This window comes from Merops nubicus, unplaced genomic scaffold (genome assembly GCF_000691845.1).
Source record: "Merops nubicus isolate BGI_N331 unplaced genomic scaffold, ASM69184v1 scaffold1014, whole genome shotgun sequence".
Classification (NCBI taxonomy): Eukaryota; Metazoa; Chordata; class Aves; order Coraciiformes; family Meropidae; genus Merops; species Merops nubicus.
In genome coordinates this window covers 13,748-136,081 of record NW_008602056.1, presented here as the reverse complement: position 1 = coordinate 136,081, position 122,334 = coordinate 13,748, and the positions used below count along the sequence as shown (strand labels likewise).

General features: G+C 41.8%; 2 protein-coding genes across 2 annotated transcripts; both read right to left on the bottom strand.

Annotated features, from left to right (window-relative positions):
• Positions 1 to 1,614: 1,614 nt before the first annotated feature.
• Positions 1,615 to 9,007, bottom strand: F7 (coagulation factor VII (serum prothrombin conversion accelerator)). The gene is made up of 8 exons (XM_008938188.1): positions 8,938 to 9,007; positions 6,955 to 7,115; positions 6,355 to 6,379; positions 6,148 to 6,261; positions 5,291 to 5,431; positions 2,935 to 3,041; positions 2,351 to 2,471; positions 1,615 to 2,153 (listed from the first exon to the last, which is right to left on the bottom strand). Exons 1-8 carry the CDS (start codon positions 9,005 to 9,007, stop codon positions 1,615 to 1,617), a joined length of 1,278 nt encoding a protein of 425 aa, XP_008936436.1.
• Positions 9,008 to 17,266: 8,259 nt separating this feature from the next.
• Positions 17,267 to 77,717, bottom strand: MCF2L (MCF.2 cell line derived transforming sequence-like). Its single transcript, XM_008938187.1, has 31 exons — positions 77,637 to 77,717; positions 69,560 to 69,674; positions 52,329 to 52,419; positions 43,489 to 43,608; positions 42,772 to 42,888; positions 42,120 to 42,269; positions 41,316 to 41,440; positions 39,519 to 39,633; positions 38,173 to 38,292; positions 37,125 to 37,316; positions 36,720 to 36,911; positions 35,717 to 35,876; positions 35,499 to 35,569; positions 34,379 to 34,455; positions 33,428 to 33,494; positions 30,665 to 30,780; positions 29,624 to 29,693; positions 28,036 to 28,128; positions 27,783 to 27,875; positions 26,548 to 26,673; positions 25,584 to 25,805; positions 25,263 to 25,355; positions 24,657 to 24,735; positions 24,452 to 24,518; positions 23,062 to 23,177; positions 22,535 to 22,621; positions 21,210 to 21,284; positions 18,422 to 18,543; positions 17,734 to 17,846; positions 17,490 to 17,593; positions 17,267 to 17,361 (listed from the first exon to the last, which is right to left on the bottom strand). Exons 1-31 carry the CDS (start codon positions 77,710 to 77,712, stop codon positions 17,267 to 17,269), a joined length of 3,459 nt encoding a protein of 1,152 aa, XP_008936435.1. The 5' UTR covers positions 77,713 to 77,717.
• Positions 77,718 to 122,334: the final 44,617 nt, after the last annotated feature.

Here is a 122,334-nt window from a genome sequence, read left to right as displayed (position 1 = left end):
GGTGTGGGGCTCAGCCCCAGGCCCAGCAAGGGCAAAGCCAGGCTCCCACCCCAAACACCCACCACCCGTGGCAGCTCCCACCCCCATTTCCCTCTCCCCAGCACACATTTCCCTCTCTCCTTCATCTCCCTGACTTGCTTAAACAGGCTGTTATATAAAAAATGTACCTAAGGTTCAGCTTTGCTTTGGAAAATTCACTCTGTGCAGCCATTAGTACTGGTTCTCTTCTTTCTGCATTTTAGTCTTTTTCTGCAAGGTGATGATTTGTTCATAAATGTCAATATTTACACTGGAATTTTACAGGGAAGCAGCCATGCTACAGAGCATGGAAAACCCCAAATTCTTCTAGCTTGAGGGGTCTGGAAGGATGATTTTGCAATGCTGAGTGACTTGTCTTGGTGAAAACGAGACTTTATTTGTTGGTTGCTGGTCCTAGTCACCTTGATAAAGTTTTATGATTGCACTGATATTCAGCATGATTTGAATGAATCCAAAGAGTAAGTTTTGCATGAGATACTTTAAATTTTTCCTCATCTCGTGATTACTTTTATCCCCCTCACTTTTTCACTGTTTTCTTGCTTAGATTAGAAGGCACCTTTTTATGATGGTGTAGTTGATGGTGTTTGCAGAGTGCTTCAGGTTCTACCATTTATGCATTAAGGCTTTAGAGAATGGTCTTTGGCCAGTGTTTTGCAGATGGTCAGTCAGTTATTCTCTTCTGCTTGTCGATCTCAAGACAGAGAGTACAATTTAGATTATACTGGACAACAAATGAGACAAACATGCTCTGTAATTAACCCTCTTCCGTGTTGATGAGCAAAGATAAGATTGAATCAGTGGTATTCTTCATCCCTCATAAATATAGGGTTAAATATTACACTTAATAGCCTTACCACAGTAATGGTTAGTGCAGGAAGACTGAAATCAAGTTTTTGTAGCAGACCTGTAAATGTGGAATTAAGCTTTTCCCAGCTTTCTTTTCATGGAGACTCTCTGTAGAGTCTCAAATCTACCTGTTGCTGCTACTGCAGCTGTTGGAGGAAACTACCTTAACATAAGCTGAAAGAAACACTTTTTTTCTATTTCTTCTGCTATTGCATCATTGTATTACAGAACCCATCAGCATAGGAAGTTGTGAAAGCCAGAAGCATAAATGTGTTCAAAAGAGATTGCACACATTTGTGGACAACAGGTTCATTCATGACTATCCAGCCTCATGCAACTTCTGGCTCGGGAAGTCTGTACATCTCTGATTACCAGAAGAACAGAGGGTGGCTGGAGGAAGGACCATGGTCTGCTGGATGTGTTGCTGACAGTCTCTCCCTCAGCATCTAGCTCTGTCCCCTAGCAAACAATAGCTGCAGAACAGGGGGGTTTGAGTCCAATTTGTTGTGGCCATTCTGTGCCTGCTCGACAAGACATACAATTTAACAAAAAATTCTGATAGGGAAGTTCCTTTATATATTCAATTAGGCTCATTTCAAATAATTAATAGTGGTGTCAATATCACAAGTATCAGATATGTAAGACAATGAAGGGATGCTTCAATAGGCCCATGGCACGGAGGGGCTGGGGGGCAATAACACCTTCTGGAAACGAGCTGGATCAACGTTCTCAATCCATGTGCTTCTTCAACCAGTCAATGTATTTGGAAACCCTTGTGTAAACCCCATAGCTGCCTTCCACAGCACAGCCCTTTCCCCAGCTGACAATCCCAGTCAGAAACCAAGTGTTCTTGTACTTTGTAGCATGAGGCCCACCACTGTCTCCTTTGCAGGCGTCCTTCACGCCGGTCAGGTCTCCTGCACAGAACATATTCTCTGTAATATTTAAATCAGTCTCCTTTTCACATTCCTGTGTCTTTACACGTGGCAAATCAACTCTCATCAGAACAGAAGAGGTGGCACCTCCATCTAGTAAGCGTCCCCACCCGCTCACTGTGGAGAACTTGATGGAGGACAGTTCGTGCACCGCAAACCGTTTCTCTGGCAAACATATTGGCACCACGTAGTCGGTGAGGTTCACGGGTGTTTCCAGCCTCAGGAGGGCAATGTCGTTGTTGACTTCTCCATACGTGTATCCTTCATGCAGGATCACCCTGGAAACTCCACTTTCTTGCTCAGTATTCTCCTCGTGATTAATTTTGTGTTCACCTGGAGAAGCGATTAATCGCAGGTCATGTCAGGAAGCTCCTCGGCGGTGTGAGGAGGTGGAGGGTTTCTAGTCTGACACCTCTTAAAGACAATTCCCTTACCCTACCCAAGCGTGCACATTTTGTCTTTGATTCATCAGGAGGAGAAGCTGCCACCACAGCCACAGCTTGGTGACCCGAGGAGGGGGAGATACTCACCCAATCTCACCCGGAGCTCTTGGGGATCAATGTACTCCAAGCAGTGAGCTGCAGTGACCACCCACTCTGGGGAAAGCAGGCTGCCACCACACTTTTCTCTCTGGTTATGTATTAGAAGGGCCTGCCAACATAAAGCAAATTTCTGTCTTGGTACATCAAATGGGCTCAGCCTGGCTCTCAGCAGAGCTGGGTTCCACATTGCTTCTTTCTGTCACTGGACAATACTCTGCTGCTTGCATGGAGGATTTAGGAGGGTGACTCTTCCCTTTGACATTTTCTCCACCTTGTAGCATGGGCTCTGCCTGTTATGGCCAAGCTGCAGCTAAAATTCTTGCTGGCAGTAAGCTCTAGGACTAAAGGGTCAGGAGGTAGAGTGGGTTGTATTATCACTCCTCTCCTAGGCAAGCAGAGCAAGGTTAAGATGCTTGATTGAAATGGATCTGCTGGCTATGGATGAAGAGGGGAATTTGGTTATCCAGAACTGGCACTTTTAATGGATTTTTAGCATAATAGATTAAAAACAATTAGTTTAAGGTAGTGTTTTCATATGTAAAAAAAAGAAAGAATGGTTTTTGAAGACTCACTTGCCATGGACATTCACCTGGAGGGCAGATTAAACCACCTACTATTCTCCCTCGTGCAGTTGCATTATTTTTTGCCAGCACTTGTATTTTTCCACATGGGTATTTCACTGGAAAAAAAAAAAAGAAGAAAAAAAAATGCAAATTGCAGCCAGCGTGATTTTTTTGCTTTGAGTTCACAGCAATATGTGTAAGGTCTTCAGTCAAGTTGTGCTGGCTGAAAAACTGCCTTCTTCTCTGGGAGCTTGGGCTCTCCAAAGCAAAGGAGCTCAGCCTGTAATTAGGCTTTTTGTCTGGAAAGAGCCACAGATGCTGTTGCAGAGTGCAGGCCTATACATTATCCTGGATGGATATTCACCTGCTGCTGGAGTTTGCAGGCAGCATCCCTGCCTAAGATGTGTGGCAACAGGCTGCAGAGCAGGAGTGACTCTGGCAAGCTTTGTGGTCCACCTATTTTCAGTACCCTGCTGATGTAGAGTCAGTTGTGCCAAGGGCAGAGCATCCTCTGCGTGGTGAGATACAGGGTCAAGGGTGGGCCCTGCAGCTCACTACCCCTTGTTTTGGGTGGACCTGAAGATCTCCTAAGAGCAGATACTGTGTCTTTTTGTGTGCTTCCCATCAGACTGTGCCTAGTTTGCTTGGGTCCAGGGCATCTTGGATTGTTCCTGCCTGCACCTATCAGTCTATGGTCATGTGAAGACTGGCAATAAGAGAATTGAATCTTGAGGACTGAACCATGGCTGAGCTTCAGTTCAGAGGAAACCTTGGTGTTTTCAGCACATCCATCACTCAGCAGGATTTTCCTTTCAAGACAGAGTTTACCTTTGGGGGTGTCTGTGTGCCACGTGGCTGTGCTGGAACTGAACACACCAACCCCACATCTGCCAGGATGCTGTGAGGAGCACTTGCTGCCTATCAGTTTGGGAGCCAGGCCCTACCTGAGCTCTGCTGACCTGAATCCAACCTCCCCATGGACCCCTAACTGCTTCAGCTGATACACAGACAGCATGAAGCTTCTCCAGCTACAGGTGGGGTATGGAGGAACAGTATGGCACCTACACACATTTGTGTCCAACACCTGCTCAGCACTACAGCTATTTTGGTCCCCAAGAAGCAACCAGCAACAAATACATCTTCCTTGCAGGGGAAGAGATAAAGCCTGTGGTGACTATGGAATTCTTTGTTCTTGGCTTGTAACCAAAGCAGCTCCCCCATCACATGATATTGCAGAATCTGTTAATAAGGGATAAGCACATTAGTGGGCTTTTTTTCTTTTTCCTAATGAGGTTGCTGTTGTTGAGAGCTAGGTTGTCATTATCAGTTCTCTGCATGAGTGCTCTGTTGAGGTGTGTGTAAGGGGGGGCATCACCCCTCAGAATTACTCTGCCTGCTCCCTGCAGTGCTGGCCCTTATGTTCCTATCCACAGGGGTCTCTTCTTCCCCTCTAATAAAGTAATTCAAGCAGGCATCAGCAATAGAGTCAGGTGCCAGCTTATGGATTGGAAAAATAATTTCCTTGTGCTATTCTCCTCCCAGCTGAAGTTTACTGTGTCAGGTAAGTGAGAGAAATATCTGGCCATAGTGTCTAGAGGAATATCAGAAGTGTGTTAGTCCTACCAACTAGGAAAAAAAAGTAAAAAAAAAAAGAAAAAAAAGTTGATTTTCTTTGCTCAGCCTCTTCCTCTCTTGCCTCCTGTCCTGAAACAAATATGGTGATAAAAATCCATAGTCACAGTTGCAGATTGGAGAGCCAAGAGCAAAATGGTGCTGTCCCCAAAATATTAAAAAAAAAAGAAAAAAAAGTTGATTTTCTTTGCTCAGCCTCTTCCTCTCTTGCCTCTCTAAATATGGTGATAAAAATCCATAGTTGCAGTTGCAGATTGGAGAGCCAATAGCAAAACAATGCTGTCCCCAAAATATTTTCCCACCATGGATGTAAAGTAAAACCAAAAAGGATTTGTGAGGCTCAGAGCCTCCCCACTCACCAGAAACCCCTCAGCCTGACCCCAAACCCCTGACTACCTGTAGACCATGAGCTTGTCTTCACCTCTCAGTTCTTCTCTACTACACCAGGGGTTCAGCTCCCTCCTTACTCCCAGCAGATGCAAAGTTCAAACTCAAATTCCCCCTGTGCCAGAGGAGTGGACCTCTGGGTTGAGGAAGGAGAGGTCCAAAAGACTCCCCACTTTGCCAGCTGCTTTTCTGGGCTAAATTCCACCAGAAGCTGAAAAATACTGCTCTGAACTCTGTCCTTGGAGAAGAGGTGGGGAGCTAGCGCCTGGGGCTTATACCTGAGGTGTGTTGAATACTTTTCTTCCAGAGCTGGCTCAGATTTTGGATTGGGCCAGTCGTGGCTTACCTTGGGGAAGGCAGGACACACCATCCCTGGCTAAAGTGTAGTCCTCTGCACAGAAGCAGACTCGTTTCCCAGCCTGGCTGTCAGCACAGTACTGTTCACAGCCACCGTTCTCATAAATGCACTTCAGCGTCTCAGCTCTGGCTAAGGGCAGAGAAAGAGCATTTGGCTTATCCAGATGGGCATTTTGATGCTTCCCAAGCTGCAGCTTGGGAAGCTGACAGGGGAGCAAGGCAGCAAAGCAGATTTCTGTGCCTTAGGTGCAACAACTGCATCAAAAGCACAGGTGTTATAGGGAAGGAAAGGTTGTGCTTAAGAAACATCCCCCTAAAATCGAATCACTCTGCATTTAGTTAGTAGCTGAGCTGCCTAAAGGGTGGAGGTGGTGTAATTTTGAGGCAACCATCATCACACATGGCTGAAAAATCCTAACTCTTGCATTTTGCCACTTGGCAGAAGGATGCTCCAAGAGGACTCTTGAGACTACCTGGTTAGACTTGATGAGTGGCCAGCCCTTGGTTGGGCTCTGAGGACATCAGGCTGACACTCAGTGTGCAGTGCCCACTGAAATCAGTGGAAAGAAGCATGCTGACTTCTTTAAGAGCTGCCTCTGTCCCCTCAGGCTTTGCACAATGTGGTGTAGTTCTCATCCACCTACTGAATCAAAGTAACTTCAGCACTTAGGTCAGGAAAACAATTCCTCCTTTCAGTGCACAAAAAGCAAGTGCACAGGCCGTGTGAACAGCAGCTCTCAGGGCTGGGATGATGCAGAATGATACTGGTTGCTATTGTTTATCTCCATCCCTTGCATTGGGCTCAATAACAGCAATTTTACTTTGCAGAACTAAGCCAGAACTAACCTTTTTCACAGCTTTTGCCCTCGTATTCCGAGGGACAGCGGCAAACGTAATCCTGGAACTGGTCGTCGCAGCTGCCGCCGTTCTGGCAGGGGTTGGGCTCACACTGGTTGGGGTCTGTGGAAACATTCCCTGTCAGTCTGGCTCACGTGGGGAGCTGCAGCTCTGGGGGTGGTTTTGCAGCTGTTAGAACGTCCCCACGGGTCATACCGGAATAGATGTGCCAGAACTCTTTCTGGAAGAGAAAGATGTGAGACTTAATTAAAGAAAAATAGATTCCAGTGAAGTCCTGCAGCCCTTGTACAGCAGGAGGGGTTACAGACAACCACAGTGACCCCCCTTCTGCCTTTGTAATTTATGAAATGTGATGCCCACAAATTATTTTACAGTATTCTCTACATTCTACACTATTTTCATCTACCCACAGAGAGGGGCACTGTGTAACACACCCAAACAGGTCACCCATCAACAACCTCTGCAGAGTTGAGGTGGGATTGACTGAAACAGATGCTGCACAACGCCATCATTTAAGGTTCTGTCAGGCCAGGAATGAATGGGGGGGGGATCAGGGAGATGATTTAGGGAGCATCCACTTTCCCACCACCCTCCAGCCTGGCACTGCCTGGGGCAGCCCATGCAGCCTGCCCTCCTGCATCTCCCTGCTGCTGCATTTCTCCCTGTAAATATAAAAGTTGCAAACAAACAGCAGGACAGGAAACAGGTTTTTTGGTCTCACAAAGTGTCAAAGCCCACCCTGAGCTGGGGGGGTCCCTCTGCCAGGGAGCACTCACTCAGCCCTGTGTCACTTACTGTCCTCTTATCATCGTGGTAAATCTCTCTGGCTTCCTCAAAGGAACACTTCTCTTCCATGCACTCTCGCTCTAGAGACCCACGTTTTATCTCCTCAAAGAAGCTGTTGGCTCGTCTCTGCCTCAGCAAAACGCTGCTTGCCTCCTCCTGCTTCAGAAAGACTGGAAAACAGTGGCATGTTGTGTCTGTCCCAGGGCCGAGCTCGCCACGCAGAGAGGATGGGGCAGGATTTCCACCCAGCACTTTTCTGCTTCCCCAAATTTTTCTCAGACACTTTAGAAAAGAAATGTATTAATGTAAAAGCCTCTTTTTGTCTGGCCTTCCTCCCAGGGGAAGTGGCAGCACGTGAATTGTCCAGAGCCTGCTGCTGAAGAGAAGATGGTGTTACCCCACTGGTGCATGTCAGTGCCTCCTAAGGTCCCCTTGGACATCACAGAGAAGGTCTCAACGTGCACAGCAGAGTTTCCTTCTGTTCCAGCAGCTGAAAAGCCTCTCTTGCTTTATGGCAACACCTGATTTTTCTGTCCTCACTACAGTGAGTCACTTGGTGACAGATGGCCACTGTCACCCCTTCACCCTGTCATGTGTTACCAGTCACCCCTTCACTCTTTGGACCTGCAGAAGGGACTCACCCCTTCTACCACAGCTAGACCACAATTTTAAATCCACTGCTTTAATATATTTGCCTTTGAGGACTTCTTTGCTTGAATATATTTGTCTTTGAGGTCTTCTTTGCTGTATGTCCTACACAGAACAAGTCTTCAAATAATCCATTTTGTGCTGTTTTTTGTTGAGTTGGGTTTTTTTCTCTCTTTTTCTCCTCAGTGTCATTAGGGGATTCTGGAGCTTCCTGGCAACTTACATTTCAGCACTTTTATCTGTTTCACATGGGATTGCAGGTAGATTTGGGGAATTGAGGCTGCCTTTTCCCTAGGACATTCTCCACTCCATGACCCCTGACAGAGCAGGAGTTACCTCCTAGCTGCTGGAAGGGCCCTTGGGTGGTTGCTGCAATGTGTCCTCACCAACATACACACAAACAAATACTGAGAGGGTTTATTCCAGTCTGCTGAGGTGTCTCTAAATATTTGTGTCTAATCAGAACATTTGCTGAATTATAGGCAAAATAGTGGTCATTTCCCCCAGATTTCTAAGTGACTTGAAGGAAAACTTGTGGCACCCATTGAATTCCTCCCAGGGTGCTTCATAAACATTCACTCACTGTAGGAATGTCAGCTGGGTCTTTCTGCAGGGATCTCAAGGTCAGGCTGTGTGCATTTAATGTGGCTTTCTGTAAAGGTCTTTAATTAACCTCACACTGGGTACATGAGACAGTGCACAGGCACAAAGTCCAGCAGAGGAGTGTGCTGGGGACACCCTCCCACTTTTATTTCAGCATTCTCCACTTATTTACCTTGGAATGCTGTTGACTTTGCTACTTATTTTTTTTCTAGCTGTGTTCACTGCACTGCAGGAGACCCAGTCAGTGGCTAACTGGGAACCTGAAAGCACTGGGTTTGCTTTATTCATTTGGGAGATGATCTTCAGACATACTGGAGCCACCAAAGAGCTACCACCTCACTGCTGCCAACACAGGGCAGGTCTTCACCTCTTTAATTTCCCAGCAGCTGTATGACAGACTATTGATTCTTGCCTTGAAAAGATGCCACAGTTCAATATGAAATAACAATAAATCCAAGTTGCTTTTTTTCAGGTAGTGGGCAGACAGGTCATGGTTTGCCTGGTGTCTGTGCAGTGAGGTGATTGATAAGCTCATTTAGCAGTCTAGAGGTGCTTTTGCTTAGTTGGCAAAACAGATGCCATCACTGAAAGCAAACAAAACCCTTAGAGTCACTCACAGGCACAACTGGAGGCGGGAGAAATGTGCAACAGTGCTCAAAACTTGCCATGAAAATTACATCTAAGTTATAGGAGAGAGGTCCATTGCCAGAAACATAATTACAGCCATATCCTACGACATACCTGCATCCAGAGAAAGAGGAATCAGCAGCAGCAAGTGGAGAAACAGAGCCATGCACTGCCTGGAAACCATGATGAACCCTGCGAGCCCGCGTCCCGGCGGGGTATTGACATTGCAGCAAGGGCTGTTTGGCCAAAGAGCTCAGCTTCAAATGCTCCCAGCCAGAGGAGGGGCCGGCGAGTCATGGAAACAGAAAAAGATCCATGTCACTCCAGTGAGCTGAGCAGGACACATGCAAATCCTGCAGGGTGTCCTTTCACAGGAGCAGGGAGCTGGGTTTGGTGCACGCTCTCCTGACCTGTGCAAAGGCCACGCTGGTGCCAGAGGCTGCTACCCCACACCTGCCTTTTCCAGCCTTTTCCAGGAGAAACATGAATGCTGGGACCCTGTGTCCATATGACTGGATGAGTTGGACCATGTAGCTCCACATGGAGAGCTCAGCAGTGTGACATTTGCCTTGAATTGGCAGTCAAGATATGGCCTTTCCATGCTCAGGGGTATGATCGAGCCACTGTCACCTCCCTTTTCCCATTTCTCTGTGACCAGCTGAAACTCTGCACTTCTGGCTGAATTTACTTGGAGACACTAATTAACCAGCAAGAGACTCCCTAAATGGTTTCTCTCCATCTTTCCTGCAAGACCCATGTGGCCTGCATGAGTTGTAGCAGCTGGAAGAGGTGCTGAGCTGATCCACATTACACTGAATTACTAATGACAGTGGTTTGAGGAGCTGATCTGCAGACAATGTTTTGTCTGGAACATAAACAGTCCTCTGATTTAATAGAAATCAATTAATGGCATCAGCCTCGACAGCATTCTTGGGGAAATATTTACTCAAGATAGCAGTGAGGTAAAGAGCATGTTTGCCTATGGGAAGCAAAGGGCTGCCTGAGGGCTGGAGCACTTTCCAGGCTTGGTGGAAAGGAAGGAGGGTCAGCTCTGCAGCTGAACACCAGGGCCAAGAAAAGGAACAGCTGGATGTTTACACTGCTGCCAACAGCAGAAGCTGTGATGGCTCAGGGAAGCTGGGCTCCCAGCCCTTCTTCACGGGAGGTCCTGTCCTTTGGTGGTGGTGCACATAGCTCAGTGTCCTGCTTTGAGATTGCTCTCCCAAAAAGGGGCCATCGGGGCTCTGATCTGGGTCCCAGCCTGGCTAATTCCCAGCAGCCCCATTCCTGGGATGGCTGAGGATGGGTGGCAGGTCCTGTCCTGGGGCAGAGAAAGGAAGCCAGTAGCTGGAACACCAAGGAGCTGCAGCAGCCCCACACTGTCCCCATCTCTGCTCTGGCACATCTACAGCAGCAGTTTGCTTTCTTGTCTTCTTCCTTCTCAGTGTGCAGATCCTGAACATCCTTTAGGACTGGTGCAGCGTGTTCCTTCTCTCTTCCTTCCTCTGCTACACACTTTAAACACAAAAGATTTTGCTTTTATGGCTTGGGAATACAGCCAAACACCCAGTTATCACTTTTAGAGTCCAGGGAGAAGCTCAAGTGCTGGGAGCAATAGTGAGTTCATAGGGGGACAGTCCTTCCCAGGGAAGTTCACAGGATGAGGTGTCCTCAGGGCTGACAGGGAAGGCTGTGCCCATGAGGAGGGTCACTGGGAATTCAAGTCCAAAGGGTTGTCTTTGGGAACTGGGAATGAGGAAGGTCACTGGGAATTCAGCAGTCCCAAGGACTTCATGACAGCTCTCCACTCATGAAGTTCCTATTCACAGCTCTTGTCTCAAAGCTGTTTCCCACTAACTTCAGGCAGGCCAGTTCTCTGGTTAGAGAGTGAGCTGTGTTTTTAAAGAGCTCCCCTTCCTTACTGCCCTAGAGCCCAGCCAGAGGAGCAAGCATCACCTCCTTACCTTTTCTTCCCCACAAGATCTCCACGTCTTGTTTTGTTTTGTTTCTTGTGTGGTCTTGCTGTAGTTCATGAGAACTGCCCTGGTATTCTGCTCTGTAAATCCCCTTGCCAGTGCAGGCTTCAGCCTTTTCGGAGCCATTCCAAGAAAAATAATCTGCTGTTCCATTAAAAATTAATATATATTAATGTAAACCTGCCCCCCTGCTGCTCACGGGTGCTACTGGCATCAGTTTGGAAACAGCTGTCCAGATAATATGATTTAGGGCATTTTTTTACTGTATGCTTTGGCTGTGACAAGGTTGTTTTATTTAAAAATAAAGTTAAAAAAACTAAACGTTAAAAATGTTAACAATATAAACCAAAACCTCTAAGGCAGAGACATTAGCCTGGAAGACATGAAGAACTGATTTCTCAGAACATACCATTCATTATTTTTGTTTTGTTTCCTACTGACATTTTTTTGAGAAAAAACTCTGAACAGTTTTGCTATTTTTAGTTTCACGTTTTTGGGTTGAAGAGAACACAGGAAGCTGTTGGGAATGGCACAACCTGATCTGATCCAACAGGTCATTGAAATATGAACCTTCTAGTCAGCACTCAGGAACAATTTTAAAAACTAAATCAATGATTTCTAGTTCAAAGAGGCCATCAGGGATTATTTGAGTAAGATGACAAGGCTGTGTCTAGGTAAGAATGGTTTAGGAGCAACCTGCCTCATGAGTTTGTGAGGAATTCAATTTAAATATCCAATAATAACTTGAAATCATTCATTTATCACACTAATTAAAAGCAAACCAAGCCTGTTGTCAAGTTAATAATTTCCTGTTTCTGCTGTACTAAGTTATAAATATATGAATATGCTGCTAAGCTTTAAAGCAAATTATTTGGGTTTTAGCCCTCCAGAGAGAACTGTTTCTTTCCAGAAGAAAACTGTGTGCCTGCTTGCCTGAGTTCTGTATCCCCACACAGCAATTATCCTCATCAAGAGGAACCAGAAGGTGGGGACATAATCTTTTTGCTCATTGTTTTGTGACCTTTCAGAATACAAAATGTAAAACAGAATCTTTGATTTTCTACCCCCCTCTTTAGGCTGCTGCTGGCACAGGGGGCAGTGGCAGCCCTCAGGAGAGGTGCAAAGAAGCCCAAGGAGCCTAGGTGAGGACATCAGCTCTTCTTGCACACGTGTGCCATGTTTCCTCATCCAGCAGAGCTGTGGAGCAAGAAACATTGTCCCTTTGTCACCCCCCTTTTGTCTACACCATGCTGTTTGGTTGTTTCCCCTTGAGGCTTTGTCTAGACCTAACACTGCCCTCAGGTTTCTCAAAAAGAGCTGGAGCTTTGGGGGTCCCTTTGTCACCCCCCTTTTGTCTACCCCATGCTGTTTGGTTGTTTCCCCTGGAGGCTTTGTCTGGACCGAACACTGCCCTCAGGTTTCTCAAGAAGAGCTGGAGCTTTGGGTGAGGACACTTCACTGAGGACACCCTTCAGCCTCAGCAGGGCAGCTGGAGCCCACTGGCACTGGGGATGTGTTTAACTATGACAAGATATTCTGAGCTAACCACAGACAACAGCACATGAGCAGCTAAGGAGGGAATGGATGTTAAAGATTAAAGTTTTGGGCCCCTCACTATATGAAAGACATGGAGGTGATGGAGCACATCTGAAGAAGGGCAATGAAGCTGGTGAAGGGTCTAGAGGACAAGTCCTGTGAGGAGCAGCTGAGGGAACTGAGGTTGTTTAGCCTGCAGAAGAAGCCGTGCTTGCTCTCCACAACTCCCTGGAAGGAGGTGGTAGCCAGGTGGGGGACAGTCTCTCCGCTCAAGGAACAAGATAGGATGAAGGAAAATGGCCTCAAGTTGTGCTAGGGGAAGTTTAGATTGAACATTAGGAACAATTCCTTCACCAAGAGGACTGTTAAACCTTGGGACAGGCTGCCCAGGGAAGTGTCACCATTCCTGGAGCTATTTAAGAGACATGTAGAAGTGGTGCTGAGGGACACAGTTTAGTGGTGGACTTGGCAGTGCTGGGTTAGCAGACTTGATGATCATGAAAGTCTTTTCCAACCTAAACAATTCCATGATTCTATACAATGGGTTTGTTTTTTCTTTTTTTTTAAAAAAAACATCCATGCTGGCACAAGCAGCAGCTGCTAGAGTGCAGGAGCATCCAGTGGGGCCAGCCTGCAGTGGGCTAAGTATCCCTTCCACACCTAAAAACTGCCTTTCAGTGATGGAGAGTAATGCCAGCTCCAGTTAAAAGGGAAAAGTTTGGAAAATAAGGACTACTGCTCATCCTCCTGGGTGCTGTTAGATCCTTTCACTTCAAAATGCCTTGACTCAGCTGGATCATCCCCAGAGAGGTGGCAGCTGAGTTGCTGCATGCTGAGATCATCCACCAAGAAAATGGGATGGGGAAGAGAAGGACACAAAGATGCCTGGGCAAGAGCCAGGTAACAGAGGCTCAGGCAGCCGTGGCTGAGAGGACAACTGGGGCAGGAGGGCAGGGAGGCAGCCCAGGCCTTCCACAAAGCAGGGTGAGGTGCAGGGCAGCAGGCATCTCCTGGAAAGACACCAGAGAGCCTGGAGTAATGAAGGTACAACATTTGCAGGATGCCAGAGCTAAAGCCAGCTGCAGAGAGACACAGAAGCAGCTTGTGGCAGTGGGCAGCCAGGTAAGCAAGTGATGGATGAAGGGGAAAAGGGTGCCTAGGAGAGGAGCTGGGGGGACTATGCACACACAGTGCTGGGCACTACCCTGGCACCACTGGGGGTGGTTCCCTGAAAATGTCAGGCTGAGGTGCAGAGGCTTGGAAATATGTGGAAAACAAAAACACCCAGGAAAAAAAAAACCCTGCTACAATCTTGCTGGAAAGAGGGCTGGCATCCCCTCTGCCTGAGCTGGATCTCCAGCACCTCCTGCTGCCTTCTGTGCAGCAACTCACCAGTCAAGGCAAACGGGTGCTTTAGTCCCCATCTTGATAATGGAAGGTGATGCTGCACCAGCTCCTGAGTAGAAAAGTGACCAGCTCAAAATTTCACCAGTTTCTAATCTCTTTCCTGGATCTATTAAGGGAAGAAGAGGAAATGTTATAAGTATATTGGACAGCATTTAAAAAGGGCTGAAACAAAGTGAGCAGAGCAAATCTAACACCTTGACCCAAGGCCTCGGGTTGTCCTGCTGCTGCAACTGGCCTGGCCCTGTCAGGTTGTTCATGAGGGCAGAAGGAGTATTTATGAAGTATTTTGTTATTACAGGCAGAAAACTACCTCACCCTCTGAGGGTCTTTACACAGTAATTTCTTTCCAGCTGCTTATGAGTGTCTGAAAGGATCTCAGCTCTTAAGGAAGGTAAAGATGTTAAAATAAACAGTAGTTGTTGCTCATGTGGCCATCACAGCTCAGATGTTGCCTATTCACCTCCTTTCAAATGAAAACCCACAGAAGCTACTTCAATGTCTAAACATCTTAATTTGATCATATGGTATCTAGGCACAGTTTACATCCTATCTTAAGGACAAGGGAATCTGGCTCTTCTGCTCCTGCAGCCTAAGTTAAAGGGATTGAATTTGGGTATCTCCCTCGTGCCAGGCAGACCCAGCACTCACCCCCACAAACCTGGGAAGACTGTTAATCCTGAGGACTTGCATGGAAACAGAGCAGTGCAGAGGAACCATCTGATGTGTGACACAGATCCCTGCCACTTTGAGATATGGTATAAAGGAATTATGGCCCAAAGTCCTTGCTTGTGCTGACTAAGAACATCTGTGCAGAAGGGAAAAAGGATTTTGATTCCAACTAGTAAATGGCTTCTGTATCTAGGAAAGATTGTGCTCGGACTTTGAGCCAGTTATCTAGCATGTAATAAACCCAAGATGAATCCATAGTGTTCACAATAGGAGATAAACATCATTACAATTAAAAAGAAATGAATCATTATTTCATTTTTACATAGAAACTGTACTTCCCACCAAGGTAAACCTGGGCTGGAATTCTGCCATTCTTTTGCTCTCATAAATATGATGTGGCTCTGCTCAGAAAGGCTGGAGGACACCCCTGTGCTCAGAAATGTAGGACTACCTACTGCAGAGTGAACTGCTGCCTTAACAAGGACACATGAAAGCAATCCAGCCCAAATATCAGCTTAGCTGGGTTATGTAGCTGCACGTGGCCACCAACCCAGCCCAAATCACTCCAGTGAGTGGGCACTTCACCCCCTCCCATGGCATGATGGCCCTTAGAGCCCTCAGTCAGTGAATCCTCCAGCCTCTCTCTGAATATGAGACCCACAAGAAGCATTTAAGACAAAACAAAACACAGAGTGTATCTATATAAAGGCATCCAGCAAGAAGTGCTGAAATTTATTCAAAGTAGTTACAATAGAGACCTCTGACTTTGAACTTCTAATTCACAACAGCAGTAAAAAAGGGACAGGTGAAATGGGTTTTATATTAAAGTGCAATGATGTGGAGGAAACCATTGAAATAACACAAAGGAGGCTGCAGTGAGGAATGAAAGGCCAGTCTCATCCTAGCCAGGGCAGCAATATATAAGTAAATTATGTTACAGATCATTTACAAAAATAACTTACATAGAGGGAGATAAGCTGAGTCTCATGTTGCCATTCCATTGTTAAATATCAGACTAAATATTCCCCATCAGCACAGTAGGATAGGGGATCATTAAAAAAGATCAGAGGATTTCTGCCTTGGAAAAGAAGCCTGAAGTAAAACCCTGATCAGCCTTTCTGTGGCAGTATTGCAAGAAACCTAAGGATTCATGAATTGTAAAGTGACACATTCAGCAGCATGAAGACTATAAATACATCTTTTACATTGATACATCATATCTACACACATGTACATATCTACACACATGGATATACACACAAGCACATCCATGCACACATGTAGGTGCATTTATATGTGTGTGTGTACATATATATATTTCAATTTGTACTGACCATGGTCAGCTGCATTTGGATTGCATCTGGGGAGGGTTTTCTTTTGCAACCCAGAAGTAAGATCATTCCTTAGACTATCTCTCATTTAAGGTTCCTAAGCTGTAAATGATAAAATTCTGGCATGAAGATAGACTTCAGGGCTCAGCTATCAGAGGGTCTGTTGGACAACAGCAGTTCCTGTTGACATCAGCTGCTGTGCTGACTGCTTCTGAAAAAGGATGCTCTTAATGTCCACGTGATTTGGAAGTAATACAGTACATGAATCAGTTAAAAACCTGTTTTCATAGAATTATTTGAGAGATGGACAAGAATGAGTACAATATTCCACACATGCACACAGTTTTGGGCTGGTTGTGAGGATGACGTGCAAAGAACACCTGACAATGTGAAAATTTACATCATACCTTGAAAAATGGCAAGTTTAGCATCATTTTTTCCTTAAAAAAAACCTTAAATACATGTCTGTAGCATAAATCTGACTCTTCTCTAATAGAATTTTTCTCTTATGCTCCCGTTTTATGGAAAAAGTATCATGGTTTTTTTCCTCTTTGAATAAACCAGCCACAAACACCACTGACTGGAAATACATCTGATTTCCAGCCCTCAGAGATTTGTCTGAAAGAAAGCTCTTGACCCACAGTGCAGCCACAAGTTTCCTCTGCCTGAAGATACCCATGCAGTTACCATTGATTAAGAAATCATTAGTGAACAGGAACATTTGTGTCTCAGTGTGAACCTGTGCAAGGAGAAAGATCCCACTAAATTGCCAAGGCTATGTAAACACAGTGATCTTGGTAAAGAATTTGGTTGTGAGGCCAAAATACCTCAGAAGGGAGTTATTCCATTGCACACAGCATGAAAAGGTTGGGAAGGATAAAAATGACAGTGTCTTTTGATGCTGTTATGGTCAGTGAACTGGTCGTGTCTGCATCCCAGTCTCCAGGGAGCAGAAGAATATCCTGAAGACCTAAGAGAAGAGAAAAGGCTGGACCAAACCTCCTTCCTTGTTGCTCTGAGAGTCCCATTCACTGCACTGACCGAGGTATCTCCTTGGAGAAAGGGGTTTTTTTTTGGGGGAGGAGAAATTGTAAACTGGATTTATTTTCCTCATACCTGTGCATTGTTTGCTGTGTTATTAGTTTACAACGAGGATTTAGCACTGAACACATTTTGTTGGCTCACATCCAGATTCTGGCTGTTCTGATGTGATACAGTCCTGCAGAAACCTGATTGTGTATCAAGGAGAAAATGTGGTTTCTTCCAACAGCTCTGCAGCTTCAGACTTCAGAGCAAAAGCCTCTACACAACCCTATTTCAGTTTGACTTTTGTTTACAGCTTCACATTCCATGCCCTTTTCATTGGGATCTTCTGGGAGGACCTGTCCAAACCCCCACTGGAACTACTCAGAGCCAGGAGCACAGAACTGGTGGTTCTCCACTGGGGTCCAACGTCCAGAACTCTGCACAAAATGACAAACTCCACATTTAGCTTCCATGGAGATGGAGTGAAAATTTAGTGTGTTAGCCCTTAATGTCAGAGAAGCTGGTGCTGCTGGCATTGCAGCTCTCACTGCAGCTGGATGATGTGCTCAAAGTACTGGAGGCGGTGCCTGATTCTGGGAAAGAGAAGAAAAGAGAAAAACCCAAACATGCAGGAAATTATTACATGGTTGCTGTTTTTCACAGCTTTCTTTGATAACAGGAATCTTCAGAGAAACAATCATCTCCTTTAAAAATAACCTACCAGAGCTGCTTAAAGACTGAGCTGATTTTGAATTGCCTATGAGCATCAGCAGGTTGTTTGCTGGGATCCAACCTTCTCTACCCGTACTCAGGTTCTTTACATACCTAAAAAAAAAAAAATGATATAGACATAAAAAATAAAATCAGATGGCTTAATTTGATGCCTTTTTGAAAGTTCTGCCCTAAACATCTGGCTTGCAAACACACTTCTGCACATAAAAATGCCCAAACAGAGATCTGCATACCAAAGGCCATCCTCCCCTTCACGGATCAGCTGAACTAGATCTCCACTCCTCACTGTAAATTCTTCAGAAACTCCTTTCTCATAGTCAGTCACAACTGTATATTTACCAGGAGTCTAAATGAAGAGAGAAGAAAAACACAAATTATTTCTTTTGAGCACTTTAAGGTACGTTTGCAGCTTTTGTTATGAAATTTAAGGACTTTTTCTTTCTTTCTCATGCACTTACATGCTGAAGACAGTGTAAATGCACCTCCTGACAGTAAAACTTTGCTATTCCATTACAAATTCAGAATACAAATTCTCACAGCCTGAAAATCCTTCAGTGAAATGGTCATAGAATCATAGAATTGCCATGGTTGGAAAGGACCTCTAGGATCATCAAGTCCAACCTCCATCCCAACATTTCCCTCTACACCAGACCACAGCCTCAAGTGCTACATCCACTCATTTTGTGAACTCCCTGGGAGGTCTCACTAGTCAGCAGGTACACAAGGGCACAGATGGATCTTCCCAAGGTTCAAATGCAAGGTTGATAGGAGGGATGTTTTCCATTCCCTTAGGAATTTTGCCCAGCTGAGGGTTTCAGGGCAGACTTTTTCCTTCCTGCAAGCCTCAAGAGCATTCCTGTACCCAGCTCCATGCACTGGATTGGTATCTGCTTAGCTCAACAGGAAAGCATTCCTGGTTACCAGCTTCAGCTCTCCTCCTCCTCCTTCTTCCTCTGCATCTGAGGAGTTCAGTGGTTCTTCAGCACTAGACCAGCCATCATTTTCTTCAGATGCATCAAGAGAGTGAGATGTTTTAGCCCAACCTTGGGGAACAGACAGCCGACAGTTAACTTCACAGCAGAGAGCCAGTGACTGGGAGAAATGTTCTTCCTGTTTTTTTCCTGCTGAAAAGCTCTGAAGTGATCAACACAAACAGGAGGAAAACCATACACAGGGAAGTCATTAAGTGAAATTTATAGCTGGCAAAAGTTGGCCTGTTTCCATCCAAACTGTGGAGCACTCAGAGCCACCAGGGAATTCAGTACAAGCTACAGGCACTCTGTACTTCACCTGATGAGCAGGTTATTATTTAAGGGTATTCAGGCTGACACAAAGATACTTAATCACACTTACTTATCTTGGTGCTCAATCACTGCCCCAAGGACCACAAGAAAAACCTCTGCCTGTCATATATTGCCAAGCATTCCCTTTTTCTCTCTCAGGGTGAAGTTTTTCATTTATTTACAAAGCTGAATCATATCCAGAGTGCACAAAATCCTTTTCCAAATAAAACTACAGCAAGTTTTACTAGTGGGATGCTTTTCACTAAGGTCAGCAGCTGCTAATAAATGTGTCCAGCTTATAATGAAAATAAATCATCATAAAAGAGGTGAATATTTGTAAGTAAGATTTTGGTTCAAGCCAAAAGGTGACAACAATGAAACTCAAGGGAAAGAATGAAAGGAAGAACAGACCTCCCAACTTTATATAACTATCAGTTAAGTTGAGAAAGCACCAGCATTTGTGCTCTTCACTGCTTCTCAGGCTTTTATCACACAGCTTGTCATGCCAATGCATTAGGGAAAAAAAAGCTGAGCATCATCAGAGTAAAGGCAAAGCAACCTAAGACTGCTGGAAACAAATGACACCCAGAGCACACCAAGCAGAGTGGGACTTTACCTCTCCTGTGCTGCTGGATGGCCTGCACAAGGGTAAAAGTACTGACCCACTTGGCCCTGGCCAGGGTTATGAGTGAACTCCCATCTGTGAAGAAACTGAGCAATAAATGCCTGCTGTATTCCATGCAAGTTTCCATGGAAGCTCACAGCTTATAGTTGGCTTGTGGGCCACAGCTGAAACCCTTGCTATTATTTCCAAGCTAAGAACAATGCAACAAAAGGAAACCTGGTTTCTCCTAGTTGTTCCAAGAATTAGAAATGGAACCAACAGGTTGCACAAAAGAAAAAGAAAGTGAAATCACTGTAATTGCTCTGCCTATAGAATCATTCTCACTGGCACACTCATCTGGAACATTTTGGGTAACAGCTCTTGTTCTTCAGCTGAAGTGGGTAAGAGCAGAAGAGCCACAGCAACAAGACTCCTGCTCCTCATCCAGGCTGGCACTCTACTATTAGTCTGTATAAAAGCCCCTCTGATCCTGGGCAGGGAAGGGGACACTGTGGTCATATTAGATAACTACAGCCACCAAAATTATGTGTGCACATTCAATGGGCATGTGGGTCTTCTGTAAATCAGAGCTCCCTGCAGAGGCAGGAAAGGTAAGAAAATGGCAGAGAGTCCTGAGAAAAGACAAGGTCATGCAGAAGTGAATTTCAAGTTGGTGGTGCCAGGGAAACCAAGAATTCCTTAACTACTAACCCTTCAGAAATGGGCCCACAGGTTCCTTCCCAGAGATAGGGAAATTCACTCTCTACCCTGGGAAATTCCAGCATCTGTGGAAGAGGCCACAGAACACCCTTTGCTTTCCCATGTCCAGGCTCTCTGGTTTTCCATGGTAGCTGGAGATCTCAGAGGTTTGACTGCTACCTGTAGAAAAATCAACCTTCTAACTCCCACATCCCCATTTGTGGAGTCTGTGTGTGCATCCACCCTGGGATTACACTGCCTGCTGCTCAGACAAGGTGAATGCTGCTGCCTAGTTTCTCCAGCACAGCAGCTGAGCCTGCATCATTGCCACGTGTAGCAAAGGCAAAGGCTGTGGAAACCTGGAGAGGAGGGGGATGGCAGGGCTTGAAACAGCTTCATCTTTAGAATGATATCTTCTAAAAGAGATGGTGGTGATACTCTCCAGTTAATTAGTCCTAGGGATTTGTACTCAAGCCTTCGTCAACAGCCTTGCTGGTTAGAAATGGGGCATTTAACTGAAATGCTTTTCTTTGCTTAGCTGAGGACAGGAGAAAAACTACTGCCAAAGGTTCATTTAAATCCTCTGGGATTCACAGGGTGGTAAAAACTGCCTGCCATCCCCCAAAGAAAGGTGCATCAGGGCTGTGACTACAGTACTAAATGCAAATCTAAAATGGAAACTCCATATGACAGTGATGATCCCACATGAGTTTGGGATTTATCTTTTCTTAAAAAGTTAAATCCTCTCCACAAGGGGCACAGTGACAGAAGGATACTAACTGGAAAACCATGTGTCTCATAGGGACTGGACACCCCTGTAACTCCATTAAACACCCAGCTCCTGGTTGTTTCTTCAGCAGAAGATCCCTTTTTCACTGCCCCCTCCTTAAAACTAGTCAGCCACATGCTGCTTTCTTTGATGCCAAGGTAAAACTTCAACCAGTTGTGCTGTCAAAACCAGGAGACAAAGAAGCTGAGAGACCCACTTGGAAAAACTCAGCTGGTCTCAGTAACTGCTGCAGACAAGAGCATCATGTAGGGATCATGTAGGACACTCCAGGGTGAGGTAGCAGAGGAGGGAGGTGTGGGTGTTTGTGCAGCACACGAGGGGATGACACTATACCTCTTACACCAAAAGGAGTTGGGTCACTCACTACTTCATGTCGTTTAGCTTTTTTGTCAGGGCTGGTAGGAGAAGCTGCAGGAGGATGAATAGGCAAAAAACACAGAAGAGAGATATTGAAGAACTGGAAAAAAGAGAATAGGTGGATTGCATGCTAAATACCTTTGAGTTTACACTGGAAAACAAGTGGATTTCTGTCATCACTCTGATTTTAGCCATCATTGGTCAAGTACAGCAGAAGAAATGATTTTTTTACATGTTATTGGAAGATAAACTGACACTTATTTTACAGTAACAGATTAAAGTACATGTAAACTTTTCTACATGAACTAGGCATCAACTGAATACAATTAAATTCCATTGTAGACAAAGGTTACCAAATTAATCATTTTTATATAAATCTATTGCTACAGCAATACCTGGTCCTGTAAGAAGGATCATTGGCAATGTCTGGCTTTTAGCAGAAGGAGGTGGAGTTTCTGTCAAGGCAAGCATGGGATATTAGTGCTCACCTCATTAGCATGAGATATACAGCCTCAGAGTCTCTCCAGAAAGAACTCAAAGGTAATCAGGTTTTAAAAAGGGCATTCTGAAAAGATGCTTGGAAAAAAAAAATAACAAATCATGCTCTTGAACAAGTGCCATCATCTTAATGCAATTCATACTGCTCCAAGACAGCTGCTCAAAGCAAGAAGTGAATGTACCAGTGTGATTACTTGGCAGGAGGAAGCAAGAAAGCTTTCAGACTTCTAATTTTTACATGTTTTTTTTTGGGGAAAAAGGCCATTTCTGGAAGCATAGCGAAATTCTTACTTTTGCATCCCCCAAAACATTGTCATACATGTTCTGCTGTAGTCATGGCTTTGGGAGTTCTGTTAGAACAGATGCTAGTATAGAAATACTCCAGCCAAACCTTGATTCCTTTTTGCCAAGTAGAGGTGCATTTGGGGCAGATCCACTGAAGCTAGAAGCAGGCCAGGTGTCTGATCTGAAGACAACTTCCTTCCTCTAGTTTTCCTACAGGAATGAGGCACTGTAGGCTCCTTCCTTGACCTCAACAGTGAGACTGGAGGCACTGGAAACTGCACTCCTTCCCTTGCAGCTCCACGTTTCCCAGCTGCATCTCCCCCTCCCACTCCAGAGCCTGTTTCTCTTGACATCTCCTCTCAGGGTCAGTGACTCAGGAACCTAGCTTGAATGCAGGAGAACAAGCTAGTGCACACACTGAAAACTTGCTATGCTACACAAACACACAAAGGGATGCTTCAATTACAGCTTTAAACAGAGAACAGCCTAGATTTCTTCTTTTTTCCTTCTAAAATTACCTTTCTGACTTTTGAGGTTAGTAAAGCCCTGCAGCGTAAAGCGCTTTTTGGACAGTACAGAGCATTCTGAGGTAGAGCTAGTGTCATCTACAAAGGAAGAGAGAGACACAGAAAGAAAGGGGAGAAGGCCATGAAAAGATCAAGGGAAAAAGTCATTTGCAACTCCTGCATGTTAGAATGAGAAAGGACAACTGAAATGCTGGGTACAACAGAAGAACCCAAGTGGCAGAGTTGTGCTCGCTGTGCAGGGGCTTGTACTGCTGCTGGCTCAGGAAACAACCTCCATGAGGTGACCCAAAATTCAACAGAAAACAAAACCAAACTCTTCAGAAAAAGTAATGCTGAGAAATTTACCCAGAGGAAGAGAACCCTGAAAAGCTGGGCAGCTCTAAAAAAAGACCTACTCCCCACTCAGCCCTTGAAACACAAAAGTTCCATGGCTACTCTGCTGGTGGATCTGCCTGTGCAGCTGCAGGGCAGGCATGCTCCTTGCAATGAGAGATGACAATATGTGCTTGGAAACTCACCTTTGCCTTTCTCAGGGTACTTTGGTACTCCTGGGGTGCCATAACCTTCCAGACTTCCAAGATCAGCTTTTCTCTCTTCTGGTTTTTTGATGTTTCTGATGTGGTTCCGTGAAGGACTGTTTGGTGGAAGAAAATTAAGACAATCAATCCACCTCCAGCAAATCTGAGTCTGAACAGGGGAATGACTCTCAATCATGGACTGCCTTTTACATATAGATAAATAGGCTGAAAACCATGTACTAGATACTTCCCAGATCAAAGCTTCCAGCACTGAAAGTCATTGGTGATGATTGTGCATTTAAAGACAGAAAAAGGAGAAAATCTCCCCCAAGTGACTGCAACCACAAGTGCTGTGGCAATGGGAGCTACTGAAAAGATAGCTCAGGACAACTTCCACTCACTCTCAGCTACAGGCACATGGTCTGTGCTGTTTCCTTCCTTCTGAATGTAATAAGGGGGGGAAAAAAAAAAAAAAGAAAGGAATAGACTTTGCCCTCAGGAGCTCTTAACACAGGAGCAGGTGAGGGGTGAACAAAGAACATACATTGGATCTTGCAGTTGGATTCCCACTGCACCTCTGAATGGGAATGGGATGGAGAAAGACATCCCACAAAAACTACAAATCTGGGAAATTCTCCCTGAGTGACAAGCAGATGCATAAAACATGCAGGGCAGAGAGCTACTGATAGGTGTACAAACACACACCCATGTGGGAATGACTGAAGGAATGAGCACAAAGGGATGAGTATATACACATACATGAAAAAAAGTGAGTAGCAGAAGAATAAAGAGGTGTCAGAGAAGGGCAGAACAGCAGGTGGGAGCAGAGGAATATACAGGTTGGCAGCATGAACATAAAAATTAAGAAAAGCAGAAAAGCTTGACTTAGAAGTTGACACTGGAGGAATCAACACAACACTTAGCTAAAAAAATAATAAGGAAATTGGAGGAAAAGAACAAGGGACAGAGAAAAGATAATGCCCTCAAAAAGACAAAAAAGAAGATAAGACATTGGTAAAGGAAGAATGAATTAATCCAGGTGAAGGAAAAGAACAGAGAAGGAAAGAAAATGCTGCTCCACATAACTCTCTTATCTGGGGTGTAAAGTATATAATAGACCCATAATAGCACCAGCATTTTGGCTGGTGCAGAAAATTACTTTTCTGTGTTGTCCTCTGTCAACTGGCAAAGCCCATGTCACTGCTGCTCAGTTTAACAGATCTGGAGAGCTATGAACTCCAAGCTTTACAGCTTAATAGTAGGAAGAGACTTAAAAAGCTCCTAAAACATAAGGGCCAGTATTAAGGGATAGGATTAATGAAAAAAACTGCAGACTAGATATATGAACTATATTTACAAGACAGTCAGGCTGATTTGACAACATCCTTACCTTGTACAAGATGATGCTGGTAGAGGTAAACTCTGTGTGTGTTCTAACGTCCTGTGCTGACTAGCTTCTGTAAAGGAGGAAAAAACCCAAACCTATTAAAATTTATTTGTATTTTGAGCTTTTTATCCCTACAGTCATACACAATGAAGGTAGACAAAGCAGGTTTTGAAGTTCAAAGAGAAAAGAGATTAAAATTATATCCTACCTCTGCATGCCTGCAGTTGGCTCGTCAGCACTTTTCTTATTTCATTTACCCAAGTAGCTTTGACTTCAGGGGTTGGTGCCTACACAGAAATAAACCACCAGCCATCAAGCACACAAAGAGTTGAGTGCCAGAGCATGAGAAAGCACAGCCTTGGAGGAATCCTTCAGGAGGGACAGGCAGAGCTCCTCCTCTAGTCCTTCAGGGCACAGAAAGCAGCTGTGACAACTGGAACAACTGAGGCAGGGGCTGTGCACAGACTACAGTCAGACCCCAGCTCCCAAGCCATCCACCATTCCACTGCTCCAGCCAGAGCAATAGCAATGGTGTGTACAATACCCTCCAAGGGTACTGTAAAATGGGATTAATTTTTCCCCCTAGAAGACTCTGAAGTTGAAATGTATTAAGGAACTATCTCATGGATTAACCTGGTGGTGGTTTAGTTCCCCCCGCCCTGTTTTGTTTCAGTTTATTTATTTCTTCTACATTTCCTCATCACTGTCTATTAGTGATATAACAGAAGAAAAATCCTCCAGATCTTCTTAGGGTTAAATTTCCCCTCCCCACTTTTCCTCTTTTTTTTCTTTAAGTTAGCAGCACATTATTTACCTGTATAATGTAAACTTCTTCCCTTGCATTATACCAGATTTCAAATTTTTTTGCATCACCTTTGACATTTTCTGTTATTCCAACTGCTGCCATCTAGGAAGCAAAGAGAACAGAAGCTGACCCATTACTGTAACAACAGAAGCAGGTGGCTACTGCCATTCTTTGGTACTATATTTCTGCAAAGGCAAACCACATTTTGGCTTGCTTGAGGAAAAGAGTGGCTACTAACATATCATCTGCCTGTTGGATGTAAGAGATTGAGTGCTTTGTATCAGGTAAGCCTCCAGTACCTCAGCCTTGCTGGACTGCTTGGTGCCTTACATTTAAGGAGTGTTTGTAGCTGTAAGAAGGTGCTTTCTCATAACCCTCTCCACTTTCTTCTCTCTTTTTACAGAACAGCACTGCCTTCTCATGGAGGAAGAGGTGTCTCTGCATGGGCTTGAAGCGTGCCAGGTCCTTCACCTTTGAGTGGCCCTTTTTATGATCAGTCCAGACATTGAAGGATCCCTGCATTAAGAGCTTGCCCAGCTCATTCAGGTTTCCCTGGAACAACAAAAAAAGTGATATTTATAACTAGAAAGAAGTAACACCAGACTAAAACATGTGCTCTGAGCAGGTCTTTACAAATGCTGTTGTTTCAGGTAATCTCTCACATCAGTGTTTAGGTCAGGTTCAGAAATGTAACAAAAGTGAAGTCTTTGTTGGATTTTTACACATAATTTTCCCTCCCCAACACTGTTCAGGCAGGATGTTAGTCAAGAGTACCAGTAGCAGAGATATGGTGGGAGCTGGGTGGGCACAATGCACATATTTGGCTGTTCAGGTGTTTTTCCCCTCCCAAACTCTGAGCCAAAGCTCTTTACATTGTGGTTTAGGGTTTGGGGTGGGTTTGATTGTTGATGGCTTTTTTTGGGGGTGGGGTGGGGGGTTTACTGAAAGTTTTGGGTGTAGTTTTACACATAGATATATACAAGCTTTTTTGTGACTGCCATTTGGTAGTAGCCTAAATCAGATTCTTCGTGATGAATTTCACTTTCTAACTCAGTGTTGAGTAGATCAAAGATAAAAACACTTGGGTAGATGGAGGAAAATATTATTCATAGCAGGAAAACTTCAGAAGAGTATAGAGAGATCCATTTTCCATTATTTTCAAGACAGAAGTCAGTTTAAAGGCACCTTTTGTATAACATTCTTCTCAGTAGTACACAGTATAGGGTATGCTGTACACACATCTCAGAAATAAATGAAAATAAATTAAGAAGTAAGTAGGTATAGTGTTACTCACATCATAGCCTGTAATGGCTATCTGGTGCATGGAATCATTAACTGCTTTGAGAATACCCAGTATAGAAGTTAAAGCCTCTTGAAGATCTTCAGCACCTTCACAGTTCTTACTGTACTTCAGCATTTCCTGAGCAGGCAGGGGATGACAAGATACTCAGCTTTGGAAACAGCAGGAACCAGGAACACTCCAATTTTAACACTGAAGTTGGGCTAAGTTTTTAAAGTTATACAGTAAAGTTTTATATCATGTAATCCAGCAGGTTAAATACTGGATGGAATCCACAAGATCCTAAAGTTTTACATATCATCTTCGTTGCTAATTAGTCAACTCTATTTTGATCATCTAGAGAGTTTGTAAACTCCACCTGAGAACTGGACAAAACCAAATTTGCAAACACTTTTTTCATCACAATTGTTAAAAAAATCCCCAGAAACCAAACAAAAAACCCCCAAACATCCCTCTCAACCAAACAAAAAAGGCTATTTTTTATATTTGGTACTTTTTACAAGTGAACACGTGTAAAAACACAGGCAAATTTGTTTTACTATTTAAATTATGGTGAAGGATGCTAGTAGGACTTAAACTTACTACACTGAACATTGTCTACACAATCAACTATTTAAATGCTGTTAACTTCAGTTTTAACTCAAGGGCAAATTTGGTCCAAGGCAATTTTTTTTTAAACTACTGCCAAATACAATTACTCAAACATGTCTGTGTGGGAAATATTTCTTACTTCAACCAGGGCAAATCTTTATACTCTGATTAAAAAATGTAAAATAGTATATTACTCTTATTTTGCTCTCTCAATAAAGCATGTTTAAGTGAATCACAAGGGTGTCCTTTGTAAAAACACCATGAAGGGCTCTCAGTCAAGTACATTTCCTAAAATGCTCTTCCTAGAACCCAGCAAGGTAAATTCTTGCCATATGGGTGAGGTGACAGTAACTGAAGAGTAACAGGTACTTCAAATAGTTTTTTTTCTTTGTTGCAAAAGTTTCTTGGTCCTTCTGTTTCTCCTAATCAACTTTTAATTCTCTTCAACAAAAATCTAAGGGCAAAATCAGTCACACAAGGCATCTCTGTGTAACATTTTCCTGTCTGCTAGCAGCTTTTAGGCTGAAAGAGAAAAAAACTGAGCTGAAAGTTGACTGGGATTTGTCTCCACTTTGATTTGTCTCCACTACACACAAATGCACCAAATGTACTTAGCATTATGGTTTAGTAACACATACCTTCAGCAACAACTGGTATTTGGTTATCCTTTGAACAGGTTTCAGCAAGTAGGAGTCCAAGCTGAGCTTGTGATCGAGTTTCCTTTGACACTCCTGCAATTAGTGTTGGATTTCATCAGGATGCTGATCAATATTTGTTTTGCTATTTGTTCTTGAGGTGATTAAATGAATTAAAAAATCCCAGACAAAAAAAAAACCTCAAATGACAACAAAACCAAAATCACAATTATTTTAAAGGCTCAAGCAAGCATACCTGAAAGAATACAGAATCTGAAAACTGCCTCCACAAGCTTTCAGATCGTGGTTTATTCTGACAGTATTTTTCATAAATCTGGAAATCTTCCATCTGAAATTGAGGAGACAAGCAAAAAGTTAATAAATTCTTGTAACCAACAAAGCTCATAAGGATTTTTTTTCATAATCATAAAGGCAATGAAAAAAACAACTAAACAAAAAATACAATTCCTTGAGGCACGCCAGACAAAAACAATTATTCAAAATCATAAATTCTTGTAACCAACAAAGCTCATAAGGGTTTTTTTCATAATCATAAAGGCAATGAAAAAAAACAAAAAAAAAATACAATTCCTTGAGGCATGCCAGACAAAGACAATTCTTCAAAATCACTTTGTAAAATAATTTTCATAATGGCTACTGATTTTGTACATGGAACATTAGAATAAAATGTTCCTGTTATTTTTTTGCTTCAGTTGTTAAGCACCTTATGAAGATGTGTATTTTATAGTTCTATATATTTCTATTACAACATGAAAAACTCTTCAGTGAATGCCCAAACACGAGTGCCTCTGTACAGCTTTTTTTAAAGTTTTTGCCCTGTTTTCTTTACACATTTCCATTTTATGAATGTTTTTTCACTGGGAGTTGCATTAAGGCAGAGACAAAGCAGTTTGTTGACCCTTATCACTTCACCAACTTAACAGCATGACTTCAGCACTTGCTGAAAGCAAAAGGAAATAAGACTGTTGAAAAATGTCATAGTGATGACAGATGTAAAGGAAGGAGAAGGCAGCAAATCAGCACACACAGAAGCACCTCTGATCCTTTCAATTTTAGGAAACAGCATCACCATGGATGTAGCCAGCAAATAGGAGGGAGAGGGATGGCTCCTCCCAGGAGTTTTAGAGCATCAATAGGTAGCAACAACAGGAGACTGACTTCCATAAACAGATTCCTACTCAGCCTTTAGTACACTATAGATGAGACTCATTGTTTAATAAATCCCAGATTAAAAAAACTTCAATTCTGTCATAGCTTTTTATTTTCAGAATAAGAATATTTTGTCAATAGGTAGCAACAACAGGAGACTGATTTCCTTAAACAGATTCCTATTTAGCCTTTAGTACACTATAGGTGAGATTCTTTTTAATCTGGGATTTATTAAACAACAAGTTCAATTCTGTCATAGCTTTTTATTTGCAGAATAAGAATATTTTTGAGTTACTCTGTTGAGGTGTACTCTTCAAAGGAAACAGAAAAGAATGACAAGCACCACAAAAAAATCCAGTATAGAACTGTAACCAAGAAAACCACTCCTTTACAGTGATGTGAAATGATGCAGAGTATGACTCCTCTCCATGATTTCCTAACTGCCACTGTAATAAAAGAGTTTTCTTTCAACCAGGCAGGAGTTCTTTCTAACAAAATCAATCAACCCACCCATTGGGAAACATCCCCAACTCTCAATTAACATCTACATCCTCAGCCTGTTACTTGTGGAAGACAAACCAAGGGGATGTGGTGGCAATTACTGCAGGAAAACCTCTCTCTTATGTTACAGTCTCTTTTCTTTGAAGGAAATGGCAGCAAAAGGCAGCACCTACCTGATCAAGAAAGCACCGTCCCACTAGTTCTGGGTACTCTAGGTAGTTTTCTAGTTCTCTTAAGAATATTCTGTGAGGAAGAAGATTTTCTCAGAACACATATTAAAACAGTTGTAGTTACTTTTTACATTCTTGCGATTAGTTTTCTGAACTTTTGGAAACAGACTTTTAATTCTGTACTCCAAAACTAAACAAAGCTCTTCTAGAGCATGTACTTAAAAAGGGAGAGCAAATTCAAATAAACATTCTGACCAATTTCTTTTAGCTTACTGTTGCTACAGCTGAAATCAAATACAAGACTGGGGAGGGAAGGAGGAAGATTTTGTTTCCCTGCCTTATATATTTGGCAGCAGGATTTGTACAGTTTAAAGTGTTTGGTTTTTTTTCCCTTCCAAATACTACCAAACACTGCAAAGCAAACAACCAAACCAAATCCCACCTCCTCAAACCAAAAACACCCCAAAAAACTCAGTGGCAAAACTTCCAGTCTAGTTTTGCCTGAATAAGAAGCAACTACTTAATATGTTCAGCTTCTCTTGAAAACACTTATCTTTGCTACCAAATTAAATATTATCCTGTGAAGAAATATCTCTCTAGCAACAAGGATTCAAACTTCAGAGAGAGCTCACTCAAGTATAAAATTAAGCAGCATCAACTAAATGTAGAAGTTGTGAATTTCTGGTTTAGAATAACAACTTACTTTCCACAGCAAATTTAATTAAAAAAATTACAAGAAACCCAAATCCAAACAAACCTTGCTTTAATTAGCTGGTAACCAGACACCAATACCTTTCTTCAGGAAAAGGAGTACAGAGCAAAATTTTACCTGTGTACTGCAAACATTTGAATAAAGTTTAACACAGCTTTGCTCCTCTTTTCTAAATATTTTGCTTTTTCTCTCTTCTATGCAATAGGAATTTTGACATTTTGGATAGCTAAGTGGGACTCAGTAGAGATCTTTTAACAATTCAAGTCAGATTAAAAGAAAGAGTAAAGAATCCTATCCAAATGCTCTTTTCATGCCTGAATGAAAATCTTTACCTGTTGTGAAAGTGATATATTTCTTCCATATTCCCAAACAAGATATCCTTCTTATTTTGAAGTTCTGGAGAGATGAGATGGGCCATTAAGGGGTTGTCCATCTCTGCAGCATAACCCTGGAAGGCAGGAGAGAGGCATATTGATTATCTCCCTTGACTTTTTTCCTTGGTCATTTTCACCAAGATAAATTCACATATTCCCATCCTGCTTACAAACTATAGTTTATACATTTTTTTATTAGACTTTGCACACCTGAGTTCAAAGCCACAATTCCAGTGGCAAACCTTCACTGTGTTCTTAACTATTAGTACAATGAAACAAGCTGACAGAAACCATTAAGCTGCAAATTCCACCTTGAAAACATTTTCAATAGGCTTTTGGGACCAAAAGTCGTTGTTTTAGATTCTGATATCTTTCATTTTTCATGTGAGGCCACATTCCCTTGGCTGTGTATCTGGCAGAGATAGGAAAAGCAAGCACACAGGTGTCCTCAGCCCAGCCCTGCTCTCCTCTGGTCCCAGGGTCACTAATCTGTGATTAACTGACAGCCTGAAACACTAAAATAGAGAAACACCAATCAACCCTCACCCAAAACCCCAAGCCCAAACAAAACACCCCCAACAATCAACCACAAAAACTCCAAGAATGCTCCAGGAGTTGTATTGTAAGGAGATTTCTTTGTGACAGGCACTGAAAGAAGATGATGCAACCTACTTTAGAACTGGATTAGATGGCTTCTGTTACTTAAAAGATTATCATGGACAAGGTGGTCAATGCATTGATGATATTGATTGTAATAAACTGCACTGAATTATAACAAACTGACAAACTAAATTAAAGGATAAGCAAAAGTGCAGCTACAACCAAGAATTTCAAGTGATGTCGAAACTACAAAAGGTAGGAGAACTAGCTAGTAAAAGCTAGCCTGAAGAATTCAATCATTTGGACAGGAAAGTGATTAGATTTCTTCAAAAAACAAAAAATTTCTTTAAAAAATTCCTTGAAAAAAATAGGAATTTTTCCTTAAACACCACAAAAAAGGAAAAAAACACAGCAGTATAGGCAAAGGTGCTGGAGCTCATAGATAGCTGACTATTGGTTCCTCTCCCAAATCTCTCCCCCTAAAATAGGAAATGGAAAAAGGAGTTGAATACTCTACCTAAAAATAGGCTAGAGCAATATTTTTCCCCAGTAAATATTACTGGATTTCACAGACTAAAGTTGGATGATCCTGACTATTAATGAAAGAAAAACCATCAAGCTCAAATAAAAGCAGCTCTAGGTGTTTCCCAGTAATCAATCTTGGGAGCTACCTCCTTTTTTTTTTCTTGTGGAATCCTTGGCAGAGAGAAAACACATGGTAATTCAACAGGACATAACAGGAGACACTGTCCAGACAAAGGAGTATCATGTTATTTTACAGGAAAAATTGGAAGATTAATAGAAGAGGAGAAACAAAGGGAGAAGAGCCAGAACTTGGGATGAATAACTAGAATTGCTCAAAAGCTGGAAGACTGCCACTGAACCATACCTCAGGAGGGATTGGATCCAGAATTACTGCTGGAACTGCTCCCAGTCACCCAAGTCAGAGAGAGGTGACTCCCAAACTGCAAGGGGGCACACAGAGTTGTGCCTGGTCATGGTCAGGGGAGTGGAGAGTCTGTCACATTGGCAGAAAACTGAGACAGCTTGGCCTAGCAAAACAAAGGCTGCACCATACTCTGTGCAAAGCAAGAATCCCACCAGAGGAACAGAAAGATTCTGCAACAACCCTCCAGTAGCAGCAGCAAGGACCAAATCTGGAGTCTTTGCTTTTGTATGCAGTGTTACCTGTGTGGCTCTGTTCATAAAACAGAGAAGAGGAACAGAAAGATTCTGCAACAACCCTTCAGTAGCAGCAGCAAGGACCACATTTGGAGTTTGCTTTTGTATGCAGTGTTACCTGTATGGCTCTGTTCATAAAACAGAGAATAAAAACATCCTCAAGGGCCTCTCCAGACCTATCTTGCTTCAGTACCACACACCAGATGCAACCATCCTACCATCATCAACACCTCCTAGCACTTGGGCCAGACCCAGGACATAAATGCTGTGGGAAGCTGAGCACAAACTAGGCAAAAGCAAGAGTTCAAAACCCTCACACAGGACTCTTAATTGAAGGTATGTACTCAGAAATTATCACTCCCAGTCCATAACTTGAAGACTGGCTCCTATTTAGGAGATTAACATTAGCACAGGACACCAAGAACACCCAGTTGGCTCAATTCTAGCTCATCCTGATTAAAATATTTCAACCTCAGTTATCTGCAACTTCATCTCCTACTGTCAAATTGGACTACAGAATGACACACCCATGTCTGAAGGCTGGAACTTGAGGAACAACACAGAATACTGCAGCCTATTTCTACAAGCAACTCAGCAGCACTGCAATTGTGCCTCTGAAAGTGCAGAGCAAAGGGAACACCTTTGTCTCCCTCACAATTTTGAATTCATGATCACTATAAATCTCACTATGTGCCACCTAAATTGTTAGGCATATCTTATTCTTTGTCTAATTTGTGTTTCTAACATGAAATTCTAGTTGCATGAATATTTCTAGAGGAAAATTGCACATTCTGGGCTCTGTGAAAAATATGAGATGGAGTGATCACTGTTTGACAGGGCAAGCAGATGCATTATAGTAATTTGGAAAGCATAAGAGCATCCATGAAGTGGAAGGGACAAACAGACTCACTGACAGCTAGAGTGAAATTTAATCTTTACCTCAAGAACACAGAGAAGTTCTTCCACATATGCACGTTCAGTCTCAATAAGCTCATTAATGACATGCCTGGAGACAAAGAATGACCATTAAAGGCAGGGCTAGTCACTTATGCAAAGTAACAAAGCAACATTAACTTTGCATTTCCATTTTACTCCAGAAAATAAAAGAACAATGTCCAGCTAAATGGAAAACTTGATGTTTCATGGATATTTCTTGTCAGCAGTTTATCCATACAGAGAAGCAGGTACTTCAAAAATATTTTATTTTTTTTGAAAACATGCATAAACAGGGGTAAAAGTCAAGTCCAAGATCTTAAGTGCTGTAGTAACTGAATTGAAACAGTGAAGCATTTTATCCTTGTACATACAAACCCTTCTTATGCTGTGTTTGCAAGTATTGCAGGGGCTGGAGTTAGAGCTACATAGGATTACTAAATACAGACCTAAAGTTACACCTTCCACTTCAAATTTGAGGCCTTTAGGGCACACTTTAAATATCACAAAGCTGCTGTAAATTCAGTTTCCTTAATGGTCAAGCAAGAATGCCTCCAACCAACCCCTTCCCCTTATGATTTTGTATGATTTGACACGTGGATGCAACAGTGAAAAGACAGAAGCATCCAGTTTACAGCTAGAAATGCAAGCTCTGCTCTACACACTGGAGGTGGTACTAGGTTATTGTTTTAATATAAGCCTCCTGTTTAGTTGTTGGATAAGGAAGTGATTTTTCTTCACATTTATCAATACAGGGACTAAAAAGAATCATATGAAAAGACAAAGTCTTCTGAAGGATGGAGATGAAAACCTGAGAGATTTACAGGAGGCATTTCCAAAAGCACTGAGGATTTATTTAGAGAAGCAGACTTGTCTTATCAAATACTCAGCCAAATTCAGACTTTGCTGGAACCAAATCAGAGAAAAAGCAATTTTTGTTTATCAGAATATACTCACTGCCGTAGGACAGCAAGGTTTTCTTCATCATCCATTGCAGATCCTCCTCTGCTTTGATGGAGCTCAGTTATTTCACTCTAAAGAAGGAAAGAAACAAACAACAACAACAAAAAAAATCATCACAGCATCAGGGATGTGGGAAAAGCACTTTAAAATATGGAGCTTTGTGCTCAGCTCTACTTGCATGTATTTTCACAGGGCAGGCTGCACTCTACTAAAAATGAAGGCAACCTGCAAGAACACTGCAAAAAAATCCATGTCAACCTGAAGGTCATGAAGCACACAAGAACTTTTAGACACAGGGAGTTTTCCATGAAAGGCCAGCTTAGAGAAGGCTGTGGTTCAAGGCCCCTTTCCAGGAAGACAACATCAGAGCATCAGCATAATCTTGGAGGCAACACTGGCCTTAAGTCTGTTTTCCAAGCTAAAAACACTATGCTAACTTCTGGGAACTTCCTAACTTGCCACAGAACTTCACTCTTACTACTCCTACTGAAATGGCTGAGCTAATTACAGCTTGCTGAAAAAACAAGAGAGGTTCTGCTCTTTCAACACCCCCCTGAACCAACCCTCTCCTCCAGCTGTGGTCCCTACTGGTCACAGGGTCCTGCCTTCCCCCTTGCATGGTCTCTTGCTGGACCTTTGCTGAGTTACAACTCTAACCCAGTGGGAAACGACTTGTTTCTGTTGCCTCTGTCAGGTTGCTTTCCTTGCTGGAAGTGGAGCAGAAAGACCACCCCTACTTGGGAACAGCAACCCATTAGGTCAGGTGAAGCTGTCTTGGAGCCAATGACAACTAGCTCTTTGCTTTCACCAGTTTTAAGAGTAGCCAGTTAATACTGGCAAATAAAGTTTCCTCTTTAGAGATTTTAAATTTTGCTGCCTTTAACATTTTTCCTAATATAGGCAACTATTTACTTTACCTTCCCTCATACCCAGCCCAGCGACAAAGCAGCCTCTATTTAAACCACACGACTGCTTCACCATACTGTGATGTGGGCAATACCATCACTTTTCCAGAGGAATTGCCTCATTCTTCTTGAAATCCCTGGCTATTCCATTGTATTATGACTTCCTCAAGCAGGACGTGCAAGGACAAGTGCAAAGAAATGGAAGTTACCTTCCCCCTTCTGCAGTTGACCCTCCGCAGGGCGCTGCTGTCCGAGCTGGACACGTATTCACTCTGAAGACCTAAGGAGGTAAACCAGAATCAAACAAATCAGTCAGAACTTGAGCAGATCTGACACAGATATTTGTACAACCACAAATTACAGCTAGAAGTTTAAGTTTCTCAGCAGAGTGCAAAAAAATTAATTAAAGGCTAGTACCATTCCTTACCTGGAGAGGTACAAGGAGATTTCACAAAGGCTTCAGGTCTTGGTGCAACTGGCTGAACAGGACGTGTCTGCTTAGCTGCCAGTTTCTTAAGACTTACTTGTCTCTTTTGAAACATTTCTTCCATACTTTCTTGCTTCTGGAAAACCTTTTGCACGTGCTCCTGCCATTGCCATGGAAATAAATAATTAAAGAATAATCCCTGCCAGAGACCTGTCAATAAGCTACAGTGCCATTGACAGCACATTGATTTGAAATTGCAATTGCTTTTATACCATGTATAAAAATATTACCCTATAAAAATACTACCCTACTCTTCACTCCTAGCAAGGCACAAGTTTCAGTCATTTAGTACACTTAAAAATTGGAATATCACCTCATAAAACATTTTGTTGTAGAGAAACTAGTGGGGTTCAGGTTTCAAGTGCAAAACCAAAAAAGAGGGAAAAGGGTTTTTTTTTTATCAGTGTCTAATGGTTCTGTAACATGAAGACATCAACCAAGAGGAAAAATTGGAATATCACCTCATAAAACATTTTGTTGTAGAGAAACTAGTGGGGTTCAGGTTTCAAGTGTAAAACCAAAAAAGAGGGAAAAGTTTTTTTCTATCAGTGTCTAATAGTTTTGTAACATGAAGACATCAAGCAAGAGGAAAAGGGACATGTTCTCAAGTTCTAAGAAAAAGCAGTTACAAAGGCTTAAGAATATCAAGGACAGGCTACATAAACACACAAAAAGATATTTTAAATACTCAAGAGATTTTTTTTTAAAAGCAATCCTACAATCTGAAGACTTGAAGTAGTTATTAAATGCTCTGAAGCCCTTGGTGCTTATCCAAAGATGTGCCAGGACTAGCACAGCACCTCAGGTAGGGCCATGTGTTGGCTCTCTAGTTCCCAAATATAACTCCTAGTACTGATTATTTAGCTTTATCAGTGGCCATCCAAGAGAGCAATTCTAAAATCAACAAATGGATGCATAGATACACACAAACATCTCCCAGTACCTTTAGGTCCTCGCTGAGGATGAGTGCATACTCTCTGTAAATTTTATTCAACTCCTTGATTTTATTGCCTGCACCAGTGTCCAGGAACTTCTCAATCTCCTGTAATGCTGATTCTGCACCATCCTGAGACTGACATTTATCTACTGGCTGCGAAGCCAGCAGGTAAATTCCTTCATCACACCACTTCATGGACTAGAAACAGAGAGAAGAACAGGCTCAGAATGCACCAATGTCAGCACCAAACACTAGGAGGTCTAAAACGTTTCATACCTCTACTTGTGATGTATTCAGCTATCGAAGGAGAAAACTTCCAGCACACCCACATATTTTTACATGTCATTATGACAACTGGTTGAGATTTAAGCAAACAAGAGAGGAAACAGAACTGTTTTGGACAAAATTTACCTTTTCTAGTAAGCCATGCAGCTCTAGAGATTTGTGAAGAAGATTCCTCCTGCGTTCTGTCTCAGTTGTGAAGGCATCACAGAGATCATGAAGTTCTCTGCACTTTGGAATAATGGAGTCCACAGCATAATGGTTGCTTTGAATAAAAGCATCCCCCTCAGAGGCTAGCATCCTGGCTTTTGCTACAGTTTCCTGAGAAAGTAAGCACTGATTTTAGCTACATCTTTCCTTGGATCAACATCAACAATGAAAAAAAATTAAAAATGAGACCATTTTTTTTCCTGCAGTAAAATACACTTTAATGAAGAATACATCTTCAATTAATAACTGCCTTGCTTAATAAATTAGAGCATTTTCCTGTCTTTCCAGACACCTAAGAACTTCTATGTCATCTTCTTTACTGCATCAGAGTACTTCAGAAACATGAATGAGTTTAATCATATGCCTCCCTGAGAAGGAATCACTATTGTCTTTCCATGCCTTACTTGTTGAGCAGTGTGTGTGTACACAATTTGGAGCACAGCAGCAATCTGAACCCAAATCCAAAAACCACCAAACTCCAGCACCTCATCCTCAATGACTTCACTTATAGAGCTATTTATTTTACTGTGAAGCACAGATCATAATAAGGTTCCCTTCCTACATTGTTCAGAGAGTATGCTTCTGTTGGTCAGCTTTTCCCATTGTATTTCCCACAGCTTTCTCATTGCTGAGATTTAATGAAGTAAGTGGCCTTAATAGCAATGGAAGTGGCCCTTTGATCACTGTTTATGTAGGCTCTTCATGCAATTTTTCCACAAACTGACCACACTGACTGTGTGGCTGGACACTCTGTTCTTTATTGAGGGGTGCCTGAGCACTGGGCCACTCCAATGGTTCAAGACTTCATTCCAAATTCCTCCTGCACGTTACATTATTAATTAGATACCAATTCTGCCCTGTTGTCAGCTACAGCTCTGCTCACAAGATATTCTCAATAACCAAACACCAGTCACCTCCACACACACACTGTCCTGCTAGGAATTACAGAGAGGAACAGGGACCTTACACAGGATTTTTCTTCAAAGTTGGCCAGATCTTTCAAAATGTGCTCCACATGTGAACAGCTGTTTCCCACATCTGTGAAAGCAGACAGTCTCTCAGACACAATATCCAGAGCTGCTTTGACCTGAAATGAGACAGAGCTATGTATCAATGGAGATGATTCCACCTCTCTAGAAATCCAACAGCTGAGAGCCACTGCTTCTAGTCAAGGGATTCACATCATGGGGTTACTGGGGCACAGAAGCAAATCACTTTTTTTTTTCAGCCTACTTTTACCTACAATTCAAAATGAAAACAAATACAAAAAAAAGACAGAGATCTTTCAAAATGTGCTCCACATGTGAACAGCTGTTTCCCACATCTGTGAAAGCAGACAGTCTCTCAGACACAATATCCAGAGCTGCTTTGACCTGAAATGAGACACAGCTATGTATCAATGGAGATGATTCCACCTCTCTAGAAATCCAACAGCTGAGAGCCACTGCTTCTAGTCAAGGGATTCACACCATGGGGTTACTGGGGCACAGAAACAAATCACTCTTTTTGTCAGCCTACTTCTACCTGCAATTCAAAATGAAAACAAAGAAAAGACAGTGAAGCAATCCTGTTTCCTTGTCATTAAAAAGAAAAAAAGCAGGAAAATGAATGCTCAGGAAACATTTGTGATCTTGTTTTTATTCAGTGACAACAATATAAAGCAACATTAAGGTAAGCAGCAAAATATGAGCAAAATGTCACCCTAACAATTGGTTGAGAGAGATATACAGACAGACACAAAATTGCAAGAGGGTTTCTGAGCACTGTGCCCATGGAACACAGGGCTTGTGCTCTGAGATCAGCTACACCAGCACAAAGAGACTGTAGGTGTCATAAAGCATATGAGTTAAACCAACATGAGATCAGAAACTGGCTGTAAAAATTGTAGTTCAGCCTCCACCCAGCTTCTAACAGTGTGGTTGCAACTTCCCACCCACAGTCTTGGAGACTGTTTCAGAAAACTTCAGCCAGAAGGTTTAGGGAAGCCTTGGTTCCATAAAAGGGCCTATTGGCAAGATGAGAGTGCTGCAGCCAGTGTGTTATGCTTCTGTTGTGGAGAACAGGTTTCAAAGGTCTTGAATTCTCATATGCTGCTGGGCTCATGGAAATAAAACCCACAAGACTGCAGAAGAGAAGCTTTTATATCTCTAGAGGCAAGCTCTCAAGGCAGTAACGATAGCAGTATGTCAAGTAAGGACATGTGGAAGAAAAAGACTGGAGAAATCTTTCAGGCACAAAAACAAGCGGGGGCAGCATTTCCTTCTGAATCATTCCTCTATTACCAAATATTGACTGCCACCAAGAACTTCTCACCTCTCTGAAATTCTGCTCAAAATTCCGAAGGCGCAGGCACTGCTCAAGTTTTTGCTGATGTTTCATCCAAAACTCATCAAAGGCAGCCTCTGTTTCATGTAATTGAGCCAGCAGCCTTTTAAACACAAAGAAATACTGTAAGAATGATGCACGCAGCCTTCAAGGGACAATACAATCCTCCACAGTAAACAAAAAGCAATATTTCCCAGAAAAAAACCTAACTGGATACAGTAAACTTGTTTTGAGAATTTTTTTCCTAGAATAACACTGATGGAAAACTGAAACCCAACACAAACATTAAGTTCTAAAAATCTGGCAGGTGTCAATTTGAAGCTAGCTGCTGCATATGCTGCATCTCAGCCCTGGCCTGGGGACACAGGGACTTGGGGCTAGCAAACAGAAATCAAACATACAAATGTGTGTGGGCTAAGCCCCAGAGGAACCCAAGCCCTGAGCTATGAGGAAAAATGAAGGCAAAAAATTTGTTCTGCTGTGACCAGCCAGCTGCCCTGACATTTCATTCCTTGGTGCAAGGCTCATCATAAACCTGAAGATCATTGCTCCTCCTCTTCTGAGTAGTGGAGTTGCTGCTTAAATATCCCCCAAAAACCTACAGCCATAATGTGATGGAAAGAGCCTTCTTCAATTATAATTTTGGCAAATGCCTTTAAACTTCTACTTTTCAAGTTATCTTCCAATATTGCATTTGACAGCATGGTATCCTAGGGGCTGATCTTGCCAGTGCACTTTGCTGTGTGGAAGGCCATACATCAGAATTTTAATGAACTTTTTGTCTTCAATAGCAAAGAACCAAAGCTTGAATTTAGAAGTTAAAACTGATAAGAAAAAAGGTGGGGACACAGACACACAGAGTTTGTTCCAACTTCCATCAGATACTGTATTGAGTGGGAATGTTTTGGCTAAATGAGTATCCCCCACCCGGATCATCCTTTGGACAGCTGATAGCAACAGCCAAAAAAAGTGACTTCTGCCAAGCTTGTGGATTGGAATAGACAGTTATTTGGAAAGGAAACTCAGCCCAAGAGTAACAGAAACATGGAATGACAGACAAAAAAAGAATGCAGAACACTGCCTGGGGGAAATAAGCAATGCTTTCATAGCTCTGTACAGCTTTACATCTGTGCTGTGGTGATATAACGTCCTCAAACCTGGCAGTAATTTAAGGGGGATGGGGTGTAAAGGAAAATCTATGACTTGTATGCCCAAAGGAAGCACATAGGAAGTTTGCTGCAAATACTTCAAGAGTGGTGTAAACTCTAGTAGCCCTTTATAGGGTACTAATTACACTGGTAAGATATTCAGCAATTTTAAGAAGCTCCTTAGGGCAGGCTAAAGCAAAAGAAACCTCCCACTTCAATTCCAAAGGAATTAATGAAAGTGGATATAAAGAAAAGAAGGGATATATCACTTCTGTCTTCCCCTCCTGCTTTTGCTACAGCAACAAAATTTCTGTGGATTGCACATTAGCCTTTAAACAAAGCATCAATATTCTTTAAAATACAGAAAAGCTGCTCAATGATATAGTCCAAATCTAGCAAAAAGGAATACAAGAACAGTGTTTGTTGGTACTGCCACTCAAACCCCATCCTCTATTTCTTTTTAGCCAGGTGACCTGGTAATGGACATCAGGACAGATCTGAGAATAGAGGACTTGCTTCTGGTTTTATATGTTCATATTGAAGCATTTGCTTATTTCCTAAGCATGCCTATGGAGCTAAATAAAAGAGCTGGGGAGGGGTCAGAAAACTAAACAGAAAAGTGCTTTGCTCCTCTCACCTTTCCACTGTTGTTTGATTGTCTAGCTGATCTTGATTCAGTTTGTATTCAGGGTTCTCAGTAACTGGTTTGGTAATACTTTCAAGGATATCATCTCCCTGTTCTACTGCTAACCTGATATCCTCCTGCAAAACAAAACAAAGCCCCACACACTGTAGTAGGTTGTTGGTTTTTTTTAAGCAGTCTTCACAACGCACTGAACTGGATAAAGAATTTTGTTTTAATGGCAATAAAGCAAGCATAATTTGATTGAAAACAGTGTTTGACAACAAATATAGACAGTGGATGCTAAATGTCAGCTATTTCTACGTTTACTACCTTAAGATTCTTAGTGTAACCAAGTTGAATTTTCATGAGATAGCCTCCTAGCAACTCCTCAGGCTGCAAATCCCAAAAGTTTTAGATGTACAGTTTTTAAACCCCCAAACAGTTTTCAATTAAGCTGATTTGAAAGAACATTTGTGTGCTCTCCAAAAGGTCAAATATTTTTCATATGCATGCAAATACAATTAAATTTCTTGTGGTGAACAAAACTACCAGTGGAGCACACCACCACTTACAAAGCCAGTTCTGTTTCCTCCTACAAATCGTTATGCACTTGTACACACATAAATTCAGCCTCAGGAAATGTCATCTTTGAATGAAAAAAGGATTTTTAGCATCAAGCAAAACAAGTTCAATAAGATTTCAATGTTTCACGTTATTAGTCTCTACTAATACCCTCCAGATTTTCTATTAACAGTATTAGCTATAAATTAAAACACAGCTTAAGTAGAAGACAGCATCTTTACAAAAGTTACATACCTTCATTTTGTCCTTCTTTTCTGTGTGTGTTGCAAGAAGGGAGCTGGTTGATTGCACATCATTTGGTAGCTCTGTTTCAGCCAGCTCAGTCCCAAAGGACTGAAGAATCTGAGCTGTTTGCTTAACCTTTTGGGCGAAACCTTCTATAGCCTTTTGGAATAAAAACCATTAGAGATGTTTCAGGCTCTGCATATGTACAAGCAGACACAGGCACACAAAATAGAACTCTCAAAGCAAACTCAAGCAGATGAATTACAAGACTGAAAACTGGTCAAAGTATAATTTCACAAGCAACAGATACCGTCACCATTAATTCCTTAATTGTATATTTTTCCTAGGCTTGTATCAGGTGTATCTTCCTCATATTTATATAATCTGGAGTTGATTTTACAACTTGAGCTTTTCCTCTCTCGGAGCAAACCCAATAAACCTCCACACAATAACAGACTAGTTCCTTTGCTCCAAGTGTTGAGAAAACCACTCCCAAATTATTACTCATATTATTTCTCTAAGATGACTAAGTACCACTGGGAACATCTTCTCACTCCGACCAAGACCACTTGCATCACTTGGAAACTGTTTGAGAAATGACAGGGGATGGAAACAGAAGAGTTCCTTAAACTGAAAAGTTAGGACCAGACCCAAGACTCACAGTGCGACGGGAGAGCCATCTGTTATGGCAGTAGTCCAGGGTGCCACCAAGATCTTCTGTTAATTGTGTTTTATCAATATAAGCCTGCAGTTCTGACACTGAGCCCAGCATTATGATCTGCAGCAGCACAGAAAATAGAAAAAATGAGTGTCAGCAGTGGCGAGATGCCCCTTGTTAAGGATTCTAAGCCTCATGCTGCAGCCTCTGATAGGGGAAATTCAGTTTAATACAGAAGCAAGTGATGGGACTATTTATTTCCTTTGAGTACAGAAAAACAAACTTCACAGTTGTTTCAGCTGAAGATGATGTAAATGTAAGTAACTGAGCATGAGCACGAGGCACCAGGCATAGGAAAAAAAAAGTTTATGGATTCTACAATATAAATTACACCATTTTTTTATTTGGATAGACCATACATGGATGTTTTCTAAGAGCAACGTTAATTTCTTGTTCATTTTCCCCTGTTATCCTGGGTCTGTGGGAGAGGACAAGGGCACCTCCATGGATTTGGCATGTAAGAACTCATTACCCAAAACAAAAAAGGTGTGAGGCAAAAGCATCTTAACTATCTTTCATCTGATAAGTAAAATACCTTTAGCTTGTCTAGTTTCAGAGTTTAAATTAGAAACTGCTGTACATTTACAAACAGATGACTTGTTGGGATTTTTTTGGTCCTCACTGGCTACATTAAATGCTTTCAGTAAATTGATTACTTACAGGTACTTTCATTTTAAGCTCATCTTTGTTGAACTTGAAGGCAATGTCTGAGAGAGCTCGATTTAAGAATCCTGTTGGGCGCAGAACGAGGACTAGTTGCAGGTTTCCTGGGAAAGATGCCTGCAAAACAAATTCAGACTGTTATTGGCTGTGTCTCAGCTCCACAAAATGTTTTACAACAAGGAGAAGCCCCTATTAAGCCCCAAATTAACTGTATCAAAGGCGTATCAGAACGGCGTGACCAATTACAGCCTTGTGAGCCTTGCACAAAGGGCTCCATCCAAAGACATTGATTCATCTTTGGGAAATTATTTGGAATTTAGGAAAAAAATTCTGTTTTTCTGGAATTGAATTTTTCAAGAGTTGGCTTGTACTTCAGATAAGATTCCATCCAAGCCAAGAAGGTTAGTGAACAAACAGCAGTGGCTTAGCAGTTTTTCAACAGTCATCTTTCCATGTTACCTTATCTTCCCTTTATTAGAGGGTACCAAAAGAAGCCTCTATTACTATCTAAACACCTAAAAAACACATTTCTAATTTGCATATATACTACCCTGCCAGTTTCTTACACAAACTATTGCCACCAAGATGGAACTTCTCAGGCAGCAGCTTAGGAAAAACCCTTTGATTTAGCAGACAGAAATAAAAAAATTCAAATGTAGTAAATCTCAGCTGTATTTTTGGTATCATATTCCACTTAGTAGTCTGATGGATCTCTCCCAATTCTACAGGTGAAGGGGGAAAGACAGAAGAGAGGAGAGGGAAAGCAAAGAAATAGCATTAAATTGCTAAACATCAGACTCTGCTGTGGCAGAGATTTCCATCCTTGGCATTTAGCCATTCTTGAAACCATGCAAGGCTTCTCCCTCATTCAGTATTTCCACTGTAGGGAGGCAGTGAAGCTCACTAAAGAAATTATCATTATAATGATTAAGTATGCAATTTTCTTCATTATAGTGGTGGAAATTATGCCACATTTCTAGGAAACTGAATAACTAAAAAAAAAAGCCAACAAAACCCCAAACAGTGACTGAAGAAGCTGTTACATTATGCTCTGTTTCCATTCCTACTGAAGCTGTCAGTGTCTGGAAAGCTGGAAAGTGGTTTAATACTCACTTTAAAGTTTCTAAGGGTTTCAGCTATTTAGCATAGGAAACTACAAACTTTTAAAGAGAAAAATAATTTAAAACTTTTCTGGAAGACTTCACAGATTCGTTGTCATTCCCCAGGTTCTTAGTATCCAACTGAGATCTCAATTTGATTGAGGAACTTTACAGGCTGGAGCTTCATAATCTGCCTCCACACCAGTGATGCCCAAGGTTTCTGGAAAGCATGGCAGTTCAGTCCCAGAGGAGTCTGAGACTGGGAACAGAACCCAGGTAATTCTGAGTGCCCACACCTTCCCTGCACTACACACAATCTTTCTCTGGGCACTAAAAGTAGTACATACAGTGGACTCGCTAACCAAAACCCTGTGGACTTACTTAGCAAAGAAAAAACCTTTTAGAGAAAATTCCTGACTGTATTCAGAAGAAGAAGTTAAAAAAAAAAAGACTATTTTTTACCATATTTTTTTCTGAATTATTGTACCAAGGACATCTGCAAATTAAAAAACAATTAACTAGTTCTAAGAAACATTGCAAGAAGGGATAAAAGATTTTTTTTTTAAAATGAAATCTCCTGAATAATCTTTTTAGAATAATAGCCATGTAGTCTATTCATTTCACACACTCAAATAAAATGCTAATTTATTTTGTGTCTGTAACAACACTGTTCAGAATCTGACTGAGTGGTTAATTTTCACCTTCAGCTTCCAAAATGTGAAGCTGATTCAATGGCAACATTAACATTTCAGAAGAAGAACCTCCAAGAAGAAATAACTTTCAGAAAATATCTATCAGATAAAAAATGTAGGAGGTCTTCATGTGAGATATCCACCCTACAAGCTCACATCCAGCCACAGGGTCTTTGGCAGTGCATGTTTGTGACCCATTTAGCCTTACTCAGAACACTGAGAAATGCCCCTCCTGTTAGCTTCAAGTTGAGTAGATACCTTAAAAACACACAAAGGCATGAAATTATGAAGCATAAAAGACACTAAACAGTAAAAGCAATTTGAAGTTATATGTAAAAGTAATAAAATTTCTTCATTCTAACTTTAGATTCTCATTCACCCTTTCTGACTCTTGTTTAGATTTTTACACCAGAATTTCAGAGAAAATATGATGAAAGGGATTTAGGGGTGCTGGTGGGCAACGAGCTGAACAGGACTCCAGCAAGCTGGACCCTGGGCTGCATCTGCAGGAGCTTTACTAGCAGAGATGGATGTGGTCATCCCACTCTATCCAGCACTCCTCTGGCCACACCTGGAGTGCTGGCTCCAGTTCTGGTCCCCACAATAAAAGACAGACATGAAAAGGCTGGAAAGGGTCCAAAGGTGGACCATAAAGATGATCAAAGGGCTGGAGATCCTACTAAGTGAGGAAAGGCTGGATGAATTAAGTCTGCTCTCCCTGGAGAAGAGAAGGCTCAGGGGGGACCTCAGCACAGTATTCCAGCCTTCACTTATGAGGCAGCTAGAGAGAGGATTCTATGAAATTTAGGCTATAACTGAAACAAACAGCCAAATGCAATGTAACAATAAACTTTTCTAAATTCTCTATCAGCTCTTAGGACACCCAGAGTTTAACTGCATGATCAGATGAAGCAGGGTGTCTCATTAGTGTTCAAATCAAACAGAACAGGGACTACACTTCACAGTTATTCTCCATCTCAGTATGTCTGCCCAAAACAATGCTGTTGAAGTCAATAAAGTCTTGTACCACTTTAAATCCCATTCAAGGCTTGCCAGAAGTCTCTCCTCTCTCAACAAAAGCTCAACAGCTAGATTATTCTTTGTCTACAATACTGGTTTTGTCTCCACTGGTTTGTCTCCTACACTTTCCATTTGGTTTTGTTTTTTTTTCCAAATAACCCCCAAGTCTTAAAAAATGACACCTCCTCTGCTTGTTGTGGCCAGGAGTGAAATCTGCAAACTGAGTTTTGTGCAACAACAAGAAGAAAAGTGAGGATTGCTGCAGCAAGGATCTGTGCCAACTACTCCACTTTATCTGTACTGCCCAAATGTTACTATTTTCCTAACTTTTTTTTCCCCCCCCTAAAGCCCTGGTGACTTGCAGAGAGTATGATGCAAGAGAAACTCCTTAGATGTGTGTGAACTCTATCAATCAGTCAACTTCATCCTGAACATGAGAGAACAACAGAAAAATAAATCTATCCCAGTCTAGCAGCATATTTGTTTGAAGCCATTGTAAGCAGGCAAACAATGACTTCTTAATAATGCTGTGCCAAATGTTAAGCACAAAAATACATATTCATGAATGCTTGGTAGTGCCAGAAAATAAAGTGCCTTCAAGGACTGTTTTAGTGAAGTCAGTGAACATGACTGTGAGTTGAAGATCAATTTGTGTGCTTGAAAACTGTTTTTTCCAAAAGCATCTTTCCTTACTAGATTAATATTAACTGCTTCCCCAACATCTGGTCTCAAATATTGCACTTTAACTCATTTAATGCCTATGCAAAGGAGACCAGAGGTCATGTTTTTGGTATCCTCTATGAAAATCAAGGTGGTCCCTATTCTATTCTAGCCCAACTCATATATTCCTTCATCTCATTTGCATCAGCACTGGCACTTGTTTGACATTTCATGAGAGCCATGGGATTAGTTTTCCACCTGCTTATCTCCTCTTGTTCCACATCCAGTCAGGCCAGTGCTGCTTCCAGAGACACAGAAAGATGGAGACATGAATGTCATTATCAGCTTTGAATTAAATCTGACCAAGCCAGCAATTTATATACAGCACAGCCCTTAAATCAAAGCTTTCCACTACACAGAGGTCTTTGCTGCCCTATCTGTACCCCAAACCTGGAACACGGGAAGAACTTTCACTGACTGCACAAAACAGGAGCTACCTCCAGGACAACACTTAATAAATACTCAGGAAAAGGTTGACCTGCCTGCTCCTAGATCCTCTGCTTCTCACAGATGGGGAGCTTTCCACTGCATGCTCCAGGCTTCTGGCAAGGGGGAATATTGCAGACATAGAACCCAGCTGGGTTCAACACTCAACATTTGTACCTGGTAGAGCAGCAATCCCTCACCCTCCTGCCTGGCAGCAGCTCTGAACAGCAGATATGTGCTACACACCATTGGGCAGATGGCATTTCCAAGATGGCATTTCCAAGGAGGGAGTAATTCTCATTACATCACATTCTTTACAACAGTCACACTATTCACTGAGAGAGAATGTAGTGCTGCCAGGCTGCTGCTCCCTGGAAGAGGCAGCACAGGAGCAGAGTGGTGGCTGGGATCTACACCCAGCCACTACAGCTTTCAACAGTGAATATCCAAAGGGAGCTCCTGAGAAAAAATAAAATTAAAAAACCCCACCAAACTAACCCACAACACTTTTGAGTTCTAATATCTCATGTTTCCTCCTAGGGCTTATTAAAAAATGGTATTATGTGTCCAGATATGTACACGTATGTATACATATGTCTGCTGTTCCATCTCACAAAGCAATTCACTCAGATGCCCCAGTGCTCAGAAGTCTTTTCTACTCCTACACAGCAAAGAAAAGCTGTTCTGATAAGCAGTGAGCCTACAAGCCCCTTTTCTTCTGCTTCCCAAGTAAAGAGTCAGCTTTCAAAAACATCTGAACCCTGCGAGCTACCTAAGAGCTAATGCTTGACTCAGTTTTAGTAGATCTGTCTTAAAATAATTGGAGCAACACTATCTTTCATTTTTTGAAAAGCTTCAATATACCAAACATTACCAAACTCTGAGGTGGTGTTTTCCCTTCTGCACTTACTCATGGGCTGTAAGCCACAGGGTGCTTCTTTCCAAAATATCTCTGTATATAAAGGTGCAAGACTGTTTATTCCTGGCTAGAATGAAGTCTGTTACACTGGCTTCTTGTCAAGCAAGAACCTTGAAATAGATCAGCTCATAGAAGGAGCAGTTTGAAATTTAGCTTTCCAAACATGGAGCTGGTTTGCACTAGAACTGGGTTTAATGGCTTGTGATGTTGTGATCCTGTTTTCAGAGCTGAAGTGATTCCCTTCTCTTCTTACATACTAAAAAAAAAACCCCAATCATGAAACAAAAAGGGCAAACAGGTGACTCTACAAGGATAACTGCAAAATTGTCTGCACTTGTAAAATTCTCAAAGCATCCAAAGTAGTAAGACAAAACCATAGTCTCTCAAAAAACCCTTTTTTAGTTTCTGCTTACTGGACTAATTCATAACAATAGCCACAAAATTAACACAAATAGTGTTCTAGCTTCATCAGACTGTCAATTTTTTTGTGTGTTTTGAATTGAAGCAAAAAATGAGAAACATGGCTGGGGTTCTCAGCCCAAAAGAACAGCAGCTTGTTCAGACTTAACCCATACAAATTAAGCATACAGTTTTCAGGACATGACACAAAGAGCTAGCTAGAAACTGGGTGAGCAGGAAGTACTGGTCCATAGCATAAAATAGTGCCTTTCATGGAGCAGCACTTACTAAAAGCATCTTTTCTCCATCAACAACTCACTGAGAAACTCAACATCTCTCTACAAACAAGAGCAAGGAACTCAAGGTTGGATTACTGTAACTCACTGTTTCTCACCTTGGATGTAAAACCAATGATAAGACTCCAGATGGCACCAAAATGGGACTGCCTGGCTCCTGCAAGGTTTAGGCTGGTATTAGCACTCCAGGCTCTCCATGGGCTTTTGGTTTCCTCCTGCCAGCTAAAAGTCTTGGATCTAACCTTCAAAGTAATTAATGGGCCACTTGAGTGACCTCCATACCAACTGCTTCCTCAGGATCAGCTGCCCAGACATGTTATTCCCCAAGCACCAAGTTCAAGGAAGTTTATTTTCTTTACACTTTCAATATGAGGTTGATAGATGCCTATAAGAAGTTTTGTATCTTAATAAGAGGGAACAATTTGCAATGGCTAACTGTGATATTTTTCTTGTAATATCTTTCAGTTTTCAGCCTCTCTAGGAACATGACAATTTACTGCCCAGAGTTGACATTTAACAGCATAAAGCCTGGCTTTTGGCATCTCTGCCAGAACTCTTCACCTGCCTATTCTTCCAGATTCTTCCTAGAGACTCAAAGAGTAGGGATGAATTTTGTCCAGCTTACAGACATCTAAAGCTCTGCTTTCTATCTAGTCAACAGAATCTCTAGGTTATCCATCCCACCTATCTCAGGGAAGATAAGTCACTCTCCAAACATGTGCTGTTCTTCACTGCACTAGGCTAATAATGTAAATTCAGCTGAATCAGGGGAAAAATAAAACAATAATCTTGTTTGCAGAGATTAAGCCACAGAGCCAGCAGTTTGGGCTGGCTAAGGACAACCTTTGTTGTTGGAAAAGGACAGTATAACAACAACAAGCCTGCACATCTCTCTGTCACATCTGAGTGAAAGAGGAGCCACCTTCCAGCCCAGTGCCTCTGGCTTTGATTTCAGCTCTACTGTCACTGCACGTCCTTCAGCAGCAGCCATCCTGGGTGAATTGTGCAGCCACTGCCCTTCCACTGTGTCTGCAAAACCAGGTTCACCTTGTCTTCACAGCCTTGACTGCCTATAGGCATGAAAGACAGATTCAGCTCATCATTGCTCACTTGCTGTCTCAGGAATGATAATGATCCCTACCAACAAAGAAGAAAAAAATGAAGACTAGAAATTTTTCATAATATAGAAAGATTTTCCACATTAATTCCAGCCTGAAACAGAAGTCCTTTCTTCCTTAGCTTTGTTTCAAAACATACTTCCAACACCCACTACTACAAACAAAACATTTGTGTGTGAAGAGCCTTGAAAATGGCACAAAATAATAAAATATTACATGCTGGTATGAATTTCTGGTTAGCAGCTGCTCAGTGCTTATCAATATATTTCCTATAACTGTCAAGATCGTAGTGATGGGCAGATGCTCCAGCCAGGACACCCCTGCTGGGCAGTGCTGCAGCCACAGCACCCCATGCTGGTTCTTGTGATTTCACAGATCAAGAGGATTGATCCCCTCAGGACAATTAGAGAAAAATCAGGAGAGATGGCAGGGAGGATGCTGCAGGAACTACAAGAAGTGAGATGACAGCTCAGACTCTTTTCAAGCAATGTGAGACTCCTATCCTAGTAATCAGAACTGCTAGAGACACCAGCCTTTCAGACACACAGCTCAACCTAGACAGTCCAAGTGACACTGAGATGATTCATCACCATCAAAAGGCAACCCTGACTGTTAGGAAAACCAAACAAGCCATTAAAAATATCCTCGAGCCATTAAATAAAAAAATAAATAAAAAAAATCATCTTTGTCCATCAACAGAACGCAGAGAAATCCTCATGATTATGGCAAAGGATACTTTGGCTTTGTTTTTTTGAGGAACAGATAGCAGAAAAGCATTTAGAGTTAATTTATGATAAATATTATAGCAAATAAATGGTGGCCAACAGGATTTTTCACTGTATCTTTTTTTTTGGAATAGGAAGATAAAATTTTCAAGCATTCAGGGACAATGTGACTATTGCTGAAGCCCAAGAGGAGGATCCTCACACACATCTGTGGATGTAATACAAACCCAAAGCTGAGTCAGCTGTCATCTGTGCAATACTTACCTGTCCTTGAACAGAAACTACAGCACTGAATTTTGAAAGAGATTCAAAATCTCCAGAGATACAGTCCTTTTTCTTTAATCACTCTGAAAGGTGCTGCTCTCTGTTTTCCCTGCTGGAATCTGTTCAATGCTGTGCCTCAAAATTTCAAAGTAAACTGCAAAAAGCAAATTTTGCTAATATTTTGGTACCTTTTCAACATTTTAACATTCCTACCCTACTTACTGTGGGAAAAGTTGTATTGTGAGACTATTACATCATTCACAAATGATAACATTACATATACATTCACAAAAAATCATATAGTGGGAGTAATGTTGCTACCTTTAAATACATACCTTTTAACTCAAAATAAACAGCAAATGACATTTACTGTTTTGCTTTGACTTCTACCTTGCATAGCTAAAAAAATTCAGCCATTAAAACTTCAAGAACAAATGCTTACAGCTGTTTTTCAGCACTGACTGGAAAGATTATCAACACTAAAAATTCAAGCAATGCTAATAAGTAAAAAAAAAAAAAGAAAAAAAGAAACCATCAGTATGATAAGCACATGATAAACATCAATCTGTCTTTTTCTACTTGTGTTAAAGCCTTTAATAAACTTAGTTTTCATATTTTAAAAATATTGATTAAAAAGGAGATTTAAAGTGACAACATGTACTGTTGATTGCCCATAGCAGATAAATAAGTTTTTCTTGCTTACAAGCAACACTTGTTTTAACTCAAACACCACAAGACCAGCTCTTAAACCTGAATTCCCTTCACAAGGGGTCAACTAAATCAGGACCTTACATCCTCCTAAAAGGGCAGCTCACTTGCAGAGTGCAAGGTGGACCCAAAGTTCATACAGGATGCCCATGGAAATATTGATTCCCCCCCTGGAAGAGCTGCAAACATTGACACCCAGGTAGCACACGTGCTTTCCAAGTGCCCTCTCAGGAAGAAGTGCTGAGCTGCACACTGCATTAAAAGCACATCACAGACACCTAAAGCTCAGCCCCACTCAGCTGGGATAGAAAAGAACTACTAGACACTTTTTGTGTCGTCCATCAGCTAACACTTTGCTGAGGAAATATAAGAGTTGCTGTTTGGCTGCTCTCAAGAGGAAGGTTCAGCACAGAAAATCTTCCCCAGGAGGTGATTTAAGGCAGTACTCACTGCTATCCTCAGGATGGAAGCTTTCACAGAGGTCCATTTGTCCTGTCTCCGATCTATGACAAGAATAAATCCAATTCCAGCATCTCGTAAGCTAAGTTTGGAGGATGAAAGAAGAAAAAGAGAAGGTTTAGTTAAAAACAAGTGAAACTCCTCTGGTTCTCTCACTCAAAAAATCAAATACTAGTTAAAAAAAAAGCAGTTTGACCTTTTTATGCAGAATCTTCTTCATCTAAACATCTTAAATATATACTGGACAACACTGTTAAGATGCAGCAATCCCAAATATGTTGCACAGAGCTTGACACCATATTCAAATAATGAATTCTTCTTTTTCACAAAAGATAGAGTTTACATTTCTTGGACAGAGGAAAATAAAGCCCTTTGATTCTCCATTGTTTTGGTGCTGATAGAATCCCTCCTTCGTGCTGTTTTCAGTATAATTTCAGGATCAAAACAAAGCTCTTTGCCTTTGGCATCTGCTTTTAAGCTTCTGTTAGAATTGTCTTCCTCTCACCGATACCTAAAACCCCTTAAAGACCCAGCTCCTTCTGATCATTCCACAAGATTTCTCCACGCATCCGAAATCCTCACACGCCTCCAGGTTGCCAACTTGTTTCCCAGGTGCATTTTAAATTCACCACAACAAAAAATCCCAGTGGGGTCGAAACGTTCCGAGGCAGAGAGGAGAAAAACGAGACGAGAGGCACTTCCCTGGGCTGGAAACATCTGTGAGAGGGCTACAGCTCAAATCCTCGTGCACGGGTGACCTTTTCCTTTTTTCCCCTGTGCTCAGCTGGATGTGCTACCGAGTCCCAACCCAGGGATCTGCTCCTGTTTTGTAATTCCCCATGGAAGCCAATTGTGCAATGCCAGCAGCAGCCCTGGCCAGCCAATCGCAGTCAGAATGGCCACGGCAGGCAGACACGAGGCAGACAAGCTCAGATTTGTTATTTTTCTCATATATTGGGTCATTTTTAACGTATACGCTGCGTTTTCAGTCTGGAGAATGATTTCATGCAACTCCTGGCTGCACTGGGAGACATTTAGAAGCACTGTGCATCCATTTATCATCATATCTTAAAGACAATAGAAAAATCAGCACGACAGAACGTCAGGATATTGGTGAATCATGAGAACAGCTTTGCTTGATAAGATTCTTTTCAGAGCATAATAATAAGAGCACGTTGAAGAGGATGAAGAACACAGGTACCCAGAGGTGTCACCTTAAGCTGTTCTTCAAAAATGAGAAATTTAAACACGACTCACAGTCTATCCCTCTCTGTCACAAACTTTTATAGCTCTCAAATTCGCAGACTAAATATTTAAGGAAAGCATGAATAATGATAAGAAATGCAAAGGAACACTTGGTTTCTTTCCAAAGGAGCTAAGCAGTCATTTTAACACAGGAGAGTATTAGAAATGGCTCCTCAGTGCCCACATTCAGTGCATGTTACTTAACTCTTGCCTCTGGGCTAGGACAACACTGATAAACAACATCTGAGTACTTGTCTTGCAAGCCTGAATAACACTTGCAGACAAACAGAGCTTTATATCTGCAATATGCTTCCCACTACAGTATATTTTTTACTAAAGCTTTCCCTCTTCCTTCTCTTTATTTGAAGGGCAAGAGGAGAGAGATCCAGGTTGATTTTAGCACCGTCCTGTTCCCCATTTAAAGTTCCCACCATTTTAACCTTTACTAACTGAGCAAAATAAAATGCTAAGAGCAACCAAATTCTACAACAATCAGGTGGCAAAACAAACTCCTTGAGTCACACAGCCTAAACGTGGATGGATGGAGTTAATAATGTGCTACAGCTCTTCTCACAGCATATTGGCTATGTGGATTTTGAAGAGCATTAAAACTCTTAAAGAGCTATTTCCCTGGCTCAGTAGAAATTCCCAGGAGTGCTGAAATTTCTGTATACTTCCTCAGTGGAAGCATAATCTCAGGTCCCACAGAGTGCCTAAATGCAACTTTTAGATCAGATTTCAAGACACTACTGACATTTCTGCATAAGAGGAATAAAATTAAAGCCTCTGACAGAGCATCAATCAGCTTTCTCTCCAGGAGCACAAGGAGAGACAGGCTCAGGTGGGATTCCCTAGAGATCTAGACAGTTAAACACCCACCCTTATACCTGGCAGAGCTCAATATCATCCTCCTAGAAAAAACAGACAAGGCTTACTTAAGTGGAGAGTTGACAAAAGAAAGCAAACCTCTGGAATAGCCCAAGAGAAGTCTTCAGCCAGCCTTCTTTTTCCACTGGATCAAAATAAGGGATCAAGTATGTTGGGTGGTTGCATGATTCAGAATACAGCCCTCTTCTCTGCTGAGACATAAAAGCCAGGATTCCACTGCTAGCTCCAAGAGACCCACTGGCAAAGTCTGGAGCACCTGACTTCAAACTCATTAAACACTCATTAATATGGATGGCTTAAAAAAAAAAATATGAAATGCTCTGTTCTGAACCAATCACAGTGGGAAAAATAGCTGTAATCTTGACAACAGGGTCTTGTTACAAAGGGCTGGCTCTGGAGTCTGGCATCCAGCTCCAGCAAGCTGTAGGCAGGAAGCAACAAACCAAACTAACACATTGTGTACAACAAAGCTGAGAACACTAGGAAGACAACAAAGTCACGTATTCAAGAAAAGTAAATATTGGAAACAGGTCTGTTTGCCAGTGTATTCTTGCTCTACTGACCCCTCTCTGCCACCATATAGTTAGGAGACAGTTTGCAAGACACCCACTGCCCCCCTCTTTCAGGGCATGGGATGAGTAGAGCTTTGGTAAGCAGCAGGTACTCAATTTTCCTTTGTCTCCTTATTTAACTGGGAGTGCTGGTTGTCCCTCTTCCCTTCAGCCACATTTATCACATTCTACCCAAATATTGATTCCTCCCCTCCAACTCATTTGCTTGAGAGCAAAGCATTTTGGCTTCTGCTCTTTGGCTCCCATGGCCTGTGCTGCTCATCAAGCTTTACCTCCTGCCTTGCTCTGGTTGCATTGTACTCATCAGCCTAGCACAGGTCTCCTCATGCCTTCATGTCACTCTCCAATAAGCCTGTCACCACCAGTCACATTTATCTCTCACATTCATACCTTCAACCATTCTTGTCCCTTGCTGTCTTGTCCTAAGAACAGCTCAAAAACTCTTGGAGATTATTTTATTTTATACTGTAAGGACAAATGACCAAATCTGTTTTCACCCCACCCCTTCCTGAATATCACAGCCAGCCCACCCTCCAACCTGAGTCTCCCTTACACTATATCCCTCTCAATCTTTCAGCATCTTCTTCTCAGGTGGACACTTCTTTTGGCCATGGTCCTGCCTGTAGAGTCAGGCAGCTTGCCTGAACTCACTGTGTGCCAAGAGGCAGCACTCACATCCCACCAGACTGTGTTCCTGCTCCCAGACCAAGCTCTAGAGCAGTTCATTCTGCAGCCACAGGGAAGTCCTTGCTGGGCCCCAGGATGAAGCAGGACACTTTTGATGGCAGAGATGCGAGTAGTTACTGAGCATCTGTGACCTGGCATTTAGCCAGAATTGTCTCAAGGTATCTCCTTGACAAAAAGGCCATTATTCCTCTAAATGTCAAGTCCAAATCCTTGACCAAAGGATGGAGACACTTGAGCTTCTCCAACAAAAGGCTGTTTCAGTGTTGGAAACGTGCAGTGGATTTGTTCCCTGGCTTCTTGGGAACAGCTTGGCTATTGTGGCTGCATTTTAAACCAAAACCTCAGGTGAGACCTCACGAATGGAAAGAAAATTTGGCAGAGCTGTAAAGGACTGGAAATCAACCCTTACAGTGAGGAAGAGCAGACAACCTTAGCAGAGGCACCTGCCTGTTCACTGCCATTTCCTTGGCAATCTGTGTTCTCCTCAATGCATTAACTTGTATCCGGTGTACTTTCTGAGACATAATTTATATTAGCTTCTAATTCAGAGTTAGTATTTCCTTCCTTTGTTTCCCTCCTAACACACATACACGTAAAAAGAAAAAAAAATACATCATGAGATAAGCTCTGTTCTTCTGTTTATTCACCAGCACAAAGAACAGGACGTGTTTTAGAAAGGCAGAGGAGCCATCCCTGCTCTGCAGAAAAAACTTCCATCCAACTCACAAAGGGCAGGTCAGGAAGGCAGAGAGGAGGGGAAGGGGAGCAGGGGCCACAGAGGACAGAGGAAAATGCACCAGAGGGTAGAATTCCTGCTCAGTGCCCTCCCTCTGTTCTGGGCAGGCTGTGTAACACCGTTTGGAGAAGGTGAGAGGGTGAAGCTGAAGCACCTGCCCAACAAGCACTGACTTCTCTGTGTAGAGGGTAGAGCCAGAACTGAAATTTTCCACTTAGTGACTCCTCAGCTTCAGATTATGGGGACATCTCCCTCTTGTTTGCAAGGCTTATGAGCTCATGCACCTGGGGGAAAGGGTGGGAAAGCTTATAGTACATAGGACTGGAGAAAGAAACTTCCCTCTGGGGGGTGTGGCAGCAATTACACAGTCATCATCTGAAAGCTCCTTGCATTTCTCCAAGGTATGGGTGGTGACAACTGCTACACGATTAAATTCCTATTGCTTCTACACTGCTGTGTGAAAACTGCTTCTCTATGTGGCTCTGTACTACAAATAAAGCAAAGCAAACCTTCAGGGTCATCACAGAGACTTGATAGTGTCAAACTCTTGTGTTTGAAATGCTCTGCAGCATTTTAGGTTAAATAATGACAGTTCAGTAAAAGTGAGTTTCAGACTTAAAGCCTTATTATTAAACAGTTGGCTTATGTTACACTGAGGAATGTTCTCTGCCTTGACCACCTCTGCCTACACATAAAAAATGTCTGGAAATGCTTGTTCTGAATGGCAGAACAGCTATTTTGATAGTAGGACTGTAGTAAAAGCCAGTGAAGAATTCCTGCTCTGAGCAGAGCACCAAGGTAACATCTGCAGCAATGTGCATTATAAGCACCTGAAGGTGCCTTTAGATCCCTGGTATCACCCATTCCCAAAACTTACTCATCCTCTGTAGCTCATCACTGACCATCAATGTGCACCAGTGATATGCATGCACTGCTTGAAGAGATGCAGGCTCTCAGGCTGCTCCCAAATCCTCATCCTTTTTGGCATGCAATATGCAGGCCCATGGAGGAAGGAGAGTGGAGTTGGCCCATCCACCCATCACTGGCCATACTACTCTATCACAGAAGGGCAAAGACAGGGTGACAGGTGATGTTAGGAATGGTATTTCCCATCCTGTCCATACTGCAGTGAAGGTTTATGCTTGGACACACCACAAGGGTTGTTTGGGATAGCTGTTTAAAAAAATAAATTAAAAAAATCATTCTTAGAGGTAGACTCTTGTATTCAGTGCAGAAAAAGTTGGAGGTGACAGGGAGACAAGAACTTTTCCCTAATCACAAGTGTTTCACACCTTAAAAATATGAAACCACTAATGCCCTAGCAATGAATGAAAGCAGAGAAGCAGCATCTCCTTAGTGGCTTTTATATGCTCCAGAAGACAGTATCTGATCACTAGATAAGTCCTAGAGGATGCATTTTTTTGGTGAGCTGAATATAATGATTTGTGAATCTGACAAAGAAAAAAAAAGTTCAAGTGAAACCTTAAAGAAAATCTAGTGAATAAACTTGGTTAGTTACCAAGTTACTAAACAGTAAACAGGCCTACAGCAGCTTCATTTTCTTAGAATTCTTGATTGCTCATTATCAGAATGTTTCAAAACTGACCAATTTATCCAGTTAATTCCTAAAGAAATCCACCAGCTGGATATTTAAAAAAAACCCAACTTTTAAAAAGCTGTTCTACTTAGAAATTTTAAAATATTTTTGCACTTAATTGGTCTTCAAGTATTTTGATCTTATGACAGCTTCTTTCTCACTATCCAAAGTGAGAATGACATTAAGGACTTCCTAATGCTGGAAACCTCAGTCTCTGAGGAGAAGAAAATGGTCTTGTGCTTTCTTGAGTAAATGATGGAAATAAGAGGATGTATCACACACCACAAAACTCTAGTTTGAAAGCTTCAAATACTGCAGCCTTTTATAGCCCGTGACACCCACTTCACTGTAGAAGCTGCAAGATTAAATTGATTTAGAGATAGCAGGAACTGAAAAAGAACTATAAACCACACATTTTTTGAGCTCTGCATTGGACAATGAAATTTCTGGTTTCAGTTGCTCAGTGAGCCTGCAGGTTTTCACACAGTAGCTAAGCTGCATACTGCTTTGTAATGCTTCTGCTGTGCCAGATCCTACACTTAAATTAGTACTTTAAAACATTCAACTGAAGAACAGCCTAGGGGAAAAAAAGTTAAAAACCTTAGTAATGTTAATATTAGAAATGATATTCCAAATTTGCAATGTAAAAGTACAAATCAAAGTGATTACACACCTAAGAGAAGTCAGAAGCGTTCTGAAAGCTGGACCCTTAATACCTTCCCACTAATTACACTTGCTCTAAATTAGCAAATTTTAAAATGATATTTTCTACTTTTATGACAGAAAATTTGAGGCTTGCATTAAGATATCAGTGGCAAAGAAAAGATCTACCAAGAAAATAAACAGAATGACAACATATTCCCCCAAGAGATGGCTGAATATACAATTGCATGATGCTGTCATGACATTTAATTGGTTTGAGGAGAAAATAGTTTGGTGCCAAGTTCTGCACACATCTGAGAACACAATTGCTTCTAACAAGGGCAACATTTATGAAGACAACATTTATGAACAGACAGATGAAGCTCTTTAGGTACCTAGCAGATCTCCTGAGCCCCCAAAGCATATTGACCTGCCATTTCAGCTCCAATTCCAACTGCATGCCTGACATCTCTGTTCAGATTATTGCAAAAAATCACATTGGGTTGAGGTGTGTAACTAGCTGATCAGATTTCAGTTCTTATAAGGAAAAACAGAAATTATAAGAGTGGTCTACTTTTGGCACATACCACTGCACACAGGACAGAAATGGGAACTATTAACATCTGTATAATTTCAGATAGAATCAGCAATACAGTTTTGTCTTTAAATTTTGTAACCCATAACTCTTCAGCTGAAAACACTGAAGCACATCTAGTGCAGAAAGCAGAGCTGAGAGGACATGTCCATTGCTTCTCCCCTCCCTGGGCAATCATCCCTACAGCACAGACCCATGGAACAGGCTCACCTCAAACTTCCTGAGGTGCTGAATTGAAAACTGATGTTTGGTGGTATGGAAGTCACTGCTCTGCACCTAGCTCTACATATCCAAATCTCCACAATCAGAGACAAAATTGCCATTTAGTCCTTACTGTGCTATTGATCTAGAAGAGTTTGTTGTACTTGATTATTGGGCCCTCAGTCAGCTCAGTGAACTTCAGCTGTGGAAGGAAAAAGCTACCCAACTCAAACCAAGGCTGAGCTTCATGAAGAAATATAGGAAGGAGAAAGAATTCCAGCAAAAGAAGTTTAAAATGAGACCATCAGAAGTGCTGCTATCCAAGTGCAACCTCTAGTGGTCTGCCCAAAATCACTGAATGCCAAGTAAAAATCATTCTATCCAAAGCTCCTGGCAGTAAGAGCTGCAGTTCACCCAACACGGCTGATGTGGGGACACTCCACAGCAGGAGCACAACCTGTAAGCAAGGAGACATCATTTCTGATTGATTCTTACCTTTAAGATCTGATTCTGACAGTAAAAACTGCTCCCCTCAGGCAACCAACTAAATCCCTATGGATCCAACAACACCCATACTATTCTCACCTCTTTTTCATTCTAGACTGGAATTCTGTCCACAGATGGATTTTTAAATGTACATTCAAAACACAACCCTTGGACCTTCTCTTTGCTTTGGTTTTGACAGTTACTGCCTTCCCTTCAGAGAAACAAATGAAGCAGCATGGGAAAAGAAGAAAACCTGAAAACCTTTGTGATGGAGCTGAACCTGCTAAAGTTTCATCATCAGATGAGGTTTAGGTTAGAAATCTGATGCATTTTCCTCCCTCCACTATGCACTTTTTTCTCCCCCTTCTCCATCTTGCCCTTAACTCTCAGTAAATCTTGCACCATGTATCACTGATGAAAACTTTTTCTCTTCTCTTTCCTATTATTATGCTGATTTTTGGCTCAGCTCTACTTAGTTCATGCCCCAGGTATGTCTGAAAACACTCATACTGTATTTCAATTTTCTCAGGATTGTGGAATCATCAGCTCCAATAGGAAAAGCAGCATTTAGATGACTGGGCTGTGGGATGACATAAATAAAAACCATCATAGGCAAGAGGCTATAATTTGCTCATGAGGCAGAGGAGATGAGCAGAATCATACAGCTTGGAGGAACTACAACATGTACATGTCTTTTGAAGCATTGTAAGCAGAGGCAAGATAATCACACAATGATGCTGTGTCAGTGACAGGAGGTCTTCAAGGCCACAGACACAGGAAATAATGAAAGCAACTTCAAAGAGCTTTGTCCAAGAGGCTGAGTCTCATCCAAACTTCACGACTCTAGCCCAGAAAGCTACCTATGGTTAGATGCAGCCCTACTCCTCCTCTGAAAATCCTTTACTCACTGCAGGACTGTCACAGCACAGGCTCAGTGCATCTGCCCACAGGGAAGATGGGCTGCTCTGGGAGACAAACTGCCAACAAGTCAAGTGACAACTTGCTGGCAACCAGGACAGCTGCTCTCAGGCCTTGGTCCCAAAGGTCTTTATCCTGCACAGCAGTGGGCCCCTTGAAATTCTGAGATATGAATCCAAACATGTTGACCTGAGGCACTTCTGTCTCCAGCACTGCTTGTGTTCCTCAGCAAATATACAGCACTGGTACACACCTTATTTTAAAGTATTTATGCCAATATCTACAGCATACACAGTCATATTAGCAGGGCCTGTTGTGACAGGACAAAGCAATGGTTTTAAGCTAAAAGAGGGAAGATTTAGACTAGATATAAGGAAGAAACTTGTTAATGAGTGTGGTAAAATGCTGGACCAGGTTGCCAAGAGAGGTGGCAGATGCCCCATCCCTGGAAATGTTCAAGGTCAGGCTGGACAAAGCTTTGGTTTACTGAAAGATGTCCCTGCTCACTGCAGATGACTTCTGAAGGTCCTTTCCAACCCAAACTATTCCATGATTCTATGATTTCTCTTTTCCCTTCCCACTCAGCTTCAGAGATATGGGCATCAGTATCTTCCCTGATTGACCCCTATAGCTCCTCCATCTCCTATGCTACTCAGGGTCCTCTCCCACTTATAAGCCAGTTCCTCCTTAAAATAAACATGACTGGTTGGAGTAGAGGAATTCTGGCTGTATTCCATCTTACATGCTGACATTCTTTCTGCTCCAAAAAGCTTGTGCTGTTGTGGGGGAAGCTGAGGGAACGTAGTGAGTGTTAAAAATAAGAACTAAAGCATCCAGGCATCATCATCTGCCTGAGCCTGGACATCTGCTTGTACCACATGCACTGATTTCCTTTCCATGGTACCCATCAGCTTTGGCTTACAGTAATTTAGCAAGCTTCATCTTACCAAGGAACCCCACAGACTACAACCAGAAACTTTTGATACATTTCTGCAGATAAAAGAAATGAATAATTAAAAGACAAAGCTATTGCTTAACAGATCCTTTTCTTTTGTGTGAAATTAACTAAAAGAACAAGTTTTAAGGAATACTTTTAATTTTCTAAATTGGAAAAAAAACAGTGTAATTTTTTCAGGTTATGCAGAGCTGCTTTTGGAAGGACTGATTGAAGAAAGACAACTCTGAGAACTCATTTAGACTCAACCACAGATGGCTGAAGTAGGCCACGTTATCCTTGAGGGACAATTAAGGATAAATAGGTCATTAAAGGCAAAAGGGCTCCATGTTGGTTAAGCTAAATACAAGCAACAGAAAGCCTAGGTGATCCTTACTTTAGAACTATTAAGTCTGACTCCATAAAAGCATTTTTAGACCCATTCAGCACTCTGGTGTTGGAATTCTAGATATTTCCATGACACTGCACCAACCACTAATGCCACTGCACAAAGAACTGGCATAATCTTATGTGGAATGCTGCATGTTCTCTTTTAGATGAATTTATGCTTAAACAGGGTGGTAAAGCCTCTGAACTTGAGACTGGACTACTGAAAACTCCTGCACGAGGTCCAGCATTTTAATCATTAACTTTCACAGTTTTACAGTGCTTAATTTACTTGGTCTCATTAGCAGATTAAATTTACCACTGGACAGTGTGTGTCATGCATACTATTCAAATCCTCTAAGCCTTGAAGGTGTTAAGTGGAATTTAAAGGCTAGAAAGGCTTTGTCTGGGCAAAGCTGAGCTTTACAACAAGTTTAAGACATTCATAAGGTGGACGTCAAAACAAATGTAAATTCTTCCAAACCCAGTAAAAATTCAGACTCTAACATCTTGAGCTTTGACCTAATCTTGCCAAACCATGTATCTGACACAAAAGCTTGACTACCACTTAACTTTTAGGAGGTAATGCTCTTACTTCAAGCCTAAACCCCTTACACTTCCTTTGGGCTTCCAGGGACATGTGGCATTCACAACTGCTTGGCAGCTGTGCCCTGAGAAAGGAAAGGCACACACAGCATGACAGATTTTGCTGGAAGTCCTGGGATGTTCTCACTGACAAATTTGAGGGGCTGCCAAGGTAACAGCAGGGTACAGGTTTCACATCTTCAGCCTGAATTGTAATCCAACAAAGAGGAGAGCATGGAAATGAAGCACAGCTGACAGAACCAGTCTGAAGCTGTAGAGCTGTTGCTCACTCTCTCAGTGTGAAGTGTCAGGGCATCTGGTTTTTGGCACTTCCCCACCATGTGGTGACGTTCATCACTGGCACTCTATAAAACAAAAGTGGTTAACTCCTGCCTAGTGGTGGGCTGCCTAAATCCACCCCATCAGGCTCAGGTCTGAACCTCCTGGAAGGCTGAGCACAGACGTTCCTTTTTCAGTTTTCCAGTGTTAGCCCAAACAATGGGGAGCTGGTGTAATTAATGAGGAAGGGTCTACTGAAAGCTCAAACCCTAACAAGTGAGCTTTCAAACTCAGACATCACTTTTGGAGATCACCTTGTTCTGTTTTGTCACTTGGACAGGATGGCTCCACAGTTTCCAGCACCAGGCAGTCCCACAAACAACAGGATTGCCCAGGAGGCCACGTGGTGTTCAAGCATTTGTAAACCATCGAGGTCTCAAAGAAGGCAACGTTCTCCCAGGCAGGAAACCAGCAGGGACAGCTTTCAAAACAGGAAATCACCACACGGGCCAACTTAACCTCTGTGTGCTTAGAGATCATGAAGTAGGGCAGAAGGGCAGCACAGAGAGAGGCTGTACAGGGCTCTGTCTGAGCACCAGTCAAAGAAGGCCTGAATTTTGTCTTTAATCAGCAGTGTGGGACTCAGAGTGGTCACCAAAATCTGTTCTGAACTTCATAATCAATTTCTAATTAATTTCTTATTTCTCTTGCAAGGAACTTTCTTATTGAAGACTCAGTTTTACACTTTTAAAATATCAATTTTCCAGTCTCTTGGGACCACAAGAATTTCAGCATACTGGCTCTGTTCAGAGATGAACTTATATGAGCAAGGAAAAAAAAAAGCATTGAAATGATATCCTTTTGTTCTCTTGCACAGGATATTGTTTTCTGATTGCAGTAGAAACTGCTAATTAACCAGAAGCAAAACCATATGTTGAAAAATCCCATCTTTTTTTTTTTTTATAACCACTGCAATTATCCACTAATTTCTTTTGGACCAAGTTCTCATGCTACACCCCACATTTGGTAAATTCATATTCCAAGAACGTGTAGACACTTAATTTAATAGAATGGTTTAGAGTGATCCCATCGATGGATGGATGGATGGATGGATGGATGAATAACACTTGCCTTCAGGGTACACTGCAACTCTTACAAGTCTATTTACAAGGCTAAATAGAAAGAGGAAAAAATACTTTCAAAATAAAAGAAAAAAGAAGACTACTGAAAGCCCTGAGATGACTTCTTAAAGGTACCATAGCCAGCTATTTCAGGAACCTACTGCAAACCTGACTGGAATATTCTTTCCCCACCCTTTGTATAGGTGGGATGTAGAAGGTTCATCCCCCAGATGCTTCTCCCACTGCAGTAAGAATGTGGTACACGATGGATGGAGGTCATCAGTTCTTCACTCAGCTAAGAGGCAAGACAACCTTGTTCTGCACAACCCCCAAAGCACTCACTGCAGAAAGAGGACCAGACACTTCTCTACAGATACAACTTTATTCAGCAATTCCATCAATTAAAACTATGAATTCCTGTGGATCAATGCTTATATGCAAAGTATTTGTACCAATTTAACATATTCATTAAAATAGTTCCTAGAAATAGTGCCTTAGGTACACTACATACCACTATGGGTTCTCTTTCTTTCCTCTTGGGTACTGTATAAAACCAAAAAATCATTTGACCTAAGAAAAATCTAAGAGAATTCTCCCCTTTTTAATACAACTTTACTTCTACCTCAATAATATTAATAAAAATACTAGCTGCTAGAAGAAAAAAAACCTATTTCAGAAGTATTACACGTGTACTTTTACACCACACCTCTCATTACCAAATTGGCAGGTACAGAAGGATTATCAGTCACCTTACATGGTCTGTAGTAATGATCCTTGATCCTTCATTTTTTCCTGATAAAGCAGCAATCTTTTAATCACACACAGTACAAGACTGTGGTCACCAACCTGGGCTGAATATTTGGAGATTATGACAAGCCATATGTTAGTCATCACCTTTGTTTCCCCAATTGTCTACAGAACATGCATTTACCTGGCAACACTAAAAACACCCACCTAAGAAGATGGTTCAACCCTCTGCTTAATGATATACAGTTGCACCAGGGTTAATTATCTTAAATTGAAGTGAGGTATTCCCTTTCCACTGTCTGCTTTCTTAGCATCCTCATGTATCAGGCATTCACAGACCTGAGCAGAGCTGCTAGCTCTACTTTTTGCACTGTCCTACTCCATGCTCATCCAGGTTGGTAACACACAACGTACATTAGTCCCATTCCTAAATGCAAGATGGCACATGAGACATTTAATTCTTCATGATTAAAAGTCACTAAGAAAAAAATTACACAGAAAAAAGCTTGTGAAATCCAGTGTTTGGATAATATAGAAAAAGAATGCACTCTTCATGATTAAAAGTCACTAAGAGAAAAATTACACAGAAAAAAGCTTGTGAAATCCAGTGTTTAGACAGCATAGAAGAAGAATGCAGTAAGAGGGGACAAGGTCATGTTTACCTACAAAATCTGAGGGAATAATAAAGATAGGCTGAGAGGTTTCAGTTTTTCCTCCTTCAAAGTCCTAAGCTAATCTTATTACCAACACTGCTCCTTTCACTTGTGAACAGATCTCAAAAACCTGATGCCACTGCTAAGATTTATTATACCAGTAACTATTTTATTGGGTGAACTCTACTGCAGAGCACAGAAAGGTCCTCTCCTACAAGGCTCTTAGTAGCTTCTCACTGTCATTTCCATGAAATATCATTTCCCTTAACATCCAACTGCAGGCAGTCAGACAATGAGTTTTGAATCACTGCTGCCAACCCCTTGCTGTGACCAGGTCTTGTCTGGGGTCAAGTAACACAAGTAGTTTTCTGAGGACTGCTGTGGCTCCAGCACATCCATGCTCTACAGAGCTCTTCATAGAAGAGTCCATCTCACCTCAATCAGTCAGAACAGCCTCATGATCTTTTTTGTGGCCTCCAGACTGCTCCAACAGGTCCATTTCTTGTGCTGAGAACTCCAAGAGCTGGGTTCAGTACTCCAGGTGAGTTCTCACCAGCGTGGAGCAGAGCAGCAGAATCACCTCCTGTGACCTCCTGGCCATGCTTCTTTTGATGCAGCTCAGGGTGCAGTTGGCTTTCTGGGCTGTGACTGCACATTGTCAGCTCACATCCAGCTTTTCATCCACCAGTACCCCCAAGTGCTCCTCTCATTCTCATCATCTCCCAGCCTGTCCTGATACAGGGCAGTGCCCTGATCCCAGAGCAGGACCTTGCACTTGGCTTTGTTGAACCTCATGAGGTATTGTTATACTCAAAATAGTTAATACCATACTCTTCACCTCAAGTCTTCTAGGCTACCTCCTTTGTTTACACAGAACAGTGATCTCTTTCTAAAGAATCAGAGAAACAAAAGAATCCTACAAGAACAGCCAGATTTAAAGAAAAGTCACTTCTGGGTTAATAAGCATAGAATAATTCCTGTCAGGCAGGGGAAAACTAGCAGAAAAGCCTTCAGAAATACCTGCTCCCAGACTTTTAATGAGGAAAAAGAAGGTGCTCCCACCAAACTGATGCTCTGAGATGTGCACAGTGCTCCCTCCCTGCACCAGATGCTGTTTGTTCTGATGAGATTTTCTCACATAAACCCCACTCTGTGGGGAAGTTCAATGGGCCACCATGAAGTGCACCACCAAGGGCTTTCAAAAGGAGAAGCAGATGTGACTTTAGCACGTAATTATTTGTAATAACAGTCTCCAAGAGAGTGCCTAGCAAGGGGGGCTTAGCACCATGCAGTTTAACCAACTCAAGGACAAACAAAGACAACACAAAAGTTGGCTGTTAGCTTCACAGCTCCATTCTCTGATAAACTGGGGATTAACACGTACAACCAGGAGGGTACCTCAGTGCTGTGCTGTGTAGAACCAGGGTTTCCTCACCAAATAATTCAGAGGAAAGGCCTTTACTAGAGCAGGACTATTTCTCTGCATGCATGCAGTTAACAAAAGCATGCACGTGCACAGAGGACATCTGCCATGGCTAGTTCCCAATGTCAATTCAACATGGACCTTGCTGAATTGCACTGAATGCTGTCAGTGAAAAGAACATGAAATACCTCAAGACCACCAGCTTTAGTCAGTACTAACCTGTATTTCTAAGAGTTTTTAATCTAGGAAAGCCATATAACCCAGTCTGGGAAAGACATAAAGGAGATCTCTTCATTAATACAATGATTCAGGTTTGGAGGGATCTCAGGAGGCTTCTAGTCCAACATCCTGCTCAAAGCATGGTCAACTCCAAATTCAGACCAGGTTTTTCAGAGCTTTGTACAGCCAGGTCTTGAAAATGTCCAAGGACATAGACTCCACAGCTTCTCCTGGCAGCCTGTCTCTGTGCTTCAGTATTCTCCCAACAACAGTTTTTCCCCCTCACATCCAGGTCACCACCTTTCTGTTCCCATTCCTACACTTGGCCTGCATTTCCCCATTGCCCAACTCTTCTGCTGGCATCTCCCCACGGCCTGCTGGTTGTTTGGAATGGTGATTGTTGCCCCCCCACAGCCTTTCCTCCCCTAGCTGAGCCAGCTCAGCTCCTACAGCCTCTCCTTGCACATCAGCTCCAGCCCTGACCACTGAGGAGGCCCCACTGGACTCACTCCAGTTTGTGAACTGGTAGCTCAGAGCTGGCCCCAACAGCATGGGTGGGGTCTGGAGACAGCCAGCCAACAGATCCCCTCCTGTCACCTGCTCCCAGCCATGCTCCTGCTGTGCAGCTCTGGGGCCACCAGCCTTCTCTGCTGCCAGGGCATCCTGCAGGCTCATATTTAGCCTGCTGCCCACCAGACCTCCAGGCCCTCTTCAGAAAAGGATTTCCCTTAAGTGTACTGACTAGTCCACCAGTTTCTTATCCACAAATGTGATGGGAGTGCACTCCATCTTCTCCTCCAGATCCCTGCCAAGGATGTCAGGCAGATATGTATGGTTCCCTGAGGAACTCATCTCCAGGGAGAGTCTGAGCCACTAACCACTGAGTTGGATGATCCAAGCAGTTTCTCACCCACCCAGCAGCCCACCTGCCAAAACATAACAACTCAAAGTAGATACAAGGGTGCTGGGAGAGATTCTGCTGGAAGTCTTGCTTAAGGTGAGGTAAAAGCCATGCACAGCTTCCTATCCTTCATGCATCCAGTACTTTCACCACAGAAACAGGCTGGTCAAGCATCATTACTGAATCACTGTATCAATGGTGTTTAACCCATGCTGGCTACTCCCCATCACCACTTCCTTTCTTGTGCCCAAAAGTGTGTTTTAAGAGGACTTACTCCATAATTTTCTCATGTAAAATTATTCTCTCCCACTCAGCACAGGTCCAGATTTTCCTTGTTAATTCCTGCACTGCTAAAGCCACAGAGTTTCTTATGAGTGGTCCTTGATGTCCCTTGTTTCTTGTTCCTGAGCTCCAGGTGTGCTTTGACTTTCCTGAAAGTCACCCCTAGGTGTTTGGGCAGTGTTTCTATATTCCTCCTTTGGAGCCTGTCCCTGCTTTCAGCTCCTGTATGCTCTTTGTCCTGCAGCTCAGTCCCAAGGTCCCTGTTCAGCCAGGTCAGTCTCCTGTTATGTCTGCTCATTTTCCAGGACGTCCCATTCTCCTGCTTGGAGGATGTTGTCCTTCAGAACTTGGCAGCCTTCCTCAGCAGATTTATTCTTCAGACTTGCCTTCCATTAAATCCCATCTACCAGTTTCCTGAATAAGCCTAAATTCTGTTCTCTTGAAGTCTAGGGTCTGTATTTTACCCTGCTAGCTGCCTTTCTCACCTCCACCAGGTTCTTGAACACCTCTATTTCATTCCCCTAACAGATCTTCAAGAAAATCACAGTTTTTATTCAGCAGCTCATTGATAACACTACCATGCCATCCAGGAGAGCCAGGGATATTTGCTGGGTCTCCTTAGAACCCTCAGTCAAATCTCTGGGAGTGCTGCAAAGGCTTAAAACATTCAACTCCCTTCAGCTGAGCCAGGGAAACGGAACACAAGTAGTTAAGACAAACCACTGTAACTATGGAGTGTTCCCTCACACTGAGTAACATCTTGTGTAGCATCCAGGAATTCACATGTTCTGCCAAAATCATACATGTTTTCAATTAAAACACAGAACAAAATTCAGTTACAACAAAGATAAGTGACAAGAGGACAATGCCCATCACAGAATCTGCCCCCATACACACCAGAAAGTAGTTTTCTGAGGAAATATAAAGAACACTATATGATTCTATGATTCATCTGGCAACTACATGAAGCAACTAACAAACACCTATTGACACTGCATCATAGCCTGAATTTTCCTCTTCTTTAATTAAATATCAAGGCTGACCTTCACATCATCACCTAAATGACTGAATATGAAAAATCCCTTCACAGATAAAAGGCTATTTTTTCCTGGACAGATGCTCACCTTGGGATGCTTGTCAGGTAGGTCAGGACATTCTGGAATTCCTTCTCTGGGATCTCACTAAAAGCTGGGTAGTCTGGAAAGGTGATAACAGGGCATCCATCTCCTCCTCTTCCACCTAGGAGAGAAACAAATAGCAGCTATGTTTACATGGAAGTCCCTTTACACAGTCTGCAATTTCCCAGTAAAGAAACCACTGTGTTTCTTCAGTTTTTTTTGGTGCAGAGCTCAACAACATGGACACTGTATACTCCAAACAGCCTTTTCTTCAGAGCTTAGGAAGTTTTATAGGATGGAACGTGTTACACCACACCAAATTTTTGCTGTACAATTCTCTTTGCTCATGTGAACACAGTTTTGACACCAGATGGCAGTGCATGTTTCAAGAAGTGTCAGCTGTAAGTAAATACAACCACTTCAGAGGAAAAAAAAATGATTAATTTAGGAAAAAATGTTAATTCAGAATTAAATAGGCAAATCTCTGTCTTGAACCCAACTCAACCTTCCCACCAGGTTGAACTCATTCATGCAAAACACCCCTACCCCTGCTCAGCTGGCTGCTCTGCTTCCAGGATGGTCTAAAAGAACTGGCAAAACATTAAAGAAATGAGGGAAGGTATTTTTAAAGGACTTTTCCTGTTCAACCTCTCAGATGACCTACAAAAGGTACAACAGAACTGAACACCTATGCTGCAGGATGGCTGCTGCTGAGCCAGACATCTGCATCTTATTTGCAGAATGGGTAGAATTCATCAACAAAATGGTTTTTAATGCATTTCACAGACATTTTTAGACACAAAATGTGATTTCTTTTAAAGATTATGTTAGTGTTTCATCTCTTCAGTATATTTTCATAAAGACTGGCTGGACAAAAGGACTTTTTTTAGCCCTGGCAACTGCGTGAAGTGAAAAGTTGGGGGTGGTAGGGACACATTGACTGAAAATTATCTTTGCTCCACATTTCAAAAAGAGAAGAAAACCAGCCCAAAACAGTGTGGTAAAATAACAAGGATATTTTTTCCAGCCCTGAAATCATGAGAGCAACAGGGGTTTGTGAAAATTACAGTGTGCTATTACCCACTTCCAGTGCCTTTGCATCTAAGCTCACCAGAAAAAGACAATGTGAGCTCTGATTCATTTGATAAAAGACACCACCAAAACCACACGTAATTAGAAGAGCTCAAATAATATCCTTATGTTAATTAATGGATCTGATAATGATTATTTCTGGTGCTCACGAGGTGTTCTGCCCTCTCTAGAATACCTATTTTGAGGTACAATTATACATTATTTGCTGTATCCCTGTTGGTTCCTCACTTTGTTCTATTTAATTGCTATAAATAGGACAGATGAAACAAAAGAACATCAACAATAGGCTTGCAGGACATATCCTAAATGCAGAAGCCTGGACCTTCAGGAAGTTCCCAGACCACCAAGGGCAAATACAACCATCCTGCCTTAACACTTACTCTTAATTTCCAGTTTCTAGTCCAGTCATTAATTGGTTATTTTGGGTGGAGACAATTCTGTCCTGCTCTGTGCTGTTAGATCATTCACTGATTATCAGTTTCTCCAGTATTTTCCTGCTGGGACACTTATCCACATATAATCCTGCAAAATGCTGCTCAATTGCTTTACTTACAGGACCTCACTGCTGAAAAGAGTTTAAAACAGTTGCCTGAAGTGCTATATATAATAAATTCTGTGAAATTTCAGCTTTAACATTGATCTAGAGATGTTTTCTATATCACAGCTTTCCACACATGGAAGGCAGGTTACCCTACAAAGCAGCTGCTACTTATAAATCAGTGTTTGTCACAGCAAGCTGTAAGGGCATGGGAAATAGAAAAAAAAATAAAAATCCTACATATAAGCTGTGTTTTTATTAAATAATAGTCAAAGCAGTATGTGGGTTCACTCTTTAAACTGTCCTTTATTTCATAATGAACCTGATGAAGCAAGGAATAATTTTTTTCCCTTTATTTGGAATCACTTTTTCTTGCTTCACCTCTGCAAAGACAATATTACATAGTTTATTCCTAAATTAGCTGTTATTTTCTTCCCTTCTCTCAGAAGTAAATCACACCACAGAATTTAGGGTGAGGAGACAAAAGGGAGTTTAAGAAGCTTGGTTGGGTCTTGTTGGTTTTGGTTTTAGTGAGAGGGAAAGCATTCCAATGACAAAATGAACAATTTTACTGCTCTTGTCCTTCCTGAGAGGCAAAAATTTAAAATATCTTATTAAAACTAATTCACACAATAACCTTCCAGCATCTCAGCAATACATACACCAATTACAACCTAAATGAAAACTTGGATGAACTTTAAGATGAACTCTACGAGCGCTACAATTCATGAAAATAATTCAGTTTGGATGGAGTAATTTTTAAAAATGAGCAGCTGGAATTTTAATCACCATAAAAAAAATTGCTTTAACTGTAATATTTTAATAAATTCAAGTCTGGTGGTAGACTGACTACCTGAAGTACCTCTCTGAGAGCATTTTCTTTGCCTAATCTTAGTCCTTTTTTTAAAAAAAAAATAAATCTAAATTTCTGAAAGGGATTTTCAAAGCCCTTATTTTTGTTAAAAAATGTAAGCACTGTTGTGACTATGGAAATGTCAGGTTGGGTGGGGCTTTGGGCAACCTGATGTAGTGAAAGATGTCCTCACCCATGGCAGGGGAGTTGGACAAGATGACCTTTAGAGGTTCTGTGATTCTATAAAAATGTTGAAAAATATTTAGTACTACTTCTTTTTGAAATCTGAAGCAAATGCCACTTGAGTCCCAGCTTCAGGGTTTTTTTTAATTGCAAAGAGCATCAGTCCTTAAGTGGGTACAGCCAGTCTGCACACATTTTACCTGAAATGATTCCCAAGAACTACTTGAGACTTGTCTCATTGCATGCAGCTTTAGAGAACATTCTCCAAGTGAGAAGATTATTACTTTTCAGTCTAAAAATGGAAACACCATAGAAACAAAGAGCACTGAAGCATATGTCAGCAATTACAATACAATAATAAAGCAACGTGGCTTTAAATCAAATAGATCTGTTTCCACTCCACTTCCATGAGACTTCATTAAAAGAAAACTTGTATATTAACTCATTTATAATTGGCTTTGGCAACCTATTCAACTGAAACTTCTTGAACAGATTTAGTGTCAAAGAAAACACAAATTACTCTTCTAAAATGGAAGTTTTCCAGGGGATAAATCTCTATAACTCTAATAAACCTCCAATTAGATGGAGCTCTCTGAAATAGGTCTGGGTCCCTCAACCTAAGGCCAGTTTTTACAACAGCCACAGCCCTGCATTTTGGAGCAAAACTTTTCAGAAACACATTAGCTCCACAGGTTTAGGTAGCAAGATGACTTAGCTGTGCTTAAAAAATTGCACTCTGTGTTCCTAACTTCTGCAGACAATTATTTAAACAATAGCAGCAACTGCTAAAACCCAGAGCATCACAACCTCGTGTATGAGAGAAGTGGAAAAATGATCCTTGGAGAACTAGTTGTGCTGCTGTGAGATGGGACTGATAAAGTTTACTTTAAGTCTAGGTAGTTTAGGGTTTATTCTTTATATTCTCCTACATCTAACTTTTCCTATCATAGCTGTAACCTCTTTAGGGGTTATTTAGTTATTTTTAAATCAATAGGTTGATAGAGCAGTGCCAAGCCAAAGAAACTGCAGCACTGTTTTACACAACTTCTGATCAAGAGGCACATAAATGACTTGGTATCTAAAAACTATCTCAAACAATAATCAGTACTCTTTTTAATTTAAAATGGAATTGACAAGGAAAAACACAAAAACTATCAATTGTATAGCTGCTAAAACACACACACACACACACATATGCACACATGCAGAGAGGAAAGGGTAACTCCAATCAGTACTCTTTTTAATTTAAAATGGAATTGACGAGGAAAATCACAAAAACTATCAATTGTACAGCTGCTAAAACACACATACACACATATGCACACATGCAGAGAGGAAAGGGTAACTCCCCACAACCCTATGAAAGACATGCTAGGTTTTTTTTTGTATAGCCAGCAAAATTTGGAAGAAGCAAAGAAATTGCTCAGATTTCCAGAGAAGAAGAGCAGGAGATTATCTTGTAATGTTTCCCTCATTATTCTGCTCCTGTTTGCATAAGAAAAGGTCTTTTAAAAAGCACTCTGCCCAAGCCCACAAAAAGGAAGCAAGGTAATTGGATATAATTAGATGACAGAGCAGAAAGGTAAGGCTTCTAGTCTGAATCTATAATGCAAATGAAATGGTATTGGGTATATAAGAAAAAAATACAATCTCTGTGTTATCAATATGAGCACACAAGATGCCAGAGCATCACCTCTGTTAATGACTCACATCTACAACTTTGGTTTAAAAGACTCAGCTTAAGCAAAAGTAATCTTGTTTGCAGTCACATCAAAAGAGAGGTTCCTGCATGAAGGAGACAAAGGCTTACTATGGATTTTGCTTTACTGTGGTGGTGGCTCAGTTATTATGTTTGTATGTTCCTGATAAGAATTTCTCCTTTCTGTTTGCCCAATATACTTCACTGGAGTACTCACAGTACTTGAAATGGTGTGTGGACTTCAGTGAGGTAGTGGATAAAAGCTTCACTGCATATCCTTGGCAAAGAAAAAGAGAATGAAGAGGATCTTATTCAAACATCCTTTCCTTGAAATGAGAGAGGTTTTACTTGTATAGCTTCACAAGCTGCATTTTGCCCACTCTCATCAGCAGCAAGTATGCTGGTTTAGAAATCAGATTGCAACAAGTCAGTTCATACTTGGGTGTATTTGGACTGGAGATCTCTGAGCCAAGGATTAAACTGGTTTTCCTTTCTCTTGACTACTTGTTTTTTATTTTTAGATCCCTACAGGCAGTGAATATAAAACAGCACTTGGGTTTACACCTGTGCAAGCCAGAATTTGCTAAATATAATACCTCTCCCACTGTCAGTGCACAACATAGACATTGGCCAAGTTAGATCAGCAACAAAACCCCAAGTTGGTATTTTTAACTAACTGATGCAATATGATGTGGTACAGGATCCACTCAGAAGTTCTCAAAAACAATTTTACAAACAGACTCAGCACCCGTGGATGCTTCAAAGGGAGCAGTTTAACCAGGGAGGTATTTTCAGGTCATTTCCACAGAGGAGAGCAAGAGCACAGCCAAGTAAATAGAGAGAGGAGAAGCTTATTATTTAGAGTGATAATTTAAAGGGCCAAAGATACAAAGCTAGTACCAATGCTAATGTTTTCAACTGCAGGAAAAACAGCTATGAATCAAACAGGCAAAAATGCAACTAGCATGAACTCGTGTTTGTATTTCCTCTAATGGAAATACTTGTTTGAAGACCTTCAATGCATAAAGCAGCATTCAAAGGAAAGTGAGTTGAAATAATTGGTTCAGTACTTCTGGTGGCCAAGAGTCTTATTTGCACATCACATAGCTCATGTGCTTTCAGATGTATAGAAATACACACACCTGTCTGTGTGCTCTTTTTTATCTACATTTATTTTAACATACTGAGTACAGCTATGGAGGAGAGTTGCAAAGTTGTGTTTCGAAGTCACACAGCAGCTTTCCAATCAAAGGAAGAGGAAAAAAAAAAGTATTCATGAAAGAAAATATAAAATGCAAATGAAAGACTGTAAGGAATACATTTTCCAGAGTTTTAAATGGACCTTCCAATGTCTTCCATGAGGATTAAAACAAAACCCACAACAAAAAAAAAAAGGCAGCAGACCCTTGAAGACCCTTTGCAATGCAGAAGAAAAAGTAGTTGCACAATTCCTAACTAAAGGATGAATAAAGTCAGATGTGAAACAGTGAACTGAGAGGACATTTAATACAGCCTAGAAACAACACAAACGAGTGACAATTCTTGCAAAGGTAAGGACCTTGTTCCACAGAAAGAAAAATCTCCAAGGGAAAAAGGAAACAGCTGAGGTAAAATATTAACTTCAGAGTTTATAAGCTTGTTATGTGAATGACTGATTAAAAAGCTCATCCAGAGCTTGCCTCTCCATTAGGATTTAAGCTGAACACAGAAGTGCACACTCATAGGTGAGCAGGATGTGTAGCAGGAGCCTTCAACATCTGTAGGAGCAGCCAGCATCTCCATCTCATCACACTTTGCTATATTTACTGAAAAACTGAAGCATTAATGTAAGTTTTTGCTTTCATTTGTTTCATTTCAAGCCTAATTTGGATGCTCCTGTATCACTGACATTATAATCTAGCAGGAGGCAGCACATAAATTACTCTGTACATGCAGAGTTAAAAGGAACAACAGAAAATGACCCTGACTTAGACTAAAACACCAAAAGTAGCTCAGGAAGGGCTAGAGCCTTTAGCCACAGAAGCAGACTAGGTTTCATTCACTATTCAAGCAAGCATCCCACAAGACCTAGACACATCCCATTACAGAAACTGAACTTGTTATGTGAATGACTGATTAAAAAGCTCATCCAGAGCTTGCCTCTCCATTAGGATTTAAGCTGAACACAGAAGTGCACACTCATAGGTGAGCAGGATGTGTAGCAGGAGCCTTCAACATCTGTAGGAGCAGCCAGCACCTCCATCTCATCACACTTTGCTATATTTACTGAAAAACTGAAGCATTAATGTAAGTTTTTGCTTTCATTTGTTTCATTTCAAGCCTAATTTGGATGCTCCTGTATCACTGACATTATAATCTAGCAGGAGGCAGCACATAAATTACTCTGTACATGCAGAGTTAAAAAGAACAACAGAAAGAAGTGACCTTGACTTAGACTAAAGCACCAAAAGTAGCTCAGGAAGGGCTAGAGCCTTTAGCCACAAAGCAGACTGGGTTTCATTCACTATTCAAGCAAGCATCCCACAAGACCTAGACACATCCCATTACAGAAACTGAAGTGATTTTCAAGTATACATCACATTGCTGTTAAAAAAGCCCCAAACTAAAACCTGAAATGCATCTAACATTGTTAATGATTAACTGTTTATGCAATTCACCATATCTACAGAGATGCTCTCTACCAAAAGTGTTTGTAATCTGTGGGCTTTCATATTAAAGAGATTTATGCCATAACCTAAGAATCTATTTCCAAGAATCTATTTCCATTTCAGTCAAATTGTCCAAGAATAGTAAAATACAACAGAGAATATGGTCACAGTCCACAGTAATGCAGCTGTCCTGCTATTTCAGGCAAACAAAACAGTCTACCAGACATGAGGGTGAATACATAGAAGAAAGCAGCATGAGGAATGGCTGCTCTTACTCAGCTCCACTGCAGAGTGGACATAATGAGTGCTGAAGATGCTTGTGGCTGTGCAAACTCAATTATCTTAAGAGGTGAGCAACCTCCAGTTGGATTCAAAGAGATTTTATTGATCTCCTGCAGTCACCAGTTTTCCCCTTCACTTCAGAGAGGCAACTTGCAAACACTACTTACAGTTTCCTTGACAGGCTGACTCTTGCCTAACACTATTATGAGCCATTTTATGCCTCAGATGAGAAGGAAGAGCTTGGAAAATCAAAAGTATAAACTGACAGAAAAGAACTGTTGCTTAAATACCTTCAGCTCAAGTGAAGCACAAACAGCCAACTTAAAAAAAATAATAAATCTTATTTCCAAATGCTACCATCACCTCATAGAAAAACACAGTCACTACCACAGACCCACAATGCAGCTTATGTGGCAGGAGTAAATGGTAATTAATGCTTAGTTATGAGTGTGATGAGATTCAGTGAGCTCTTGCTAAGCAAAGCAGCACATTGGTCTAGTAGGCTGGGCAGTAACTGCAGCAAGTTCACTGCTGCTCACCTGCCAGAGCTTTACAGGCAGGAAAACTCCATTTCATTAACCAGAATATTGGGATATTAGCTGTAATTTAACATACTTTAAAAAACAAACAAACACCTGTTCATAAATCCTTAACTAACAATTCTTGATAGTCTGTATTTTGAATTGTTCATAGAAGTATGTTTCTCCTGTGTAAGACCTCAAACTTTGAAAGCAAAACAGGCTGAACCATACATCTGAGCAATACAGGAGGGAAAACCAGAGTCTCACCTGACAGGTAAGCAAATTGTTTCTTTAACTGGTCCTGAATATCTGCAGCATAGAGGGGAATGATATCCTGATGCATGATTTCATCTGTGGAGGGAAAAAAAAATAAATAGATATATTTGCATTTCAAAGTCATTTTATGTAAAATTTCACAGCAGATGAAAAAAAAAATCATCCCTAGAACACAAACATCAAGAAAACTATTCAAGGTTTGAAAACTATGTGAAAAAGTCTACAGATCAAAATTAAATTTTTATTAAAGTCTTCTCAGCTCACTAGAAAAAGAGAAACTTATGATTTCTCTAGCCCTGTTGTCTAGGGTTCAAATACCTTAAGTGAACAGTATTCCAAGTCTGCAGAAGAGGCTTGGAAGTACCTCCTCACATTGAACACATGTTGATACCTCCATGGTGAAAGGCACTGCTTAATCCTCCATCTCAGCCCTTAATTCATCCACATTTTTAACCTCATTGAAAAGTACTGAAGGGATAACCAAGCATATTAATTATTTGGTTTTAAAAGCTTCTTTTAATGTGGTAATATGTAAAGAAGTCCTGTTTTTATTGTACATTGAAATAAGATAGACACACTCAAAACTCTGAACATACACATAGGAAAATAAAAACCTAGAAGTGATGTAAGGATAAGTGTCATCTGCCTTCAAGTAAAGCTGATCCAACAGGAGCAGAGCTCTGGCCCTCAAGGAAGGGATTTGCTATTACTGAGATCTTTCAAATGCCAGATTTTGAGGGGAGAGCTGGTCACTTTTATACACAATTCCCATGCATGCCAAATTCTGAGAACTGCAATTGAGAATAGCAAAAAAAAACCCCACTTTCAGTTACTTCTCCCAGAGAAGCAACAACTTCTACTGGGAAACAGAACTTCTCTGTTCTCTTGTGACCAGTTGGGCAGAGGAAGACCCATGACCACTTTCAAGGTCACATACTGATCAGAGCTATTTTCCTGCATCCGGTGAACTGCTGCTTGATCAGAAGACCTCTGCATACCATGATGTCAAGTCCCTAAGCAGATAAGTTGAACTGTTAAGTCATATTTCAACCAGACCTTCAGTTATGTCATCATCTTAATGTTTTTGAGAGAAAACTGAACCTAGATCTTTCAGAAGTACAGTTGCAGACAGCTACATCACTTCCAGAAAAGGAGACACCTCCCACAAGGAAAAAAGAGTTTTAGACTTTTGCTGTCAGTGATTTTTAATATAAGGAGAAACTAAACACCCCTGGTTCTGCAAACCCTTGCCTGCAGGCAGCTCCATTTACCTGAGTATAACCTATCACAGGGGCAATACCCAATTTTTTGGTAGGAGATGGGAAAAGGGAAAAGAATGTAATTATAATATTCCATTCTGCCTACAGCCACAGAAATAGTTTTCATTATTGCACCATAAACATAATAAAACAGGTGTTTTGCATACATAAGTAAATATATGACACACCATTGAAGCCAGCAAGATGTCTATAAGCCACAGAAACTCTTTATGTTTCCTAGGTACACAGTGATCATTTCCTCATGGATCCATGTCATCAATCCCACTGTGGTTCTGACTTTGGCCAGGTAAAGACAAGTCTAGATTTGATCACCTCAGTGTCCCTTCTGATAGAACAGCAGCTTTTACAATCAGCACAGGGCAGCCCACAACCTTTGGGTCAAATCTTGTCTCACTGAAAAAAGGGTATTTTCCTGCCTCTGGTTTTAAACTGGGGTTTAACTCAAATTTAAGTGCCAGTGTGTTTGCTTTGGGTCAAATCTTGTCTCACTGAAATTTCAACTGGAGGAGCAGCACAACTGTGCCTCTTCCCTGATGGAAAAGCTCCAGAAGCCCTCTCTTGCTCCTTCCTCCTCCACCAAGGCACAGCCCCCTTCTCCTCTCACTCTTGCTGAGCTGGTTTCCTGACACTCTTCAAGAAGAAGGATATGCATAAAGATCAGAGCTGCTTTTCAATAATTTGAATGTGAGATACAAAATTACAGGACAAAAAACAAGAAAATGCAACTCTGGGAACTGCTGAACAGTTCCCATCCAGCCAGTGGACAAGATAAACCTGAACCCAGTACCAGCACTCCCAGATTTAGCCAGAAATCCCCCTCCAATACCCTGCCTCCTTCCAGAGGAAGCACAATTGTGAAAACTCATTGTCCCACAGAGTTTCCTTTATATTTAGTAACCCTCTAGAAAAGAGAGTTTATCACCATTTGTTTGGGATTTAATCTGATCTCACTTTCTGTTGAAAGCTGAAGTTTGCCCATCAAGATCCTGCTACACTCTTTAGGGACAACCTCCATCTTACTGAAGCTAATTTAGTGCACACTAAAACACAGAATTAGTGAAAAAAATCTGTTCACTCTTTTCTAAGGAATTTTTATAGGCTCAAACACTTACATGGATTAAGATTTACACAGCCCATGATTCTCCCTGTTCTACCTTAACTCCTTTCCATAGTATTTTGAAATCAAACCATAGCTGAAAAGAAGATACTTGTATAAAAACATGCTAGAATATCCAGTCTTTCTTGAAGAGCTCATTTGAAGAGTTTGCCAGTGTAGGTTGCTGAAAAGCCCCTGGGATTTATACTGCATCTGGTGTTGTAGGTGCTAAAAACCAGTAAAATAAGGTTCTGTAAAGTTATTACTGCTTTCTTAATTTTTTTTTTAAATGGAAAAAAAATGTAATATCTGGGAATGTACAAAGAATTTTTTTCTAAGCCAACAACTGGAGGTTCTTTAAAAAAAACCCATATTGCCTAATATTTAAATGATGAGTGTAAAAGAGGACAGAAGTGTCCTGTTACTGACATACAGGAATCAGTTAACTAAGTGGTTCTCATTAAAAAGGAAAGCCTCTTTCTCTACAAAGACTGACTACAGCCTGCCAGGTAGATCATCTTGTAAGTCAGTTTTAAACCTTGCTTTGATAGTCCTGCCTCAGTGCTGGAGGGAGGTGGCTTGGAGGGGCCTGAGCCCATCCCACCAAAGCCACCTGCACACATTTCAAATGAAGACTTCAGCACAAGGGCATGAAGAGAACTTCTGCTTGAACTACCTGGTGCCAGTAAGCCCTGGGGAAACTCAGATCTGAGAAAACAATCAATTCAACTCTCACTCAAGTCAAGATTTTCACTTATTGGTAAAAGGCTCCTCTTTCTTTTCCAATCCAACAGAAACTTGTCATCGTTCTGAGTGTGCCTGACATGCAGAAGTCAACTCATTTTCACAGCAGACAACGCTGGAGGGGATTCTGAGCAGACCATACCTACTTTATGCAGAAGGAAGTCTCCAGACACAACTCCTGAGCCTCTTGTAATGGGTTTAATCCAATTCCCACCGAGCCAGCTGGAATTACAGCACTCTTGGAGCAGCTCGGCGTGAAATTCTAGGGCCATTAATTAAGGCCAACTTGAAAGCCAACCTGTTTGTGCACATCTGGACACAGTTATGCCTTTCAGCACAGATTCCAGTAGCACACCATAAAGCAAGCTACAAATCATTTTACCTCCTCTTTTTTTTTTGCTGAATCAGCAAGATTTTCCTGAAAATGCTTCTCTATGACATTCATGCCTTAAATTTAAGAAATCATGTCTTTTTCTCAATCAGTTTTCTTTTGCATCTCCTCCCCAACGTCCTACCCACTCAAAGAGTTGAACTCATTTTATTCAGTTCAAAAATCTCTCCATGAAAGCACCCACCCATCTGGTAATTATAAATGCAAGATAATTGCTTTCAGAGCAGTCCCTTCCTCTCACCCAGCCCCAAGGCAAACCTTTAATTTTCTCATTCTTCCCTCTTCATCTTCGCCCCTCGACCACCACCACTCACACTCAGCTCTTTGTGTAGCTCTCAAAGGAGGAAGGGCCAGAGCAGCAGAGCTGGTGAAGATAGTCCTCTTCTGTGCTGAGCCACATGAAACTAATGAGCTAGTCAAGACACCAAGTTTGCTCTCCAGCTTTAAAACTGAATTTTAAAGATCATCACTGAAGAGTCCATGGGCAATTTTAGCCACACCAGGCTGGTGACAGGAGTTCATGCAAATGTTTTGCAAAAAGTATTGAAACCTCACCACTTTGAGATCTTCTGGAAGAGTTGATGTCTACTTTATTTGACTCCACTGCAATCAAAGCAAGGGTCCAGGAAAAGTAAGTGATTAAACCTCTGGAATTTTCAAGCAAAAGGCAACTAAAGCATAGTTAGGAAGGACAGGGTAAAACAGTGCTCTTGCAGCTTGGTCATTTCTGGTGAGTTAAAATACCCCAAGCAAATAGGAAATATGAATTCTTCCTCTCCACCAGCACTGCACCTGCTAGCACAAACAGAAACAAAGCCATCTAGTGCTCCAAACAGCTCTGTCTGGCACTGAGGGTCCATAATACATTTTAAAGGACACAGGGATGTAAGAATTTTACTTGTGAAACTTTAACAGCTTACAGCCAAGCTACATCTTGCCTTTCATCTCCTAGTCAGAAAAAGTTTGCCTTTCAAGAGGCCTGATGCTCAAATTCTTCCTCTCCACCAGCACTGCACCTGCTAGCACAAACAGAAACAAAGCCATCTAGTGCTCCAAACAGCTCTGTCTGGCACTGAGGGTCCATAATACATTTTAAAGAACACAGGGATGTAAGAATTTTACTTTTGAAAGCTTAACAGCTTACAGCCAAGCTACATCTTGCCTTTCACCTCCTAGTCAGAAGAAGACAGCTTGCCTTTCAAGAGGCCTGATGCATAAAAGAGATGCTCAAGTGGAGACACTTTTTCTTCTCAGTGAATCACTAAGTTCCTCTTCTGTGGCATTACTAACACCAGTTTATTTTCTAGGACTGCACATCCTATTGCCACACCATGCCTCCTGAACCACCTGCTTTACCCAAGGAACTCCAGCCTCCTGCAATCACATTTAAAGAAAAAAAAAAAGCCCATCTGTTTTTTTCTTTTGAGTTCACAAGCTTGGAGCTTTGGCACAGGACTAGCTACAAAATTATGAGGATGCCAGTTTGGTTTCATACAGGGAGATTAATCAGTTATCCTTCTTTTAAAGAAAAACTTTTGAGGTGTACAGCAAACTGTGCTGCTAGGCTGGCACAAGACAACAAGAGGTGTAACAATCTCCACTTTCTGGACTCAAATTATAAAATAGCTGCTCAAACACATACTTTGAGAGCCAACCAAGAGTTTTGTTTCAAACTCTTCTCTAAAATTTTTGCATTTCTTCATTTATTATGTATGTGACAGGATGTATTTATAGCTGTTCTCTTCCCTCTTCCACCTCCACTCCTGCAAAAGGCAATAAAATTCTCAGTCTTATTTTGCCTAAGCAATATCACCTCAAAGCACAAAGGTCAGAGGAAATATAATCCTCCCACTTCCCTGTGTACTAGATGTACTTACAGGATACTATGGGTGCTAAAAACCACATCTTCCCCTTCTGCTTCATCAGTCACACCTTCTTGACACACACACTCTCTAGTCCCATAGCTTCTCAGGGATCAGCACTAAATTTGGATATGCCTTAGCCAAGTAACAAATACTAGCTGATCTTTAGTAGGAGAAAACTAGGTCATAATTAGGAAGGCAATCTTGGGATCAATATGACATCTAATATTTCTTTATACTACAAGAAAGCCTAAACCAAGACCAAAAAAAACCCCAAAAGCCAACAAAGGGGAGGGGGAGATATTGCAAAACATCTGGACATGCCACCAGCTACAGCATCCAATGTTTCACCATGCTTTTGCTCCAGTCTTTAGGTGCACCTGATGTGTTCTGGTGAGGAAGAGATGTCCTTCATGCTACCCCAAGTCATGAGCATTTCAGATAATGATAATTACTCCCTAAACGAAGAAGGAAGAGGAACTTTGAATCATGCCACACAGCCCTATTATAGTATACAACTTTTTGTGAGCTGCAAAGAGGACTTAGAGAAAATGGGCAGTACCCTTACCACCCAAATGCAAAAATTCAGCTGATGTGTACAGAGTGTCACTATTGCAACAATATCATTCCTCTCACCCTCTGTCCAGGGTGTCATGAAGGAAGCCAAAGTAGTTTTATTTGCCTGCTGACAAACCATTTTCTGTTCCTGCAGGGTAGTTTCAGACTGCTAGGAACCATGCCTCCAAAACAGGATTAACAAAAAACTGCCAAAACTGCAGCACCATTCACTCCTCAACACTGCAGATCATGCTGAATGCATAAACATGGATCTGAGGTATGAGATGTACTTACTCACCCACAAGAAGATTTTGCAAAAAGCAAAGGTTTATTTTTTAACAGAGAAATATTAGATATAGCCTGAGCAGCAGAGAATATTCCCCTAGCAAGCACTCAAGTGCTAAGAGGGTGGTTGACCCAGACGTGTCCCTGTCCTTCAGCCTCCACAGAGTAATAGAAATGTCAGGTTCTGCCAATGGCATTGAGTAAGATTTAATGCTCTGAGTAAATTATTATGGGAATTTTGCTTTCTAAGCACTAAAGCCTTGCAAAGAAGGGGAAATCTTACCAACACAGAAAACAGATCACCTCTGAATAAAAGAACTCCACGCAGATCATAGGACTCACCTTCAGTGTGACTGATAAACTAAGGATGCAATCACACATCTTCCACAGATATGCTAAACTGGACATCTTCTCAAGCAACCAAAGACTCTCCCCTCCACTGAAACCCTGTGCTTCCAAACAGCCCTCTGCAGAAAGATAAACATCTCCAAGCATGCCCCAAAGCTTTGACTATGCTTTGGGTTGGAAGGAGCCTTTGAAGGTCATCTAGTTCCAACCCAACATCATGGGCAGGGATGTCCTTCACTAAACCAGGTTGCCCAAAGCTCTGTCCACACTGGCCTTGAACACTTGCAGTGATGGAGCACCTACCACCTCTGAGGGAAACCTCTTTTAAGGTCTCACCACCCTCACCATTAAACATTTTCTCCCTTGTGTCCAATCTAAACTTATCCTCTTCCACTTGAAAACCAGTGCTGCTTGTCCTGCCACTGCAGGCCCTGCTAAAAAGTCTTTATTTCAGTGCTATAAAGGATGGTTGGAATCACTTCTAATGAACAATGTATTTATGGTACTGTGACACAAGCACACCTCTCCACAGAGCTGTGCTCCATCAGCTAATGCTTCCAAAGGGGCTGTGAATCACTGCACAGCTCAGCACCTCTCATGGGCAGCTGGAGAGTCCTTTAATGCAACACAGGCAGGTCTGTTGCTCATGTCCAGTGTTTTACACATAGCATGCTAAAGGTCTAGCAGCAGCCTCCCCTCCTTTGCTTTATAGACCCCCCCATTTTCACTTCTTTCAGGTCTCAAATCAAGCATCCTTTCATTACCCAAGCTAAGAATTTGGCACATGGCTGTATAAGACTAATCAAGTTCTGCTAAATAAAGCTCTGGGTCTGTAAGCAAGGAGTTATTTTTGATGGGAACTGACTGTGCAAAACAAATCAATGAAGATATAATTTACTGGATTTATCTCAGTGCTTCATCTGAAAAAGAAAAAACAAACCCAAAAAAAACCACACACAAAAAAACCCCAGCCTAGTAGATTCTGTTTCCATAAGTGCAACATTCTAACTGGACATTACTTCTGTTTTGAGAGGTTGTTTTGCTAGACTTCAAGTCCAAAGATTGACAGCTTTCTCTTAAAAAGCTGCCCTTTTGAGCATACAGGGAAATGACCTAAACTTTCTGGAACAACCACCAAAAAAAAATCCCCATTTTGTGTGTGTTGAGTGCAATGTAGATGCAGATTTAAAAGTTACTACTTGCCCTTGTTGAGGGAAGCCATGGTCCATAAACCACCTCAAGTGAAACATAAAATCTTTGCTTTGAACTTAAAACCAACAAAAAAAATCACATTCAAACTGAGAGGTGAATGGATACATCACTTACTCTGAATTAGATGTGAAACAACTCACATCAGTGGTTCTGAGATGGGGATTTACTTCTAAAACCCAGGTCCCAGTAAGTAGCAGGTTACAATGAGAATGCTGAAGTGCTCTGTAAAAGTTTGGAGTGTTTCTTCTAGTTTTTAAAGGGCACTGACAAGAAAGGAGTTAATGCCTTTACTGGAATTTTGCAGAGCATAAGGGTGTGCAACTGCAACATGGGAAATTCCATCTGAATGCAAGTGAAAAATTGAGGGTGAGAAGAGGAACAGGCTGCCCATCCAGTCTGAGTGACCTCCACCCTCAGAGACACATAAAACTCATATCTGAGTTTCTGAGAAAAGTGCTTTAACTTGAATCTTGCTTGGAGCAAGAGGCAGGAGCAGGTGGCATCCAGGGGTCCCTTCCAGCCTTTCCCTGTAATCCCAAAGGAATTCCCTGGTGAGAAGTCCCCAAGCCCACCTCAAAACCCTGACACGAGAAGGTAAATTTCCAACATAGATATCACAGCCTTACAACTAATGAACATGTACAAACCAAACTGTGTATTAAATTCAGTGTATTGACTTCAAAAATGAATACAGAACAGCATAAAATTTAGTTATGTTGACACATCTGCTGAATCTCAGGCTAATACAATCTACCTACAATCATATATTACATGGTATATCGATTTTCCAGAAAACAAATTCAAACAAGAAAGAAAATGAAGGCACTGGCTTTTCCAGGGGAAAGAGGAAATATCCCAGAGTCATGATGAAGTAGCTCTGCTTTCTAAAAAAAATCCAGCCAAAAATCTGTTTCCTAGCAGGTGTCGACAACCCTCCACAAATGGTCCCAGGTCAACAGCTCACAGCTCTGCAGGAGGCAGAACTACCATGTAGCAGCAGATCCCTTCCCACTGCAGGGCTACAGCTCTGAGAAGATCACGTCATACCTGTCTGAGATCAAACAAGCATGGCACAGTCTTGCCTTGCTCTCCTCCTTCCCAATAAAGCTTGGGCATGCTACCATGATGATTCACCCACTGCACCATTTGTTCCCCAACATGCAACTCCCAAGTGCTGCGCCTGACGCCAGCAGCTGAAGGGTTCCACCTTCACTGCAAATAAGGCTGACACAGCCAGACTTCAGGACTGCTCCCCTAAATTACAAGCACCCACAGAAGTCTGCTGCTGGGACATCAGTCATCCTCTTTGTACATTTCCCCCACCTACAAAGAAAACTAGGAGAACCTCCATGAGGGATCCTCCGTGAGATTCTGTGCCTTGCAGAGAGCCTCCTAAATCCTGGGGATTCACAGCCATGGAGAGGCAGTGCTGGCTCCACACCCAGCTACTGCAACACCCACAGTGGGTCAAAGCTCCTCTTCCAACATCCCTACAAGACCAGAGGTGCTTTCATCCCCATTTGGACGCTGAGAACCAGAACCAGCACTGCTCACAACGACCTGCACAGTCTTTAAGCAGAACAGAGACTTCAGTCCTGTGCCCATACCCCAAACCCATCCTCTCTTTTCAGCTTGTCCATCCTCTTTGCCACCCCCATAGCCTCATTTCCAGACACAGCCTCAGGCACTGACCATGCCCACAAGAAATGCTGATGAAAATAAAGCCTTGGTAGCCACTAACAAAAGCAGCCCTGCTCACTTATTTCTCATTAATCAAATACAAATTAAAACCTCCTATTTTAAACTCAGCAATTTACACAAATAGTCCTGGTGTGGCTACAGATGCAGCACCATGATTTGACACAAAACATTCCCTGGTTCTGCCACTTAGACATTCACTCTCTCATCATCCCTTTGCCAAATCCACCCCTCTCAGCACCGAGGAGGACACACAAAGACCACAGGTTACTCAGACTGGATAATCCCCCCATCTTTTCCACCTCACTAGCCTCACCTTTCTTAAACCTTTCATTCATTCCTCCTAAGCAACACACTTTTTTTTGGTACTACCCCTAAAGCAGCATGGAGCACTACTGGAAAGCACAGCACTCAGACTCACACGCTGATCATTTAATCAGTAATACTAATTAAAGATTAGTAAGAAGATCCACCCCTTACATACCTGTTTGATTTAAATTTGACACTTCACATCCCATAACACCAGTCCATGGACTCGGTGCTCTCTCTCTGCTCCTCCTCTGCAGTGGTCACACGTACCAAAAGCAGAAAAGAGAACTGGAAATGTGAATTCAAGCACCAGAATAAGGAAGCAATTTTTGCTTGTCCCTATTCCACAAAACATGCTTTCAGTTTTGCAATGGACTGTAGCTGCACTATTAACAGCAAATAATATCTCTACTATTTCCTTATATCTTAACAGAAACAACATTCCTATAGAAAGCTCTGACTGAAGGAATTGAAGGAATAATGCATTTGAGATTAACTCTCTAAGCAGGGAGTGCCAAATGGCATCCTGCAAAAGAAGCTATGCTTTTTCCCTGCCTCAAACAGGGATCAGAAGAAATTACGTGTCTGATATTTTTATAAAACCACGATGAATTGAAAATTAAACCCCCCTGTAATTCGGCAACAGCAGGACAGCTCTCTGCAACAGCAAATTCTCCTTGTAAGCTTTAGCAGCAGTCCTGATCGCCATAATCACTGCACGAGTGAATCCTGAACAAAGCACCTTCCCTGTTAAAAATGTGGGAATGCATTTAGTGGGCACGTCTGATGGACTGAGAAATACACCTGCAAACACAAGGCTACCCTGCAAATTTACACAAGGGCAGGACACGCCTCCCTGGAACAATAAATTGTATTGATAGAGGGACGTAGACAAAACGAGCACAACTTCTGCCCCCGCACTAAAACCCATCCCATTTTCCTCAGAAGGATAATAATGTCAGTCCACAGAGTTCCTGCCTGCCCTGCAATCCAGCAACCACGAGAATCTGAAAGACCAGACACACCTGTGCTTTTCTTCAGAAGAAGCCACAATTCAGCAATATCTCTGTAGAGCAAGGAGATCAGGCTTAAGGTCATGTTGCTTCTCATCGATTTGGTGCTAAAGAGTCCTGCAGACAGTGACCTATTTATCTGGCAGCCCCTCTTCAGTGCAAAACGAGAGCACAAAACTCCATCTTTCAGCCAAAGCCAAGCCAGCGTGGACACAATACCCTTCTTCAGATTACATGCAGAGCAACTGTGCCTGTCAGCAGGCTCAGAGGTTCTCTGAAGGGCTCGCTGGTTGCTGGTGACTTACCGCTTCTGCTCCTGCCTAAAGCGCTGGCGTGCATTAGATGGAAGCTGTTTGCTTCCAGTGTGCACACATGGACTGTTCAAACACACTAGAGTGAGAATGCATTAAAAAATTAATCCTAAGTGTGCCTTGTCATGAACCGTGCTTTAAGAGCCCTAGTTTTAACAAATAACCACCCAGTAAATCCATCACCATCATCTTTTTCCACCACCCACTCCTCTCCACGCAAGGAAATTAACTGCCCTGGGGGCAGATGTTGTTTTCCAATGAGCTTTGGTTAGGAAGTTCCCCAGAAATTCACCCAGCACCTCCTATCAGTGAGGGAATTCTCACCCATGGGTCTTTGAACCAGAGTGGGATGCTTTCCTTGGTGGTGAGCCCTTCAAGCACCCACTCCCTGTGAAAGAGCTTACCCCCAAAAGAACATGAATTTAGAGTTTCAGCTCATGAAGTTACATCAGAGAATATGCACCAATCTCATATGAAAATGGGAAATAAGGCCACAGGTAATAAAAATCAACTATAGTCAAAATATTCCGTGTGATCTTTCAGACCTGAATGCTCAGCTGTCTTGCTTTACTTGATCCTTTACAGTAACAGTCCAGGGATGGACTACCTGTTAATTAATACACTTGAGATTAGTTACCGCCAGCCCAGACTCACTACCACAGAGAGGGCACCAACGAGCAGAGTGACAGCAACAACCCCATGAAAACAAAGGGATCATCTTCCTCACTTCACGGTGCTACAGGAAGCTTTTTCCAACAAGAGGGGTCAAGGAAAGAGGCCAGCGAGGATAAAAAGCTTGGATTGATGGTTACACCTGCTCACAAAATCCCATCTGCAGATGGGAAACAGCTCTCCTGCTTCAGCACTGCCAGCCATCAACCAGTCCCATCCACACAGACCCAGTCACCCACAGACCACACCAGAGGTCAGCTTCTGAGGTGCCCCACACTTGTGTTCTCACCACTCATCTGCCATCCTGCCAGAGCTGTTGATAATCCCAAACCAGTCTGCTGCAGTACAATAAATCTGCCATCGATACAAGCAGCTCTGTTGAGTGCATGGAATTACAACGTGACCTGAAAAATGTTGTTGAAACAATTTATTTTACATTCTGCTACTTCATTTTGTGCCCATTACATTTTGTACTATGTCAAAACCCCAGTCTCCTAAGCAATATCAAATGGTTTTAATGAAAGGTGGATTTAAAAGAAACAACACTCCTTAGAAATGTTTTACTTCATGGTTCTGTGTTTTACGAGTTCAGAATTGGTGAATGAGTCTTCCCACTGCTCCCCCAAGTCATGTAAATACACCTGTGAAAGCTGAGATGGAGCAAACGACCCCTCCTGGCTCAGGTAACAGCATCTGCTGCAACATCAGAAACAGGATCTATGTCTGGGCTCTAAGCCCCCACTCCCTCCTTTCCAGGGCTGCCACCTCACCAGCCTGGTGGAATTGTGCCCCCCTCAAGGATCACAATTCACAGCATTTCATTCCCAGCTCTTGTGCTACAAGGGGGCTCCAGAAGAACAGTCAGAGCAGCTAAAAACCCTGTTAGCTATGACACAGCACACACTGCTGCTCATTCCTTAACAGCACCAAGCTGATCTCAAGCATTTGCTACTGAGAGTCCACAGCAATACCCTTGGATGAGCAGACAGGACTGTAGATGTGGTTTGCTGCCAGCTGCAAGGTGGCAGGCTGGAAGCCTGGCTCTTGTTATCTGCAGTTTTACACAGTGATAAAGCAGGCATCAAAGTGCTTTCCAAATACACACAGAGAGCGAGAGGAAGGTTTATGGCCTTCATTCAGAGATTAAAACCTAGTGAAAGAGGAGCTACATCCTTCTCAGGAAGGTATCTCCCTCACACTCCTTCAGTAAATTGCAGAAACCTGGTATTTTGGCAAGCTGGATACTTCCTTCAGAAAAAAAAAAAACTCAAACAAACAAAGAAAACACCAAAAAACCCAAACCAAACCCAAACAAATCAACCAACCAACACAAACCAAAAAAGTGAATGTAGAAGAGGAAAAAGAACCACCTATAGTTTTGTACCTAACATGGACAATCACCTCTCAGCAGGCTTCTGCCTTTAGATTTCAGAGCAGAGGAAAGGGCAGAACAAGTCATTCAGGTGAAAACCAAGCACTAGTTTAAAAATAATTTCATTTCTTGGACTGGCACAACAGATATGTGTAACATCCACCCTCTGGTCTCCAACCTAATTCCTCCTTCCTAGGCTCAAATCTCCAAAATCCACAGTTAGATGTGTTTTTCCTGGACCACTCAAGATCTAATAATAACCCTGTCTAAGAGTACCAAAATATGCAATCTTTGTTTCAATCCTGCTGTCCTTCAATACTGACCAAGTAGACACAGCTCCACCTCCCACTTTGGAAACAGAGGGTCCTTAGACTGAAGAAGACACAAAGAAATGGGCTGGTGAGCTCAGCCTGAGCTGCACAGGAGACTCAGAGCCTCCTCCCATGGTGCTGGAGGGACAGGAGTCCACACAGAGCCTTTCAGGGGAAATTTGCCTCAGCTGCCTGGCCAAAGAGTATGTCAGGAGATTATTTGCTTTTCAGCAGGTCCATTCTGCACAGAAAACTTAAAATTTCATAAGGGGTAGAGATGCTACAGGATCCTGTGAAACTCTCCTAGGAAAAGAGGGCTCCTGCCAGTAACCTTTTTATTTTGGCAGGCTATTTTGGAGCATGTGCACGGGGCAGATGTTTGCTGCATGGTTATACCTGGTCTTGCTGCATGCTTCAGAGAACAGCAGCAAGAAAGAACCCCTGAGTCAAAGCACAAAACCCTTCCCTGGCCTTCATGATCCAGCTTGAAATGCAACCAGAGCAGAAACTGCTATGTGGGCACACATGAGCAACAAGACTTCAGGGGAAATTTAAGCTCTGTTAAAACACCCAGGAGCAACAGCCCTCCTGAGAGCAGCTGTGTGGGCACACGTTTATGTATTTATAAATGCAAGGATCTTCATTTCAGCTCCTTGTTCATGTTGAGCTTTCCCTGCCCACCTCACCATGGGCTGTGAGTGGTTCCTCCAGCCCACAGAGCAGAGGAAAATGCTGTGGGAAAAGCTGTTAAAGGATGTGTGCAAAGTCAGTTGAGGGTAAAAGGCTGTGCCACCTTCATTTTCTGAAACCCAGAGAAGGAAGCAATGACTTAAATAGAGAAGATCCTGTACCTGCTTAATAAAGCATGTGCAAGGGTGCAACATGAGAGGGGCCACGTTTGTGGTAAAGGATATTAAAGTTTGCCAAGTTCAACACTGAATTCAACTGCAGAATTTATAATTGGGTGGAGTTCTGAAGATATTCAGCAATTTGAGACATCATCTGTTGGCACCTAGTTGAGCATAGGAGACTATTTAAAAGTCCTATTCATTTTCTCCTTATTGATGTCTCTGGAGTTTGTTTTTTTTTTTTCAAAGAATGAATGGAAAAAAAGTTTCATTCTTTTCCAAATCATCAAGAATTCAAAATGGCCAATTCCCCCTGGTTTACATCAAGAGATGGCAAAACATGAAAATAAGTTTCTATACATGTTTTTCTACAAATTAATTACCCAAAGCAGTTTGTTCTATCTCCATGCAGCAACAAAACTAGCCCGTTTCAAAACTGCTTTGGCTGTTTTCAACTTGGTTGCTAAGTCATAAAAAAAGGTCCTGGTATCACATCCAAACTTAAATTTAAGCAAGCACAAGCAATTAAAACAAAAAAAGCAATAAAAACTGCTATCCATGAAGAAAGGGCACTCAGTCCATGAAATATCAATGAATACCAAGAGTTGCCAGAGCACTTAAAAGTAAAGGATGCCATTCAATTCATAGGATGTACCCTGAATAACTTTCAAAAAGATATTACCAGGAAGAAACACAGGAAAGCTGCTGAGATATTACATCTTCAAAGTAAGACAATAATAAAATTCAAAGCTTTGAAGACTACACATCCCTTACAGCAGGTATCCAGCAAGGAAAATAAAGAAGTAAAACAGCACTTCAGTGATTTTTAAGGAATTGTAACATCCTATTAAGGATGGCACTTCTCTGACCCTCTGACCACACTTACAGGTTTTCCCCAAAGCCATAACAGAAGCCTGAGCCACTGAATGCAGTTATTACATGGTTTTTTTTCAATTTATAACTTAAAAACTATAGCTTTCTGGTGTTCTGTGAATTGAATTTTAATCAGCTTACATTTTTCTATTTACATGTCCTTTCTCAACAAGCTCCCCCACAAGTATTTAATCATGGGCCTCTCCTTTTACTGGGCTGCAGGATTTACTGAAGTTTCTCATTTCAAAGAGACAAAAAAAAAAATATGGACTTTTTTTCTAAAGGTCAAATTTAATCCCCCAGGAGTTAGCAGTAAAACACTTTATCCTGCAGTGTTTGGTGACAGTTTTGTCTGTCGACAGCTGCAAAAGCCAACAAAGAAATGGATGGGATCTTTCTGACTTCCCCAAAAGCAGCAGCATTCTGTACAGCAGTGCCTGCAGTGAGATGTGGCTACCTGGGCTGCAGGAAAAGAGGATTCCTGGCTCTGTGCTCAAGTTGTCTGCAGTGGTACTCAAAATTCAAGAGCCAGGTGACCACAGTCTGGTAAGAAGTGAAAACTGCAATTAAAGGTGGAAACCAAATCACCGTCGACATCAGATAGAAGGCAGGACTAAAATTGAGGAAAATCAAGAGTCTGAGATCCATTTTTATGGGATTAAAGGAGCCAGTGGAAGAGATAAGAGAAAGAAATGGATGTGGAGCTTAGTGGCAGCAGAAAGGAGAACAGAAGAAACACGTGATGAAAGGAGCACAGAAATTAAACTCAGGAAAAGGAAAAGCAGGTTTATTTTGTATTCAGAAACATATTAATAAGTATGTTAGCCCAGAAAGCAAGGAAAATTCTAGAGCCATTACAATAAATTAAGCTTTGTGCCACCATTGCAACTATATTTATAGTCAAAATATAAAATAAAACTTTGCTAGCAATAGGAAACTTTTTTTATGACTCTTAAAGTACACAATTTTATTATTTTTTTTTTTCCAGGTTAACCAGATATTCAGGAAGCTGAAAAACTTTCAGGTCAAAAGTCGTGGGAGAATTGGTTCCAACAAAAATATCAGATGCTCCTGTAACACTGATGAACACAGATAAAGGCTGCAAAACTATTTATTACAAAGGAAGGAAAGGAAAATGCCATTTGCAGAATTCCCAAAAATCCTGAAAGAGCAAACAGGACAGAGAGAAGAGAAGAGAAACCTGGTTTTGAGCTGAGGTAAAATTAAGAGGCAAGAAAACACTCATTCCATCACAACTCTAAAATAATCAGTTGGGGTGGGTTTGGACAAGTTACAATATTTCAGTACTGGAGGATCATTCATAGCACAAAATGAAGGAAAAAAAATCTGTTATATCATCTCAGTTACCCATCATTTTAGCTTAATAAATACAGGCAAAATCCTTCAGAGCTGGCCATCAATCTGAAGTCTTATCCTGTGTAAATATGACCCACATTATTGTGAGGTTACATTTGAAAATGGTCAAACCCACATAACAGGTAGGATAAAAATACCACTGTCTCCTTAAGCTTCTTCCTTTTCGAGCCAGTTTTAATTTTGACTCATGATTGGGACTCTTTGTGGCCAAGGCATCCATGCTGCAACAAGCTGCTTGTCACTCTACAACCCACCACGTCCCCCTACATGGGAGAAGTGTGAAAAAAGGCAGGGAAAGACATCAAGCCATCCTCAAAGCTCATCATTCTCTCCACTTATGGTTCCCAAAACAGTATATCAGTTTCTCCCAAGGCCAACAAGCAATGTCGTGGCTTCAACAAGCTCCACAGTTTCCTCAAGAAAAGAAGAGGCTTCAGGAAAGAGTAACCAAAGCTCATTTTTCAGCAGTCAAAAGGAGCAGAAAACACACTCAGATTAACTTCTTTTGGAAAGCCAACCTGGAGAACTGCTTCAGGTTCTTGACAGAAATTCACTTCCTTCCAAGAAAGCAAATCTCACTGCAGTGAGAGAAGAAAATACCTTATCCCTTGTGCTCAGCAGTGGGATACTCCTGGTTAGGTTTAGTCACAGCTCACACTGGCTGCTCCCTGTGGAAAGCCACGACATACAATCACACCTGACTGTTTTACTTTGTAGATTCAGAATCTAAACCAACCAAACAAAATAAAACACTTCACTGAAAAAAAAAGAAGTCTAACCCTGCAAAGTGCTGTCGTAACATCCCTGAGCAACTGCAGCCCAGCAGCTGTAGCTGTGTCCTGTTTCCAGTCCCCAGGAAGCAAACAGGAAACCTCTACCCTTACCTGATTGAAAAAGCAGCCAGCCCTTGGGATTTTAATCAGCCCAAAGCAACAGACATTCTTCTTCTTTTCCAGTTTCCTGGGTTGCTTCCTGGCCCCAGCAGGACAGCGGTATCAAGACCAAGCTTTTTAATAGCAGCATTACCTTCATTTTCCACATGAAAGGTGGCTACGTGCCCTATTACTGTGTTTACTTTTGGCCTAGGTGTGACAGCTCGGGCAGGGCTGTGGGTTCAAACAACAAAACCACTCCTCTGCCAAGGCTGGTTTATTAGCATTAGCCTCCAACTTCAGGCAGGAGTTTTCAGCACGCCTCAAAAACCTTCACAACAGTAACAAAAAGAGGCACCAGCCCTGCAAGAGATGCAGTTATCATCTTCAGCTAAGTACCTTCAGCTAAGGAGGAGGAAAGGCCTGTAAAAACTTGGCAACCCATCACACCCACTTCCTAACATCCATTGATTAGGATTTTGCAATTAACAGAACACAAAACTTCCCCAGTCCCTGCCGTTTGCAGCCCTGGGTTAATGCCTCCACCCCAAACAGCTTTTGAAACAGTTTTGTGTTTCTTCTCCTTTCCATAAGGAGAATGAAGATGTAAAGAAGGATGAAACAAAGGCCAAAGAGCAAATTCCACTTGTTCTGACACATGCAGCAGCTGAACTAATGGCTGTGAATCTCACAGGAGTGAGAGACAACCCACCCCCAGCCCTTCCTTCTGCTCACCCTCTTCTTGCCTCTACAAAAAATGCACCAGTTGCCACCAGCTTCTGTCTTACCAAGTAATTCAATGTTATTTTAACTTAGCCCTTACCCTTCTATTTCCAGCAAGTGAAAAAGCAGGAGGCAAGTGGATCAAAGGTGAGCACAGGCTTTGTAGCCCATGCTGCACTATGGTGGCAGCAAATAAGTCCTCTTCAGCTAAGGTCTCATCCTGCAGCCAATCTTTGAAGTATTTAACTGTCTTTTTAACAGGACAGATTTTATGTCCTTTGCCAAAAGCCTCTGTTTCCCTTTACTCAAGCACAGAAGATCCTGTGGCTGCTGCTCCAGCAGTTTAGCACACACACACACCCCCCTTTCAGGACACCAAAGGCACAATAATGAGGGCAACAAACACAGACACCCAGTCAGTTCAAAGGACAAGCAAAGAACCAAAGATACTCCTCAGACAAAGAGAACAACTGCAAAATAACATTAAAAACATTAAAAGCATCCCCACTCACTTGCTGCACTGTATGTTGGAGGGAAACTTCAGGGCAAGAAATGGGAATTTTGTTTAAAAAGGATCTTGTACAGACTTCTTTAGAGCACTTAGGGAAGGTAAGAGGCTTACAAATATTTATCCAGTGTTTTTCCATCCTGAGATGCTGGTAATAGTTTACAGGGACACTCAGGGGTTTTTTTGATTCCTTGGAATTTCTTTTTATGCACTATGAACAGATAGATGCAGCTTACACACAAGATGTATTCAGGTCCCTACTGCTAGTTGCATATAATTCCTTCAGAGTAGGAAAATCAAGCCACATCTTCCTTTTAATCTCCCTAATTTATTAGCTAGGGAAGGAAACAGCAGCTCAGCTACAAATAAATAAGGTGTCAGTGTAGCAGCCTCCTCAAACCAACAAAGCCCCATGACTTCATTGAGCTTGTTTCACATTTTCTTCAGGCAAAACAGAAGAAGCTCTCACTGTACCTGAGTGGAAGGAAAAGACTCGCAGCTCTATCATCAGCTTGCCCAAAAAAAGCAGCATGAGTCCATCTGGCACCTCTTGGCAGCTGCCTGGTGCTCAGCTTCAGCCCAGCTGGGGGGGTTTGAAGGCATTTAAGGAGCCCCAGGTGGAGCCCGCAGCAGTTAGCTTCTGCAAATGCTCCTTCCCTGAGCTCCTTCAGACCTACAAACTAGCAACTGAGGTTTCTCCTGAAGCCTGAACACTGAGAAATGGGCTCAGACCTGACACGAACTCACTCCCCTCCACAGAGCAGTTCCAGTGAAGTTACCTCCTCCCATGCAACACCAGAGATGAGGAGCTGATCAGGGCATTTCTAGTGTCCTCCTCAATCTGGCAAACTGCAACCCAAAGCCTCCTTGGTCACATTTTCTTTGTTCTTACATTATTGTTTTATACCATATTACCTCCTCTCACTTAACTGGGAGTACTGGGCTCCAAAATACACCTTCTCTCTCTGAAGCACTGATGCTCTTTGCAGGTACCAACAGCAACCTCTGTTTTTTTTTTTCCTTTCTAAAATCAACCTAGTCATGCAGAGGAAATTGTTTTAAAGAATTTAAACTACTGAAGAGTGGACCAGCCCACTGTTTGGAGAAGGAGACTTCAGGGCAGCAGTGTGCTGCCATGACTGTGTTGCAGAGCATCCCTAAAAATCCCGTGGAGTGTGAGGGTCTGAGGTTGGCGTGTGCTGGGACAGGGAGAGAGGAGACAGAGTTCTCATTGTTTAAATGTAAACAATAATAATAATAGGTTTTCATCACTGCAGAGAAGGAAGCAGGCTAATGTGGAAAACAGTTGTTATTACTCTGTTTATGACTCCTTGTTCCCGACAAATACGCTGGGTTGCTTTGTAACGCTGAAGAGACCTAAACTGAGGTGACCTGAAGTTGGGCAGATGGCTGAAAACCCATCTGATAACAGGGGCTTGGAAATACCTTTTCTCTTTTTTAAATGGGAAGCACGCCAGAGTGGAAAATACTGGGTGGAGGACCCATAACTCTTGTGACTGTAACAGCGTTATCCTCCATCCCCCAAATTCCAGTTGTTCCAGCAGTAAACTGGATTCGAGGCCAAATGGCAGCTTAGGCACCTTCAGGGAGAAAGCTGCTACCTAAGTCCAAGGGCATTGTCCTCAAAACAATCCCCGAATCCCTCACGACCTGAAGGTTCATGAGAAATTTTTCCAGCACAACTCAAGTCCCCTGCGTACAGTCTGATCTATATTGAACAATTTAATACAGAAAGAAATGCCAAGAGCCAGGCCAACCCCCAAGTCCTTCCTTTGGCAAGAGAGCAGGCTTTGCTCAGGACCACTAGGACAGCTCTTAGGTTTTTAAGCTCTAATATTAGAGGTTGGTACCATCACATCTCCTCTGAGGCTTCCAGCAAAAAAGGCAGCAGAGGTTGGTCTTGTGGAGAAGCCCAGGTGAACATTCCTGGAGCCTGGAGCACACTAACCAGAGCAGGACACCTTGTGGGACGTAGGCAGAAGGTCTCCTCCCTTAAGGACATCACTGCAGGTTAGGGTGGCACATCTGGCATTCCCAGAGGGATCTTTTGGGGCACTGTGAAAACTGTATTCATAAAGCACGGATACCTAGAGACTCAAAGGACCCAGGGGGGGACTCTGAGGGTCCCACTTTTTGGCTGTTGTACCCAACTTCAACTTACATCACCCTGTGTCTTTGAGCCTCAGTGGCTCACGTGATGGTTAAGTAGCACTATCCAGCTGGGTCAAGGCAGCTCATCTCTCAAACAGCAAAATATTAGTCCCTTGATTTGACAAGACAGAAAAAAACCAGCAATCTCCCTATAGGCTACCTTAGATATACATTTTGTCTTGCTGCTTGAGTTAAAAGATGACTAAATCTGTATTTTATTTCTTTGATGCTCTTTCTGCCATAGGGCATCCTGTTGTATCTACAAACTACTTCATCTGTGAAGCACTGTCACAGGCAATGTATAGACTTCATTTGGTCAAAGGAGTATCTTTTCATGAAATATTAATTTAGCACTCTTTATCATTATTCAGCATGTGTACCTAAGACTGTCACATCTCATGTGACTCTAATAAAAAATCATCTATTTCTGTAAGCAAAGCCTAGCATAAAATGTTCTCATTTTACTGACATCAGAGAATATCGCTTCTCAACTTTGAAATAATTCCTAATTACACTGAAAAACACTCAAAAAACTCAGTAGCTTGATTTTCTTTCTTCAAGGAATCTATCCCTGAAATAACTCTACACAGTCATATGACAACATCTGCAAAAATTATTATTGCAACTTACCTTGCAGACAAAGAACATTAATTTTCAATAGCTGGAAGTCAGAAAAACATCAGGGAAAGAACCAAGGTCAAATGTTATCAACCAAAAGGGGAAAAGTTTACACTGAAGAAGGTAGCAGACACCACCTGTACTTGCACCTGAAGTCCTTAAACAATCTTTGATAGCCATTGTGGTAGATGAGACAGAGACAGAGAGCAAAACATCACCCGTGCCCCATCTGCACAGTCCAGCTGAAGGCTCTGAACACTCTACTGGCTTCCTAGAGCTTCAGGTGGCAGAAGCTAGAGAGTCTGACAGTGAGTTGAAGGAGAGGTGTATGGTTTTGGGCTCCCAAAAAGGACATGTTTTGAGTTTCTCTTCCAGAAACCCAGCTGTGGCACTGCAAAGGCAAAGCTTCTCTAATGTAAAAGGATAGAGGCAGTATCTTGAATTCTTCATTTAATATACTAGCTGTCTTTAAAAACAGCTAATCTACTGATCCCTATCCATTTTCTCATATACACCTTTGGAATCCATCAAAGATGTTGTATGAATTATGTAAGTGTTTGACTAAAAAAGAGAAAATGCTGATTTTTTAATGGTGAAGGCTTAAGAGTTAAAGAGTCATTCTGCTCTGAGGACTCATGTTCTTAAATTTCTAAGACTGTCCCTCTGAAACTCCAAATCATTGGCAGAATACAGCCCCATCCAGATTAAAATTACTATAGGCAATACACAAATCACAAGAGCTACTGTCATGCAGCACAACTCTAAGATAAATTGCCACCAGAACTGTACTAGTCACAATTTTTAAGAGTATACTCCATCAACCATCCCTATCTGGAATTCTAGGATCATTCTCCACCAGCTGCCACGTGTTTAAGTGGACAGGACTCCTTACTAAAAGTCAGCTGCAAGCTACTGGCACTGAGCCCTTCAAGGTCTTCTTCTAACTTGGTCCCTCAACTCACTTTTTTGTAGCCTCTATTTACAGAAATTCCAAAATTGACAAGAAATTTTGCACTAAGAAATAAGTGTAAATCTAATGAGACTCACTGCATGCTGAAGGTGGAAAAACCTCACATTTTTTCCACATGGGGACAAGAAGAAGCCCCTACAGAAGGTTCCCCTACAGCCCTCTAGTTAGTTCTTTGGCCTCATCCCAAAAAGGAAAGAATAAACTTATTGAACAGTCTGGTCCCTCACTCCAAATTGTGAGCAAGTTGACAAACTCACCATCAATGTCACCAAAGACTGGCAGATACTGATAAAAGTGTACGTAGATGTGAAAACTAAGCCTTGTCCATATTCAGACAAAACCCCAACCAACAAGACTGAGGAAGGTTCCTTTGGTTGAGTCAATGTGCAAGGAACAGAAGTTGTGTGTAAGGCTGGATCAGGCACTGACTCAAACAGAATCTCTTTGGGGATTTTTTTAAAATCACCCAGCAAAAAAAAATGAAACATAAAAGTTGCCTTGATCTTTGCTTCCTGCTTTGGAAGAAGACTTAGTGGCTCTGAAATCAGATAAAATAATAAATAAATAAGATTTAAAAAAAAGGAAATAAATACAAAAAGTAGCTTCAATGAGGAAGTGCTGGAAATCTTAGAACAAACTTTGATCCTTTGAATTTAGCATGCTTTAGCATGAGGCCATGCATGTTCAACCTTTACAGGGGAGCTTAACCTTTGAGGTTAATTTGGATCATGTGGGATTTTGTTAAACACAGTAAAAGGAAGCAGTGCTGGCCATCTTATTAAGCATGACTTCAGTGCAGCTAGATTGCAACAGCCCATGAGATTGGAAACTTCTTGAAAGAACAATGAAGGAGATAAAGGGAGTAAATAAAGTTACATCCTGGCTCCAGGACTGGTTCTGCCCAGACAGTAAATACCTTCTTGTTGACAGTTCTCCAGCATGCTGTAAGAACAGCAGATCATTTTTACTCTAAATTATTGAAGCAAAGCATCTCAGGGAAACTGCAAGTTCTTTTTGTTTCACTATCACATTATTTTTTCATATATTTTTCAGTAGTCATGAAAGCAAGAGAACTATAACTCACTGCACACTATGGCACTGATGCCATGGAGGTTAGTGCTGCTAATTAAAAGAGCTTTTAGAGTAGCACTGATGATTAGGAAGACGTTTTTTCCCCATTTCAAGTCACAGGCACAGCCAGATTTTGTTTTCTGAGGATTCATTTTATATGTATTGAAGTCACACAAGTATTTTGGACACTTTTTTCTCCATTCACAGGTGTAACCCTTGTTGCCACACAACCACCACCCTTAGAAAAGGTCTGTTCCTTGTAAGGAGACTCATAGACAGCTTCACTCTTAGCAAACAGGGACAAAGAGGAGGTCATAGGCAGAGGATGGGGAGGTTCAAGGGGCAAGGGAGCAGGCTCAAGGAGTTCAGACTCAGCAGATCTGCTGGAAGAGAAGCCCTAGAGTCAAGGTCTTCTGTTGCCCCCAATTCTGTGTGTGTGGCCCTCTCTCTAATTGGGAAGATTCTTATAAGCCTTTGTTTTCTTGGAGGAATCATCATCCAGTGCAATAAATGTCATGGCCTGTGTATCAGTATCCCAGAGCCTATATATTCCTTCTTTATTATGCACACAGAGGGAGAAATAACTTTTTTCCCCTCCAAATTAAGGCAGAAAAAAAAATTAAAGTTGTAACTGTTAGAACATCACAATCCAGAATTTTATAATTTTATGTGGTTTAAAAAGGAATTCAAATCACTTTTTAACACAAGAAATGGGAAATAATATGCACTCTCAGGGATCTGAAGTGGGATCACTCAGAAATCTGCTGCTGCTGTCATCCAGTTTAGATATTTCTGCTTTCTAGCACAGCATGCACCTTAACGTGACTGCAAAATACACCCCTTAAATCATCCATTTCCTTCACTTCTACCTTTTAACACCAAGAATAAAGATTCTAAAAAGAATTTTTAAAAACCCTAAACAAAAAAAGAAACTCTGAAAAAGCATTTAAAAAAAAAAGAGGCTGTGGTTCCTCAGTTTTATAGGACAAGTCAATAGAGACAGCACAGCAAAGGAAGAAAAACAGTTGCCAGCAAAGATATACTGAGCACATTCCAGCAGCAGAAACTGCCCTATAAAACTGTGTGATGATGGACACACTGCTTGGGACCTTTTCTGTCTCTGGAGGGATGTCAGCTGTGACTGTTTCCCCTGATGTGCTCACTTTTCACTGAGTAATTTGCTGATCCCAATAGATCATGCCATTGAAACTCATCACAGATATTAAATGGTAACAGGTTAGGGGGAGGAGGTGCTACCTGAGAGGAAAGAAGGTTCTATAAAAACCCTGTATGAAAATTTAGATCCTCAAATAGCTAATATTTTACTTCCTTTGGAAAAGAGGGTTTCAAATAAACCCCAAACACCACCACCCACCATTCAAACTCTTGCAACGACGTGCATTCTGTGAACAGTGTCTTCAACAATCAATGAGCAAGCAAAATTTATATCAAGACTCTTTAAATCTATGGAGTTTTGGCATATATGGAGCTCAAAATGCTTCTAAGAACATAGTCCCACGCCACACACACCTGGCAGACTGCACAACTCTGTTTACATTTACAAGATCTAGGAGGTATTATAAAGTTGAGCCAACTTACCCCGTGCCACAAAATCCAGCCACGAACACCACTCTGAGAAAAAATAATAGCTCTTCATTTCTGCTACAGAAATTCCTTTCCTACTCATTATCAGAGAAAAAAAAGGTCCACTTTTTCCTTCCTCTGCTCAGAACAAACTACCCTGAGAAGGTAAGAGCTTTCATATTAACTGAACTTTGTTCCACAAATGCAACAGGTGGCACAAGATGACTTCACAAATCCATTTTCCTCCAGTAATGCCACTGGTCTTGTAATTATCTCTTTAATTATAGTGTTCTCCCCTCATGTCCCCACCCTGAATATTTACAGACTGCAGATATCCTCAGTGTCTGATACAGTATATCTAGACTATAGGCTGAAGCCTTAAGCATATTTTCCACTCATGTTAGGCTTGGACAAGGCAAAGCAAAACTGTTTTTCACTCAGATATTCACAACACTGCCTGGAATTTAATATTTTAGTGGAGTTTATCACCTCTGCTATGGATTCACACTCAGCTCTCTTCTCCACCTTCCTGCTGGCTAAAGTGCAAGAGCATTTCCAGCAGGACAGGTAATGGAAGTCTCAAGCATGGAAATCCCAAATCCCAAATCAATTCTTTTTCAACACCTTTATCCAGCCAGCAAATGAAGGTGTGAAAGCAGCAAACAATAAACACACCCTGGACCTGTCTCACATGGGGACTAACAGTAATGAAGTTGTAGTGGCAGCCCTTAACACTGACCAGAAATTTCAGTTCCACCCTAGAGCACACACACAAACCCAAACTGCCTCAGACCTTCAGTCACCTCCACCAGAAAACCAACCTGAATCCAGTGGGAAAAGATGCAGCCTACAGGATGCCTCCAAAGATGCTCCCAGTCCATACTAAGCACAAGGCAGACTGAAGGCAGATGTCTCTGGAGTCTCCACTTGCCAGACTTGTTCTGCAGCTCTCAGTTCAAGCTGACCCACTGTTCCCATTTGCTTAGAGAAAGAGAGGAGAGGGAGAATCTCCAAGCATGGTCTGTGAGCACCGTGCTAGGAGGCCCACTGCAAAGGGCCACAGCAGGTCAGCACCCTGGAAGACATCCCCTGCTGATGGGAGACTGGTGTCCTCACAGAAGATTGCTTGAAACCACAGCTTTCCAGGGCTGAAAGCCTCCTCCAACTCTCTAACTGCCTTCCCAGCTGCCTGCAGCTGGCAATGCAGAAGCACACAGAAGATGTGTGGTCTGGAATGGATGCAGAAACCACGGTGCTGTCTCTGATGAGCCTGGCTGTACCAGCCTGGGCCCTGCTTGCCACATGGCACCTGGTCCCAAACCTCTGCCTTCCAAAGAGCCACTGCAGCTTTATTTATGGATGAAGGTAAATATTTACCTATTAAGGTAAATAAAGTAATGCCACATCAACATATGATCCAGGACATTTATTTTTCATGCAAAGATTTCTGTCTTGCATACTGGAGACTTTAACACGCAGGGAAAGGATGAAGTGACAGCAAGCAAACCTGCTCCTGGCAATTTCCAGAGATGCTAATGAAGAGAGAACAAAGCTCAGGGAGACCTGGGACAACAGGACAGAGTGGCTTAATTTTGTCACAAGGAGAAGAGAGGGATTCCCAGAATCACAGGCACATTTACTTGGGAAATACACGCTTGCCAAAGCTGGAATTTTACCCAGCTGCAGGACAGAAATGTTCCCAGGCTGCAGGACCCCTCCCCTTCCACAATCTAAACCCTTGATCCTCCTTCTGTGGAAGGTTTGGTCTAGAAGTGGCACTGAATGCTAACTGAGCTTGGCCACCAGGGAGGCAGGAAAACTCTTATCAGGCCAAAAGGCCATTAATGGCTTTGAACAAAACAATGGAATAATTCTTACTGAATTTATAAGGTTAACATCAGAAGCATGTAATTACTTTCCTACTGTCAACATAAAATGGGTAACAGGAAGGAAAGGAAACAGAATTTTTGCATACTTCAAGACTTCAAACAGCAAAGGCTGCAACACAATCAAAAGGAGTTTTGGAATAATAATAAAGATGGGTGGGAGAGAAGACAGACAGCTTCCTACAGAAACATACAATTTTGTGACTCTAATCATCTATATATAGTGAAAGGAAACTGTAAGAGATGATTGTATATAGATCATTACAAGATTTTTAATAAGGATCTGAGTCTGAAGGAAATTAGGCTAAAATGCAGAAAAAAATCTATGTCAGAATGTGTTCAATATGCTAAATTTGTGTTTTTCTCCTATGCAGTCTACTTAGAATTAACCCAAATCCATTCATAATCAGCCAGCAGGTGCCTGAAACCCATCTAATAAAATAAATGGTGCAAGTGGTAACTTTTATGGCTACACTTTGGACTTGACTGTAGTGTGATTAGTACCAAGTGATGACTGAATCCTATGTGAAGGTGAGACTGAAATTTGAGGAGGCCTTGCTTTGCTTTGTAAGACTGCATCCCACGTGTTTAAAATAAGAAAAGCCAGGAAAATTTAGTTGTAACTGTGATGAACAGCAATTAACATCAAAACTTCTTCTGAAGAGAATTAATTGTTCAATCTTGATCATTTGTTAGCACTCCTAAAGGTCTCAAACCTTGCCCTCCTGAATGCCCAGAACTGGTAAGTCAAGAAAGGTAAAATCTTTACATTTCAGAAGTTACAAATAAAACAGATTATCAAAACCCCTTACAGTTTTTATTCCAAGCAGAACAGATGACAAAAGACTCAGTGAGCCCAATACAGAAGAAGGTGTGAGCAAAAGGAACTGCCTGAGGCATTCTTCTTATTTTTTTTGCAAGAATGTTATCATTAAAGAAAGGAAGGCCTTAAAAATTTTGTATTTTCCTATAAAGACAGCTTATCTTATGTTGATCTCAATTTCACATGCTCCAGACTAATTTTAAAAGAACCAGAAAAAAAAGTTCTCTTTTTTTAAACCATAATAGGTCACCATGCTTATAAAACTAAGAAATGTTTTATTAATTATTGTAAAACCTGCTTCAGCTTATCTCAGAGTTAACCCATTTCAGAGGAAAAAAAAAACAACAAAATGGTACTAAACACATAGATTAAATAATTATCAGTCACACTAACATATTATTACTCCACACACTGTATGCAACAGACTTTGAGATTGAATAAGTGGTGGTAAGTCCTAAATTTGGTACATTACACTTAAAGATCAGAGGCTTCCTGATCTTTTGAGTACAGTTAAAAATATGGTTTTGGTTTAACTAGTTATAATTTTAAAGAACAGAGCACTCAGTGAAGTTCTAGAGCATCAAAGGAGGGCTGGTGCAGAGCACTCAAAGTCAGATCCTATCAGACAGCTGGAAATGCAAGAAACAAGATGTAATGTTTTATTCCAGTACTGGTAACAGAGATTAATAACTACCCATGAGTAATATCTAATAGGGATAAAGATATCTATTTTTTAATTGTAACCATTGCTGGACCTCTACATGAGCATGCTTTGAGAAAAAATAGTTGTTCCTAGAAGAATCATCAGCTGAGAAAATCACTAACACAGATACTGGGCCACTTACTCAAATTAAACCTTACATGTCAGTCAAATTTAAGTGCAACAATCTACGTAGATATAAATCAGACTATAGGATCATCTATACATTCACCTCACCAGAGAGTATTTGGCGTGGGTTACTCCGTGAGTGACGTCTTCCATGAAGGATCTGGATGAACCTTGGTAGGATCCTAAAATGACCTTCACGCCCTTCCCTCGGAACGCGGCGCTGAGACATGGATGTGTGTCCAAGTGCCTCCACAAAACTGTTCACCAAAGGAAATAATCACCTCCAGAGTTACACTCTCCTAAGGCACTGAGGCTCTGATTTTGTCTTTAAATGTCGATGGAACATAAAATTTCCTTTTGAAATTCAAATGCTACCAAAAAAGAGGAAAAAAGGATGTAGGTGATGAGCTGGGAATGGGCTTTCTGCAGAAACCAATACCTGGCTTTATTAGAAATGAAAAAAGAAAAATCAGTCGTACTGAATGGACTGAAAATGCCAAGATCTTTCTGCACGAAGCTTCGAGAACCTCTCAGCTCCTGGTGTGCTGCACCCAGCAGACAGGACTTCTTGCCACAGCTTCCACCTGCTTTCAGTGTGACTAGCAGGAATAAAGGACACAGCTTCTCATAGAAGCAGGTCAGACTAGCAGATGAAATGAAACAAAAAATCAAACTGCCTTTTCAGTGTTTCATCCAAACTGATGAAGCCAAGCCCACAGCCCTGTGCCACTTCTGATGAGAAGCCTGCACAAAACATCCAGTTTGGCAGTGCTCTGCAGCCCGAGTAGCTGGTGCTATCACCTCTGTCTCCCCATCCTTCTCCTCGACGTGAGGGATGCTCAGTCGTTGCTAAGAGACCCCCGAGGTTTCACCTGAAGAAGGGCAAGTTGAAAGTCTTCCTTAGAACTTTACAGTCCTGCTGGTCAGTTCAGAGCCTGGCACTCTGAGGGCAGAAGGCTCACGCTGGCACCTGCTCCAGCTTCCTACTCCTGCATCCGAGGCACCCTGGATCCCTCAAGGGCCACTGCTAAGGTCACGCCAGCAAATTAAATGAAAATATTGTGAATGCAATGTTGCCAGAAACTCCTCTTCAGTTCGTTCGCCCCAAGTCAGGCTCTCACCACCAACCCCCCTCCTCTTCCTCCCCTCTCATCTGCGCAGAGGTGAGAACTGAGCCCTCGAAGGCAAAGCCCCTTTCTAGCATCTGCCAGCAGAGAGATCTCATAAGAAAAACCTGGATCTTCCTGGGAGTTAACAAACAAATAATAGGAAGGAAGGGAGGGGAAATGAATCCCAGGCTTTCTTAAAACACACCAGGAAGCCCTACACTGTCTGTTCCCCCTGTCTCTTTCAATGCAGGAGAGAGGAAATTGATAATGCTGCTTTACTTGGCAGTGAACATTTTCCTCTCAGTTCTGTTTAACTGTGTCCTGTGTGGCCACAGATCTGCCACGACCCCAGCATGGACCATTACACACATCAAACTGAAGAACTGGTTTGAAATGTGGTGTACCAACTATTCCTCTGAAAGCAAATTCAAGCAGACAACCTCTCCTTAAGTCACAATGAAGTAAATATGAAATAATTTATTACAAAATGCTTGAGTACACCTTGTTAACAGAGGAATCATTACGGTTTTAGCTGGAATACGTTCAGCTTCCAACATGAAATCACAGGCAAATGTTTCAACTTTGTGATGGGATTATCAAGAAAAATATAAAGAAGAAGTGATGCACTGCATGCAAACAGAATTTATTTTCCAAATTCATGACATTAAGCAGGTGGAGCACTGCCTGTTTTGAATCCTGTCAAAAGCCTACCAAGCTGAAGTAGTGCAGGAATTAAAAGGAAGGGAATATCTTAGTGATGGAAAACCATCATGATACACACCACCACCACACTACCTACTCAGGGTTCAAAGAAAAGAGGAACAGTGTCCCTGCTAGACAAAAAAAATCCACATTTCCTTGTGCTTCTCATCACTGGGGGTACAGAACAGTGGTTCTGCTCAGACACAGGGGAACAGCAGCATTCATAGAGACAACTCTGCAACCTGTTCCTTGCTGCTGAGTTTCCCAGTGGAGGCAGCAAATGTGACCAGGAGAAACTTGGGAGAGATTGCCAACTCCCACAGCTTTCCTCCTGCCCAGCAGGTTACTGCTTCTCTGGGGATTTTGGGGCACATCAGCCTCATGACCAAAGGACCCAGTCTGATGGTCGAGTGGGACACTGATCACACTACACATCTCCCAGCACCCAAGCTACCAGCTAGAAAATGGGGGAGATAGGATGAGAGGAAATGGCCTCAAGCTGTGCCAGGGGAGGTAGAAATTGGAAACTGGAAAAAATTTCTCTGCTGAAAGGGCTCTCAAACATTGGAACAGGCTGCCCAGGGGAGGGGTTGAGTCACCATGCCTGGAGGTATTTAAAAGATGTGTAGATGTGGTGCTGAAGGACATAGTTTGGTGGTGGGTTTGACCGTGTTAGGTTTATGGCTGGATCTGATGATCTTAAAGGTCTCTTCCAACCTAAATGATTCTATGACAAGTGACTCTCTGTCCCAGCAGTGTTTTGTGAGTGTGCAGTGACAGTAGTGGCACAGGGTGGACACCTCATGAACAACTTGTGCAGAGGATTATTACAGTGAAGCAAAAGGACCTTCTCCTTGCTCTCTTCATATATCAAATCCAGGCAGAAGACAGATGACTTGAGCTGTAAAGTTGTTAAGTACACACAATCCTGGCCAACGCTTCCCATTAGCTACATCCCTGCCCACAAAACAAGCTTTTAATCTTCTTCCAAGCACTCCAATTTGTGCCTAGAAGCAAAGAAATTAATCACAACAATGGCTATGGCGGGGCACAATCGGAAGGAAACAGATGGTGTAATGCAGTGTTTTCCAAACAGCAGCAGCCTCTATCTCCAGGAAAATAGCCTGAATATTTTCTCTTGCCACGGGTATTACTGTAACAAAAGCTCCTATTAGAAGGATTTTTTTTTCCTCTGCTCTGGATGGCATCAGCAAATTATGTAGCAGTTTAAAGACAGTAATATTCTTTGAGTATTGCTTGGCAGAAACAACCAGACTGCATCTATATCTCTTTTCACATCACAGAAATGGGTAACACCTCCATGATTCTCTCTGAATTACTGCAGACAGCCTGATGGAATCAAGCACAGTGTTTCTGAGCCCAGTGTTGACACCAGAAGCAGCCACGCTGACTTACTGCTGGATAACTCCCTCCCATTCTGCCTCTCATTCCTGGGAACTCTCAGAATAGTTTAGCACAATGATTTCAAATTTCCTTGGGAATCATTAAATTAAGCTGCCATCACTTTCACTGTTGCTGGGTGTTCTCAGTGATCCTTTCATCTTTTTGTTTGTACAGGGGCTTTATCTTTATGGGACATCTCAAACACCCTGCTGTGAATTTTCCTCCAAATCCTGACAAATACTTACAGGTCTTTCCTTACATCCTCACGTGGATTCAGTGTGACACTGAAATGTTTACATTATCAGACAAGAAAACAGCATCTCTCATGCCTGGTACTTCAGGATCCCAGCCAGGAGTCCTCCTGTAGGATCTGTACCTACCACTCACCCAGAGTTTTCCCCAGGGAGTCCCAGCAGGGAAGAGCTTCTGCAGAGAAACTTCAGTATCAGAAGTACCATCACATCCCCAATAAAGACTGCAGGAGATATATTGCATGAAGGATATAAAAGACCACTAAAATTATATTGGGAATTGCACCTAATACACACATAAGAAGAGCTCAGAAACTACTGTTTCTTGGAATAGTTTCTAAAAAACAAATAGAAGAGTACATACAAGCTAAATCTCAGTCATCTAAAAAGAGGTGCAAGTGCCACGTGGATCTTTCAGCATCAGCATATTGGCAATAACAGTGGAAATAAAAAGAGGGGGAAGAAAAGCAAAAGATTTAGATTTTTCTGCTTCAAACATGCTTCACCAGTTCTCTCTGCACACATTTATTTTGTTGAGAAGAGCAGTACAAAGTTAAATTGGACTCATGCTACATTATTGAACAAAATTATTAGTTTACACATTAAAAATGCTGAATTATGGCAAGCTGCTTGTGTTGATTTTTAAAATTAAAAACAAGTTGACAAAGATTCATCTATGCCAGAGGCTACTCACTAGGCTAAACCAGTAAAAAATCAGCCCAAGGTTGAGTTTAAATGAAAAAGTGTATCTGAAACATTAAACACATGGAACTGGATATTTTTACATTCACAAATTCCACAGGGCTCTTGTAGAGGGAAAATGCTGACAAATAAACCCCCTAAGAAATAAATCATTATTCCATGAATATTCTAATATTCTTGAAATACAATAAAAGATCTTTTTCATTATGTGGATGAGAGGATCTAGAGTTTCAGTACAATTTTTTTTGCCTGCATTATTTTTGTGCTTGTTAGAATTGGATAAATGTGCTTATATTTCAATTTCAGGCTGCTCCACCAGAACATTCTATCTAACCAAAAGTTTAGAAAGGGCTCCCATAGCATAATCCAGAGAATGTGGGAACTGAAATTGCCTTTAATAAAACACCCTATAAGTAGAAGCTGCAATGGGGAGAAATCTCAGAAATAGATATGAATAGAGATATATCTTGGCAAACATAAAAGCTGTTACAAAAAAGCTCAGTATCTCCCCAAAACATAGCTAGTGATAAACACTCTCAATATTCTGATATTGATTTATTAAAGGTTAGGAGTTAAAAGAATTATTTGGTTTCATGAGAAATCTAGACCTAAATCCTGAATTAAGTCACAAGAATTAGGTTAGTTGTCCAAGCTTAATCCTAACTGGATGTATCTGCTCAGAGACAAGCCCTGATTGTAATAAGCATCTGATGAATATAAGTAGATCAGGACTGAGATAAATGGACAGCTTGCATTCTATTTATACTTGCACATTCTGCTGCTGGACCACAGTTGCCAGTCTTTAAAGCAATCTCTCTCTCAAAAAAAAGTTTGAAAATATATCCTAAAAATCAACAGTGTTTCATAATTTAAATGTGCAATAAGAAACAAAAAAAAATAGCAAGATATAAAATTAGGCTTTCAATATTCTGGAGGTGTTAATAATTAATTGTCAAGATAACCAAAGCTTTTAAAGCCTAACATCTGTCTCTCTAATTTAAATAGTCTTATATTGTATGTCTGAATTTCCTGAGGGTTATAGCAAGGAATTTGACCCATCTCCAAACGAGTAAGTTCCTCCTCCATAACTTACAGAAAATGCTCAGGAAATCACAGTGGAGCAGAGAAACAACCAGAGACCAGCTACGTGTGAGCAGCCAAGCAGAGAGGAGTTTAACATCTAGCAAGACAGCACTTCTAGTTTGTCCTTTAATGTAAGTCCTCTACCTCCTGAAGGCAACTGGCAATCACTTTCAAAACTTTAAGGGTGTTCTTGGAAAGAGTAAGGGAACTGCACTCATGCTGGTGAAGACCAGGAGGTCAGAATATGGGAAAAGCCCAATTAGCATCTGGTGCCAATGCAACACTGCAGGTAAAGGCCACCATGGTCTTGGAGCCAATTAAGCAACTGCCATCACCAGTTCACTTATTTTCTTAAAGTCTGTTAGGTAAAACGACCTGGAAAATGCCAATTACAGGTTGGGCTGGAGCAGATCCATCAGAGGGATGAGGCCCATCATTTTGGTCAGAAACATCAGCATGCAAAGAACAGGAATGTGCTCAGATGAAGAAGCTCCTGGGAATTGTTTCACCCCACCCCGCAGTCTCAGCTCTGCATTTGGTACCTGGCTGGTGCTGCTGTGGGCACAACAAAAGGGCAGGAGATGACCATGGCAGGTGGTGGGCCTGTAGGGAGGGGATTTTTACAGCAGGACAAGGAGAAAGAAAGTGATGGGAGACCTTTGATGCCCCTGCACAGCTGTGCCTGCACATCACAGAGTCGCTGCCAGCAGAAGCTGCTGACATAAATCAGATGAAACAACTGGCAGCAAAAAGATGGGGCTTAAAATGGTTTATCAGAGTATTATTGATGATGTCCTGTGAAGATACTGCAGTTTTAGGCATATTGGCCATTCCCTGGGACACAGTGGGCACTTCCACCACGTGCCAGCTACATCTAAGGAAATAATAAACTAAGGAGCTGAGGGGAAGTGGTTGTCTTTATACATCAAGTTGTGCTAGCAGAAGCTCTGTTCAAAAATCTCCTCCATCTGTGTGTATACTTCTATTTCTTTGGACACACAAAACTGAGTAATCCAGGCAGTCAGCCACATTCACTGACCTCCCTGCAAACAGCTCTGTGCACAGTCAGCTGGGCAGCAGAAAGCCAAAATTTCCTGTTGAAAGAATTTTGCTGGAATTTAGGAATACTTTGATTATGCTCAAAAGAGTTTTAGTTCAGAAGTTGTGTCTTTTCACAGCTACAGCAGGCACACAGGACTGCCCCATCAGGTTGATGACTGGCAGAAGAAGGCAGAGAGGGAAAAAGGGGTTGTGCACAGTTACACTCTGGCCAGACAGTGCTGCTCTCCACATCTGAGGTCAGTGATCAGCTCACTAATGAAACCTCCACGTTCTGCATTTCTCTACAGGAGCCAGAGTGCCCATTTCTCCACAGGAGCCAGAGTGCCTCTTGCACCACTCAGGAACAGGTTTCTCCAGGGTTTTTTTTGCAAAACCCATGGTTAGACAAGTGGCTTTCAGGTCTTTTCCTGAGGACAAGACAATTATAGAATGTAGGATATGGTCTAGACCACTGCTGGATCTATGCACCTAGTCAGCTCCCAGCAGGGGTGAGCCCTGGCTACAGCTTAGGGTGTTCTTAATAATCCAGTGTGGACAGTGAGAAATTGCTCCTGTGGACCCACATGAAGAGATGACATCTTGCCATGCCACCACAGCCCAAGCACCCTTTGAGCCTTTGGTCTCTGCTACTGTAATTTCCTTCCTTTGAAAAATGCTCTTTGTTGCTATGTGCTTTGGACCCAAGGGATCCTGTGCTGAGCTCTCACCTCTCCTCTGTCAGACTTTTAATTCCTTTCCTCTTTAATCTCTCCATGAAGGGGGTAGAACTAAAGTGAAAGTTTTCAGCTCAGTAGCTGCTTTGAAATTCTTCTGCATGCACTGTTACACCAATTACACATGCATGTGGCAGTAATCCACTCAGCACAAAAGAAACAGTGCTATTAATACTTCACAAAGCTGGAGCACAGCTATAAGTAATACCTTTTAGGGGAAATGCTGTAAAAATTCCTAGGCTGTAAGAAGCCAAGACCTTTTTTGTCAGGCTACTGTCAAGATGCAGCAGTAGATTTTCTACTGCAACTTTTTTTAAATGGCCATGGGAGTGTAGCAGTGAGAAATCATGTAAGTGCTGGAAAAGGAAGGAGATTTTCAGAATATTAATGAACACAAAGAATTCATGAACTGGTGATTTTGATGATCACTCATGTAGGCCTCCAGCAAAACAGGATTTTCCCCATGCACTGCTAGACACACTTAATTGAACTGGGATGATGGGACTTACTAGTGGGACATTCTCCAGTCTACTAGACAGTCTAAACTTCAGTCTGTTCAGTTTTTTTGCCTCATTCTGATTATCAGCTAGTCAGTTCTAACAGAAATAGTTTAATCACACAGTCATAATTAAAGACATTCAAGCAAATAGATCTAACTGCCCAATGAGAGAGAGACCAAGGGTCTTCACACCATCTGGAACTGCAAAGGACTGGGGACAAGTCTGCGTTTAAGTTGAAAAATGAAAAGCTCTTTGACAACTAAGAATCACCAGACAATTTCCTTCTGAAAACGTGAAACAACTGCTGCATGACACACTGTTACTATGGCTGCAAGCCTGAGAAAGTCTGGGACACACATTCCATCTGTAGCATCCCATCAGCAAGCACCGACACCCAGCGCAGCCACAACCACCCAGGCACTTGGTGTGACCTGGCTCTGTCCTGCTGCCAAAGGACACAGCAGGATTTCTGCTCCCAGGAACTTCTTCCTCGTGCTTCCTTGGTGGGGGCACTTCCACCCGTGCAGCTGCACAGTGGATGTACATGGAGATGTTCCACGTAGGACAAGCAGGACAGAGACACGTGCTGTGGCTCCTAGCTGAAGGAGTCAATGACCCAGCGTGTGGAAAGCTCCTGAAGTTATAAATCATCTATTGATTTCCACGTTGGGCATGTTGCTTAATGACTTTTTCCTAAAAGGAGTACTTCAAGCTGTGCTTGTCTCCTGGATCCTTCAGCAGGGATCTTCACATGATGTAATAACACAGTCCTACTGATGACTATTGGTGGCTACACGTTTAGAAATCCAACAAAGGCACGCTGGATAAATGTACTGTTGGAGCTAGTTTTCAAATAAATTATTACATCAAAATCTATTGAAAGACACCAAAGATTTTGTGAATTAAACCTATGAAGTATAAACAGGCAGTGATGAAATCACTGCTCCTTTTGACACAGCCATACAGCATGAAAACAGTGTATTTGTTAGTAGGGAAGATGCTGAGAAAGAGTCAAGACATTACAAACAAATCATGGCTTATACCTGACCAAAAATCTTTCCCTGCATATTCTCTCATGTGAATTAAAGCCTGCAAAGGGTCCAAAATGTGGATGTCCACAGCTGTAGAACTGTACAAGCAAAGGCCAATCCCAGCCCACAGCCTCTTCCCCACTCCCAAATTTTGGTCTCATTTGATGAGACACTCTCTGTGCCTGAAGTTTTTATTTGTCTCTTTTTTATATAGAAGAAAGGTGACAGAGGCAGAGCAAGCCTGTGGAACAGGATCCACTTCTGGAAAGTGTGACCATTAAAAATGTTACCTCATTGCTGGACTCATCATCCTCCACTGACTCGATCAGGGTGTTCAACAACCAGCAGCAGAACCCCAAACCCAAGGACAGGCTCATCCCAGGGACTGCTCCTTTCCTTGTGTGGTCAAACCTAAGTCAGAGACTTGGTCACAGGAACAACCTTTGCTCAGATTTGTGATGTGTAGAGGTCACCAGCACTGGGCACCTCTGTTAGTGATGTAGAGACCTGCAAGGGATATTTTTTTGCTTTGTGTCCTTAAATACAGGCAGAGCATGTGGAAAGCATCATGCATATGGACCTTCTCCCTCAGAAGAGCATATGGGATTCCCAGATATACCCCAGGAGTGAGAAGCAGGTAGGAAAATGAAACAGAAAAGGCATAGACACTGCAATTAGTGTTAAAGATATACAATAATCAAATATGTTAGAACTTCCCAGCTGCTCTCGAATCCAAATAAATCCAAATCAAACTAAAGTTGTACCAGGGAAAAGTCTGTTACTGAGTGCAGAAACTTTGAAGAATACAAATATATTTTATATAGCTCTTTGTTAAACTGTGAATTATTACCCTGGAAGCTTTCTTGCATCAAACCTCACTGGTGGAGCACTCCACTTTGCAGCTATGCTCCTGGACTTCACTGCTGTCCTGCCTATTTGTAATATCCTAAAACATTTCCCCATGTACAACCATTTAATTCTCTTCAAAGATTCAAAGCCAATCCGTGGGAACTGCTACAATGTATAGCCTATAAATATGGCAAAACAAACCAAAACCCAGTAAACACCTAAAAGAATTGTCTAGTGTGAAAATTAACAAAACCAGATTATTTTAAGTAGCAAGATCTGGAAGACTTCCTCAAGTCACTGTGTTTTGATCTAGTAGAGAGACATTTAGAGGGAGCAGCAAAATCCTTCACTCTGCCACAAGGGCCCTGGAGCACCTGTAAGATTTGCTGCAAAGGTTTTAGCCCACAGGAGAATTTAACCCTGCAGGCTGCCACCAAATGCCACCAGCCAGCCAGGCAACAGGTCCTACGTGCCCTGCCCACGTACCCAAGGACACAGGAGGCTCCTGGAATGTCTCCATTCTGGAACATATCCCCCCTTGGAGGCATTCAGGACTCAATTGAGCATGTCCGTTGAGCAGATTGGCTTTGAGCAGGTGGTTGGACTAGATGACACCACAGAAATCCTTTCCAATCTAAATTATTCTCTGATCCTCTTGCCCATTTAGCTCTCTTGCTGTCACCCAGTTGTGTTCATCACTTTGATTCCCACAGAGAAAAAAAGGAACCATTTCCAGTGCTTAATTTATATTGGTTGTTTCAATTTCCCAGTGAATTAATAATTTAGCAGAATTTTATCTTCCTCATTTTAGAGTTATGTGAAGAGGCCAAGTGGTAAAGTAAAACATTAAATTATTTATAAGTTGTACACACATGCAGGCAGATAAATGGTGTAGCATTATATATTTAACAGTTGTCCAAAAGTACAGAAACAATAAGCATGACAGCCAAACTCCTTTGCCAAAGGAGGGAAAAGTAGCCTTCACATCTATGTTAATCTTTTTAGACATGAAAAAGAGCTAAAGCAGACATATTTAAGGTAGATTTAAAGTCTCTCCAGACTTAAGAGCTACCACAGTAAGCAGTTTCTGGCTGCACATGAAGAAATGAGGCTCCATTTCCCCATTGGCAGAACTCTTCACAAAAGGCAATTAAATCCCTGCTCCATGTTTTAGCAGGGTGGAATGGAATAAATCACAAGCGTGCCCAGCATTCAAGTGCTGGTAGCTGATTAGGTTATCACAGACTAGGAGAAGTGGACAGTGCTATAAAACAAGGAACAGATCCTAAATCCTCAAGTTTCCAATTACCAACTCTATTCAGTTTGCTCAGATGAAGGATTATGCCTTCTTATTTTGGTGCTCAAGAAATAAAGGAGTACAAAACTATATTAAACTGCTGAATTTTGATACAACTCCAAGTAACCTCTGCACGTGATGAAGACAAGCCCAGCAAAAAGAATTCCTCATCATTCAGCCTTTCTAAATGTATTTACTGTCTTATACATGCAGCTGAACAATCTCCTTCAAATAAAATTTAACCAGAAATAGGTTTGGAAAATGGAATTAGGTTTGAAGTGCTATCCCCTGAATATTTACTACACAGTCATCATGATACAGAACAAAATACATCTATACTTTCTTTTTGTCCTGTAACTTCACATTTTTTCTTGAAAACCCATTTAAAAGACATTTCTTTCTTAATGTCCATATATTTTTACACAAAGACCTTCTGTTGAATTTCATCTGGCTATCTGAGCCCCCCTTCCCCCCAAATGCACACAGACAGACAGAGTCATTAAAGGATTGGCTGAACAAGATCTCCTTTCTTTTTGGAAGGGGGCCCCTCCAACAAAGGCCCTTGGAAAGCAGGCTTGATTGTTAGGCACTGGGTGATGCAATCTTCTGTAGCAGTCAAGATTTAGGATCCACATCCTCTGTACCCTGACAGACAGCCACATCTCTTACCCACACGGTGTTGCACCTTTCACCTGCTGGTTTTGACTAACTGCAATGGCCTGTTGTTGGTTTGAAGTTGAGCAGAAGCCCCTTTGAGCACCTAACACATGTCCCACCATACCCAGGAGGTCATTTCTATCCCTAACATGTTAAGCTTAGAAGCTCTGGCTTAATGACAGCCAAAAGGAAAGGGTAAAAGCACCTCCAGCACTGGGGCTTGCCATGGCTCACCAAAACCACTCAACCTGGCCAGGAGCTCTCACAAGGAACAACTTCATTACAGCTTGGTTTGAGATTACAAATATTGATTGTTTAGGGGCACAGATTTTAATGAAGTGTGGTAAAACAGAATGCTTTGGTGAGTTACCTACCTTGACATCATCCTATAGATGATGATTAGTGGCCTACAGAGCAAGACAATCAAAAGCCTTGGAGAAGCAAACATTTGGCAGCTGGACAAACTTAGATGTACCTTGTTTGCTTTTCAGAGTGTCTCTTGCACCTCAATCCAGGATTTAAGGTACTTTTCCAATGGAAAGAAAACTTGAGAGCTTGAATATATTCTCATCAAACTGCAATGCAACAAGAACTGATTGCATACTCAAAGTAGGAAGTATAAAAATAGGTGTCTCTCAGATTAACTTTGTAAATACTGTAAAACAAATAATAGAGTTAATGAGGAATAAATCACAGAATCACAGAATCTTAGGGGTTGGAAGGGACCTCCAGAGATCATTGAGTCCAACCACATGACCACAGTATTCTCAGATAATATTGAAGAGAAATAATTTAGCACTGCAGTGTAAGTTTATTATGAGCATGGACTTCCAACCAGAGAAAAGAAACACCCAACAAGTATGTTCCATATCAAGGCTAGCAAACCAGCACACAGCTCCCATGTAATGGGGCTTTTCTTGCTCAGAAGAGAATGAATGGTAAACTTTAACAATATATACAGTTCTCAACAGATGGCTTGGAAAAAAGTCAAAAAACATGTCTCAGGAAAAAAAGAAAAGAATTTATAGTTCTTATCATTGCAGCTCATCACTTACAGATACTTTAATATGATGTTCACTTTGTCTCTACTTCAATCAATAATGCTTTTCAGATTCTTTCCTGCCATTTAATTTTGAATTCAGTGAAGGCAAAACTATAAATTGGAATTGATAATATTCACTGAACCAGAAAGCAAGAGAAACCTACTGGCTCACTGAGGTCATAGCAAAACATCAAACTAAAAGTCACACCTTTAGCCATGCACCTTTCAGCCTTCTTTCAGCCTTGTGCCTCCCCAGATCACCATCCTAGTGCAGGTTTGTTTCCTTAGACTCATTGCAAGGTGCAAATTGCAAAGGGAAACACAGAGTCTGAGTCAGTCACTGCTGGCACTTGGATTCTATTCACTCACCTTGTGAGTTAAAAATGTGGTGCTTGAAGAAATTCCAGTATTGGCTTATACATACCAGAAATCTGAATTTCCCTGTGATTTCTAACAGTACAGCTTTCATCCTCAAAGTCTGCTGAAAAATATGGCTTGAGGCATCACATATTTGTTCAAGAAGCATGATGAATTTTGCAAAAGAGTTTGGATAAGTGGTGCCACGTGAAATGGAACTATTGCTACCTTTCACAGCAGAGAAATTACATTTTGTGTAAAAACAAACTGTGTACAGACATCACATCTTGAAGTGCAGCAGTCTTTAGGAAGAATTTTAAGGAGCTCCCTTCACAGGCAGGGGAGAGAATGAGCATAAAGGTCACATTTTTCTGATTCATGCAACATGGAAAACTAAAAGCTTGATGCTACACCCACTGAAATGAACCCCAAGATACATCAATGAACTTGATCCCTGACAGAGGCATGTATTAAGGAGTCAAAAGTTCCAGTCCAGAAACTGGGTTTAATGGGCAGTGGATCCACACAGATCTCTGCAGAAACCAAGTACCCACAGTACTGAAATGAACACATCAAGATCTCTCTGCTTTGCCAGCCAACAAACCAACAGCCATAAAGTCCTACCCCAAAACACCCATTTCAGATTTGAGGTTAACCAAGACAAGTCAAATCCTACAGAGAGGACTGTACTTGACTCAGTGCCACAGAGAACCCAGGAGTTTCTCTCTTTCTCCTCTGCATTAACCACAGAGCACTAGTGACTGGATGGTTCTACCCCATCCCTGTTCCTGCTTGTAGTAAAATGCCACACAAAATAATTTTCTCTAAGCATCTGAATTTCTCAGCTCAATGGAAACAGGGCTATGAGAAACTATGTGCTTATGGAAGCATTTTTTCCCAGAGAGAAACCATAATTTTCTGATTTTCCAGTATTGATAATGAGGTACGGTGTGATACTGCACTTGCACTCATGAAAAACTCTCTCATTCTGCTATTATTTGTTAAAGAAAGTATCAAGTTGAATGTAAGTGATGAGTTGACCTTGCCTACACAATTAATACACAGATAAAGCAAGTGCAACTTACACAACAGGCTGAAAGGAACACACAGTGTTTAACTCCAAAATGGAGCTGACTCTTCACAAGTGAACAGCTTTTGAATTAGAAAGTGTTGGGCAATTATTCCAGCATGCCAGCAGCTCCACAACTTCCTCAAGCGTGTCATATTGTGCTTTTCAGTCAGGCATCCTATGGGCCAGCTTTACAAAATGGAAAATTGGGTTCTTTCCACAATGTATTAACACTGCCTCTGTTAGCTGCCTTCAGAAAGAATCATGATTTATTTCTTCTTCCAGAAAAGTCTGATGTCTCCAACCTGGCTTTAGGAATGAAGAATGATTTTAGATACTAGTTTTGTTATTCAGACATAACTTCCACTGTCTTTGCAGTAAAAAGTATTTTTCACAGGATTATTTGATTCTGAATAAGGCAGCTAGAAATACAAGACAATATTTTGGAGTCACAGAAATATTCAGGTCTCCTCTGCTTCAACAATACTGTTTTGTTGAATACAGCTAATCATAAATTTCCAGCAATTTTTTTTTTAACCTTTTTTTTGGTTCTGTGAAAATATTTTTGGGGAAAACAAGTTTTTTCCAACAAACATTTCTCAGCAGTCAGTTGAAATTTTGCTTGCAGTAATAAAACATATTGTGATCAACTCCAGTTAAAAAAAATCTCTGTAATTTGCTTTCTTGCTTTTTGCTGACAGCTTTAGCAGAAAACTGCCTTCTCATTACAAACATGGATAAGGCTGGAATAAGGAAAACATTCTAATCCACATACTGAGGGCAAACGGAGGGCAGAGGATGTGCCTGCAAAGTGCTTTAGGACCAACTATTTCCAAAACTCTTTAAAAATTAAACTAAAATTTAACAAAAATTAAACTAAAATGAAACAAAACTTAAACTAAAAATGATTTTTTTTTTGTTGGGTTTTGATTTAGTGGTTTTAAAATGGCCTAATTTACTAGGTGGCAATAATGTGGTTTACTGTCAAACTACTGCTTGATATTAGACTCTTTTGTTCAGGGAAACTGCAGGTCTTTGACTATCTGTCAGAGCCTAAAAACCTAACTAATAATTGACTCTACACCACACAAAACCACAATTCTGCCTTAAGGATGCTGGAATGGAATATTTTATGTCATTTCTAATCAATTTCTCAATTAAAAAAAAAGTGACACAGATGAAAACTAAAATATTGGAGCAAAAATGCCACTTTGTGTCTTGCTGTTCATAATATAACTTCAGCTGCCTCCTGACAGGAGCATCTGAGGTGAAGAAGACAACCAGGGGCCAGCCCCAGATCTCTAGGAAAGGAAACCCAGGTGACCAAGCTGGGTGGGAATCCCAACAGGATCCTTCCTCCACAAGCAGAAGACCAGACCTGCCACCAGATACCACAGGGCACACATCCCTTACAAACCCAGGTGACCAAGCTGGGTGGGAATTCCAACAGGATCCTTCCTCCACCAGCAGAAGACCAGACCTGCCATGAGATACCACAGGGCACACACCCCTTACTCTCCCAAATAAGAGCAGGTGAGCTAGAAAAACTGCCTGAAGCCCACTGCTGGTACCCTGCAGGGATCTGCCTGACCTTGTTTCTTGCCAGGAACGCTCCTCCCTCATCAATTCCACCACTTTTGGCTGATGTTTCCTTTTTTACTGTGTCAGATAGAACAAGTTTACTGGAGGCAGGGAGCTGTCAAGTGCAGTAGAGCTCATCTGCAAAGGGCTTGGCAGGCTCTGCACTGCCATACCCAGTCACAAAAATAGAGCAGAGGAGACGACCGGCCTTTAAAGCAAACACAGCTTCATTTATGCACAACTTAATCACTTACTAATTCACTGCCTGATGGGTTATTAGCAACACGCTCTAAAAATCAGGCTTTGACTCTCAAACCTTCCTTTCTAAAGGCATAAATCGTTCAAATTAAGCTTTTTTTCCCTCTTTTTGTGAATGCAATGGTAATTTTCAAACCCTGAGATCTCCAGGATTAATGACGCTATAAAATTAAATGGGATATTTTTAATAACTTGTTCCCAAGTACTTCACAACTCCAGTAAATTGCAGCCACTGCAGCTGCCTGTGGAGCTCAAGGGGACAAAGGGCTCCTGATGGCCAAGGTGGCCCACGCAGAGGCAGAGAGGCAGCAGGGCAAGATCTGCTGGGGGGAGGTTCTGCAGCCCCCCAGCACAGCACCCAGCGTGGCCCAAGCTCCCTGCACAGGGCAAGATCTGCTGGGGGGAG

Excerpts from the sequence above, each read along its gene's own strand:
- MCF2L (XM_008938187.1), bottom strand. The coding sequence starts at position 77,712 with ATGCATCAGGATATCATTCCCCTCTATGCTGCAGATATTCAGGACCAG. Across the intron at positions 26,674-27,782 it reads AATACCAGTTGTTGCTGAAG|GAAATGCTGAAGTACAGTAA; the intron begins GTATGTGTTACT and ends CTGCCTGCTCAG. Across the intron at positions 24,519-24,656 it reads CCAACTGCAGGCATGCAGAG|AAGCTAGTCAGCACAGGACG; the intron begins GTAGGATATAAT and ends CCTCCTTTACAG.
- F7 (XM_008938188.1), bottom strand. The coding sequence starts at position 9,007 with ATGGTTTCCAGGCAGTGCATGGCTCTGTTTCTCCACTTGCTGCTGCTG. Across the intron at positions 6,380-6,954 it reads ACCACGATGATAAGAGGACA|AAAGAGTTCTGGCACATCTA; the intron begins GTAAGTGACACA and ends TTTCTCTTCCAG. Across the intron at positions 3,042-5,290 it reads TGTGTCCTGCCTTCCCCAAG|TGAAATACCCATGTGGAAAA; the intron begins GTAAGCCACGAC and ends TTTTTTTTCCAG.